Source organism: Phaseolus vulgaris, chromosome 8 (genome assembly GCF_051622355.1).
Source record: "Phaseolus vulgaris cultivar YP4 chromosome 8, ASM5162235v1, whole genome shotgun sequence".
NCBI lineage: Eukaryota > Viridiplantae > Streptophyta > Magnoliopsida > Fabales > Fabaceae > Phaseolus > Phaseolus vulgaris.
Genome location: NC_143505.1, coordinates 304,273 through 445,856, shown reverse-complemented (window position 1 = coordinate 445,856; position 141,584 = coordinate 304,273). Strand labels below are relative to the sequence as shown.

General features: G+C 32.5%; 15 protein-coding genes and 1 non-coding gene across 47 annotated transcripts; 7 read left to right on the top strand and 9 right to left on the bottom strand.

Annotated features, from left to right (window-relative positions):
* Positions 1-10,995: 10,995 nt before the first annotated feature.
* LOC137826272 (Got1/Sft2-like vescicle transport protein family) lies at positions 10,996-14,559 on the bottom strand. 2 transcript variants are annotated; one of them, XM_068632178.1, is made up of 7 exons: positions 13,490-14,559; positions 13,273-13,333; positions 13,086-13,177; positions 12,902-12,982; positions 11,932-12,029; positions 11,772-11,845; positions 10,996-11,325 (listed from the first exon to the last, which is right to left on the bottom strand). In XM_068632178.1, exons 2-7 carry the CDS (start codon positions 13,298-13,300, stop codon positions 11,318-11,320), a joined length of 381 nt encoding a protein of 126 aa, XP_068488279.1. In that variant the 5' UTR covers positions 13,301-13,333; positions 13,490-14,559; the 3' UTR covers positions 10,996-11,317. The 2 variants fall into 2 exon arrangements, with proteins under 2 accessions (XP_068488279.1, XP_068488280.1); XM_068632179.1 differs by having other exon boundaries at positions 13,444-13,505.
* Positions 14,560-20,822: 6,263 nt separating this feature from the next.
* LOC137823857 (uncharacterized) lies at positions 20,823-24,567 on the top strand. 3 transcript variants are annotated; one of them, XM_090293515.1, is made up of 5 exons: positions 20,823-22,191; positions 22,537-23,004; positions 23,053-23,646; positions 23,695-24,089; positions 24,200-24,567. In XM_090293515.1, the coding sequence occupies exons 1-4, from the start codon at positions 20,961-20,963 to the stop codon at positions 24,054-24,056; spliced, it is 2,655 nt and encodes an 884-aa protein (XP_090149641.1). In that variant the 5' UTR covers positions 20,823-20,960; the 3' UTR covers positions 24,057-24,089; positions 24,200-24,567. The 3 variants fall into 3 exon arrangements, with proteins under 3 accessions (XP_090149641.1, XP_090149640.1, XP_068485263.2); XM_090293514.1 differs by having other exon boundaries at positions 23,053-24,089; XM_068629162.2 differs by having other exon boundaries at positions 22,537-24,089.
* Positions 24,568-28,947: 4,380 nt separating this feature from the next.
* On the top strand, positions 28,948-36,602 carry LOC137823856 (clathrin interactor EPSIN 2). The gene is made up of 14 exons (XM_068629161.2): positions 28,948-29,226; positions 29,886-29,968; positions 30,056-30,107; positions 30,290-30,369; positions 30,451-30,529; positions 30,788-30,871; positions 30,993-31,138; positions 31,510-31,848; positions 32,522-32,563; positions 32,659-32,754; positions 32,826-33,019; positions 34,020-34,225; positions 34,485-35,601; positions 35,724-36,602. The coding sequence occupies exons 2-14, from the start codon at positions 29,934-29,936 to the stop codon at positions 36,242-36,244; spliced, it is 2,991 nt and encodes a 996-aa protein (XP_068485262.1). The 5' UTR covers positions 28,948-29,226; positions 29,886-29,933; the 3' UTR covers positions 36,245-36,602.
* Positions 36,603-37,087: 485 nt separating this feature from the next.
* Positions 37,088-41,990, bottom strand: LOC137823851 (Phosphoenolpyruvate carboxylase family protein). Of its 24 annotated transcripts, none has more exons than XR_016514602.1 (9): positions 41,410-41,987; positions 40,981-41,262; positions 40,781-40,903; positions 40,064-40,214; positions 39,625-39,648; positions 39,315-39,531; positions 38,570-38,606; positions 38,306-38,452; positions 37,088-37,602 (listed from the first exon to the last, which is right to left on the bottom strand). XR_016514602.1 is itself a non-coding variant. In XM_068629143.1 (9 exons), exons 1-8 carry the CDS (start codon positions 41,911-41,913, stop codon positions 38,334-38,336), a joined length of 1,464 nt encoding a protein of 487 aa, XP_068485244.1. In that variant the 5' UTR covers positions 41,914-41,987; the 3' UTR covers positions 37,088-37,602; positions 38,306-38,333. The 24 variants fall into 24 exon arrangements, 16 of the variants coding, with proteins under 16 accessions (XP_068485244.1, XP_068485247.1, XP_068485246.1 ...); XR_016514604.1 differs by having other exon boundaries at positions 37,088-37,453; XR_016514603.1 differs by having other exon boundaries at positions 37,088-37,346.
* Positions 41,991-43,090: 1,100 nt separating this feature from the next.
* Positions 43,091-45,049, bottom strand: LOC137823855 (uncharacterized). The gene is made up of 4 exons (XM_068629160.2): positions 44,684-45,049; positions 44,318-44,599; positions 43,591-43,713; positions 43,091-43,398 (listed from the first exon to the last, which is right to left on the bottom strand). The coding sequence occupies exons 1-4, from the start codon at positions 45,035-45,037 to the stop codon at positions 43,264-43,266; spliced, it is 894 nt and encodes a 297-aa protein (XP_068485261.1). The 5' UTR covers positions 45,038-45,049; the 3' UTR covers positions 43,091-43,263.
* Positions 45,050-45,514: 465 nt separating this feature from the next.
* On the bottom strand, positions 45,515-49,660 carry LOC137823853 (uncharacterized). Its single transcript, XM_068629159.2, has 11 exons — positions 49,320-49,660; positions 49,150-49,244; positions 48,910-48,967; positions 48,315-48,509; positions 48,084-48,160; positions 47,855-47,937; positions 47,398-47,449; positions 47,014-47,082; positions 46,504-46,590; positions 46,349-46,410; positions 45,515-45,771 (listed from the first exon to the last, which is right to left on the bottom strand). Exons 1-11 carry the CDS (start codon positions 49,438-49,440, stop codon positions 45,633-45,635), a joined length of 1,038 nt encoding a protein of 345 aa, XP_068485260.2. The 5' UTR covers positions 49,441-49,660; the 3' UTR covers positions 45,515-45,632.
* Positions 49,661-54,308: 4,648 nt separating this feature from the next.
* On the top strand, positions 54,309-58,335 carry LOC137826516 (putative methyltransferase PMT19). 3 transcript variants are annotated; one of them, XM_068632506.2, is made up of 6 exons: positions 54,309-55,120; positions 55,823-56,033; positions 56,337-56,640; positions 57,114-57,503; positions 57,681-57,758; positions 57,987-58,335. In XM_068632506.2, the coding sequence occupies exons 1-6, from the start codon at positions 54,569-54,571 to the stop codon at positions 58,192-58,194; spliced, it is 1,743 nt and encodes a 580-aa protein (XP_068488607.1). In that variant the 5' UTR covers positions 54,309-54,568; the 3' UTR covers positions 58,195-58,335. The 3 variants fall into 3 exon arrangements, with proteins under 3 accessions (XP_068488607.1, XP_090150736.1, XP_090150735.1); XM_090294610.1 differs by having other exon boundaries at positions 54,405-55,120; positions 57,152-57,503; XM_090294609.1 differs by having other exon boundaries at positions 54,491-55,120; positions 56,284-56,640.
* A 1,109-nt stretch (positions 58,336-59,444) lies between these two features.
* MTR4 (RNA helicase, ATP-dependent, SK12/DOB1 protein) lies at positions 59,445-69,416 on the top strand. Of its 2 annotated transcripts, none has more exons than XM_068629559.2 (15): positions 59,445-59,643; positions 59,721-59,993; positions 60,089-60,289; positions 60,456-60,674; positions 60,748-61,086; positions 61,185-61,289; positions 62,708-62,818; positions 63,330-63,580; positions 64,788-64,911; positions 65,155-65,437; positions 65,535-65,689; positions 66,856-67,005; positions 67,087-67,319; positions 67,922-68,186; positions 68,931-69,416. In XM_068629559.2, exons 2-15 carry the CDS (start codon positions 59,739-59,741, stop codon positions 69,207-69,209), a joined length of 2,970 nt encoding a protein of 989 aa, XP_068485660.1. In that variant the 5' UTR covers positions 59,445-59,643; positions 59,721-59,738; the 3' UTR covers positions 69,210-69,416. The 2 variants fall into 2 exon arrangements, with proteins under 2 accessions (XP_068485660.1, XP_090149638.1); XM_090293512.1 differs by having other exon boundaries at positions 59,494-59,643; positions 60,089-60,293.
* A 712-nt stretch (positions 69,417-70,128) lies between these two features.
* TRNAT-AGU (transfer RNA threonine (anticodon AGU)) lies at positions 70,129-70,202 on the bottom strand. The gene has a single exon. It is a non-coding gene; the product is annotated as a tRNA-Thr (tRNA).
* Positions 70,203-73,105: 2,903 nt separating this feature from the next.
* Positions 73,106-82,975, bottom strand: LOC137823850 (casein kinase 1-like protein HD16). Its single transcript, XM_068629142.2, has 16 exons — positions 82,414-82,975; positions 82,193-82,321; positions 82,025-82,098; positions 81,833-81,902; positions 81,692-81,747; positions 80,072-80,143; positions 79,842-79,936; positions 79,693-79,759; positions 79,422-79,551; positions 77,780-77,998; positions 76,952-77,082; positions 75,672-75,846; positions 75,487-75,577; positions 74,527-74,684; positions 73,667-73,855; positions 73,106-73,579 (listed from the first exon to the last, which is right to left on the bottom strand). Exons 1-16 carry the CDS (start codon positions 82,723-82,725, stop codon positions 73,520-73,522), a joined length of 2,028 nt encoding a protein of 675 aa, XP_068485243.1. The 5' UTR covers positions 82,726-82,975; the 3' UTR covers positions 73,106-73,519.
* Positions 82,976-86,758: 3,783 nt separating this feature from the next.
* Positions 86,759-89,700, bottom strand: LOC137823849 (transcription initiation factor TFIID subunit 10). 2 transcript variants are annotated; one of them, XM_068629139.2, is made up of 7 exons: positions 89,589-89,700; positions 89,367-89,495; positions 89,231-89,295; positions 88,948-89,010; positions 87,973-88,030; positions 87,842-87,892; positions 86,759-87,127 (listed from the first exon to the last, which is right to left on the bottom strand). In XM_068629139.2, exons 2-7 carry the CDS (start codon positions 89,457-89,459, stop codon positions 87,047-87,049), a joined length of 411 nt encoding a protein of 136 aa, XP_068485240.1. In that variant the 5' UTR covers positions 89,460-89,495; positions 89,589-89,700; the 3' UTR covers positions 86,759-87,046. The 2 variants fall into 2 exon arrangements, with proteins under 2 accessions (XP_068485240.1, XP_068485242.1); XM_068629141.2 differs by having other exon boundaries at positions 89,599-89,695.
* A 1,899-nt stretch (positions 89,701-91,599) lies between these two features.
* LOC137823847 (callose synthase 3) lies at positions 91,600-113,373 on the top strand. 2 transcript variants are annotated; one of them, XM_090293511.1, is made up of 44 exons: positions 91,671-91,810; positions 91,891-92,099; positions 92,185-92,285; positions 92,824-92,948; positions 93,021-93,114; positions 93,234-93,344; positions 93,423-93,539; positions 93,680-93,772; positions 94,701-94,777; positions 94,943-95,034; positions 95,179-95,305; positions 96,882-97,019; positions 97,146-97,222; positions 97,303-97,396; positions 99,482-99,604; positions 99,714-99,831; positions 101,105-101,442; positions 101,563-101,615; positions 101,712-101,772; positions 102,220-102,301; positions 102,379-102,428; positions 102,507-102,593; positions 103,101-103,235; positions 103,336-103,430; positions 103,550-103,634; positions 103,726-103,886; positions 104,212-104,335; positions 104,439-104,545; positions 104,776-104,914; positions 104,997-105,148; positions 106,219-106,328; positions 106,428-106,556; positions 107,119-107,187; positions 107,338-107,524; positions 107,924-108,074; positions 109,421-109,540; positions 109,614-109,732; positions 109,808-109,891; positions 110,291-110,403; positions 110,545-110,774; positions 111,305-112,105; positions 112,206-112,256; positions 112,471-112,656; positions 112,965-113,373. In XM_090293511.1, exons 10-44 carry the CDS (start codon positions 94,970-94,972, stop codon positions 113,211-113,213), a joined length of 5,010 nt encoding a protein of 1,669 aa, XP_090149637.1. In that variant the 5' UTR covers positions 91,671-91,810; positions 91,891-92,099; positions 92,185-92,285; positions 92,824-92,948; positions 93,021-93,114; positions 93,234-93,344; positions 93,423-93,539; positions 93,680-93,772; positions 94,701-94,777; positions 94,943-94,969; the 3' UTR covers positions 113,214-113,373. The 2 variants fall into 2 exon arrangements, with proteins under 2 accessions (XP_090149636.1, XP_090149637.1); XM_090293510.1 differs by lacking the exon at positions 94,701-94,777 and having other exon boundaries at positions 91,600-91,810.
* A 2,361-nt stretch (positions 113,374-115,734) lies between these two features.
* LOC137823844 (putative E3 ubiquitin-protein ligase LIN) lies at positions 115,735-123,944 on the top strand. Its single transcript, XM_068629133.2, has 10 exons — positions 115,735-115,942; positions 116,100-116,205; positions 116,344-117,986; positions 118,624-118,770; positions 118,865-118,892; positions 118,983-119,598; positions 120,449-120,593; positions 121,818-122,081; positions 122,858-123,164; positions 123,510-123,944. The coding sequence occupies exons 3-10, from the start codon at positions 116,364-116,366 to the stop codon at positions 123,626-123,628; spliced, it is 3,249 nt and encodes a 1,082-aa protein (XP_068485234.2). The 5' UTR covers positions 115,735-115,942; positions 116,100-116,205; positions 116,344-116,363; the 3' UTR covers positions 123,629-123,944.
* Positions 123,945-124,059: 115 nt separating this feature from the next.
* LOC137823845 (protein NRT1/ PTR FAMILY 7.1) lies at positions 124,060-127,300 on the bottom strand. Its single transcript, XM_068629134.2, has 5 exons — positions 127,139-127,300; positions 126,716-126,794; positions 126,388-126,605; positions 125,718-126,277; positions 124,060-125,353 (listed from the first exon to the last, which is right to left on the bottom strand). Exons 1-5 carry the CDS (start codon positions 127,199-127,201, stop codon positions 124,504-124,506), a joined length of 1,770 nt encoding a protein of 589 aa, XP_068485235.1. The 5' UTR covers positions 127,202-127,300; the 3' UTR covers positions 124,060-124,503.
* Positions 127,301-129,662: 2,362 nt separating this feature from the next.
* Positions 129,663-132,607, bottom strand: LOC137823846 (inositol transporter 1). The gene is given in 7 exon segments (XM_068629135.2): positions 129,663-129,906; positions 129,909-130,488; positions 131,074-131,259; positions 131,379-131,486; positions 131,606-131,941; positions 132,030-132,100; positions 132,186-132,607. Coding segments are annotated over 7 exon segments (1,476 nt in total). The 5' UTR covers positions 132,334-132,607; the 3' UTR covers positions 129,663-129,859.
* A 4,899-nt stretch (positions 132,608-137,506) lies between these two features.
* LOC137826155 (RmlC-like cupins superfamily protein) lies at positions 137,507-139,389 on the top strand. The gene is made up of 7 exons (XM_068632021.2): positions 137,507-137,820; positions 137,900-137,949; positions 138,031-138,069; positions 138,144-138,172; positions 138,335-138,397; positions 138,478-138,578; positions 138,652-139,389. Exons 1-7 carry the CDS (start codon positions 137,720-137,722, stop codon positions 139,133-139,135), a joined length of 867 nt encoding a protein of 288 aa, XP_068488122.1. The 5' UTR covers positions 137,507-137,719; the 3' UTR covers positions 139,136-139,389.
* The last annotated feature ends 2,195 nt before the right edge of the window (positions 139,390-141,584 follow it).

Genomic DNA, 141,584 nt, shown 5'->3' with positions numbered 1-141,584 from the left:
TTGACTAAGAATTTAATATTCATTCCTCTTTTTAAAAATTTAATCCAAACTTGGATAATTCCACTAACTAGGATGTCATTTGGTTTGCAAATTTCAATTTTTGGAGGACTTGTTTGATCTGATAATCGGGTCCTCACAATAATGTTAAAGCTTCAGAAATAGTGTTTAAGCCTCCAAATTGAGAAAATAAGTGCTAAAATTAATTTGTCTATTACCTGGTATTAATTTCCGACCAACTGCAAAGTTTGAAGTGTGACAAACACCAAATTGATACATCTTTTCTTACTTGTAAACGTCATTATTGTTATGTGTGTTGTTGACACTATAACTTTCAACTTATTAATACTTCATTTGTAGGATTGAAAAAATATTTTAAAAAGGAACTCTTATTCCCCTTAACCCTTCACAAAAAGTATGTTGTGGTATGTTTAATAGTCCTAGATCACTTAAGAATTGAGACAAAAATCGTACTTTAAACTCTTACACTACTCTAACAATAACTCATATTATAATTGACCATAATAATAATATTTAAACGTTTTAAATTTTTATCATAACTGAAGTTATCCGAAATCAAATTTAATTAAGAAAATATTTAGAGATTTCTTTTTCTTTTTCGAGTTTTTTTTTTCTGGAAAAGTCAACTAAAAGATTTTCCATATACGCTGTTATTTATAAAGTTATTAACAATGTACTATTTCCAAATATGCTATCACTTTATTTTATCATATTTTTATATATTTCTTTAATATCTGTTTGAAATATAATAAAATAAACTTGTTGAATCCATGTGAATCGAATCATTGACCATTTTCCATTTGTTTAGAATGAGGACACTACAAATTAAATATGAAGTATTCAAAACTCTATTGCTAAACTAATTCGAGAGTTATCATATTGACAAATCTATCAAACCATATAACAAATTGATGTTAAATAATGCCTTGTAAACCTCTGAACTGGCTGCAAAGGAACCTAGAAAATATTTAATGTGCTTGAAGTTAACTAGGCAGGAATAAAAACTTGCCATATAAAATTTGATTCACGAAAAAATACATGCAAAAACTTATTAATAATTTCTCTCTAATTTTATAGACATAATTTATAGTATTTACTGTTTCTCCTATACATTTTAATATAGACTAACACTAATGATAATAATTTAAAACAGATGTTTTTCATAATACAAACAAATGATAAAATAAAATAATTACATAGATTAACACACTTTTTCTTTTATCTTTAAATTTAATTTTTTAGATTAAAAATACTTATTCTTTTTATTCTACATCATGAAGATACACAAATTTATAATATATAATTATTATTAACTTTATCAACACTAAATTAATTAAATATTAAAAATATATTATATTAGTATCATTTTAATTGATATTAACTTAAATAAATTAAATTAAATTAAATTTAACACTAACTTTGTTGAGATCTTACATCAATCAATTGAAGATTTAGACATTTCATAATATATATATATATATATATATATATATATATATATATATATAAATTTCATCTTATAAGTCGAGTTTCATGAGATTTAGTTAGGTTTAAAATTCACAATACTAAGACATTTTATAGTATATAAGTTAATGCGAAACTCGTCTCAATTTTTAAGATTGAGTTAGACTTAAAGTCAATTGTTTATTCAATCAACATTCAATTTTAGAAATTACTTTTTTCTGAAGAATTTAATGTTAACTTCACGAATAAAAATATAAAATAATTTTATTTTTTTTACCAATCACAAAATAAATAGAATAAATAAAAGTAATAGAAGTATTCCAACCCGTTAAAAAAAATCTGAATGTACAATATAATTAAGATAATTTTAATCTCTCACAATTTAACAACTTAGAAGTAACTGCGTATAATTTTATTAATATCAAATATAAAATAGACATCTACCACTTATCTACTTTATCATATTCTTGTATCTACTAAGCAATTATTTTATCATTTGCAAAAAAATTTAAACATTCCATTCAACACCTCTAATGAGTCAAGTATACAAATATTGAGAACGAGGAAAAAAGTTAGGTTTGTGTAAATGTATTAACATTCTAGATTGATTGTGATGGAAATCAAGGTAGAAATAAAAGTTTTTTCTTGTTAAAACAAAATATATAAATGCTATGTCTGAAATTTAAAATTTAAAAGATCACGTTGAATTTACATTCTAAATATTGCTAAAGAAGTTATATATATATATATTAGAGATCCCTCGACTAAAGATTAGAGTCTTTCATTATATATAAGTGGGTGCAAATCTCAATCCTATGAACCGGTTTTATAGTTAGGCTTAAAGTCCACCTTATAATTATATATATTATCTACAATTGGTATACTTCATATTTGCGTGTAATACTTCTTACCTGTGTCTGTTCTTCCTCCATTTCTCAGAAATCAAATGTTGGAATATGAACTATTGTTCTTTGTTCGCTTTAAGAATCTTGAATTCTACCTTTTAAGATTTTGTTTACTATAGCATGCAAAGAACAGAAACTACAGTCAAACCAAAACGACTCATTGCTATCTATGATTCATTGAACTTTGTTATTGACTAGTAATATTTTCCAAGAAAAAGAACCAACAATTATTCCATTCTTCCCATACTCCAACACCCAATTAAGACTCATAAAGTGATGGTAAAACCCAATTTCTCAACGAATCTGAGAAATATTCAACATTTTGAATTGAAAGTGATGCATTGATAACGGAATAATCAGTGTTTTGGATGTCTTTGCAATGATGAATTGAATTCAATAACCAACTTTTTAGTATGCCGCCCACGATTCCATGCATATAAACCTCTTTCTTACTTTGCATTTCAATTACATTCATTCATATTCTTTACACAATCCTCTTCGATGCTTTATACATATTTATTAATAATAATAAATTAGTGTTTAAATATATGAATAATAAATTAGATAGCATAAGTGAGTTTCTCCTTCTCTGAATGGTGTATAGAATCTCTGGTATGTATGTACTCGTTTTTATAATGATGTAGTTTTTTTTCTTTTGTTAAGTTTTAGAGTTGGGAAAGAAAGTAGAGGATTAATCTATGGATTTTAGATAAGAAGGGAGAATGAAATTTTATATTTTGTTCTCTGTACGAGGATTGAATTAATTTATTTTAATTGCTTATTGCCGATAACAAAGTGAAGAACTTCTAATGTTATAACCAATATTACTATCGAAAGCAGCCCAACAGAATGATAAATATTATATCCAAAATTAATTATTAATTATACAAATTAATGTTATACCGAACCAAATAAGAAAATAAGAGTACAAAATTATATAAAAAAACATGTTTATTGCGTCAATTTTTTTAAATATTTATTTAGTAAGTAAAATTACCAATACTATACTATTTGAACATTGAATATTAACATTTAATGACAGGTTTTTCAATATATAAAACATGTATGTATAACAAAATAAGCATAATAACATGTATTTATAACAAAATAAGCATAGGAACATGTATAATATCAAGAGTGTATTGTATTTTGAGTATTTATAACATATCCTTTATTTGAAAGTATCATCGACAAAACTGAGTGATATGTTGTATTTCATAAATTTTGTTACCTATAAAAATAATATATCATTGAGATAGAGAACGATAATGTAAGTTATACCCCTATAAAAATAATACCATCGAGATAAACAACAATAATGTAAATTGCACCCTTATAAAAATAATATCATCGAGATAAGATAATGTAAATTGCACCCCTTACGTAAAATTTTCCAATTTCAGAGTAATATTAATATAGCATGCTTATCACATACATGGCCATAATGGGAGAGGTTTCAAAGTTTTCAAGCTTTTCCTATAGCGACATATCCTGAAGTCTCTTTGTTTCAATATCACTTAAAAAAAATTATGAAATAGAAACTAATTTTTGAAACAAAAAATAATTAATTGCAGTAGTAACTAAATTAGACACTATTTTAGAAACTAAAAAATGATTTCTAAAATAATTTATATTATTATTAAATAGTTTCTAAATTAGTATCTAATTACTAATATTTTAACTATCAATTATTTAGATTCTAAATTTGGTAGAAAAACCTTGGTTGCTAATTAGATACCAATTTAGAAACCTTTTAATAATAATAGAAACTAATTTAGAGATCAAAAAAATTTAGTCTCTAAAATAGTCTCTAATTTAATCAGTATAACAACTAATTATTTTTTACGTCTAAAATTGATTTCTATTTTATTATTTTCTTGTATTGTATAGTTATGCTTGGTGCATTTGATCTATGCTTAGTGGAGAACCATGGATGAACCTTAACTTTTTCTTTGATAAGAGCCAAGGTGCTTAGTGTCTCTTTTAATTATTGTGTAAGTTTTTTTGAAAAACTAACATCAATATTTTTTATTAGAAAATAAATATGAATCACTTAAAGGATTATACATATCTTATATGATATAATAACTGTTTTGTTATACATATCTTATATGATATAATAACTGTTTTGTTATGGATTTGTGAGATGAACTGTTGAGAAGATATGGATAAATCTGAATATGGATAATAAATGCAGCTCATCAGCTCAAGAAATTAAAGCATGAGTAACAAAACTTAAGTATGAAAAATGTTTTTCCATTATTGATCCTAACATGACAAAATTTTAAACACTATATGTAAATTTTATTAATAACTTTTGTGTAAGTGTGGATGAGTGTGGCAGACCAAGTTTTGTTTAAATTAGTTTTGATATGCACATGTGCTGGGTTGTTGCTCATAACTTTAGTAATAAAAGATTAGGTCTAATTTATTTCTAGCTACGATGACAGAGTAGTGTTCTTTCTTTTATGCATATACACTTATATTATATTCATCACGTACAAATAAAAAAAAAAATCGTGTGAATGTGGTTGGTTTTAAGCATGCAAAGGTTTTCTGATTCTTTCTTTGTTTTTAGTTTTAAAAAAATCGTGAAATGTATTCAATTAAATTTGCAGTTAAAAAAACGAGTACCTGTAAAATAATTTAATGTTAGATTTTTCAGTTTTCTTGTTGTCACTACTTTTACTTTGTTTAAGATTTTTTTTTCAAGTATTAGTTGAGTTCTATGATTTTCATGCACGTAAATCTGTTAAGATAAACTGCATGCGTGTCGTAAACCAGTAAAAAAAGGTTTAAACTATACCCCAGAATAAAAAATAATCACTATTTCAAAATATCAACATTGATAGAATATAACAAATAAATATAAAAGATAAAGTATAACTTTTCAAAATAAATGACCAAATTAATCTAAACAAAATAATAAACTGTTCCAGTATTAAGATTTACGATTATTATTGAAAACTGGTTTAGACAGAAGTTATGATTTTATACATAGCAATCCTGACATAATGTATCTCTTCATTAGCTAGCTAATATAAAAAAAAAAAGTAATTAGGCCACAAATCAAGTGATAAATATCTCATAAATTTTGCTTTGAATTTGTTTATTGATAGCATTAAAAAAATATTATACTATTAAAGAAACCATTATGAAAAACAAAACAAAATTTTGTTAGGAGGGTACTCTCTATTTTTTATCATTAATAAATAAATAAAATAAAATGAGATATTTCAATAATGTTACAACCTTTATCCAAACACTTAAAGAATGTTTCAATCCTTATAAAAAAATAGTCAAAACCAACATGCTTTGTAGTCCAATATATGAAACCATTTTTTTTATAAACAATAAAAAATATATACACAAAAGCTACTTCATGGGTGATTCAACATTTATACAAAAAGGTATGAGCAACCTAATTGCATAACACCTTTCAAGCAGCTAAAAAACAAAACAACTTCTGACATATCCTGACAATAACCTAACAAAAGCTACCTTCAACATCCTACTAAAGTGAATACAGACAAACTAAAGGACAAGACACTAATAAAAAAGAAAAATTAGCTGTGGAAAATTTAAACGTAAATCAAACTTAAACCTTTAAAGAAAAGATTTCAAAAAAATCTAGAATTTTTTTGATTAAAAACTATATGAAACCATAGCTTTCCGTTTATTTACATAGTTATCTGACATAAGTAAAGAGTTGTAAGCATTGGAATATTTAAAAAGAGAATATAGAATCTGGCACACCCATTTGAGTGTAGAAGGTAGTGACTAAGCTTTCTTATTTTAGGTGTTCCTTTTTGTTTGGTTATACGTAAACATAACATTATTGGAGAGAATATATACTTATGTGATTTGGTGGGGGTAATAGCACCCAAACAACCAAAACAATGCATCTCTCCTATTAAATAAGATTCAAACTATTATTTACAATTTTCTAATCCTAAATATATTTAATAGTTCATGGAACTTTGATGGGGGATGGTGTATGATGAATAGGTATGTACAACTTTATGCATATGCTATGTGTGCATGCTTCCATAGGTAGGACCTTATAGGGCTCTTTAAAAGCTTCTTGTAGGGCTCTTTATATCTTTTTCAGGCCACAACGTGAAATAGGTTTTCAATACTTTAACATTTTTTTGTATCATCACTTGGTAACAATGTTTTACATTTTAACTCTATTATATCAAGGTACCAATGAACAATGTACCATGTGTAATACACATACTGATTTATATGTGTGAAAGAGACCTAGAGTATTTTGATGCCAACAATTAAAACCTTCATATAGTCAACACTCTTTTTTTTCTACCCTTCCCTTAGAGAGAGATTTTAAGAACTTAAAATAGTGCAATTGTATATCAACAAATTAATGGAACTTGTCCTTACAAGTTATATAATTGACCTAACATGTGAAAGGGATGCATAAGAATATTATGCCCAGCTTGAAATACAATCATAAAATTGAAAGTATCATAAATTCCTAAAGTCATGTTATCCTAAAAGCTTTCCACGAGTTCACGTCTTAATTTCATACTTTTTGTTTCTCGATCAGTCAGTTTTTGTCTTCAATCTCTCATCCTTGATCGGAAGCGTGAGAATACTTTCTTTAGTAAAACGATTAAGTTATATGTGAGGATCAGAAACTCATTACCTTACAAACTAGGGATATTCATCTATTAATAGTTTTGGTTATAGATCACTACCTACAGGAGACGTTAAGACAGGCCCATGTAGGCTCATGTCTTCCTAATCAAGCTTTAAGGGTGTAATTGAGTTCTTTAGTATTAATCGTTTCACTATACTTTCTTTGGTTAGGCCGAAACTCCAAGTGATTTTTCTTAGTCACTAACTATTTTGTTTGTTCGATGTGTCATGAAAATTTTAATACAAACTCAATCACTCGATAATAAATAACTATATCATTATCAAATTGTATTATAACTATTTTTTAAGGACAATTGTATAAGGACCATGCATGTCATCCCAATCTTTAGGAATGATAATGGGTTTAAATCCAATGAATACTAGTCTGAATAGTATTGAAATTATCATTCAAGCAAACATAAATTTGAATACAAGGTTTTTTAATTATCAAACCATTGACAACAAAAAAAAAATCTATATTATCAAATAATCACATAATGATATATGTATATGATGAGTTTATTGAGATTTATAACAATTATTTAATGTTTTGATTTAGTTGACAATATAAAATGTTTATATTTTGCATGCATAAAAACAATATTGTGTAGTTAAATGTGGATATAAGTGTAGAAGATAGAGGGTTTGGAAGGTTTTAACGTAATGTGGACCAAAAGAAAAATGAAAGGAAAGAGTAAGAATGATGTATTTGAAAGCATTTATTTGAAAAGAGAGAGAGTGTTGAAAGTGAGCTTCCACGTTTGCCATTAATTTGCTTTATTTAGCTTTTTGGTTCCTTGGTCGCAACAAGAACATAAACCCATTCTATTTAATTGGCCCACTTGACACTAGTTTAAGCGACACTGCAGAGTTTAAGTACTTTTTAAATCACAAATTATAGCTACTTCACCTTCTCATTCTTCTCATTCACAACACCTTCTCAAATGGTTTCAATCTCACAAAAAAAGGACATAAAAGTTTAAATACACATGATTTGCACAACCACTCTTCAACAAGAAATAACAATCTTATAATTAAGAAATAGATTTTAAGTTTAATTTAACTTTATAAAATTATTTTATAAGATAGAATTTGTATCATTTTTTTTATTAACAAAAATTGAATAAATAATAGAGATATTTCATATATATCTCAACTCTTAAATAAATAAGACGTCCTAAATTCGTTACAGGTACAAACACATCAAAATCAGAATTTAAGAGAGACCAAACTAATACAAACACGACACCCTAAAACTTCTTACATAAAAAAGAACAACGAAAACGTATCACAAAATCATATGTAAAAGTCTACCAACAAATTTAAAACTCACGACTCATCAAAATCCGCATTCTACATCTCAAAATTTAAGTGTTCCATCATAATGTTTTTTAATAGATTTCATATAAATCACAATTCAAAACAGGAGTTTGTATCCAGTTATGCACTTTAAAATACTAGCTATAACTTCTAATCAACATTCAAAATATATATATGATATCTAATTGATATTAAGAACCCTAAACAAGTACATAACTTTTGATGTAATTGTTTGGCTCCTTCTATGGTGCCCTCTAGCTTTCTCTTGGAAGGCAGCAAAGCATTAATGAGAAAAGTAGATTCTCCTTATAAAAAAAATAAGAAAAATATTATAGAAAATATAGTGATATAAGAAGGTGGTGGAATTGCAAGTGCAAGCTTACAAATTTCTGTCTTTTCCTTCTTCTTTTTTCGGTTCTTTAAGTAAAAATGAAATGCATGTGAAACAGGAAAGGCCAATGTTGACCTAAAACCAAATTAATTGTGACAACAATTATGTGTTGTCTCCTAAAAGAGGTACACGAAATGAGATTAGTGGAGGTTATTGAAAATGGAAGCTTAGTGTAACTGTATTGTGCAATAAACTTGAAGAAGGGTTCCATCAAAATCGGAACAAATAATTTCCCAATAACATAGTGTAGTCAGTTCAAGTCTTAATCACAAAAGCAATGGAGAAAAAAAAAATAAAAAACATAAACAAAGTATGGGAGTTACTTCTCCATGTTGGAGAAAATAAAGACCAAAATAAGCTTGTAATTAAGGTTGAAATAGAATGCACTAGCAATATAAGAAAATTATTGATAATAATAATTTAAAAATAAAAAATAATTAATTATTATATTAATTAAGTTAAATATTATTTTATAAATTAAAAATTTATTGATACTTAAATAATTTTTATTATTAATATATATATAATAGTATTTAAAATTTGTATTTAAAATTAATTACTAATTACTTTAAATTTTAAATTAATTTTTAATTAATAATAGAATAGTATTTAACTTAATCTATATAATAATTAATTATTTTTTTGTTTTTAAATTAATTGTTATTTATTAATTTTCGTATAATGTTAATAATTATTATAATTTTAACCTACTGATTGATTGGTTGACATTATTTTCCTAGAAAGTGTTAGACACAATCATATAACTTCGAACAACACATTTCTAATCGAAGTTATTATAATGTTATTTCATTGAAAATGGTCTTCTAAAAATTTAAAATTGAGAAAGATTTATTTGGTTTATGATTAAAATTTAATTCGTGAAGAAGGTAGGAAATTAGATTTTTTTTTTCAAGTTAAAAAAGTTGTTGTGATAAAATATCATGTTATTCTTATTAAATCATTTAATATGGCTAATATTTAAAAATTTGATGAGAATACTATTTTTTCTCATAAAACATTATGAACTAAAACAATTTTAGCCGTTTCTAAATATCACAACTTTAGGATTTATGATTTCCAAAAAACAATGATTCTTGGATTTGAAAAAACTTAGTGTCTTATAATCATTAGAAACATGGTGAAATTAGCATGCCCAAATGTTTGTAATTGGTGGACAATTTTGAGGGAAGAAATAGCCTCTCACTTAAACCGTCAAATTAAATATATATTTTATTGAAATGACTAAAAAGTGAGACATCACATTCATAGTCATGAGGATGCCACGTGACACCATGGCCGAATTCATCTATTTTTAAAAATTCAAGAACTAAATTTATAGTTTAAAAAAATATAAGAATTAGAATTAAGTTATACTAATTCTTTTATAATAAAAAAAACATACTACATCAAGCACAATAGTGAAGGGAGAATATTGTAAAACCAAAGAAAGTGGAGAGGAAGATGATCTAATAGAGCATTTTCATAATGGTATTTTTATCTTTTGCGGGCCCTCGTTGAGGTGCAAAAGGAAATCATGGGGTGTAAAAAGCAAATTCTACCACACTGGTATTTAGTTCTAACTACATGGCCCATACATTAATCTTTTGGGTTCAAAGCCTCGATCTCACCTTATTCAGGAGAGCCTCGTTAAACTAAGCCCAAAGCCTCCTTCATTTTGGGCCAACAGATACAATTCCAATCTAGGAATTGCATCCTGCACCCCTTAATTTCAACCTGCACCTTTTATAAATTTGAAAGTTCCAAATATACCCTCTTGTTTAAGATGTTCATTTCGAATTATATAATTCAAAAATAACTTCCAAAATGTGCTATTCAGAACTCAAATTTTGAAGGCATCAGGGGTGCAATTTCTGTAGTTGTGTGCATTTAGCACTTCTACATTTTACTATTTCAAAATAATTTCCCCGTTAACATAAACGCTTATTAGGTTAAAAGATACTGTCATCATATTTTGCTAAAATTTAGAAACATAAATCTGATTTCACGTCATGTGAAAGGTTAAATTTATTTCAGTATTATCATGTTAAATAGCGTTGTCTGGTACACTGGGATTTTTTAATCTTTGTAGAAAATGGTTATCCACATTGTAAAATATTTTTATGTATGGATACTTTAAATAGAAAAGCTACATTTATGGAAGCTAGAGATATAAAAACCCAATTCATTCCCCTCTACTTTCATTCTTTTGACTGGGTGAAGTTTAAATTCCACCAAACCAACACAAATAACTCATGAATCTTTCATAAACCATAATAAATATACAAAAGAAATTTTAACATCCTTTAGCCAACAATGGTTAATCCTGCACGTTGGCCTAACATAAACCATCTTCATATGTTTGGTTCGACATCAGTAACAAGCCTTCATGCTGGTAGAACTGACAGGATAACCAGCTTGTATTCTTGTTTACATTAAAAGTTAAAACAAAATCTAAGATCATCATGAGCAGCAACAAAATATGGCAACCAAGTACAACTTTTTTACATAAATGCTGGGAACTTCTCACTAAGATAATAAATGAAATCCCTATATGTGACAATCAAGGAGCTGCAACACAGTAGAAACAGATGTTAAGCACTATCCAAATCATCATAAACGTTTGTAGCAAAGCTATTCATGTCATATACATGAGGTAAAACAAGTTAAATAATTTGTAAACATTGATTTTTGAACTCTGTTTCTCCCTGACCACACTGGGGGCATCACCGTTAACCCTTACTTATGGACTTTATAATGGGATTTAATGTGATACATTTTCAGAAACAGAGGTTAGTTTTAAAATGCAGGATAAAAAATGTACCTATTCATGTTAGAGAGACAAAAGATAATATCTATTATTTTCTCTGAGTACCATCCTATCTTCGTTTGAATTAGTAGTTAGAAGTCCTCATAAAATTATAATATCTATATTTAATAAAATTAACATATTTTTCAGACAAATATATTAATACAAACATGGAATCTTGATAATGAATTTTCACAGGGAAACTTACGACATATAAACTGTATAACCCATCCAACAACAGGGATATGGTAGAGGAACATTTTGATAGAAGACCAAAAACCACTGCAACCAAAAGCATCAATATTAAGTGTACAATAAGTTTTGTAGTCATGTAAAATTCAAGAAGGATGCCAATGTCATCAACAAACCTGAAGAGAACAACAAAACCGTATATTTCAAGTATTATACCAATTATTGGCCACCTCACAAAAATGAAAAAGAGACCCAAAAGAAATGATGCAGTGCCCTGAAAAAAAAAAGGCAAAGCAAACTAGTTTCCTTATTCATTTATAGAGAATTTGGAGATTTCATATCAAGTGGAGAAAAACACTAAAGAACTAAGGTTAATACATGATGCAGTAGTACAAAAACAAAGGATGGAAGATACATAATGTTTTGTCACAGAAAGAAATGCAGGAAATCCAAATCAAACAATTCTTTAATTCATCGGTGTTAGTACTTGAAGTAGAACAGATACTGACCCAAACTGGGAAACAGTCTCTTACAGGCAGGCAAGTGAACAAGGAGGAACTAACTCAGAAAAATTCCATTTATTTGTTCCAAACTATAGGCAAAAGAATATGTAGCAAAGCAACTGTGAAGCTCTAAATCATTAAGGCATCAGAAAAAGTGGATTTTTTAAGGATTCAGGTGCCAAAAATAAATTAGTTATTCCATGTATCACAACTAGCACATGCATTTTCTTGTAGTGCAAGAAGGAAAGTTCTGAACATGATTTTGAATTTGACAGCAGATATTTTCCATTGTGCAGTACAAATATTGTTTGGAACTAATAGTTGTTGGGGGAGAATATTATGCAGATTTTGTATAGAAATTTTACTAGGGTATCAACTATCAAACAGATAAACGTATTGGTGAAAGACAAATGAAGAGAAGACATTGTCCTATGCATATATGCACCTATTCGTTACTATTTGATACCAGACGTTAAACTTACTCACTTATATGATAGGCAAAACAATCTATCTCGTTTAGCAGACACCCGATTAAATTTTAAGTTTAGGAATGATAAATAAATATGTTTTCTGATCTAATGCAAACAGTTCAAAAGTCAAGAAGCAGCTATGTACAAATGTCAACTTAATGAAAGAAGAGTGCCTTATAATTCGCTCTATCAGTGAAAAGTGCCCACGTAGAACGCCAACCAAGCAAAATTGCAACCCCTGCCAAGGAAAATATCTGATTCCACAATAAAAGATGCAAAAACCAAAATTAGGGCTATACCAACCTCCATTCCAAAGGAAATGGTTACGAAAATTTAGATTGTAATAGTAAGACTCACATTTCCCAGAGCAAGCAAACCACGGTCAAAGAAGAGAACTATGGCAAGAAATGTGAAGAATAAACCGAACCCAATTAGGCCTATACCAGCCTCTGCGAGATCATGAAAAATTCCAATGTCAAAACACGCACACAACACTTGAATTGCAATGAATTATAAACAGAAGGTGCATTGCAATGCTTCTTACTCTTTGTCTCAGTTAACTCATAGGCCATAATCGATTAGAAAAACAACACCAATGAAGAAACCTTCACACAAAAAATGGAAAGTAATCAGATCATGAATTAAGATACCTGATTTCAAGGGAGAATTTTTAAGATAAAAAATGTAAGTGAGAACTTCAAGGGTAGTCTACTACAGTAAGCACGTTTTGAGAGAGAGAAGAAATAACACTGAAAATTCACCTCCAACACTATGAGCTGATGCAGAAGAAGAACGAAAGTACTCGCTGATGCCTTCTGAAAATCAAGATTGAGAGAGGCAATGGGCTTCTACTTGTTATTTATTACATGGGCTTCAAAATTCTGGGCTGTGTTTTAAGGCCCGAAGAAACTCTAATAAGCCCATAAGTCTTCGGACAAAAATAGCACTAATAATTATTTGGCAATTTCTCCCTCCACCCCCTACCTTTCATATTTTTTCCTTGCACCCGACATTGATTTCTAACCGCACCACCCCATACTGGTTCTCCAATCACATTCTCAAATTCTCCGATCGCATTCCTTTGAGAGAACATTTGAACGGTTGTTACGGCTAGGGTTGAAGAGGCTTGAGTAGTTGCATTCTTTGAAAAAAAATAATCTGTTTTGTACTCATTGTTGCACCCATTTTTTCACCTTATATGTTTTTTTATTTGTTTTGTTCAATCCAAAAGCCTTTTAAAAAAACATAAATCCAAATTGTAATTTTAAAATGTATTTCAAATTGTATAATTCTAAAATACATATTATAATAAGGAGGTTGAACAATTTGGTATACACGAAAAAAAAAAATAACAGTAAAAACTTCCCAAAACTTACTTCATACACAAACATTCATCATCAGCAACCAACAACTAACACCAGTCACCACAAACAACCAAAATCACTTGAAAATAAAGAAGAAGTCATCGCACTTTTTACTCAGACAAAAACCCTGACCTATACTCAAAAGTGTAGTATTGAAATTAAAAAAAAAAATGTAAGGAAGAGGTATGGAAGTACCATAGAATAGAAATTACAAAACTCGTTCGAAACCATATCTAAGGATGAGGAAACAACCTAAGCCATGATGATTGAGTTAGTGAAGCTGCAATTGAGCAACTTTTTTTTGCTGAGAAAATGCAAATTCTTCTCAAAGTGCTTGGTTCTTGGAAGAAGAATGAGAAATCACAAAAATCTTGGTAGTTTTTCTAGAGGAAGAAGATCTTTATGCAAACAGGTTCAGCTCAATTGTTAATAAAACCAAACACAACCCATCAGCTCTTAAGCCTAATAAGGAAATTTGACTTTAACGATGTTTCTATAAATATGATAATTTGATAGAAGAAGTGTTCATATGCGGTAAGCTCCCAAGTTTAGTAAAGGCTCTTCAAATTTTGTACGTTATTTTGATTATATTCATAATGGCTAAGAAATCTATCAAATGAGATATTTATAATTTAAAAAAAAAACTGGAATGATTATGTATATGAATGATGTTAGAAGAAGTTGAAAAAAATTGCCAGTCAAAAAATGGACAATGCAAATCAATCAATGACATGCAACTATTGGAAAGAATTTTGAGACTACAACAATAAATATATAGTCTCCAAAAATATTTATTAATTATTATTAAAATCGAATTATTCTATAAAAGGGTTTAAAATAGTTCTAATAATTTGAACTGCTTTTGATTCTAATCCATTACCTTGCTTGGATTCCTTAAAAAACTAGTATTAATGGAAAAAAATTACGGCATAAAAATAACAATTAATTTTATAGTCGAAAATAGATTTCCATTAATATGTCCAAAAGGGAAAAATAATATTTCCTACTAAAAGCAGTAATTGTTGAGAATAAATTTATTTTCTTAAAAAATTAGGAATATTCGATTTTTTGTGTAATGAAAAATCTGATACTGAAGTGGGATTAATCTGATTAAATAATAAAAGTATATTATAGTATTTATTTTCTGCCATTTCACTCCAAAGATAAACGTTGGGACTCATATATTAATACAAAATTAATTTAATTTGGTGTGACTTTATGAAAATGGAAACAATGTGTCTGTATCTTAATAAATGAAATAATGTATCTGAGTTCGAAGAAGGTGTTAAAGATATTAAAGAACGATGACCAAAATGTAGAAATGAAAGCTTTAATGGGTCAAGTTGATTAAAAAATTATAATTAGTTAGAATATGCAGTTTATAAATATTATATTTATATGATAATAAGAGATTAAAAGTTGTAAATAATTAATTAGGTCTCCAACTAGCCGTTGTATGCTTATTCCGCTCTCCATTCATTTTTCTATGGTTTCTGTGTTCAACCCTAGTATTCCTCCCCGTTCATCGCTAATCACGTGCTATATAAAGCGTTTGTCTTTTCATTCCAATTTTTCCACAACGTCAACTCAATCATTATACTCTACGCAGCCTAGAATAATCAATAAAACTATATTATTCTTAATCTCTATCTACCGGTTGAGTTCGAATGATTGATAATTCATCGATACAATCAGCTTCATTAAGTCTGACAGGAGATTAATAAGATTAAAGCAGGTAATACATTTTTAATTATGATCTAAAAATTTAATTTGGTCCACTAACGGAGTGATAATCAAATAAATAGTAACACATTTTTAAAAAAAGTACTTCATCATCACGCATTAATTGTATCAAACATTGAATATCGAAATCGTATATGGATGTCGGAATGTCTTTTGCAAGTACCATCTGGATTAAGAGTTTACAAGGAAGAGGACAGCTAAATAAGAGTTGTGAAGTTGTTTAGTGAAGAGAAAAGGTAGATACAAACCGATCGGATCGAGAAGAAAAATAATCGTTTTCTCGATCTCGATCGAGAACATAGTCAAATAAAATTAATATATTAAAAAAATATTATAAATTTTATTCAATCTTATAAAATCAATTTTAAAATAAGATTATTTGTATATTATGAATTCTCGATCTGAAATATACAAGAATAAGAATATATTAGCATGTTTTGATAGGTCAAAATGGAGAAAAAAAATACATTTGAGAAAATAATTATTATTTTATAAAAGAAAAATTACTTAACCCGACACTTGGTGAGGTTTGTCATCATTTACTGCTATGTTGGAACATGAGGAATAACGTAACAAAAGGACAAAGAGTGGTGCATAAGTTTTTTCTTGAAAGTATACATGGCATATTTGTTATCCAAGCAAGAAAATAGTAAGCACAAGATGATACCAAATGGATATTTGTCCTTTAATTACATGCTTATTCCGGTTGTTCGTTTATTTTGTAGTTTTTCTTCATTCCTAAGAAACACAACGGATTAAAAAATTTGGTAATAACTCGTTGTCTCCACAATATTAAATTATAAAATTTATGAACTAATGAAGATTTTAAATTATCAAATCAAGTAAGTAAAAAAGAAACTACTTAACATGAATTATGAATTTTGATACGGAGACAATATACATATGGATACTTCAACACTTATAATCTCTAAAATTAGAATATGGATACACAAATCTCTGTATTATATTATTATGAATTATATAAATTGACAATGAAGAATGTATGTGAATAAGTATGGTTGAGTTTTTTTTATGTATCAGATAAATGTTTCTCATAACTCGTTTAAAAGAATTTATTTCTTATTTCTATAATCATAATAAAAACTTATATAATAAATTTAAGTTTTTAGAAAATTACGCACTTGTTCTTTTTAAAACTGAGTTAGAACCAGGTTAGAATGATTAGAGAATCAATTTTTTTTTAATTTGAACACTTCACCGATAGATATTGTACATGTATCAATGTTGAATACGTGTGTCCGACACGGATACATCATTTAAGATACGTCAACTTTTATAAATTCAAAAATGGATGTTTTGAGTGATATAGGTAGTTCAAAAGATTGAAATGAGATGACGAAGCATGGATGTAAATTGGTAATTGGAACGAAGTTTCATGTGGCTCAAAGAGTTCAGGAATTAACACCATGCTGCCTTTTGAAGAGATTGACGATGAAAAAATGGTATATATAATGCAAAAGATTTGAATTGGCACGAGATTAGACTTTGATTTTTCAGCTGCATGCTATAGATAAAGCTTAAAACCTAAACAATATAATTACGTGATTCGCGTGATTTTTTCCATTCGGTGTAAGCCACTTTTGTGCTAATCTGTTCTAAAATTGTTAGTTTAATTTGTTTGATAATAATTCATTTTGTTGTAATTAATCAAATGGTTAAATCTTTGGGTGCACGGAAACTTGAAGAGAGTGATAATAAATTATTAAGTATGTATTTGAAAATGAGAACGTGAAAAGGAGATGGAGGTGTATTTAGAATGAAGAGGATCTTCAATAATTTGTGATTAATCAGAAAATGAATGTGGGCACATGGAGTTTAGCATAATTGGTGGTGTTGAAATATGAACATATCTCTCTACATGGGAATTCAACATAGGCACCCAAACTACACTCAATTATTAATTTAATTCGTAATCTATTAATTTTTTTCCCACATGATTAGATAATTCATAATTACAGTTTTTTTTACACAATATATTATCGAACGGGTTGAACTTTTTCTCGGTTGGTCGACTCAAGAGAACTGTTTAACTTTTTCTCGATACCGGTCTGCTCTTCCTTCCTCTCGAATGAACTCCCACTACCTCTTTTGTGGATGGTATCTGCAAAAGACACTATGATGCTCAAGTTAGACTTCGGCACTCAGTGTGTTTAGTACTAGATGATGACACACCTATCATTTGGAGATTTTTGCTTAATTTTGTTATTAAGCCTGATTAAGGATTTTATCTGTATTTTACATTTGATTAGTCGTTAGTCCTCTCCTTAAGTGTGCTGGTCTCCGTCGATCTTGACCGAACGCTGGATTTCAACTCGGCCACACAGACCGACTGATAGATAATATAATTTTTTTTAATTAAAGGATAATTATGTTTTTCACTCAATTTAAAATTAATTAATATATAATAAATTTGTAATTGTGATTCTAAAAACAGCTTATTATACAGGTAACTATTAAATTTTTACCATTTTCCATAAATTATAACCAAATTAGACGAAATTATAAAATTTCCAAACTCTTAGCGGTGACTAATAATCAGCCAGTCTGGCATAAGGTAATATGCATAAATCTGAAATGAGCAATGAAATTCAACGCTTATGTAGATGATAAAACGTAACTATCCTTAACAAATTTTAAATTGTTTAACTTTTTTCATGGAAATTTTTTGTTATAGCATTTATTTCACTCTACAAAATATTCTAGTCAATTCAATAATTGTGTTTCTTTATGACCATGTCCAACTTTTAGCTTCTTGTCTTTTCCCTATTTTTACCTTTTTAAGCATCAATTAGTTCTTTCTATTATCTACAAAGACTATAAGACCATTATAATAAAAGACATTTTCAAAACCCATACATCATTTTTCTCTGAAAACATAATTCACCTAATAGCATATACAATTTCTTCCTTTATGCACTTTACTTCAGGATATCAAACACAAAACATCATAAATATATCTTTAAACACAATGATTGACTTTGCAATAATTATTATAAAGTTTGAGAAGTTTGGTTAATGAAGTTATTGCACTACTTTACTATAATATGACTTGAAAGTCTTTAAAAAATATTATATTATTTAGTAGATAAGTTATATTACAAATATAAAATGTACACAATTTGTAGGATGAAATGGTTAATGTTTTAAGTATTGTAAATATAGTTTTACATGCTTCAAGACTAGAATCTACACTACAAGAAAAATATGAAATAGAAATCAATTTTTAGAGACTAAAATAATTAGTTGCAATAGTAACTAAATTAGAGACCATTTTAGAAACTAAATAAAAAATTGATTTCTAAATTAGTTTCTATTATTGTTAAATAGTTTCTAAATTGGTATCTAATTAGCAACCAAACTTTTAACTACCAATTATTTAGTTTCTAAATTTGGTCTCTAAAACCTTGGTTGCTAATTAGATACCTATTTAGAAACTATTTAACAATAATAGAAACTAATATAGAAACCACTTTTTTTTTAGTTTCTAAAATGTCTTTAATTTAGTTACTATTGCAACTAATTATTTTGGTATCTAAAAAATTGTTTTCTATTTCATAATTTTCTTGTAGTGTTAGATCAATAATAATTTATATTTTTTTTTCTTTTCGAATTGAGATAAATAATAATTTATATATTTTTTTTCTCTTTCGACTTTTACAGATATATTTTTTAAAAATAAAATCATCACAAAACACTAAATTTCAAAGTCAACAATGTCTTACTTTTTAGGGTTTAGGGTTATCAAAACCTGAAAATTATGCAGAAATGTAGAAGTTAAATGGAGTAGTCCATTGAATGACTTTAACATAGTTAGCTTCTACATTTACCTAAAAGCTAAACTCTTTCTTTGACTTTCTCTAATTTGATCATATAATAGATCTTGTATGTGTAACATATTATAAGCATAAAAAATGACTTATGAAAGACACCCCATCCACGTCTCTGCTACTATCACATTCTTCTCTCACATAACACCTCCACAAATATATTCATCAAATCATTTTTTTTTTCCACCACCAACAATTATCACAAATTCGATTAATTTAGAGACGTAATATCACACGCCATTGACTGCAATTAAGAACAAAAGAAAGGCACTAACATGGTTCTTAATTACAACATGCATGCTACAATAGTAGCTAAACCCACATGGGGACATATGCAAAATTTGAATTGTAACTCACTTAAAGTGACCCTTATTTATGATCCAGGATAATTAATGTGTAAAACAATTATTCTCCTTCTTTCCCCGTTATAATCAAAACAAAACAGGGTAAAAATATATTCACACTCTTAATTATCCAAGGTAGTTTTCGGTTTTAGTCAAATAATATTTCTTAATAATAATCCGTGCAAGTGCAACTGGAACTATAATAATTTCATAACACATGCATTAAAATATCTGCATAAAAAATTACATTGTGTATTGTTTTATTAGATGAATACACATTCTAACTTCCATTTCGTGTGCATATACGTTTCATTTTTGAAAAACGTTGCGTCCCTTTTTCTACAAAGCCGACACTCAATTATCAAGTGTACATATACATTGTGTTAAAATATTTTGGACACCTTAATAAAGCTTCCATGTGGCGAAACAACGAAACATTACACAATTATTCATAGCAATTGATTGAAAAAAATGTTGATTTCTGTTCACTTTATTACCTTCCCTCTCAACAAAAGCAATAGAAAACAAGAAGAAAAGTGAATGAAAAAGGCATTTTGAATTTTCTGAGTCAAGAGAGGCAACTTGATGATAATAGAGAAGCATTATTTTGGACCCTTTTGCTTATTTTGTAGAGAGTAGATGAAGAGGGTGATTTAATAATGAGTTGTTGGAGTTTCAAATTTTTTAAAAATGAGTTAGTTGGAATGGTGGCATATGGAGAAGAAGAAGAAATTTGGATTAAGATATTGCAGTTAAAAAGTCACGAGGCCAGCTGGGGAAGGTTCATTGAAGCATTGAAATTATTATAAGAAATGAATTGGTATGAGACATTCCATTATAAATATGCATTTCATGGTGCTTTCTTAATCATCACTGAATCATCAAGGATCATATCTCACCCTTAGCATTGGTTGGAGGGTACCCCTTCTACTCATGACTGCCCTTAGCTACGGCCCTAGTAAGGGTCGTTTTAGGCCTCAAATGGCCCTTGCATTGGCCATTGTTCTTGTTTCCCTCAATGTAGCATCTGTGGCTGCTGATGCTTACTCTTACTCATCACCTCCACCACCCTCTCCCTCACCACCACCACCATACTACTACAAATCTCCTCCACCACCTTCCCCATCACCACCACCACCCTATTACTACAAATCACCACCTCCACCTGATCCATCACCACCTCCTCCCTACTACTACAAGTCTCCTCCTCCACCATCACCATCACCACCACCTCCTTACTACTACAAGTCTCCTCCTCCACCTTCTCCATCACCACCACCACCATACTACTACAAGTCTCCTCCACCACCATCTCCATCACCACCACCACCCTACTACTACAAGTCACCTCCTCCACCTGATCCATCACCACCACCTCCCTACTACTACAAGTCTCCTCCACCACCATCCCCATCACCACCACCACCCTACTACTACAAGTCTCCTCCACCACCATCTCCATCACCACCACCACCCTACTACTACAAGTCACCTCCTCCACCTGATCCATCACCACCACCTCCCTACTACTACAAGTCACCTCCTCCACCATCCCCCTCACCACCACCACCATACTATTACAAGTCACCTCCACCACCATCCCCATCACCACCACCACCTTACTACTACAAGTCTCCTCCACCACCTGATCCTTCACCTCCACCTCCTTACTATTACAAGTCCCCACCACCACCATCTCCATCACCACCACCACCCTACTACTATAAATCTCCCCCACCACCCTCTCCCTCACCTCCACCACCTTACTACTACAAGTCTCCTCCCCCACCTAAAAAGTCACCTCCCTATGATCCTTACTACTACAAGTCCCCACCACCACCTTCACCATCACCACCACCCCCATACTACTACAAGTCTCCTCCCCCACCTGAAAAGTCACCACCCCATGATCCTTACTACTACAAGTCCCCACCACCACCCTACTACTACAAATCTCCTCCTCCTCCTTCTCCCTCACCTCCTCCACCATACTACTACAAGTCTCCACCATACTACTACAAATCTCCACCTCCTCCGGTCGCTTATCCTCACCCTCACCACTATCACCACTCATTGATCGTTAAGGTTGTCGGTAAAGTCTACTGTTACAGATGCTACGACTGGAAATACCCCCAGAAATCTCACAACAAGAAACACCTCGAAGGTGCAAACTTTACTTTTATATTTCATTATTATTATTATTTCCTTCTGATGCTGATGCTTCGACAGCAACAATATTTATCATTATTTTCCGTTCAAACGTGTCATTGTTTGATAATATTTAACTGCATTTTTGTTTTCTTAACATTTTCTTGGTCAACCTAATTTTTCTATTCCTACAACTCCATCGATATCGTTGTGCGTCATCATGTGTCTGCAGAACATTGTCTCGTTTTGTGTTCACAAAACAAAAAAGTTCCTTAAAATTAACAAAAAAAATGTTACCTAGTGTTATGTGTTCGATTGATTTGTCTTTTAACATGTGAAATTCACGCATTTTGTACCTTAGGTGCCACTGTCGAAGTGACTTGTGAAGTTGGAGGCAAGACCATAAAGTCTTACGGTAAAACTAAGAGCAATGGGAAATACAGCATCACTGTCGAAGGATTGGACTATGTTAAATATGGAGGCACAGTCTGCAAGGCTCAACTCCATGCTCCTCCTAAGGGCTCACGTTGCAGCATACCCACCAAGCTTAACGAGGGAACCAAGTTGGCACTGAAGTCCAAGGATAAGTACGAGGTTGTTCTGAAGGCTAAGCCTTTTGCTTATGCTCCTAAAAAGCCTTATGATTGTGAAAAGCACAAGCATTCACCCACTCCTTATCACAAACCATACTACTACAACTCTCCCCCACCACCATACTACTATAAGTCCCCTCCTTACTACTACAAGAGCCCCCCTCCACCATCACCATCTCCTTCTCCATACTACTATAAATCTCCACCTCCTCCACACAAGGATCCTTATTATCCTCCTTACTACTACAAATCACCTCCTCCACCTTCCCCATCACCTCCACCACCCTACTACTACAAGTCTCCTCCACCACCATCTCCATCACCACCACCACCTTACTACTACAAATCACCTCCACCACCAGATCCATCACCACCACCTCCCTACTACTACAAGTCACCTCCTCCTCCATCACCTTCTCCACCACCACCATACTACTACAAATCACCTCCACCACCATCTCCCTCACCACCACCTCCCTACTACTACAAGTCCCCACCACCACCTTCCCCTTCACCACCACCACCCTATTACTACAAATCACCTCCTCCACCAGATCCATCACCACCTCCTCCCTACTACTACAAGTCTCCTCCTCCACCATCCCCCTCACCACCACCTCCCTACTACTACAAGTCTCCTCCACCACCATCCCCATCACCACCACCACCCTACTACTACAAGTCTCCTCCACCACCAGATCCTTCACCACCACCTCCCTACTACTACAAGTCTCCTCCTCCTCCATCCCCCTCACCACCACCACCCTACTACTACAAGTCTCCTCCACCACCATCTCCATCACCACCACCTCCCTACTACTACAAGTCACCTCCTCCACCAGATCCATCACCACCACCTCCCTACTACTACAAGTCACCTCCTCCACCATCCCCCTCACCACCACCACCATACTACTACAAATCACCTCCACCACCATCCCCATCACCACCACCTCCCTACTACTACAAATCACCTCCACCACCGGATCCTTCACCGCCACCTCCTTACTATTACAAGTCACCACCACCACCATCTCCATCACCACCACCACCCTACTACTACAAGTCACCTCCTCCTCCATCACCTTCTCCACCACCTCCTTACTACTACAAGAGCCCTCCTCCACCATCTCCCGATCCTCCTACTCCCTACTACTACAAATCTCCTCCACCACCATCACCGTCTCCCCCACCTCCTTATTACTACGTGAGTCCCCCACCACCAACCAAGTCTCCTCCACCACCGGCATACAGCTATGCTTCCCCTCCACCACCCACCTACAACTAAGCTTCGAGTTAAGCAGAAACGACGATAAGTCATGTAAGTTACTAATCCAAAAATTGAAAAGTATCTTTTGAGGAACTTTTCAGAGTCTTTGACATACATTTATGGATCTTGAAAATGATGGAAACTTGTACTTTTGTTTTCAGGTTCTAGTATTCATTGTGGAATAAAATCAAGTTCCATTTGGAGCAGGGTTAAGCATCTAATTTGTTGTAAAAGTTCTTTGAATAATAAGAGTCTGAATGTATCGTCTCTGAGCTACAATCTTCACGATTCGGATGAGGCTGCTTCTATTTATTTGGTGGTGATCTTGCACATCTTGATCTTAATAAGTTCGAGGGAGCGACAAATGAAAACGAGGAACCAAGATTTCAAATCTTGATGTGGAGGCTGCTCTTAGAGATCTCTTCATTTCTTTCTTTGTAGATTACATATATATTTGATCGTGTAATGATTGCATTCAAAGTATTGTCAAATTCTTTTCATTATATATCATCTTCTTCTGTTCTTTGCAGTCAAATTGTCAAATATTTGGCCCAAAATGGATCATAATTAATAAATAAATACAAATCCCCTAAACCTAAATCCCACTATAACAAAATCAATAAATAACAATTAAGTTTAGTATAACAAAATCAATAAATAACAAATAATTTTAGAAAAAATATAATTAATCACTATACTAACTAAATTAGATACTAATTAATTTAAACATTAAACAAATTATTAATTTCTATTATAAAAAAAATTATAAAATAATTTTTAAATTAATATTTAAATTAGCATTTAAGTTTTAGTTACTAATATTTTATATTTTATATTGTTCTCTAAAAGATTAATAAAGAATAATTTAAAATATAAAGCAATAAGTAACTAAATCTTGATAATTAAGATTTGATACATATTTAAAAACTATTTTATAAATTTTTATTAATAATAGAAATTATTTTATATATGATATTTTTTTTATTTATAAAATTATTTTTTAATCTAATTAAATAATAACTAATTATTTAATTTTTAAAATTAATTTTTATTTAATAATTTTGTGGGCATTCATTTATGTAAGTTAGACTAAAATGAGTTCCAAAACAATCTCAAATAATTAGTTTTTGTGACCAAATATTGACTTAGCATATACAGACCAAGAAAATGACGTTGAAGAAGAAGAATTAAGTGACAGGGACGAGAGGGTGAGCTAGCAAAGGGTAGTTTAGATATTATATGTAAAATGGAGGTGTACAGAGTAAAAAAAAGGTGCAAATAGCAATCTTTTTAAAATTTAAAGTCCTAGTTTGATTCTCATAGTTTTTTCTAATCATTTATCCATTTTTATTTAACCTCTTTTATTTTTATCTCTAAATTAATTTAAATAGTATTATAAAAATAAAAACAATTTAACACAAATCATCTGATCATTTAAATAATTTATTTCAAATCTGTAATAAAATTGATATATTTAAACATATTTATTTTACACGTGTAATGTAAAAAATAGTTATATTAAGAAAAATGCCAACACACTCTCTAGCTTCCATGTAAATCTTTTCTAACATTAATACCAAACACTTTTAAGTTGAAGGAAGATACATATGAATAAAAGAGTGTATTAAATATTTAACTCTTTAATGCTTTGTTTGCTGGAGTAAATATCAAAAAGTAAAAAGAGAAAAACAAAAGATTTATAGTTTACTTAATTAATGTGATTAAATAAATACAAAATTAATTAGGTTGTGTAATTAATTAATTAAATTCCTAATCAAAATTTAATAAAAATATGTATAAATTAAAATTAGAATATAATTAATTATAAAGTAATTGTTTTATAAAATTGAAAAATGACTTTTAATTTTATTAAATAAGTAATGAAAAATCATGTACACTTTTATTACACATTCCAGTTTTTAAAAAAGTTAAATTATATAATATACAAAATTTGGCAAATGAAAAATGGCAACTATACATAGATAAAAAAAATTGTTAGCTAATAAAACAGTCCACTATATTTAAGTAAATTTTAGGTGAAGTTTCAAAATCACTTGAAAATTATTAGAAAGAAAAAAATATAAATTCGCATACATACATACATACATATATATATATATATATAAATGCAAATACAAAATTAATCTACATACAATATGTTCTTTAAACCTAGTTAAACTAAACCTATAATTAATTATGCCTTGGCTATAATTAATTATGAACCTTAACAGTGTCCAATTCAAAGTATTTGTATCAAATATTTAAAATAGTGAAAGGTCAATTAGAGTTCAAAAGTTACAAGTTAGTTTTTTTTGTTAAAAAAATTTGACAAAATTAATTGCTAAATATTTTCCAAATAATATTGTAGTTTTAAGTTCCATCACTATATGCATTTTTATGTAATTATCGATTTTCATATTTTAATTTATTATAAATAATTTAATATATATTGAAAGTTGGAATGACATTGTTAGAAATATTTTTTATAATTAATTCCAAATAAAACAATGCTTAATAAATTAAAAAGAAATATTTTTTTCTCTAACTAAAAGGAAATAAAATTGTCTATTGAATTGTTTTTGTCTAAACTGATGACATTTGTTTTCTATTTAAATGTACTAAAATAGTTTTAAACATAAAATAAAACCAAGTTTATAACATTACTTGATTACGATGAAAATATGTTTATATTACCATTTGTTATCTTTAAAAAACAGAAAAGCATAAAATTCATAATGACTAGAATCAAAAGACAAGAAAGATTATAATCTAGATTTATGAAGAAAAAGCATGAACTAAATTCTAAAGCTATTTTTGTATAAAACTTAAATAAAATAAAAGATATTAAAATAATAAATAGAAATCAACCAGAAGAAAATAAGATAAAAAATTTAGGACATAATCACAAAACAAGATTGAAAAGTAAAAACAAGTCAAGAAATTAAATGAACAAGAAAACACAATGTACAAAGCAAAAAGAATTTCAAAAGATAAAATATTTTTGTTCTTAAGAAACTCATGAAATTGGTGAGCAAGAACATCAATGTTAATGCTCTCTTTTGTCATTTCCATGTTTGACACTTTTACAAAGTTTTTGTCCATGGTAACTTTTTCACTCCATAATCACAGATAAAATTATAATAGAGATTATACTAAGACAATTATTCAGTTATTTATAATAATTATTACATGATACCTGTCATACACTTGTCAAATTTCCATTATTTGTGTGATTATGACATACCAAATTCAATAAACAATTTCAACTTTCCTTGTATTTTTCAACACTTTCTTGTTCGATTAAAAACAAGTAAACCACATTTTTTTATTCATTTAAAAAACAACCTCTCATTTGATTAACACCTTCAATCTATGTGTATGACTCCCATTTCAATCTTTGACCATATTGTAAGCATACTAGAAAATTCTCAACTCTATTTTCATATCTTCAAATAAAAACATCAATACCAATTTATCCATAAAACACCATTTTGATTTTACATAATAAAATTATTTCAATAAAAATCCACCACAAATAACAACAAATTCTCAAAATTATAAATTTGCAATATTGTTAAAGTATATTTGAAAAAGCTATTTCAAAAAGTGAATGTGAAATAAGCCTTCTCGAAGGGTTTGCTAAAATACCAATTTGTTATCTTTCACTAACCTAAGTTTAGAAACTCACATTTAACATTTCAGCGTAACAAAAAAAAAATATTTTTATATATCCGTGAAAAGTAAAAATATGTTAATTCATACTATAAATAAGAAAACATAATTTCTTGCCATGATAAAGCAATGCAACGGTACGAGATGAGTTTCACAATAGTTCATAAAGCTAAATATTTCAAAGTTTTATAATAATGTGCAAATTTATTTTATTAGATTAGGATTATCCAAAGTTATTTACCTATTATTTGTCTATTTTGTTTTGTTTGTATACGTAATATTTTTTTTGTGTGTGTAAAATGTACTGAGAGAATTTCTATCGGTTGAACAATTCAATTTTTCACTTCGGTCAATCGTAATATGTTGTTTTTTCCACTTTTCGAACTTGTTCAACTTAATCTTCCTTCCTTCGCTTTCACTCCTCTACTCTAGTCAAACTTTCATTCCTTTATAGATTCTCGATCGAGATAGCACCCACAAGAGATGTTGTAAAATGATATAAGAATTCGGTGTTCAGTACAATAAATACATAATAATAATAATAATGTATCTTTTTCATAAAAATTATACATACTTATATGTTTATAATGGACTCACTTTTGAACCAGAATTGACATAGAAATCATAATTAAAAATTATTACATAATTTTTCAAACGATTTAATCTTGTTATTCTTCTTTTAATTTTAATGTAATTTGAATTTATCGTATACCGAAACTTATAAAACTCGTTCAGTTTTGACCTTACCGCTAAAAAATAAGAGATAGAGAAATAAGGAATGTTACATGAAGATAAAGGGGAAAAAACGTACGAAGGTTATCTGGTGGGTGGTGAGATGTTCACAGAAGAAGTCAAAAGAATAGTCGATGAGAGAGCAATGGTATTATTATGCTTCAAAATTTGAGAACCAAAAGTAAAAACAGAGTTTGTTTTTGGCTATGGTGTGAACCAAAAGTAATTAATTTGAGAAAAGCATAGAAAAATAATAAATAAAAAAAAGGAAGAAAAAGAGGTAAGAATAAGTTGGCACATTGGTGTCAACAGAGAGGAAGTTGAAGCCATTCACCATCCACCCATCAACCCTCATTATTGCCATTGCTTTTTTCAAAAGTAGATGCCAATACTAAATTTTTTTAATGCCAAATAAAAATACGTAAAATAATTAACTTATTAGATTCATTATTAATTTTCAAAAATAAAAAAATAAAAAAAGAGAGAGAAAAAGGTAAATGTTCTTAATTGTTCCCCGCGTGTAAGTTGCGCTGTCTTGCTCGTCCTATATGCTTCCGTTTGAGAACTCCGAAATTGTAGAGAGAGAGAGAGAGAGAGAGAAAGAGAGAGAGTGTGCGTTTGTTTTGTGTGTGTGTGTTTCTCTGTCGCAACGTAATATTATTATTATTGTGAGTTTGGGACATAACAACTCAGAGAGTTCTTGCATTTCGCAACCTCTCTCTAACGTTGTTGCCCTTTCGTTTCCCCCTTTCTGCCGACGATCTTGCTTCTCTCTGTGGATCAGGTTCCGTCTCTCTCAGATCTGGATTTCCTTCATTCCTTCTTTCTTTCTTTCTTCATTCCAATTCTTAGATTTCCTCTTTCGTTTTGCTTTTCTACATGCTATTCACGTGTTGCTTTATCTTGTTGTTGTTGTTGTTGTTCCTTCAATGAATGGTGTTTGGATCTTCTCCTTTGTTTTTCGCTGATTTCATTTAAGGATTTCATTCAATGTGTTGCGGTGCACTTGTCTATGATAGATCACGGGGCCAGATTTCAGATGTGGAACGGGAGGGTGATCGTCTTATTAGCTTTTTCAGATTTTTTATTCTTCTCGGAAAATGTTTCTTCGACTTGTTTCTGGATTCGTTTAGTTTTATGCTCGATCTTCTATAACTGTATGTGAATTTTGAGGTTGCGTCTCTGGATTTTCTTTTCTTTTTCTCGCATTGTAAAGCGTACCGACAATGAATTTTGCTTATTGCTGTTGCGTCCCTACCTGGTCTCTGGCTAACAGCCATTTTTTAAGAAAATTGTGTTGTGAATTGCTCTGTTGAGCTGCAAGAAACGGGTAATAATGCTTGGAAATGTCGTTCTGTAATTGAAGTAACCTTTTTCTTGAATCATTTTGTTGACCCGTTGAGTGAATTTATTTTTTACGTGAGCATTGTTTGTACGTTGCAGTTGGGGCCCTCGGTGCTGGTTTGTAGCCTGTGCTGAATACCAGCTACAATGAAGAAGGCTATTGGTCAAACTGTCAGGGACCTGTAAGTATATCTGTTTATTATTCGTTGATATATGTATGATTCGATGTATTGTATATAAATGTCATGCTCTTCATTGTATTGTTGCAGTAAAAGAGAAGTAAATAAGAAAGTGCTGAAAGTTCCTGGAATTGAGCAGAAGGTAATTCTTTTTTGAAGTTCGTTATGGAATTATGGCTGCAACGATAATGACATGTTTTTGTGGTATTCTTACAAATGAAATAGATGTTTAATATCCTTATATTTATGCATTATGATATATGATCCCATTTTGCAAAACCTGAAGCAGATTCATCATTCATTATATTCTCTATCCTCTTCTAGGTTCTTGATGCTACCAGCAACGAACCATGGGGTCCTCATGGATCACTTCTTGCAGATATTGCTCAGGCAACCAGAAACCCGTAAGCTTGGACTCTTAATTGCATGTTTGACATATTATGTATTTGAGTACATTGAATCTCATTCTTAAACACCCCTTGCAGTCATGAATACCAGATGATCATGTCAGTAATCTGGAAGCGAATTAATGACACTGGGAAGAATTGGCGGCATGTCTACAAGGTTTTGATAAATTATTTTAAGTTTTAGATGCAATTGCTAGCAGGTGCTGCTGATCTTGCTTTTCTTTTTACCACCATCAACACTACAATGTATCCACCAGTTTGTGAAATCTGTTTTGATACTTCTTTCCATCCTCTGCAATAATGATGGGTTGTTGTTGCACATTAACAATAATGTTTTTTATGTACTGCATTTACTGTTGATCTCACCACCTTAAATTATGTGTTTCTGTATTAACCACTCTTTGTTCAACTCCAGGCTTTGACAGTACTAGAGTACTTGGTGGCTCATGGGTCAGAGCGAGTCATAGATGAGATCAGAGAACATGCTTATCAAATATCAGTAATTCCCATTTTGTCAATTCTACTTAAAATTTATATACTTATTGCCAAGCAGGTCCCAAGTTTTGTAAGGTGATCTAAAATTTATAATGTGACCTGATAACATTTCATCGTATGAACAGACATTGTCCGAGTTTCAATACGTTGACTCCAGCGGAAGGGATCAAGGAAACAATGTCAGGAAGAAATCTCAAAGTCTTGTTGTCCTTGTGAATGATAAAGAAAGAATTGTAGAAGTGAGGCAGAAGGCTGCTGCTAACAGGGACAAGTAAGTCTCCTCTCGTTAATTCCATTGATATTTTGCAGTTGAAATGTAAATTTTATATATACCCCCTTGCACAAGGCATTGCATTAGTAGATATTTTGTTTCTTGACTTCCCTGAGTTGTAGAATATGATACTCCGTATGTCCTCTGGATTTCCGGATTATAGATCTAAAATACACAGGTGGGTATGTGAAATTTGTGTGAACGTATGTGTGTCTGTGAGTATCACAGTTTCTAGGAGATATTAACTGTTTTATATGATTCATCAGGTTTCGCTAAAATACAAAGTTGGGTATGTGAAATTTTTGTGAACGTATGTGTGTCTGAGTATCGCAATTTCCTGGAGATATTAACTGTTTTATATGATTCACCAGGTTTCGCAACCATGCAGCTGGTGGAATGTACAGACCGGGTTCACATTCAAGCAGTGGAGCCTATGGTGACAGATATGATGATGATCGTTATGGAAGCAGGGAGGAAGATCGAAATGGCTATGGTTATGGAAAAGAAAGAGAATGGGGCTATAAAGATGATGATCGAAATAGTCGTGATGGAGATCGTTATGGCAGAGATTATGAGGATCGTTATGGCAGGGATAGTTATAGAGATGATGACTACAGGGGAAGAAGTCAAAGTGTTGACAACCAATACGAATCAAGAAGCAGGAGCTCGGATAGAGATCGTTATGATGACGAAGGACAAAACTCATCTCGGTATGTACCTATGCTTTGAACCTTGTTCTAAGCTTTAGCATTTAGTTCAGGAGATTTTTTTTTTTGTTGAGTTCTGGCAGAATTATATTGTATTCATTTTTCTTCATTAGTGACTTTGTAGCTTTCATTTTGAGAAAACAGGATACAATATCAAGCTTTTCAGTTTGAAAATTTAACAGGTGGTGTGGAGAACCCAGACTATTCACCACCTATATGGTTTTGGTCTTTACTGTATAGAGTAACTTACAAAATAAGAGCTGTATAGAAGGAGTACTATAGACCTAGTGGTAAAAAAGGGCATGTGGTTTTTAACCTGTTAACATAATTAGTGGAACAAAGTCTTATCTATGCATGATAATTTATAGAAAAGGTTTACTTTGTACCAAATTAGAGTGGGGTCTTGTGTTGCTTGTCAGCCATTTAATTATCAGAAAATGAATATGGCTTTAGTTCTATCCTTCTTGTACTCAAGATGCTAGAAAGATAGAGTTGTGAACTGAACTTTTACTTGGTCTTGATATCTTTCGGTAGCAGTCTGCTTGAAGGTGCAAGTTCTTTTCTTCTCATTTTCTTCCCATTTATTATGAGAACATGAGGATTGATGTGATGTTATTGCTTTTTAATGTCAATCATTTTGATTCTAACTTCATCTTTTTATGCAATGATCTCTCAGTGGAAGCAACGCTAAACCTGAAGACCAATCTCTGGAAGCAAGGTAAATTGTCTTTAAAATATACCTTTTCTGTCATGTATGCATATTGCTGCAAGGCATTTTTAATGTTTATAATGTACAATACAAAAATATGGCAGGCTTGAGCGGAAAATTTCTGAACAAAATATGGGTGCTGCTCCTCCTAGCTATGAGGAAGCTGTTGGTGAATCTCGCAGCCCTGTACACAGTGAAAGGTAAGAACTGTTACACTACAGACAACACTTATTCCCAACAGAATCTGTTACTTATATTATTTTGATTTCAGAGATGTGGAAACTTCAGCAGCATCTGTTCCAAGAGATTCCCCTCCTCATGTAAATGATAATCCTATTCAAACATCTGCTCCTACAGGATCCTCTCCTGTAAACAATAGCACAACTGAAGCAACTACTGCTGCATCTGGAGCCCAGGAACCTGAAGCAACTGATGATTTTTTTGATCCACGTGGTCCTACATCAGGTGTTTATTACAGTATTATGTTGGTCGGTCTTCTATAATCAGTATTCCTGTAACGACGCTTCCTTGTTTCTTGTTTTGAAAAGTTCATACATGTTTTAGTTGAATTTGTTCTTGTCAAATTATTATTCAATAGATCCTATTAGTTTCATAGGTGAAGGGGCAGGCTTGTATGTTAAATGTTTGGGTTGAAAGTTTGGAATACACATCTCATCTATAATTTGAGTTGCATATGCATCTGCATTACTCATATTGTTTTCTTTGGATCATCCCTTAGACATTTCTGAGTATATATGTTATACTCCCAATCCAAGTCCTAAAAAATATAATTTTTGTCCTAAACGCAGAAAATTGTTTGGCAATGTGAAAATTTTCACAGAATTTCCAGCTGCCCACGTGTTCTTCTGGTAACCAGGACTGTGAAATAGGTGCTGGCTACCTTTTTATTGATGATTTGTCTGTGTTTTTAGATTTTTATCCTTTGACAACTTAGTATTGTACAGACTTTGGATTGGTACATACACACTGTTCCAGGCATAAAATTTTGAAACCGAATTCTAAGACCAATTAATGAGAACAATTTTCTGGCATCCTTTAGTGGGAAAAAGTTGGCCATTCACTGATGTGGCTCATAATTAAAAATCTTTTCATTTATACATATTTTGAGTGGTATGAGACAGCTGTATGTCATGATTTGTGGTCAAGATGTAAAAACTCCGGTCAGACTTTGGTCTGATATACTTGTGAAACCAGTGGCTCGACTGTAATTGACATTTGATGAATTTTCGTTGGCAATATTTGGGAGTTCAATGTTAATATAAGTGTGCTTGTTTGTGTTTGCTTATTTTGGAGAAATAATTATTTTTCTTGCCTGCTTCTCGAGAGAGCTTCCAAAAAAGTTATCATTTCTTTAAAAGTATGTTTAAACAAGCATAATTAATGGTCTTTGAAAAATACCATTTACTAGGTCTTGTACTCATGATATCTTTACATTTCTTCTCAGCATTCTCAGCTGCTCCAGCCGGCCCAGCTGCCCCTGCCACCACTAATAATGTTGAAATGGACTTGCTTGGTTCCCTCTCAGACTCGTTCTCTTCAAATGCTTTGTCTATTGTACCATCTGAATCAGCAACTGCAGCCCCTGATGCAAATGTGGGATCAACAGCTTCCTTTGCAGCACCATCATCTGGGTCAAATAATTTCGATCAGGCATGGCTTTGTTCCATTTCTTCAACTTTTTTAGTAAAAGCAATCAGGCGTGTACTAAAAATAATGGATTTGTACCGGACTTGGAATTCTTATAGTTGTGAACTTGTCTACTTTATGTCATCTTTTCCTTTTTGATTTAGCATGCATGGCATATTTATCTTGTACATAGCTTTGAATAATCTTTGTAGTTTAAATCAGTCCCCCCTCTGTTCGTTATTTTTTGTTGAAATAATATATTTGTTGGTTTGACTTCTTACAGTCTTTTGAAGATCCATTTGGTGACGGGCCATTCAAAGCTTTTACTTCCACTGAAACTGCTCCATCTCAACCCCTGACATATCAGAATATTGAACCATCCCAACCAAATGGTCTTAATGCAGAAACAAACTCTAACTTTGGGTTTGGGGATTCATTTTCTGTTGTACCATATTCTGCACCTGCCTCTGACAGTCAACCTTTTTCTGCAAACTCTCACTTTTTGTCTCAAGATTTGTCATCTGCACAGCCAGAAACCGATATTCTTGCAGACATTCTTCCTCCTGCACCGTTACCTGAGATGAGTTCACAACAGAACATTTCAGCACCTGGTTTTGGCCATCCTTCTTCACCTTCCCTTCCAGCTTCATCCGGTCAAATGGCATCACAACCATTTTCTGAGCCAACTGGCCAATTTAACCAGAAAGGTTTCTCAGCTGCTACCAGTCAACCTGCACAAACCTTTCCAGTTCCTACAGATCAATTTTCTCAACAACCCTTTTCTGCTCCTAATAGCCAACCAGGACAAGTACAATCATCCTTTTCATCTCCCTCCAGTCAATATGCGCAACAACCCTTTTCTGCTCCTAATAGCCAACCAGGACAAGTACAATCATCCTTTTCATCTCCCTCCAGTCAATATGCGCAACAACCCTTTTCATCTCACGCTGGTCAACATATTCAGCCACCTTTTGCTTCTCAAGGTGGACAACCTGCACAATCAGGTGGTATGTACGGTGGATTGCACTCCCAAGATGGATCTCCTCATTCCCAAAATGGATATAATGGGCATATGAACAGTGGGAACTTCCTGCCACCGGGATCTACAGCAGCTTTTCCTTCACATATGACTCCCCATACTACAACAGGACAGTTGTCACCACGCACCAACTTTTCCCACTCTCCAACTCATCAGGCATCACAGTTTAACAATCATTTTATTGGACAACAAGGGAATGCAGGACCCTTTAGTTCACCAATTACCAATCAATCACTTGTTCCGCATGCTTCGCAATCAACTGCATTAGTTTCTCAACCATCCAATGCCAAGTTTGAGACAAAATCAACAGTGTGGGCTGATACACTAAGCAGGGGATTGGTTAATTTGAATATATCTGGACGTAAGTGCTTAGACCTTCCTCCCCAAACCCATCTGTTAACATTTCAGTTTCCACATCATACTTGTTAGAATGTTGATCTTATGTGGGACATTGTTAACTAAAATGTTTTTCTTATCATGCAGCTAAAACAAACCCGTTAGCAGATATTGGGGTCGACTTTGAAGCCATTAACAGAAAGGAGAAGAGAATGGAGAAGCCCACTACGGCAGCTGTAACATCAACTATAACTATGGGTAAAGCTATGGGATCAGGTTCAGGTATGGGCCGTGCTGGTGCTGGTGCTCTCAGGCCTTCAAACCAAATGATGGGCTCTGGCATGGGTATGGGCATGGGCATGGGTAATGGCCCTCCTGGTGTTGGTATGGGTATGGGAGGAGGCTATGGAGGCATGAATCCATCAATGGGTATGGGAATGGGAGGGGGGATGGGTATGGGTATGGGACAAGGGTACCAAATGCAACCCCCAACTGGAATGCCTCCTAATTATAATAACTCCATGATGGGTCCAGGTGGTTATGGTCAACAGCCATATGGTGGTAATGGTCAACAGCCATATGGTGGCAATGGTCAGCAGCCGTATGGTGGCAATGGTCAGCAGCCATATGGTGGCTATGGTCAACAGCCATATGGCGGCTATAGATGAGATAGTAAGTGCAAGTATTACTCTGATTGTTTTGCTGCAAGTTGAGAAAAAGAAGTGCTGCTACTTACTAGTAGACTACATCGTGACATTTGGATTTATAGCAGTTAATGCTGCAATTTTCTGTAAAGTGACCCAGTTATGTGTATTCTTGTTATAAATATGCTGTTACCATTCTTTTTCGGGTCACCCTTCTGTAGGTGCTTTCAGCATCACTGTTGTGTACCAGTGACTGGATACAATAACCTTACTTGGGTTATTACTTTCTTTGCTTGTTCCACATTTTTTGAACACCAACAGGTGGTTTGATATCGATATATTTTTTTCATGTGTCAAATTAAAGAATTGGAATTCAAAGGCTTTTTTTCTTATAAGTTTTTTAATTTCTTGCCCAAAATGATCATGCAACTGATAGTGAGTGTTGTTCTGGCTTACAAATTATTTATTTTCTCTACAGTTACTAAAAGACACGGGGCATTACCAAAAGAAAGCATAAAAAAGTCACGTAAAAATGCTATTGGAGTTGTATGCTTTCCCACTTTCGTTTAAAGTTATCTGATTCTTATTACTTTAGGCGAATAGTGCTGACACCATGTTTTTGGCACCGTTCTTTAATTGCTTCTGATATCCGATGCCATACTTTTCATCTTGTCAACAAAATCTTGCGTCCGATATTTCGTTTTACAAATTATACGAACTTTAATCACCTTTTTCAAAATTATTCAGCGTCCAGAATCAGTTTCACAATTATCCAAATACTAGTCAAAGTTGCTAAAAAATAATTCAGTTCAACTCAAAATAATCGATGTAAAGTAACTAAACCTCAGAACTGATAGGACATGAACATTTTTCTCCTTACCAGAACAAGGAAAATTGGGTTAATATATTAACGGTAAAATTGCACCAGTCTTATTATATTCAAATAGTTTGCATAACCGACTATAGTGGTAACAAAACTTTACTTTTTTCATGTGATATTTGAAACTATTGGTTCAGTCCCGATGACACGAGCAGAAAGGACCATGTTTGTGCCCCCATCAACGACCAAGCTCATTCGTGCCTTGCCTTCCGGTTACCACCTTCATCAGTATAAACCATCAATGTCCTGGAAGATCATTATCAACGAATATAACAAACAAGACTTTGTCATCCAAATGTTCAATATTGCAGGGATTTGCTTCATCTCATCATTACTGCCCTCAGACTCCCCTACTTTAAATTACGGTATTATGTTCAGAATTGCAACTAAACAAGTCAACCAATTCTAATTTTGTACTCAAATATAGTACAATTCATAAATCCGGAATTACATAAACAAAATGAAAGACAAGACAATCCAGAGCCTTTCCAATTGTTGAATTCTGTTACAAAAAAAGAAGCAGCACACATAGATTTAGGGAACATTAAGTCTTCTATTTCTTTAGGGAACAAATAAATTTTAACTCGGTAAGGTAACATGCTGAAAGAGCGGAAAGAATTTAAATTTTGAAAATGCCATGAAGCATAGATAGACATAGTCTTCTTGTTGGATTATGCTTTTACAAGCATTATATTAATGTAAAATATCGGAGGACCCTTTTTAGGTGAATGTAACAAATTATGGAAAGGGAAGTTGTTGGATAGACATCCAAGGAGCTGCCAGACCCACACCCAGCAACCACCACCATCACCAGAAAAAAAAAAAAGAACAAACATTTATAAAATCTGGATCATGATGAATAATAGTGGGGGAGCCAAGAATAACATTAAAAAAAAGCAAAAATTTTGTGGCGATGTGCTGCCTAGTGTGATTGTCGTCGTGTCTTTAAAGAAAGCTCTCTGAATTAGCAGCTTCTGCGAGATATAGCACTTTGTTCTATTCGCTGTAATCTCACAATTTCAGGGTTTCCCTTAACAGATATCTGTGTTTAAGGATTGGATATCTTTTCTTAACTGATTTTTTTGAATCTCTAGTTTGATTTCTTCATAAGGAGAATCTCTTATTCACGTAATACATTTTTATCTCGCTTTAATTTCTTTCTTTTTTTATCTCTAATAAAACAAGAATGGTGGAGAACAAATTACCGTTGAACTTGAGAAAAGAAATGTGGAATCACTCCAAAAATACTTGAATCCTGTCCCCCATCCTGTCTTTAAAATCTATCAAGAGTTTTCCCCCAACTTCCTCAGCCGCATCGTCCAACAGTTCTTTGATGTTTACGCCACCCAAAGCTGTAAAAAGTTATGAAAATTCAATCAACAGAAATTGTGAAAAGAAGCACTGAGTTGCAAATTTGGAAAAGACGTCTATTTATATACTAATTAATAATTTCTAAATAGTAGTAGTACCAGGAACTATGTTTGTGATTCCATCCAGAAATCCAGCCTGCATATAGCAAATTATGTGTATCATGAGAAAAGGGAACAGGAAATCTTAATTGGAGCAACATTGAATTGAACATGCACATCATTTAAAGATGAAGAACTGAATGACACAGAGGAGTTACCCAGAAACTATGCATAACCACAACATAGGGAGATAAAGCCTTGGCATGATGCAGTACAGAACAAAATAGTTGCAGATAGGCATTTATAAAACTAATGTTGTGTACTATATTCCATTTCTCTTTCTCTTCTTCCAAATAGTGGGGAAGGAGAAGGGCAAGCATAAAGTGGTGGAAGAAAGATGATTAATTTGGGAAATTCGGACATCCAATTATACTATTTACATCACTATTACGATTCCAAATAGATAAATTCAGATATTAACTTGAATGGAAAATAGATGATAGTTCATGAGGTTTCAATGATGGCGGAGAATGGTGAGATAACATAAGGAACAAGCATAAAAAGTTAGAATAAATAGAAATACACGTGGATTTTTACGTATGTTAGAAATTGTGATAGAATATAAAAAGGAAATCGTGTAATTGGAATTATAGAGACAGATGCACATCAACTTATGGTAAAATCATTCATATCAAAACTGGAAACCAGTACGCCCCATCCTTAACTAATTCCGAGTCTTCTGAACAACTAATATGAATAAATCATTATTCTTTTTTTAGTGCATCAGGAAGGTATGATCACTTACAGGAATCCTAACATCAAGTCTCTCAAATCCATCTCTGCCCGTTATTTTTACTCTGAGAGTTCGAGACCAGATACCAGAAAAAGGGTTCCTTGAACTATCTGCACCATATTTATTGTACACATCATCAGGTGTTATAACTTCCACAATGGGATCTTTGAAACTTTGACTTGTCTGCTCAGAATCAACTTGATCTCTCCGTCGTATACTGTATAGGCTACTGCTCTCTGACAAATAACTAATTACCATGAGAATGCAAGACCGAAATGCACAATATATATTTACAACGTGAAAATCAGCACGAGACCTTTACCTCTGCCTTTGACTCTCCCTAGAGCTGAAACAAAAGAGATTTGCTTACAAAAGATGGAGGTCTAATTTTCTCTCAAGTCACGACTATCTATGATTAATTAAATGGATTTTATTTATTTTGATAAAATACTAATCAAATATTTAATATGATATTCTGCAATGAACATGTCCATTTCACATAATAGACCTTGATAAAGTTCAAATGCTTCTCTCCACACACAGATGAATTCATAAGGTTTATTCATCATCGAATCCTCCTAAGCCCAACACATGTTTATGAAAGTAAAGTGCTGAAACCATTAAGTAATAATTTGATAGATATTGATTGCCGGCTAACAAATTGTTTATGACCCTCAGAAGCCTACTGCCATTACACTACAATATCCCTTTATAGAAGAAAGATTAAAAATTATTTTTTTGTTAAGTTCTGTCTATCCTACCTCCCTTGGAAAGCTGCGGATTGGTACTTGTAGCATAACGCTTCTCTTCTTCGTAGTAAGCATTGAACCCTAAGATATCCTTAATTTCTTCAAAAGAAGGCATGCTTCCTGGAGGAGGAAGACGACCTCCTTTAATGGCTATAAGTGAATCCTACAAAATGCAATCATAGATATTATTTATCAGCAAATAAAAAAATTCTAAACGATACTGCAAAAGAAACATCAGAAAATAGTGATATAACTATGGCTTGTTATAATAAAGGAGTTGAAAAGATAAAGGTATAATTCTTCCAACAACCACACTCGGTTAGTGCAACTCACCCCCCTCTATGTCATCCAAATCAAAAGGCACTTGGGTAGCAAACTATCAAGAGATCAACTCTTTCCTAGTAGCTATGTCTTTGGCCGAGCTCCATTATATAGGTTGCTTTCTTTTATTTGCTCAGGACCTTTAGGCATATTATATTTGAAAGTACAACTTGTTTTGGTATATCATTTGGATAAACATAAATATAACAGATGGTATTGGGCATTAGTCAGGCATTTTGGTTACTTAGCACGAGCTGCAGTGCAATCACGAGCGGGGATTTGGTGGTGAATGTTAAAAATTTACAAACAAGTACTTGGTTAGCATGTCTCATTCAAAACCTGAACTTATGCAGATATAATAATAAGAATCAATCAGTTCAAAAAGGAAAAAGAAGGAAGACGAATGACCTGCATTGCTCGTATAGAAACCCCGATCAAGGAAAGGGGATATGCAACAATCTTAAAACCAATCTCTTCAAGCTCCATAGGATTAAGTATCGGCGTCTTGCCACCACCTTCAAGCATATTGGCCTACACAAGAGCACAACCCAACAAATCATTCGAAGCACCAATGCATTCATTCATCTCTTCGATTAACAGAATCGTACCATTTTGGGAACAAGCGGAGAAACTTCGCAGAAAGCCTTCATCTCTTCTCTGGAAGCAAGCGCGTCTATGAAAAGAACATCAGCTCCGGCATCCGCGAACGCCCTCGACCTAACAAGCGCTTCATCCAACGACACAGCTTGGCGAGAATCCGTACGCGCCACAATGACAATATCGCAACCGCTCTCTCTTCTCGCATCCACGGCCGCCTTAATCTTCATCACCGCTTCTTCTCTCGACACCACTCTCCTCCCGCGCGTGTGTCCACACGCTTTCGGCGCTACCTAACCAACGCCATAATCAACTCAATCACACCGATAAGCTGAGTCCATAACAAACAAACCTAACTAACTAACCAACGAAACGTTGGAATTGTGTATCCGATACTAATTTCTCGAAATACCGAGATCCATTGATGAAACCTAACTGACCTGATCTTCGAGAATGATTCCAGCGAAACCGGCGGCAACGTATCCTTTGAGAGTTCTCTTGAGATTCATGGCGTTGCCGTAGCCGTTGTCGGCGTCGCCGATGACGGGAATGGAGACGGCCTGGGTGATGAGGTGGCCTTGATCGAGAATCTCGCCGTAAGAGATGAGACCGGTATCGGGCAAGGCGAGCCTGGAAGCGGAGATGGAGAAGCCGCTGGTGAAGCAGAACTGGAAGCCGGCGGTCTGAACGAGCTTGGCGCTGAGAGCGTCGAAACATGCGGGGCCTTGGTGAACCCCCGGGGAGTCGAGGATTCGTCGAAGGAGCTTGGCGGGTGAAGAAGGAGAAGAAGCATCGTTGCCAGAAAGAGAAGAAGCTGTGACAACTGAGGATTTGGATGTTCGGAGGAACGAAACGGAAGAAGAGTGGAATGGGAGGGCGCCACCGGCACCACCAAAAGTAAGACCAACCGTCACAGAGGCATTGCCAACCGCTGAAACCTTCATCGCTCTCTCTCTACTCTCACTACTCACTCTCCTTGCTTTCTCCAACCAATTCAATTTAAGTCCACTTTATTTTTTGTCCAATCTAATCACTAACTATTTCAAAATAAATATAATTTAATTTTAATTCTCATTTTTAAACTAGTTGATACCAAAATCACTCTTGTTAAGCTTGTAAGTTCTCGTCTTATAAAATGTTATCATCTTTTTTCTTCTAAGTGATTTAATACAATAATGTCTCCTAGAGTAGTGAATAAGCAAGATTATGAGATTTTGTCTAAAAAAAAATCATTATAATATATTTTTGATCTTAAATTCAAGAGATAGTATCGCTATAATCAATCACCGTATTAAAAATATTGTCTCCTTTTGAAGATTAATATTTCGTTACGATCTTATTTTTAAAAGATGTATCGATAGATTAAAATAGGACAAAATATATAAACTATCATTAACCTCGACTCTTAAGTGACAGATAGATTAAAACAGAAAAAAATATATAAAATATAATTAACCTCGACTCACTACTCTTAAGTGAGGTAGAACTATTAGTATCAAAATCCCAAATCGAAGTCCAAAGGGAGGAATGCAAAGGAAGGATTGCCCCCCTAATTGAGGGGTTAAAGAATCTTTTCGACCTATATCGATACCTTATCATTATCGAGTTATTGGTTTTAAATTCTGATATAACACGTTCATGTTTTAGCATTTACAAAATGGACTTTCTACTCTGTTCTAGAGGTAAGAATGCTTGCTATAAATACATCCGTCCACAACCGAGTAGAAAAGTGTATATTTAGAAAAAGAGTTCAACCAACTAAACCCAATTACTGTCAAAAAAATAACTAAAATTTCGAATGAAAAAGTATCCTAAAAATTAAAAAAGAACGAAGATTTAGTTGAATATTTTCCTCTATAAACCAGGGAGTGAGATAGGTGATCTAATCTTTGTGTAGTTCTTCATCAATACAGACATCCCATTAAACACATTTCAGTTCTAGCTTAGTGTATCACAACTTTCTATCTTTGGAAGAACAATATACTGTCGATGGTTTTAAGAGCTAATGATTTTAAACACAAAACTGGTCCTTATTCCGATGAAGACCAGTTTTTTCCATCATCGACCATGAAAGTTACTTGAACTTTGTTAGAGCAGGAAACTTAATAAGATTTGTCAAAATTATCAACAACTAATTAAACGGGTTCTATTTATTTTTGATAAATTACTAACCAGATGGAGATTCAGTCTCGAACATACCCCAAAGACATTTAAGAATAAAAGTAACTCCCCAAAGATATGGCTGAGAATACAAGTACATCATCAACTAGAAATCTAGCTGTTTACTCATTTCTTTATGGCTGCTGGTTAGAATAGCGCTCTTCTTCTTTATAGTAAGTGTTGAAACCTACAATGTCCTTAATTTCTTCAAAAGAAGGCATGCTTCCTGGAGGAGGAACATTGCCTCCTTTAATTGCAGTGAGTGCATCCTACAAATTCAGTCAGATATATATATTTATTGTCTGAAATTAAAACATCAAAACAGAGGTGAAAGAGGTCAAAAGAATAATGCATCAAACATATTCAGAGGCAAGCACCACAAGTATCTCTGCATATCTGATCTAAAGCCTGAACTTGGCATCATAAACGTAATAAAACAACAAATGGGAAAGAAGTGTTACCTGCATTGCTCGTATGCAAACCCCAATCAAGGAAAGTGGATAAATAGCAAGTTTAAAACCAACGTCTTCAAGTTCCTTAGGACTAAGTATAGGCGTTTTGCCTCCTCCTTCGAGCATATTGGCCTACACAACACGAGAGTAGGGGCTAACAATATGAATGCGTTTATACTTCATATCTTGAGTTGTAATAACAAATGGTCAGTGATAATGGAATTATTGAAGTGGTCAGCAACATAGTCACCAACTCACTAGAAACGAATGGAACTAATTCATTCTCAAAAGCCAAGTAAACAGAGGAGGATTGTCCAAAATTATAAAACCAGATACATGGAAATGGTCCAACATGAAAAGTGAACAGGTTTTGATACAGTATTAGATCATGTGTGGAAATCCAACATTTTGAATTTCACACCTCATCGATACATGACCTCATCGATACATGTTGTCCTACGAGTCTACGAGTGTCCTACGAGTCTACGAGTGTCCTACGAAATTTACGAAATTAAACTCATAGGTAAAAACTCAATAGAAAAGAAATTAAACTAATCTGCTAAATGAAAATCAATTTATGAAGTTGATTTAGTCAAATCAGGACTTAAATGTGAAACAGAGGAAATCAAGCATGCAGAAATCTTGCAAGGAGCATTGCATAGATGCAGTGTGGGGAACAATTTGTGTCGCAATTGAAGAGGCAAGGCATGCATTAGGAGGAGAGAGATGAAGATACCAGTTTAGGAACATTCGGAGAAACTTGACAAAGAGCTCTCATTTCCTCAACGGAAGCGAGAGCGTCTATGAAAAGAACATCGGCCCCAGCATCGGCAAACGCCCTGCATCTGATGAGCGCTTCCTCCAAGGACAAGGCTTGCCGAGCATCGGTGCGCGCCACAATCACAATGTCGGAGCCGCTCTCTGTTCGAGCATCCACGGCGGCTCTAATCTTCATCACCGCCTCCTCCCTGGGCAACACCTTCCTGCCGCGCGTGTGGCCACACGCTTTCGGCGCAACCTGTACAATCCAATTAGGGCAATAAGAAGAAGTGCAACGAAGAAATGGAAGGTAGGAGAAGAGAAAGAGGAGTGAGTGAGTGACCTGATCTTCGAGAAGGATTCCTGCGAAGCCGGCGGCGATAAAACCCTTGACGGTTCTCTTGAGGTTCATGGCGTTGCCGTAACCGTTGTCGGCGTCGACGATGATGGGAATGGAGACGGCTTGGGCGATGAGTTGGCCCTGATCGAGCATTTCGCCGTAAGAGATTAAGCCGGTGTCGGGCAAAGCGAGCCGGGAAGCGGCGATGGAGAAGCCACTGGTGATGCAGTAGGGGAAACCGGCGGATTCAATGAGCTTTGCTCCGAGAGCGTCGAAGCAGGCCGGGCCCTGGTGAACGCCCGGTGTTTGCAGAAGCTCCCTAAGCACCTTCGCCTTCGCCATTCTTTCCACCACCATGCTCACAAGAGGATCATGCTTTATACTATTATTATTATTATTATTTTATTATTATTATTATTATTAAGTGCTACCAAAAGTTTTGCATTTCTTCGCATTGTTGAAAATAATAGATATTTGAGCATTTAATAATATAGAAGTAGATGTAGAAATCTTATTATAAGTCCGTTTTGTTAAAAACTCATTTCATAGGTTCAATTAAATATAGAGTTGATTTTTTAATATAGGATTTGATTTTTTAATATAGGATCAGAAACATTTAAAGTTTACCTGTACCAAAAGTTTATCTGTACCAAAGTTTGTTGTTGGTCTTATTAAAATATTTGTTACTTTATCGGATCACCTATAATACATTACTTTCACATACGATAGGTCTATGGCTCGATAGGTCTTATAACCAATTTTTTAAAAACGAATTAAACTTAAAAATTAGCCTCTTAATAATTATCAACATACTACTAAAGCATCCTTTAAATTACAAGAAACATTCTCTCCTTGGATTGCAATCTTGCAGGAGCTGGTTGCAGTACAAAATAAATCCCATTCCCTTGAGGATACTTTACCCCACAATGTATGAATAATGTGCAGCTCTATACTAAGCTACCCAGGTCTTTGAGCTTCCAGCCCTACTTCCTTTGCTCCCATTTCCTAAATTGGCTTCCTCATCCAGTTTCACTGCTGGCCGAAGTTCATCGCCAGAATTTGGAGGCTGCTCATCCTCATCTCTGTCTCCACTGCAATAATATGAAACACCACAGCTAAAAACTTAATAAAATAATTGTTATATCACAAAATCGGAAACCTGGATGGCCAGACACCTAGACGGTCTAACGGTCTTTCGGTAAAAACAAACATCCACATCATATAACAGGTTAAGAGCGTTAATCCTAATTAGAGATTATAAAGTAGGGTTAACGTCTATTGGGTCTGAGAGAACAAAACTCACTAGAACAGTATAAATAAGAAGGAACCTTATGGTGAAAGATAATGTTATTTTGAAATCTGTACTGAATCACCTAAATTGAGCTCATCTAACTTAAGCGTCGGAATATCTTTGTATGTATCTCATCCTCTCGGACATCCAAGAAGAATAACCGGAAGAGAATAAAAGAAGTGATTTGGTAGGAGATATTTGATCTCGGATACATTGCAAGAACAATAATAATAGCAACAATGCATAACTCAAATTCCCTTACTAGGTACACATCTAAATCAACATAAACCGCCCCTCACTTCTTCACTTCTGATCTAAATGTGTGATTTGTCCCAACAGAAACTATACAATAAGAAAGTGTGTGCAATGATACTTACCCTGAATAGATGACAAGCCCAATGGTAACAGCACCAAATGCCACAAAGTACATCCAATCAACCTGGAAAGCATAATTTAGCTCTAGAGAAGTTAGCATGTTAAAATGTGGCACACTTCTAATAGCAAAAAAATGGCTGCAACATTATTATCAGACCTTCTCATGATAAGCAAAAATGCGAATTAACACAGCCCACATGTCTGAGGTCAACAGCGACAGATTTAGCATGGTAGAACCATTGATCTGTGACAAACCAAAAGAGCATAGTTAAATACTACATCTCAATCAAATACTGATAGGGAAAAATGGCACGAGAAAGATGCTATTGCAGTTAGATGTTAATGGACTATAGAATCAGGATAAATTTCTCCAATGCTATGAAATAATTTCAAGAATTTTGATGGGTGATAATTTTTCAAAAGTAGTACATTACTATTAAATTATTTTGGTTCAGATTAAACATCAGTGTCAGAAATGATAGAGAAACATTGAGAGGGAGAACAAAACCAAATAACTGCATCATAGAGTTTCCTTTTAATCAATTGTTTTGATTAGTCCAATCTATTTAGTTTTGGAACCTTTATTCAATCATTTTATCCAGTGTCACAATACAAATATAATTTCTGTAAAAAATATAATTAGAATAGCTATGGTTTGAATCCATACCTTAAGCAGAACAGCGACTAAAGAGTAAAACATGAACATGGCCACTGCAAATCCAACAAAAGGAAGGGCCTGAAATCAAAATTGAAAGGAATGAATGTAAATAATAATGCTTGAAGACATCACACTGGTTGACATGTTCTGACAACAACATAATATCTTGATAAGAAGTGGACTTTAAGCCTAAGTCAACCTTATAAAACTGGTTTATAAGGTAACATTTGCACCGGTTTATAAACTGAGGTTTGCACCCATTTATAAAGGATGAAATATCTTGATCTCTAGTCGATGTGAGATCTCTAACTTAACTTGAATTGTGCATCCTAGTTAAAGATAAATTATGTCATTTACTCAATTGTAGTGAGAGGGGTGATGAAGAGAGCTTACTGCCTCAGCTGACCAATGAATAGATTTAAGTTCATTGCGCTCAAGTATGCTTCTGTAATAACAATGAAGGATATAACAGGAAGAAGAAATGTAAATAATTATAGACTTCTAGTAGTGGATAAAAGTCTTCATTACTTCAGAATCGACATTACTTCAACTGACAAAAAAATCTCACCAGACTCCTAGAAAAACAAGTCATTAATTTTAAAAACTTGAAGTTGGAACTTAATTAAAATTGCATTTCATTCAACTGTGACAACAACTTGATCAATTCAACATTTCAAAGTTCATTCCCAAATCACAATCCTCAATCAATATAATTATGACACACAACAATTTGTTAAATCATTGAGCAAACCAATATTATTTGGCATAAATTATGCAGCAGAACAGCCATGTATTGAAAGTCAGAACAGAAAGATCCCATAGTTCTGAATATAGTCAATTTGAAGGATACATTTGAATGGCACTAACAATGCCACCAGAGAGACCTAACATTGCCATAAGCTCAACTCTATCAGCATTTTTCACAAGAAATTCCTGCAAAACAAAAGAAATAGCAGTAACAAAAGGACAATTAATATAATCAACCATGCAGGAATATGGTGCGGGTGCATTTCAAAAAATAGCCTATCAGCTGCAAGAGAGTTGAAAAATGCTTTAAAGCAGAAGTAGAATCAGCTCACCTCGCTGACATTACTGATTGCATACAGTGTAGCACCAGCAATAACAAGAAGGTCCCCTTTACGAGGATTGCTTCCACCTATAACAGGTGAGTAAGACATCATCAAACAACTACTATAAGTGAAATTCTGCATGTTACTGATGATATTAAATATAAGATAAAAATTTGCTAGTTTTGCAAGATTTCTAAGCATAGAGACATGGAAGTAACAGTACATAAAAATCTCACCCACCTGCACGGTCACCAGCATGAACATCAGAAAACACAACCAGGACAAGGCCAGCAACACAAACAACTACACCGGTAATCTTTTTGAATCTATATTTAGTCTTTAAGAAAAGCCATGTAAGAAGCATGACGGACGGAATTGACCAGCAGTCAAGTAGCATCACACTCGTCAGTGAGGTGTATTGGTATGCCTTCACAACTGTTCGGTAGATGCATGAGAATTAGTTTAGATACAATTGCAAGTAATAAGATCATCCAATTCAACATGTGACTTGCTTCATTTTAATACATAGGAAGAGTTCCAGTAAATATGTGTTAGAGATCCCACATCGACTAGAGATTAAAGTCTTTATATAAGTGAGTGCAAATCTCATTAAGTCGGTTGAGTTAGGTTTAAAGTTAACTTCTTAATATAAAGAGTCATTTAGAACCTAACCTAGCGAGTGTTTATTGGACTTATCAAACTACCTGCTATCAGACCGTTATTGAATAACTCATTATATTGTCTCACACACAAACGTCACTCTGTGTGAGAGGCTCATAAACCGGTTTTAAAGTTCACTTTTTAATAATATACGAATGGAAGGTCACACACTTACCAAGAAAATTAGCTTCCACATCAACCAATCCGAGAATTACATAATAGTACCATTTTGCCTGCGTCAGAGGCATGTGAAGTTAGTGAAGTTGTGATAAAATGTTTCAGTTCAGAGAAGCAGAGGAAAAGCACAAATAAAGAATACAATTTGTGTTTTGCAGAAGAGTATAGCAATCTCAATCAACTGATATTCATTCAAGATTAAGAACAGATTTGTGAAGTAAGCATGTAGTATTATAACCTTGAGTGGTTTCCTTCGATATAGGAGAATGGTTCCATAGACAAACGTCAAGAACACATAGTTGAGGAAGGACTGTGAAGTGGGAGCATTGATTCCTACGACGACGAGGAAACATTAGAAGAAGAAAAACGGAACATTGTTAAGGTAGAAAAATAAGAGATGAAGGAAACCTTTTTTAGCCAATTCAGAAGAAGTGAAGGCTGTGGAAGTGATGAGAAGAGAAAGAAATTGCCCCAAACCCAGACCAATGAGCGTGTGTGGAGTCCAAAGCCTACCAAAATTCAACATCATAGTTGAGAACAGAACAAAACTGAGTTCTGCAACAGTGTGAAATTAAGGTTGTTTTGATCAGAATTGTATTTGGGAGGGAATGAGAGTTGGCTGCGTGAGAAAGTGAAAAGCCAAAAAAAGTGATTTTCAGCAGAATTTTAAGCAACGCCTTTCAGCCGTCAATTATCACTTTATAGTCAACATCACTTCTTCCTTTCTCTCTCTCTTTTAAAAGAGTGGACTTCAAACGCTAATCAACCATCATACATTCAAAATCACTTTTTTCTACACTCATCACTATTATTCTCTTTATCCCTTTTTATATTATTTAATTATAAATTTAATTTTTATTATATTTTTTCTTAAAACTATTTTATTACGCTAAATATACTATCACACTATTTAGTAATTGAGGTAACGCTTTTTAAAAACAAAACAGTAATAAAACACCGACCTACAAAACAGACAATACTTTAGATCGGTGATTAAGCCTAACGATACTATCTTTTAAACTTGAAGTCGAAACAAAAATCATCACATCAAAAATAGTATTCGGTGACATGATAGGTCCAATATAAATTCTCATTAGATTAAGTCTAAATATTTTTTTATCATCTTAATTTCAATAGAATCTTCTAAACTTATTTGTAAAATAAATTTAAGTCACTTATATATTATAATGTTTTTGTTTTGTAAAATGTAGTTAAAATATAGAATATAAAATTTGAACATATGTTATTTGAAGTAGAGTATCTGAACTCAGCTTTATCCTTTGAAGAAAAAGAAAGTCATGTTCTTTGAGCCGCGTAAGGTGCTTTCCTTTTTTTCCCGCTTTTCGGCTGTTTCATTTCACCTTTCAACGTGCCAAAATACTAACCACCAACCATCCAATATGCTTCATTCACTATTTTTAATACACATTAATTTTTTTTTTTCATGATTACAAGTTTGAACACGCATCTGTGGTAGTGCACAATAAAAAAAATATATATAAAATGAATACTAATTATAAATAGTCATAATTATTTGTTGACCTCAACATAAAGGTCTGATTTTAAAAAAATTAATTTTATCCTCAATTATTTTTTTTAAATATGTAATTTGATTTTTTATGTTAAATTTACATTAATAACATTGGTGATGATATGACATACATAATGTCATTTCTATCCATAAGTATGAGTAATCGATACCTTTCTTTTTTTTCTTATCTGTTTTTCCTCATCAAACCTTATTTTCACTTTCATTCAAATCTCCTTCTCTTCTCTCCATCAAGGATCTCATCTTCCATACCAGAGACGAAATCCTTTGTCAGATGGAGGGAAAAGAATGACATTTAGGTGAGGGTGAAGACAAGGTTTGATGTTGAAGGATGAATAGGAAAAGAAAATGGTATTTGATTACACGTGAAATTCACCTCACCTCTGCTATCTTGTGTGTCTCATCATAATTATTTAATGTCGTTCATGCAAAATTACCATAAGGAACCAACTTGCTTACATTTTAAAAAAACTTATGACAAAATTAATTTTTTTAAAAACTATTAGATCAAATTGACTATTAACCTTTAATGTATGAATCAAAAAGATAATTATGTCTTATAAATACTAATACGAACGCATGTATATTCACATTTTTTTTATTATTACTATATTTGTATTCGTATTTATTAAAATAAACTATAGAAAATATAACAATAACATTTTTTTTTCAAACATTTTAGGATAAAACAGTATTATTTTAAAAATATGTCAAAATAGTAAAATAAAATAAACATAAAAATATATATTAGTACACTATCAAAATTTTATTATTTTAAAATTAACATAAAAGAATAAATAAAATTTTAAAAATAATAAATAACTATATTCAATTTTATTCTTTATTAATTTTAGACCTACACAAAAATGATCAACTATAAATAACCGTTATCTTGATTGAAAACCTTAAGTAATCGTATTATTAATATTGAGTTTGAACGAAAAATTCTGTAAGAATGAGTTGAAGTTTACACTTCTTAAACTATTATTTAATTGAGGTATAAAATATATAATTTAATCAAATGAAATAAACGTAAAAATAGTTTGATTATTTGGTTGCATCAGGTTCACGGTCACACTTTATTTTTTAAATTTTCGTTGATTTTTTTTAGTTGCTTACTTTCTTATACGATTTCCTTGGATTTGTTGTTTATAAAATTAAAATAAAAATTTAAAAGATAGAATACTTTATTTATCTTGAATATTAATCGTTCATTAACTTTTTACAACTAATTTGTCCACATGTTGGAATATAATAAACAATAATTTACAACAAATAAAAAGGGAAATAGTAAAAAAATCAGAAAGGTTTTTATTTTTTCAAAAACTCTAAATTTTGTTAATGTTTGGAAACACAAGTTATATAATAAGCCCGTTACAAAAATGAACTAAAAATAATAAAAGATTGAGGTTTTTTTTTAAATAATTTAACCCCAAATTAATATGAAATAAGTTTTCTAAAACGATTGAAATTTGACCATTAATTAAGATGGAATTGATTTTTAGGTGTTTACCTGTCAAAGAATAAAGTTAATAATTATAATTGAGCCAAAATTACCCACAAATAGCTAATACTAGTTACTGTATTTTATTTTATTTTACGTTTTAAGCATATGATAAAATTTAAATTCTAATTATACAAATAAAACAACTCTTCCAACAAAATGAGGTTTCCCTTAACTAGTATTCTACTTTCTCAATAAATCAGTGTCATGGTTTTTCACTTAGAAAATGGCCTCATTTTAATAAAAGCAAATAAAGATAAAATTATAATAATTAGGTGTTTATTTAAAAAAAAAAAAAATCAAAGATCCATCGCGATAATGTATAAAATAAAATATATATGTAAAAGTTGAAGGGGTAAATACCATCATCACTGAAAATGATAAATATAAAACAAATCTTTCTAAATATTTTTAACTCAATAATATATTTACCTCTTTTTATGTTTATTTTTATGAGATAGTCAGAAAAATAATTTGTTTACTTATTGCATTTTGATGTCTCTTGATCTAATTTTTCCTGAATTTTATTAAAATACATTATTATTTTTCCAATTATTAATTTGGGTAAATCGTATTTATATAACACCATTTTATTTATTGTGAAGATTTTAGTGTGAATTTATGTTAAAATTTAACCTCAAAGTAAACTTTTAAACTTGTGTTTAAATAAGGGTGATAATAAGGTTGGTCTCTCCACTTAAATTATATTTTTATTAAAAGTAAAATAATAATAATGTATTTGTAATAATATATATATATATATATATATATCACTAGTTATTTTTTTCATATATTTTACTGTGGTGTGGTAGTGTTGATGTGACAATATTCACTTTAATTTACTGAAATGATTAGGAACATAACATGGATGAGAATCAGGAAAAAATTGAAGAAAATAATTTTGTATTTTTTATTAAGATGTTTCTTTCTAACTTCATCAAATTTCTTTCTATACATCACAAGTTTCGTAATTTAAATTTCATGATATAAAAATCAATTATAAAAATAAAAATTCAAAAGAAAATATAAAATTTAGATAAACTATTTTACCTTTCAAAATTTAGAACAATTATTTTAATTTTTAAAATTATTGAAAAAGAGAAAAAAAAAACACCTTCTATTTATTATTATACAGAGTAATCCACCCTCTAAAGGGTAAACATATGAAAATAATGAACTTGTCCACATTTTTTTTATAACGGCGCAGTGCAAACCCTAACCAGCATATATGGCAAAGCCTAACTAGTGAAGGTCACAACCTCCAATTTCAAATAATAATTAATATCGTTTTTATTGTATATTGATTTATAATTAAATATCATACATTCGTACACTAAAAAATAATAATTTGTCACATTATTTGCGCTGCTCTGCATGCTTCAGAATCTTGCAGTGGTGCAACCTTATTGGTCTATTGCTTATATAAATACAAAGCAGTTAATGAAGTTTTGTATTTTCTATACAAAAAATCAAATCTAGCTTACTCACTCTAATTATTATTAGAAATTTTGGAATTCGCATAATGAGAAATTGATATTTTTGTTTTCTTTCCTCACATTTCTTTCAAGCTTTAATTTACATAATTGATTATTTAATGTTTTTTAGGAAGTGGATTACGTAATTAATGTTACATTTATGACTTACCAATAATTTTCTTAAAATGGCTATATATATGATTCGAGTTACTCTATAATTAAGAAGGGTTTGATCTCAAAAAAAGAAAAAAGATAAGTAAGTTGGTATGGCAGAAGAGAAGCATAAAAGTATGAAAAATTCTTTGCAGTCTCCGAAAATTAAGAATTTTAGAAGCAGAAACTCTGTTTCTCTCCATCTCTTCTGTTTTATTTTTCTTCTGAAACTCATTCCACTGTTAACCTAAAAAGCAAGAACCACCGATATATAACTCAACAACATAGTTTAAACCGACCGACATGACCAAAATCATCACCAGATAATGCACTTCTAAGACAAAACTTTCTATTTCGGTTCAATAACAAAGGGTATATGATAATCATATAAATAGTCACAGATTTTAAAGACCAGGTACGATATCCTAATAACTCAACAACACTTAGTTTAAACCGACAGACATGACCAAAATCATCACCAGGTAATGCACTCCTAAAATCAAACTTTTTGTTTCGGTTCAATGACAAAGAGTATATGATAATTATATAAATAGTCACAGATTTCAAAGATCGTCATAGTATTAATAGTCATACAGTATTAATGTATTAATAACACTTATATCGAATACCGAATTCTAACTTAAACTTAGAGTATCTTTTGCCGATACTATCCGAATCTGTAACTAACAATAAGGGAGGAACCGAGCAGAATGACCGACCGAGGGTAGCTCGAATCTTTCTCTTGATTTGAACCCGGTTATGTTTGGGAATTCACATGGCATAATATGAAAGAAACCAAGGATTCATTTCTTACTCACTCACGCTAACACAGATAAACATAGGATAATCCTCTTCTCACATTCCTCACCATAAATAGCTGATAGATAGATAGATAAACATATTGATAGAAATAGAAACACGCACGTTACAAGACAAGAGTTTGGAGAAATCAGCAGAAAACCACCTCGGACTTTTGATGATGATGATGGTAAAGACGAACAACCCATGTCTCAAAATCTTGTCCACCATTCTTCTCTTGGTCTCTCTCATCATCTACATCTTCGTTGCTCCCTCTTTCTTCACTTCGCCTCACCTCTACAAACACTTGCATTTGCAACCCTCAGATTTTGAGTTCTGCCCAAGTAACTACACCAATCACTGTCCATGCCAAGACCCTCTAAGGGCCAGACGCTTCCCAAAGGCCAAATGGTTCCGTAAAGAGCGTCACTGCCCAGAGAGAACTCAAAGGTTGAGGTGCCTCATTCCAACCCCACCAGGCTACCAAACCCCGTTTCCTTGGCCTAAGAGCAAGGACACTGCATGGTTCAGTAACGTGCCTTTTCCCAAGCTAGTGGAGTATAAAAAGTCGCAAAATTGGGTTAGGTTGGAAGGTGACCGTTTTGTGTTTCCAGGAGGTGGCACTTCGTTTACCGAAGGTGTCAATGGTTATGTTCATGCTCTAGACCGTCTTCTTCCAGTGTCTTTGAAATCTGGGAATATCAGAACTGTGCTTGATGTTGGTTGTGGGGTGAGCTTATAGTTAGCTTCTTCTTTTTTATATATAAAAACTTTCATGCAAATTGATATCTCAACATCAACTTTACATATCAGTAAGTCTGATATCTATCTGAAAGTAACAACCATAATCTTTCATCAAATTGAAAATTATAGTTAACTTAGTTATATATATTGTTTCTTGTGCCTTTTCTTTTCTTCCACTATCTTTCCTTAAACTGCTTCGCTGGCTTATCTTTATCTTTATCTTTACTCTGTTTTGTCTTCTCTTGTTTGGCCTGCTATCATAGTGAAAAATACTGTTTTTGTAGTTGCTGAGTTGCCATGTCTTCTTTAAACTGAAAAACTGATTCTTTTAGTTTTCTTCCCCTTCTACAGAACTTGAGGCAAATGGGGAACCTAGGATTTGAATGTCCTTTCATGTTTTGATTAGTGTGTTTCATATTGAACCTGTTTAATTGTACTAATTATTACCCAGTAAAAAACTTGTGGTTTTATAGCTGCATTGATTTTCGTTTTAGCTCTATGTGGGAAAATTTTCACTTTGCCTGATGAAGCTTGGTCCATCTCTTTGGGTGTACTTATCAGCAGTTACTTTTAAATAAAAACTGATTTTTTTAAAGTATGCTCTTTTTATGTTGATAATGCATAAAAATTAAACTCCTACTTATCATTACTTGTGATGAATGTGTGTTCCAAATATGCATAATTGCAGGTTGCAAGCTTTGGAGCTTCTCTGATGGACTATGATATCTTGACAATGTCACTAGCACCAAGTGATGAGCATCAATCTCAAGTACAGTTTGCCCTAGAAAGGGGACTCCCTGCAATGCTTGGAGTACTAAGCATTCACAGGCTAACATTCCCTTCAAGATCATTTGATATGGTTCATTGCTCTAGATGCCTTGTCCCATGGACTGCTTATGGTATTACTAACTTTAATGTTTTCACTTTGACACTAAATGTTTGCATCAGAAAAAAAATCTCTTCTTCCATTTGGCTATACTATTTATTGGGATATGGGCATTTTACTTAGTATTAATTGGCTTACCATGGAATAATCTCACATGACATGGGATTTATATTATTTATCTGTTGGACAGCTTCATTTAATGCCACAACTAAGTGTTTTAACATAAGAAGCAGCACTTAATTAATTCAGCTAGTTCATTGCAGAGAACTTGGTTTCCACTTATGATGCTGCTCTGATATTTCTTTAATTGTTGAAGATGGGCTATACCTGAGAGAGATTGACCGAATTTTGCGTCCTGGTGGATTTTGGGTACTGTCTGGGCCACCCATAAATTGGAGGGTAAACTACAAAGCGTGGGAAATAGAGCCTTGGGTGCTAGAAAAGGAGCAAAATATTATAGAAGACCTTGCCAAGCAAATGTGTTGGGAAAAAGTTGCTGAGAGAGATCAGATTGCTGTCTGGCAAAAACACACAGATCACATCAGTTGCATGCAAAAGTTGAAGACTTTGAGATCCCCCAAGTTCTGCAACTCATCTGAATCTGACCCTGATGCTGGATGGTAAGTTTCTTTACAATAATGATACTTGAGAACCTACTCCAATATATACTTTGATATGAAAAAATGTTATTTTCGTAAACTGGTGCAAGTTTTGTATGAAAAAATAGAATTGTAGATTGATGCAAGTTGTAAATATATCACTTCTAATCTCTTTATTTCATCAACTCACAAATTGAGAGGATATAGAAATGAGAAAAATAAATTGTGTGATTTTTAGTCCTGTTAGGAAATATCTCATGGGGAATAATGTTTATGAAAAGTTAAGTAATATTGTGTGTTAGGACATGATTCTCATTGTCGTGCCATTGTTTAAGGAAATTTGTATTTTGCTAAGGTTTCTGCTGTCCATAATCCATACAAAAACTTAGACTTTTCTGTTTTGCTAAGGTTTCTGTGATCATTTTTTCTCATAACTTCTTCATCATTTTCCCTTGTATTATATTTATACTTCATAGTTACGAACCATTCAACAGGTATACCAAAATGACTGCATGCATTTTTCCTCTTCCAGACGTGAAAGATGTCCATGAAGAATCTGGTGGCGTTCTTGAGAAATGGCCTATGAGGTTGGAAACTGTTCCACCAAGGGTTGGAAATGAAAATGATGACGGATTCACACTCAAAGCCTACATTAAAGATAATCAAAGATGGAAAAGAAGAGTGTCTGATTATGAGATCATGCTAAAATCCATCTCTTCTGGTAAATACAGAAATGTTATGGATATGAATGCTGGCTTTGGAGGATTTGCAGCTGCAATGGTGAAATATCCTGTTTGGGTTATGAATGTGGTTCCCTTTGATGCAAAAAGCAGCAATCTTGGCATTATCTATGAACGAGGCCTTATAGGAACTTACATGGATTGGTGTGCACATTCCTTTCCCAATTCTCCTTTTTTCTTCAATCTACATAAGTTACTTGTAAAAATGATCCTCAGAGTTCTTTAGCTACTACTATTCTGTGACATGTATATTTACTTCTGTCTCTGTCTGCATCTGAGTGTGTGAATAATGAATGAACAACATTGTCTTGCTTGCTGCAGGTGTGAGCCCTTTTCTACATACCCTCGAACATATGACTTGATACATGCCAGTGGTCTATTCAGCATGTATATGGACAAGTAGGAAACTACATCAGTTTCACAAAGTTTAGATACGAAAATGTTACTCTCTGATAACTGCAAATTGAAAAATATCAGTTTACAACTATGATTTAACCGATATATCTTTTCAGTTGTAATCTGGTTGAATATCAGTTTACAACTATGATTTAACCGATATATCTTTTCAGTTGTAATCTGGTGTATGATTATCAACGTATCATAGTAATGTTTGTTGATCTGTTGTAGGTGTGACATAGGTGACATTGTTTTGGAGATGCATCGAATAGTTCGTCCGAAAGGAGCTGTGATCATTAGAGATGAAAGAGATGTGATCCTTAAAGTAAAGGAAATAACTGATAAAATGAGATGGAAAGGAACAGTAGTGGCTGGTGACCAGAATGGACCTTTTCATATGGAAATGATTATGCTTATTGATCTTAACGATACTCATTAAATGTGTTTGATGTTATGTGTTTCTTAGTTACCTCATTTCTATTACTTTCTAACAATACCTTCTTTGGATTATTTTTTTGGCATGACTAGGGTGAATATATAAATAAAAATCAATAAATAGAGTTTACTATTTTGAATGGCATTTGGATGAATGTGAGTTTTAGTTTTGGATCTTTCTCCTGCATCCCATAAAAGATCATTTTACTCTTTTTAAAAATAACTTCCAGATTAATTTTTTGGAATATTTTTCAAACACATTTTATCAATTTCATTTTGAATATTAAAAAAAATGTGTTATGGTAAGAATATTTCAAAATGATTTTTTAGATTTCCTATTTCATAAACATACTTTGTTTATCAAACTCCTATTTTGAAAATATTTTTTTCTTATGTAATCCCTATTCTAAAATCACTCAAAATTATTAAGGATAATTATTGTATTTCAAAAAATGTAGGGGTGCAGGAAGAAATATCCTTGAATTTGTTGGGATTTTTTTTTTTGAACTTTTTATACTTAATCCACGTAATTTTTTAGTTTAATGAATTTTAGTCGTGATTAATTACTTAATCTCCATTTTTTTCTTTTATTCAACTTTTATTATGATGGAAATTTAACATATATACACACAAATAATTTTAGATAAGTCAAAATTGAAAAGAAAAAATAATATGTAAAAAAAAATTAATAAATTGATTAATCAACCTTTTTTCTTCTCTGATTAGACTTTTTTTTTTCAAGTTGGAAATGGAGTGAAGAGAATGATTAAGAATAAAGATTATTTTATTTGATATGTGAAATTTGGTGTAAGAACTTTCTCATACTACCTCTTTCTTTCTTTCTATTGTCTTAAAAAATAAAATAAGAAAATAATAGAGAAATTAGTTTGTATATAAAAACTGTCAATTAATATTAATTTTTAAAAATATTTTATTTTATTTTTAAATAATTTATATGAAATGATAAAATATTTTATTGTATAATAAAATGAAATATATTAAATAAGGATATAACGAGAAAAAGTTTAAATACAGTATAAAAAAAAGCAGTTATTTAAAAAAATTCTATATAAATAGAATCAGAAAAAAATTATTTATATAGGTATATAGGTAAGATATAGATTATATAAGAAAATAAAGTTTCTCACTGTTTGAATTAACAAAAATATATATATATATATATATATATATATATATATAAAACACGCGATAAAAAAGATCAGTAATATTAACGTATCTTTAACGTGGAAAATAATACTATTTTTTATTAAAAACATTTTAGGGCGCGGAGTTAACATTTTATATTTATTTGGCGGAGCAATTGGAGCCCCATTTATTTGACAGTGTTAACACTGTCGCCGTCTTTCGCCGCCGATTAGAAGGCATTGAAGCTGTGTTGTGCTGTGTTGTGCTGTGTTGTGTGGCGGCGCGTAGTATTCCCACACGGTTACAGGTATTGAAATTTCTCTGCGTTAGGTTTAGGGTTTAAGCTTTCTTCTTCCTTACTCTTGTGTACTTGCTGCGAGTCAGAAGTAGGAGCAGAAGAAGATGGAGATTGAAGGCATGGTAGTTCAGCAACCAACGATGGGGTCACTGAAGAGAAAGTCGCCAGAAGAGTCTTCAACTTCAGCTTCGCAGCCACTGCACGATTGTGTGCACCATGTCTCATATCCACACGGTTACACCCACCCTTCTTCTCCGCCCACTCAAACGCACGCAGAACCCGCCAAGAAGTTCCCGTTCACTCTCGATCCCTTTCAGTCCCAAGCCATCACTTGCCTCGAAAACGGCGAGTCCGTCATGGTCACCATTCAAACGAAATTCTAGTTTCTTTTCCGTTTTTGTTTTCTGATGATTGATTTTCTGACTGTTGGAGCTGTTTGTGTAACTTAACTTAGGTGTCTGCACATACCTCTGCTGGCAAAACTGTGGTGGCGTTGTATGCTATTGCTATGTCCCTCCGAGATGGGCAGCGCGTCATCTACACTTCCCCTATCAAGGCTCTCAGCAACCAGAAGTACAGAGAATTTAAGGAAGAATTTTCTGACGTTGGCTTGATGACCGGAGACGTCACCATTGATCCCAATGCTTCTTGTCTGGTAGGTACGCTGCTCCATGGTTTTAAATTGCGGATACCGTCGCTGTTTTATCACGTGTTGTGGTGGTCACAGACGGTTTATTAGAGCCTTACGTCTCTCTTCCGCTTTTAGTTTTCCTTAATATGGAATCATATGTTGTCTCTAAATTGAAACTTAATTGATTCAGGTCATGACTACGGAAATCTGGCGTAGCATGCAGTACAAAGGGTCTGAGATCACTAGGGAGGTGGCTTGGATTGTTTTTGATGAGGTGCATTACATGCGTGATCGTGAGAGAGGCGTGGTTTGGGAAGAGAGTATTGTTTTGTCGCCCAAGAATTCGCGTTTTGTGTTCCTGTCTGCCACTGTCCCCAATGCCAAGGAATTTGCTGATTGGGTGGCAAAGGTCGTGGATTGATTTGCTCTTTATTACATTAGTTTTGTGGGCTTTTTCTCTAATGCTTTTTGCTTACTTGCAGGTGCACCAACAACCTTGTCATGTTGTGTATACTGATTACCGACCAACACCCCTTCAACATTACATTTTTCCTTCTGGAGGTGATGGTCTATATCTGGTTGTGGATGAAAAGGGAAAATTTCGCGAAGACAGCTTTCAGAAATCTTTGAATGCTCTTGTCCCTGCCACTGAGGGTGATAAGAGAAAAGAGAACGGGAAGCGGCAAAAGGGTTTGGTGCTGGGTAGAGTTGGTGAAGAAAGTGACATATTCAAGATGGTGAAAATGATCATTCAGCGTCAATATGATCCTGTGATACTGTTCAGCTTTAGCAAAAGGGAGTGTGAGCTTCTTGCAATGCAGGTAAAGTTCAACTTGCTGTTCATTATCAAAAACTCCGTTTATTTTCTTTCCGTTCTCTCTTATGTGACACTATCTCTAATGTCCTTTTGTCTCTGTAGATGGCAAAAATGGATCTTAATGGGGATAATGAAAAGGAGAATATAGAACAAATATTTTCTAGTGCTATGGACATGCTTTCAGATGATGATAAGAAACTACCCCAGGCAAGATACTTCCTTAACTTGGTGTTCTCCCCACCTCTCAGGGGCAAATACCACTGCATATGCATATTGCTGAGTTTTAGCCCTTCTCATTTCTAGAATTATTCAACAAAATAAATAAGTAGAGGTTCTTATTGATTTTAACTCAAGGCCCTTCTTTGGTGAGGAAAAAGTTGAAACAAAGCTCTATTTTCATTTGAGTTGTATTACACCCTATAATTGAAGAAAACAAGAATGTCATGGGAGTATTAGGCCTGGACTATTAGGGAGCTTAACAAAGTCCCTGTTAGACAAGCTTTGATGTAGTTGTGATTCAAAATTCAACATTTTATTTCTCGACGACGATATTGGATTATATTTTCAAGTCAAGCATTTAAATTTTGACATGGTTGTTTGAAGGAAGTTTCCATCTGATATTTCTCATATGTACAGGGAGATTCAGCAGCTTTATTATTCTGAATCTTTTTTTTTTTTTTCTGTTGTGGAGGATATATTATCCCTCTGCAGTTTTGCTTTCCTCCCTGAGAATTTGGTATTCAGCCGAGCTCAATGGTATCATGTGTTCCATATGAATGACCTCTCCTAGTGAGATACTTTTGTCGTTGTAATTCTAGTTTCTTTATCAAAAGATGGAAGTGTCAAAGCATCACTATGTTATTTGGCATCTCAACTATGCTGGCATCCCAAGTACCATAAAAAAAAATTAAAGGAGACATTTTGCCAAAGTATTTAAAAGTAGGTAGATAGAAGTAGGACTGCTCAAGGGTAGGCAGGAATATCCAGTGTTCATGGAAAAGGTGTTTGTTGTAGCATGTTTGATTTTGTTTAAAGCTAGGAAATAATTTCTTATTTCTCAAAATCTCAAAATCAGTGGTTGTTTCTTCAAAAAAAAAATTAGCCAAACGCAAACCTAGTATCGTTTTTTATTCATGTTATGTTAAGCGCTGCCGTACAGAGAAAGTGCATCAGCTGGAGCTTTGGATTTCTATCTAGAGAGAATTTTTTCAAGAAGAAATCTTTTCTGGTTAGGGAAATGGACTCTGGTGAAGTGTTTTAAGAAGAAAGTCAGTAGAGTCCATGAGCTGAGTTCTTGTCAGGACAGGCATAGCAGTCTAACCCGAGTAAAGGGACTGTAACTCACCCACCTTTGTTCCTGAAGTGTAAATTCCACTTTTAATGAGGACATTTAAAATTGTTTATGGGGGAATAATGTTGATTGGAGAAAGATTGTATGGTTGAGGAAAACCTCTAGCAGGAAACATTACCTGTTGCTGAATCCTCTCTAAACTTGTTTGATGTTTAAGCTCGTCCTTTCATAACCCTGTTGCTTTCTGATTAACTGTCTAGAAATACAATAATATCAATGTCATTGCATGTTGAGTCACTTTTAAGGTTTCCTTATTTTTTCTATTTATTTTCAGGTTTCGAACATGTTGCCTTTGCTGAAACGTGGAATAGGAGTACATCACTCTGGTTTACTCCCAATTCTAAAGGAAGTGATTGAGATCTTATTTCAAGAAGGGCTAATAAAGGTTTGTGGAAAGAAATCATGAGATAGAATACTTTTTTCATCTGTATAAGCCATGAACCTGTGATATAACTGTGTGTTCACACCTTAGTTAAAAGCATAAAATTACGTACCTCAGTTAAAAACATAACTACATGCTGGCAAACAAGTTTATTAGTGGTAATGGTTGATTAGTTAATAACAATTATAGCAATTTGTTTGCAGGCATCATATTGTATCCGCCCCTATATTAGTTAATTATATAAATCTAGAAGTGGGTATTTTTATAAAATGTTATTTTGTTGTCAAGCCACATGGCTTGAATTTAAAATCTCATACTAGTTAGGGGTTCCCTGTCCTTTTTTTTGCTAAATTGTTGTCCATAATTTTTAATCCTTCTGTGATTACTATTGTATTTTAGGAGCAAATATATTTTCTTTTCATCTTTGGTCTTAGTATTATTGATACATTTAACCATCCTTGTCTGATTGAAACTATAAAGTCTAACGATTCTAACTTGAAATATTTCTCTTTAGTGTTTGTTTGCCACAGAAACATTCAGCATTGGTTTGAACATGCCTGCAAAAACTGTTGTTTTCACAAATGTCCGCAAATTTGATGGGGACAAGTTTAGGTGGATATCCAGTGGAGAATATATTCAAATGAGTGGTCGTGCTGGTCGACGAGGCATTGATGAACGTGGTATATGTATCCTCATGGTTGATGAGAAGATGGAGCCTTCTACTACTAAAAACATGGTTAAAGGGGCTGCCGATTGTTTAAACAGGTAAATTGTTGTTTTAATCTAATTTTAAAGAGTTTCTTATCTTACAAGGTTCTGCAAGATAATCGTTTACGGGTCCATTTTGTTAGAGATATATAGTCTTAATGATAATGAAACTTTGCAAAATGGATTTCTTGTTGGTGTACATCACTATCCAGTACTTATTAGTGGCATAAACTCTACAGTGTTTCTGATGAATGCTGGGTTAGGTAGGGCATAGTCTGGGACCTTTTATCTTATGGCACATGGATTTAAAGGACAATTTATATCAAGATATTTAAATCTTCTTAAGGTTTATAAAAGCGTGCTGTGTTTTTGACAAATCCTGCATCTTGAGATTTCTTTTGATGAGAAGCTTCTTTGGTATAGATTAGGCATCTGACTTCCACTTGATGTCAAGCTCATGTGGTGTGTGTGTCTGTGAGAGTTTCTCTTACAAATACTGAGGGATTTTGCACTCTACATCTTTAATGTTTGCTTTGTTCTAATTGTTTGTTTCATTATTTATTTTTTAAGGAGGATCTCATATCCTCCTAATTTTTTATAATCATCTTCTCTGTCTTAATGATTTTATTCTTTTATAAAATAAATAATTATGCTTTATGCATTTTTAAATTAATTCATGAACGTTCTACTCTTTACTTATTGATGCCTTATATGTTGCCAGTTATTAGCTTTCCTACTCATTTAAAAAACCTGCTAATTTCCAGCTTGGTAATTATCTCTTTAAGTAGAGAGAGATAAACCAAAAGGTGAAGAATGGAGTTAGCTTCTTGTTTAGACAGTTTCCTGAATAATAGCAAAATAACTTTTTTACAAGCTTTTATTGATATACAAAATAATATCACTTCAAGTTACAGATGAAAAATCTTATAATAATAGAAACATACATATCTTACACTCCTTATTTTTCTGTGACAGCTTATTGTGAGAGTGACCTTGATGGTTAGTAACTGAAACTAAGTGCAATATAGGTTTTATTGGTAATTGGAAAATCATCCATTATATCTAACTGTTATGGTGATGTAACTTGTGGCATAAAAGATAATGCCATAATGGAGACTGTTTAAAATCTAAAGCATGATAACATGAGCTTTTGATGATATTCATCCACACACAAAAATATGTTTTCTATTTTTCATATTGTAGCTTGCATAAATAAATTATCTTTATTCTCTGACATTTACACTGGCCTTCCCTTGCGTTTCAGTGCCTTTCATTTAAGCTACAACATGATTTTAAACCAAATGCGGTGTGAAGATGGTGATCCTGAAAAATTGCTCCGTAATTCTTTTTTTCAGTTCCAAGCTGATCGTGCCATTCCTGATCTTGAGGTTTGTTTAAATTTATAAGGCTAGAAATAAGAGCTGTTATTTTTGTGGGTTTGGGTGTTCTGTAGTGTGATAAGGTTATGCAGATCATTTGCTATCTCTATAAAATTTAAGTTACCTCTGATGCATACAATATTCTTTATGATTGTGGGTTTAAAGTATTTCTTTTTACTATTAAACTCGAAATTGGCAAATTTGATTCAGACAGAAAAAAATATAATTTTTCTCTGTTTTTTGTCATTACAGAAACAAATAAAGGTGCTTGAAAAAGAGAGGGAATCAATTTTTATTGAAGAAGAAAACAGTTTAAAGGATTATTTCAATCTGCTGGAGCAGCACAGGAATTTGAATAAGGAGGTCCGTGACATTGTGCTATCTCCAAGGCACTGTTTACCTTTTCTACAGCCTGGGAGGCTTGTTTCACTTGAATGCACTTCAAGTAATGAAGATCTAACCCCCATTTTTATCGAGGACCAGTTGACTTGGGGGTTGGTCGTTAATTTTGAAAGGGTAAAGAGTGTTTCTGATGGTGAGAATTCTTAAATGATTTCTAGTGATTTATATACACCTTTGTATGTTGAAATTTTAGTCTGTTTATATCATAAAAGTAATAATGAAAATTTCAGATGATGCAAGTGTAAAACCTGAGGACGCATCTTACAATCTTGATATTCTTACAAGATGTGTTGTGAAGAAAGATAACATTGGGAAAAAATCTATTAAGATCGTTCCTCTTAAAGAAGTTGGAGAACCTCTAGTGGTTTCAGTTCCTATCTCTCAGGTAAGTATTTTTAAACTGTTTAACAGATGTAATGTATCTGCAAAGTTGGGACTTTAAAATTTTGATTTCTTTTATCAGATTGTACTTAAACAGAATATGATCTTTCCAATCTGTCGGATGGTTTAATTATGGTTGAAAAACAGTAATGTTCTGAAGAAGTGGAAAATGGAAGAAACATGAGATGGAGAGATCATAGTATTTCATCTTTGACTTAGAATCTCCCTGGACAACAGAATAGCAAAGCCCAAATTAACACATCTTTCACTTGAAAAACACAGAATTGCTCCGACCATATTTGTATTTTGTAGTTGCACTTCAGAACAATGTGAATGCAGAATAGATCACCTCTCTATAAGAATTGGAATAACCACCAATGACGCTTAAATTTACCAGAAATGTCTGTGCCTTAGCTTGGACAAAAGAATGCATTCATCATGCCTATCTACCAGCCACCACCCCACCCTTGTGACTCCTTGTATCACATCTGTAACCACAACTCAACCTTCTTTACAGAGAGGACTGGCTATTTACTCATAATGTTTCAGTTCAAAACTGATCTACACATTACCTCTAAGAACAAGACTAGGGATCTTGCTGTGACTTTCGTGGCCTTCACTTAGGCTGCAGTACAAGTAGCCAGCTTCTCTACCCGCAATTAATTAGTAGTTTAACCATGTATTTTATTCCATATCAATTCTTAAATATTTCTTTTAAGGTATGTTCAATAGTGGAGTTCTGGAGGGAAAGGGAAAGGTGGAACCTTTTTTTAATAAGAATAAACACAAGGGGAAAAGAAAAAAAAAACTAGTGTAGGAAGCATATGATGACTACATTTAAATCTTTCTTCTACATATTCTGTGGATGGAAGTGTTTTCTGTCATTGTTCTCAGCTTTTGTCCTTCCATACCTATTATCCAAATAGACATTCTTGCTTTTAACTTGTTGATTTTGTTTACTCTACGAAAACATCATTACAAAATACACTTTTGACACTAGATGCTTAAATTTTTACTTTTTAGAAGTTCCTTTGAAATTTATATGGAATTTAAATTCAGTATTTGTGATCTGATATTATCCAAACCATTGTTAAAATGTTGATTTTAATGTAATAGTATATACTTTTTTTTAACTATGATTAATAAAAATTTTGTGTTTTACTGTAACAGGTCAATACGATAAGTAGTCTGCGTTTATTTATACCGAAGGATCTTTTGCCATTGGAAGCACGAGAAAACACACTGAAGAAAGTGTTGGAAACTCTTTCTAGATTTGGTGAGAAAGGATTGCCCCTTCTAGATCCCGAAGAAGACATGAAGGTATTTCATGTATTCATTTGTTCTTTTTTTCCTTTTGAATCTTTCCTGATTACACAATCATCCTTTTGATTTTTTTATCAGATTCAAAGCAGCTCATATAAAAAAGCATCTCGTAGGATAGAAGCTTTGGAGAGCCTATTTGAAAAGCATGAAATTGCGAAGTCACCACTTATAAAACAGAAACTGAAAGTCTTACAGAGGAAGCAAGAACTGACTGCAAAGATAAAGTCCATTAAGAAAACATTAAGATCTTCTTCTGCTTTAGCTTTCAAGGATGAACTTAAAGCGAGAAAGAGAGTTCTTCGGAGGCTTGGGTAAAGAAACTTGTCTAGTACTTCTTTCGCTCCCTACCCTTCCTTTTTTATTGTTAGGCTGCAACCTTTTTATATCAAAAGTTTCTACCTAGTAGTCCTGAAAAGAATTAATTGCTCCCTTGAAATAATATCTCAGTTTTTGTGTACAAACGCAACAAAAAACCATATGGTTCTTTTCCATTTGAAGTCCCCCCCCCCTCTGGATAAGGTGGATTAGTCATCCTCTATTCTCTTTTTCTTGTAGTATTTCTTGTCCCCCCCTAACTAAAGAAATGCAGCACAGTGGATGTTAGTACAGAATGGTTTGCTGATTTGATTTTTTGCATGTACTTTTTAACTTTTCTTTGCTTTAACCTTGTTAAGTTAGAGACACTGAACCATCTTTACATCAGCAGTTTCATATGTATTTGGTGACAGAATACTTCTTAGAAACTATCAAATAGATCTTAATCTCTTACAGCCAACTTTTAAGGTCAAATTTGTGAATTTGGCAAATTTTGTATAGGTTTTATATATGCTTCTCTCTATCAGAAAATTTCAGCAGCCCTGTTTGATTAACTTCTGTTGATGAAAAGGATATTCACGTCAAATCTTCATTGCAGATATGCTACTAGTGACAATGTGGTGGAGTTAAAAGGGAAGGTTGCTTGTGAAATTAGTAGTGCAGATGAATTGACCCTAACAGAATTAATGTTCAATGGTGTCTTTAAGGACATAAAGGTGGAAGAGATGGTTTCTCTCCTTTCTTGTCTTGTCTGGCAAGAAAAAATCCATGATGCTGCCAAACCTCGGGAAGAACTTGATCTGCTTTTTATGCAATTACAAGACATTGCTCGGAGAGTTGCCCAACTTCAGCTTGAGTGCAAGGTAATTACCGAATAAATATCTGGCGTCTAAATGCATGAACATTGTTTTTCAAGTTTATTTGTGAAAATCTAGGTCAATTATTGTATCAGCTGAAAATTAGAAAAGTTGTATGCAAGTTAGTTCCATTTTGAGGATGGATGATTAGGAAAACCTTGTTGTCAATTTGATCACTTCATTTTTTTTCCAATGCAAATTGATCAGATTTTCAGTTATGGTTCCACTTGATTGGGCAAAATAGTGGACTTGTCTACTACTTTTCCATATGTTATGGGATTCCTTTGATACACTTAATTTTGAGTTAGGTCCTTAGTTATCTTCTCATGTCTAAGCCATTCTATACACACCCTCCATTCCTTATTATAAATCATTTTTAATTAATTCGCATAGATGAAGTTTGTTTAAATTGGTTAAAGGTCTTAAATATTTTTAAGAAAAGGCCCATACTCTCCAAAATTGCCTTTATTTGAAAATCCTATAAATTTTTTTAGTTTATCTTTTCAATATTAGTGATTAAGGGTAGACTTGGAAAACAATATTTAATGTTTAGATACTTTTATACAGTGCTTTCTGAAAAGGAATTGGGTATATCCTTTTCTCCCTTATCAGGGTCCAATACACTGCTTTTCCTTGAATACTGTATATTTGTCTGTTTACTATCTTGTAGCTTTCTAAAGTGTCTCGTTTTTTTAGTTGTAAAATGCATTAACAAGTTCTTTTTCTTGCCTTTTTTTAAAAACTAAATAGGTGGAGATTGATGTTGATAGTTTTGTCAAGTCGTTTAGACCTGACATTATGGAGGCTGTGTATGCTTGGGCGAAAGGTTCTAAGTTCTATGAGATCATGGAAATCACACAAGTCTTTGAAGGTAGCTTGATTAGAGCAATTAGAAGACTTGAGGAAGTTCTTCAGCAATTAATAGCAGCAGCTAAGTCAATTGGGGAAACTCAACTTGAGGCAAAGTTTGAAGAAGCTGTGTCCATGATCAAGAGGGACATTGTCTTTGCAGCATCCCTGTATTTGTAGTTAGTTCCTTCTACAAATTATTTATTACATAATTGATAGAGGCAACGGAGAATCATGTGGAAGGACACCAACTACATGATATCACCCTGCTTGGTTTTGATCTCCACTAACACCACCTTCTATATATAAAACCATTGTATCTTCAACCAGTAAAATGCTGGATATTTACTTCAAAATGGAAGGGAATACTCTGAACTGTTCTATTAAGTTACATGTGAGTTTAGATGAGCAAAATTTAGCAAAAAATCAACCTTTATATTGCATACTGTTGGAACTCAGATAGGTGATACATTGATAATGTGCACATCCATAAAAATAAGTTATTGAGTAAAAGTGATTCGTTAGTTCTTTTATTTTCCAAATTTGTTTTAAAATATTTAAACAGTCACCAGCGAAAAATCTAAAACCAGTCAGAACACACGGAAATAAATTTGTGTTATTATTATTTTATGTTATGTAAGCCCAATCGGATAATTCTCATAACTTTTAGATCCTCCAGTTAACCGCTCCTTTGAAGTTGTACTGATTTCTTTCCAACTATTAACTACTTGAAAAAACAATAATCTTTCCTCTTTAATCTAATAAATTATAACAACACAGTAGCTAATGCTAAGTCCAGAATTTCTTCTATAGGGACATTGACACAATATAATCTCTAAAAATGTAGGACACGGAGACACGAATCTATATATTATATAATTTTAAATTATATAAATTAAAAATAAATATTTATGTGTAAAAGTATGTTTCAGATTCTTTTGGAACCATAAAGATATTTTTCATGACTGGTTCAAAAGAATTTGTTCCTTATTTTTATAATCATAATAAAAATTTATACAAAAAAATTTGAGTTTTTAAAAAATTATTGTATTTATACCTTTTAAAATTGTGTTAGAATTAAAAAATAAATTAATAAATATGCTTTCATTGAGAGTTGAACTCAAGACCTCCCGCTTACTAAACGGGTGCTCTAACCAACTGAGCTATGAAAGCATTTGTCATAACTTCAGGTAATATAGATAATTCGAGTCCCCATTCATTCTTTAAATATTATATAATATTTGTATACATTATAACATATTACATGACTTAAATGTGTGTTCTATGTATAGCTTCTTAATAAACATGGATGGATGTGTTTATAATGCTATATTTGTTTTTCTTTTATATCAATATTAATAATAATTACAATAATATTAATATTATTATTAATAATAGAAATAATATTAATAATAATCATAATAGTAGTAGTTAATTATAATAATAATAAGAAGAATAATATTAAACTATATATATATAAAGGGATTCCATTATATTATAATGTCTACCTTAAGTGTCCCTATTAATATATTGTGAAAAACATAGCCTGCATAATAGTTAAATTGACAAATGTCATGTAATTTTTTCTCTTTTTTTTTCTTTTTTTTTCAAATATCATGTAATTTACAAATGTCATGCAACATGGTAAAAGTATTTTAAAAATGTCATGCAATATAGATTTTATCTATTTTATTTACTTACATCAAAAAATATATTAAATAAATTCAAATTTATAATGTAATAAACATAATTATATTAAAACAATTACGTCATCTGTTTCATTCTCAATGCTAGTAAAGATTTAATTCTGATTTGTTGTTACTAATATAAAACTGAAAACAATAATATAAATAATAAGTTTTGAATAGGAAAAAATTGTGTTTTTTTAATGAATTTTGGTTACTCTTTTTTTTTTTGTAAATTAATATAATGAAAAAGTTGTATAAATTTCTTCTACTCGTCTTTCGTGCTAATTACTTATGCGAACAAAATTAATCTAATTTCAATTCATTATATTAAGTAGTAGTCATTCAGGTGTTTACTAATAAGTGTGAAATCTCACATTTGTCAAAGATGGAATACCCTCGAACTCAATACCAACATTTATCAATTGACGAGGGTCGAAGATCATCGGACTCAATACCAAAACGTATCAATTGTCGAGGGTCAACACTCTCGCCATCAATACTAACAAGTATCAATTGCTGAGGGTCGAACACCATCATACTCAATACCAACACACAATTTTATTCTAACCTAACACTTAACATAATATAAATTAATAATAAATACTAAATATACAAATTAAAAATCATTAAATTAATTATAAATATTAAATAATATAAATCTATCTACCATCTAATAATTTAATAAGTCTATTCTAACCTAAAAACAAAAATAATATAAATTATAAAAAATAAACAAATTAGTAACATTAAAAAAATTAAACAAATTTAAAGCACCACAAACCTTGTGCGTGAAGGCAACGGTGGTAGTAAAGAACGGCGCGACAACGACGACGAAACAAATAGAGAACAGTGAAAACCGAAACACCAACATTGAAGACAATAAAACAGTACAAATTGTGACCTTCGAGCAATGGCAGAAAAGAAACAAATAAGAAAAACAAAAAAATAACAAAAAACAATGGTGAAAAAGAAGTAGAGAGCTCGAAACGAAGTTACTAGTGACACAAAAGAAGACAAAGCAGACTCGAAGAAGAAGCACCAGAGCAGAAAAACAAAAGAGGAAACGAAACGCTAGAGAAGACGAAGCGCTAGAGAAAACGAAACGTTAGAGAAAGAAAGTATGAAAGCTTAAGTAACGCGCTCTAAGTTAGGATAAAAAAAGAGTATAAGAGGACGACTATTTAGTATAGCCGCCTTCTTACACAAAGTGTTTTGTTGTAAGGAGACTATACCAAATAACCGTCCTCTTAGAGAAATTTAATGTTAAAAATTTGATCGTAAAAATGTATTAAATATAGTGTTGAAATAAATAAAAAAATTGCACTAGTGCTATATTATATATTTCTCTTATTTTAGTTTTTTTTATTTTAAAACTAAAAATATAATAAGATAACATTTTTATTTGATTGAATTTGATATACGTGGTTAAGGTAGAATTGGACAAGGATTTAAGTTTTATCATTTTCTAAATAATCAGCTTAGATGAATTGTCATACGTCTACTCAGAAAAACAATAAAATTCAATTTACTATGTATAATACTTATTTGTTTTAGTAAGTTATAAACTGATTTCATTATTTTTTTAAAACAATAATTTAACTTTATCTACTTTTTATATTCTTATATTAAAGTAATACTCCTTATATTTCAGTATATATATATATATATATATATATATATATATATATATATATTTTTTCAGTTCGTGCGAGTCTCCTTTTTGTGTGTACATAAAAATATAAAAGGATATTAATTTGTTTTATTGTTGTACCAACAAGCTTAGTTAAAATGTAATATAAAAATCACTAGCAATAATAAATCAAAATTGAGCACTATCATTATAAAACAATTCTACATATACTTGAAGTTATATATTCATTGGAAGAGTTACACGCAAGTTATAGGATAGTATTGATGAGAATTTTAAGTTGCTTAAAATTTGAAATTCTATAACTTTGTGTAATTAAATACTTTCTAAAATTTTAAATTTATTTTATTTTAAATTCTCTATCTAAATATATTTACCACAAAATCCTGAATATATTATATTAAAATGTTTTAACTAAAAAAATTAGAATAGAATAACAAGTCTTATGCAGAAAGGTCCCTAGTATCACTGTGATGCATGAAAGGATATTGAACAGTAAGTAGTAACTAGTAAAGAAAATGCAGTATATTTTATAACTACAGAAAGATAGAAAATAATGAAAGGAGGACTTTGCCATGGTTATTTTCACAAACATGGTCATGGAAATCCAAAAAATGAAAGGAAGAACAGGTTTGTTTGCTTCATGGATTCAACACCAGAAAAAAAAAAACATTTGTTGTAAAGATACACAGAAAATCATATGTATGGCATGCGTGAGGGAAATTATAACTATAGGACCCTTTTTATTCACAGGGAATAGCCATACAAAGTTTTATTAAGAGTGGAGGGAAACAATCTTGACAAAAAATTTGATAAAGCCATATACATATATTGGAGTAACATATAAAGCTAAGCTGTATACATTAACTGCCACATTCCCTACCCCAAGGAACTTGTAATAGATACAACAATTATCTGCCAAGTTATTACATGATTGGGCCATTAGAAAATGTATAATTTTACAGACAACAAAATACTAGATCCAACTTCCTAAATCTCTTTTGCCACTTCCCATTTATTTCGGAAAGAATGGACCTTTTGGAATGTAAAAAATACATTACAAAAAATCGCTCCCGGAACCAATAGGAGGTGGCGCAAAAGATTTGTGCGGTGCAGGATAAAATACTCGAAAATGCTTTCGCCTACAGAGCAAATCAGCATACTGTGCGTCCATAGCACAAACAAGCAAGGTAAAGGTTTTTTGACCATTTTTCCTGTACACAAACAGAACTCAAGTTAAAACATCAGTCTCGTTAACAACTTTACAAACAAAATCAACTACTTCATTCAACAACCATTACCTTAACATGTGTGCTTGGAAATTGGGATGTGCGCAGAGTTTCCTGGGTTTCATCACCTGGCCTGCGCCTAGGAATGCTCAGTATCAGAGCAGATTGATCCCATGTAGCAGCAGTTGCTGTAATCCTATAACCATTATCCCATCTTCTGTGGATTCCCTCACTAGGATAGAGAAAATCAAGTTCAATAACCTACATGGAGAAGATGGATGGTTACAGAACAAGTATTAGATCCAGTGACATTCAATAATTGCATTACAGACTATTTTAACCAAAAAAAGAAGCTGAGTTTTTATACAAAACCATTAGAGAAAAACAATGAATATATATGAGCAATATGCAACATAAATATCCAATTTCAGAAGAAAAATTCGAGCCAAACTCTAATAGAAAGAAAGCATGAATGCATTTCGGACCCAACATGAGATGAGTTATCATATTATATATTTCTTTACCCTCTAACTTAACCAGATAAAATGAACCAATTGAATTTTAGACATCAGTATCAAGCAATCTTGAGATGTTTAAATTGTCAAGGCGATTCTTATGGTTGCAGTTTGTCAACAAAGCTAAACATTAGAACTAATGAAAAAGGAAAATGTTAGCTAGCCAGAATTTTTTTGACAAAAACCAAAATAGTTCAATGAGAACACTAGCCCTTTGAATTTCCCAGCAGCTCTTGAAAATGGATAAATTTTTGTTAAAATTCTGTTAATTTTGGACAATTATTACTACTACCAAGAAAAAAGAATCTTAATGTACACAGGTTTATTCAATAATATACAAACATTCAGAAGGTAGAAAAACAACTATCAGAGAAAAACTTCGTAACATCATACAGAAGTACAATATAAACAACAAACCTGATCAGTGTATCCAGAATTTCGAGACATAACAACACCCCAGCGACTTCCAGCAGTGGCCATTGAGGTCACATGAAAACCTTCTCTCCACTTTTTGTTTATCCATTTGAATGGGAATGAATCACTTACTTTGTATGATTGTTGTGTATAGTGTGTGCCTGCGTAAGTTATACCACACATCACCAAAAATTAGATTTAGCAACAGCAGAGTGCTTGTAAGTAGAGATCTGCAGAAATTCAAAATCTTTGTCCACAGAACACACTAAGCAAAGCTCACCTAGAATGTAAAGACAGTCAATACTTAGAAATGTTGTTTATCCCCCTTCACAATGTAAGGCTACATTCTCTCTCTCTCACTCAAATTCGCAAATAAAGGAAAAGCATTACTACTAGCAGTAATTCAATTAGTTTACTACAGCTCTACTACAATTTGTAAATTGATAATTTAGCTGTACATACGGTATAAATATTATAGTAATGCTGATTCACTTATGTTCAGACACAGCAGTTCCCTTTCTTTCTCCCTCAACTTATTCACATCATATCAGCTACTAGCAGAAGCAAAGGAAACCATGTCCACAGTAACCTATCAGCTCTCACTTCTCACCAATAGCACTCCTCTTCCATTGGCTAAACATCCTCCGTCCCATCCTTTCTTATGCAAACCCCAACCATCCCTCCACCTCTTTCCAGAAACCCCAATCCAACCCAGACCCAAAACGAGACAACACAGTGTTCACTCCTTTCTCACAGTATTAAAACAGACAAACCCAAATGCATGCGTAGAAACAATATAGTCTCTTCACCAAACTAGTACAAAAATTCAGAACAGGTGGGAAAACTACGGTTAAGTTGAAATTAATCCAAAATACATCATAGTATTGAATAAGATACGCCATCTTTTTAAGGGGGTAATAAATAGTCTGTTATCAATCATTTATAAAAATTTAAAAAACAGACCTTTTGACATCACAACAAGAGAGCTCCCATTATTAGCTCCTGCAATAGAAGTAATGTAAAAGTTTTTTTCCCACTGCTCCATGATCCATTCCTGAAAAGAGAGTCGCATTGGCAAGATTCATCATATGAAAACAAATAACAAATTATAGGCATGTACTGATTTATATTATATCAAATAATTTCACCTTATGTAAGAAAAACGGTGACAACTTATAAACTTGACTGGAAAAACCAGTTCCAGCATCCATAATAAGAGCCCAGAGATTGGAACAAGAAGCCACACAACTAATAAGGAGGCCATCCGCAATCCCTCTCTCCACATGTTGTGCTAATCTTGCATCCGCTACATTGTAATGATACCTAATTACCACCAATTCAAAAGTCAAAAAGACAGTCATAACAAATGCTCGAGAGGTAAACACCATGGTTATCAAAATCACAAGTCAACTCGACAAGTTTATATTTCTACATCATATTATTCGAGTTTGGTTGGATCTTCATTTGGACACTGATTTTGTGGTCCACAGTCGCAGATGCTTATGAGTAGAGAAAAAACTCAATCTTGAAGAACCCATTGCATCATGTGTAATGAAGAGTAAATATGATCCGGGATTACATTCCAGAAAGGAGATTTCATGGCTACTACAATTATTTCACTTGACCTTAAATGTATCAACAGTGTCGTTGCATTAGGTTAAGCTGCACACGAGTCATTGGCAAGAAGGGAACTGGTGGGTCAGGTCACAACTAAGGTCCATGTGATTTTCTTTTAATATTTCTTGAGCCTTGACTTAATTATGGTCAGGTCATGATTACTTAGTATCTTATTCAAGTCCAATATAACATTGGGTCTGTTTAACAAAAAAGGTATGGATGAATTCTTTACTTGTTAACCAACAATTGCTACTAATTATATAATATAATAATAAAAAGAGTAAAAAATTAATAGTATTAACTATAAAATATTTAAAGCATAACATATATAATATTATAACCAAACAATTATAAACTAAATAAAGTATAATATATAATATAAAAATAAATAAGTATAATATACAATATAAAAATAAATAAAGTGTATTATATTATATAAAAATTAAAAAATAATAAATTAAATAATATAGTGACTTGTTCCTTCAAAATATGAAATAACATATTTAGTTCAACTACTAGGATTCAACTTACGTATAACAAAAAAAATCTCCAGTACAAAATGGTTCCAAAATACACTTAAAAAGAATCGGGCCAGTACCATTTAGACATAAATATATGCTACACTACGATATTAAACAAGAGAAATCTAATTAAAGGTTGAGACAATGTAAACAAAAGCAAATATTTTGTTTGACTTCAAAAACCTTCTTGTTACAATACTAATATCAGCAAAGTGCATAAGAAAAAAAAGTCTCAGATATCCAATTACTCAATTAAAGGAAGCCCCAACAAAAAGTGGCTGCAGCTATACCTTTGCTTCATTGGCTGTCTTGCATTGTAAACCGAAATCCATTGTGTAGCAGGAACCCCCAAACGGACCTTCTTTTTTGGCTGTGAATCATCTTCTTCCTCAATATTCAATCTACCCCTCTTCTGCCCAACCTGGTACATTTTGTTTGAGGGAACAAAAGGATCGCACCATGAACACATACAAAACTCATGATTATAAAAATAGTGCCAAAAGATAAGAGACCTCTACTGTATGTTAGTAGGACAGGCTGCACCACAAACAGGGTTGTCATATGTCCTACTATTAGCTGTACTACAGTTCTGTATATATGCCCAGTCCTACCACACACACAGGGTGAATGATACAATGTGTGTAGAATTTCCATTATCCTATGGAAATATTACAGTAGTTTAGAGTACCTTAGGTTATCTCTTTTATCTCATTTTGTTCCCTCATACCTAAAACCCTATAATTTCAACAAGAGATACTGGTACTTCAGCTCACGCACACTAGGCCAAGGGGCTGTTTACTAACAAGACTTGCATAGTGCAATGGCTGTCAGTGGGTAAAATTACTGAAACTTCAGCCCAGCCCATTAAGCCTTATAAGGTTTTCTAATAAAATTTGCTTGTGGCACACTCGATTACAATTGCACATTTAACATACATAATTAACCTAAGTAGAACATTTAGCTCAGTGAGTAAGAGAAAATTCTGTTTGTAAACAGGAAAAACTCTCAACTTGTTTTGATACAGTTTCCACTGACACACACACACGTGTACAAAAAATAATAGAAGAATGATCATTCAGGAAAACAGATACTCCAAAATCACACAGTAATGATTATACCTTTTGAGCACCTTCAGTGTTAATTGGCCTCAATGCAGGATTTGGTCCAAGCATACCATCAAACAAAGAAATTAACTTAGAATAGTTAGGTTCTTCATCAAATTTCATGTTCACTACAACCTCAAGGAACTGCCTAAAAGGAGCTGGGCAGAAACAGCATAGCATCTCAGGAGATGTTCCCATCTTCTTTTTGCAAACAAGGAAGGATTTGTTATCACCCTAAAAATAAGGAAAAATCAGATTAAAACAGTATATGAAGAAAAACTCAATCACCACTCTCCTTTCTAAAATAAGTGTTACAAAAGCATAATGAAAAATCCTAAATTCTATATATAAAAATACGGCAATATGAATTATTATGTTTTTAGTTGAACACCTTACCTAAACTCTTATTGAGTACAACCTCACAGATTAAGAAGTGCAGTTAAGTGCATTATATTTTACTAATCTCTTAATAATTTTCCAAAAATGTACTCGTAAAACACACACAAAAAAAATACTATGATGTAAGCAAAAGTCAGACATTAATCAAAGTTAAGGTATTTAGGAAAAGAATCACTAAATGAAATGAAGTAAAAATAGTTCAAATTTGCTTACATTTGACAACAAGAAAGTGTATTTTTTTGCTTATAAATGAGAACGGAGGTAGTAACATGTAACAGTTATTTTTTTAGCTTTTATAAATGAGGAGGAAATATGGTTAAATTACTTTTATACAAGTTATAAGCTGTTTTCATAAGCTGGAAAACTTATGGAAATAATATGATGAAAATAACATCTGAACACATGTTAAGTCACTTTGATAAGCTCTTCCATACAAGGTTATCAAATTGATATTCAAATCATGAATTGTCAACCTGAATTTTGAATCATGAAACGTAATTAGTACTGAATTTAATATTCAGAGAAAATGAAAAATAACTTAAAATATACCATACAGATAATTACATAGGTAGTGTTCAATGTAATATTTTAAAAAAATAGATAAAACAATTTCGCCAAAAGTCTAATAAAACAAAAGTATTGGTTATATTTGAGTTTATGAAGCATTTATTTTAGATGAATAGATACCAAGCAATGAAATAATCAAGTAGAGTGTAAGCATTGAATGAGAGGGTGACATATAAAATAGTGGAATAATCAAATACATTAAGTTCAGAAATGTTTCTTCAATTCCTTTTATTGAAGAATCTAAGGTTATGTTAGGAAGGAAGAGAAGTGGCTAAAAGAACACTAAAAATAGAAAATTACTGAAAACATTGAATTGCATGAGCTGTGCACGGATTCATTCATGCATTGTAAGAGTTTAAATAAGTTTGAGATTCATCATATGATACAAACCAATAGGTGGCCATATCACACTGAATCATTAATCATAGATTCTAGAACTCCGTACACACAAGTGTTTGTATAATAAAATAAACTCAAATACACTCTTTCAAAAAAGCACACACTAGATTATCCTTTTGTTGGGATCATATTTTATGAATACCGTGTCTCTCAAAACAAAAAACAGTTATTGAGGACTAGTTTAGGGAGAGCAGAGAATTGGAGAAACGTAATAAATATTTCCTTGCTATTGTAAATGGTAGATGTTTGGAACAAAATAAATTGCTAAAACAAAACTTATTTCACAATATACCTGATAACCTTGCCAAGGTAACCTGCCTTTATGAAGGAAAATGAGTGTATACGCAAGAGATTCAAGATCGTCCCTTCTACTAGCAGTTCTTCCCAAATGAGCATGAACACTAGCATATCGTACAGTCCCTCTACAAAAATTACAAATGTAAATCTGAAGCAGTTCAATAACCATGAACATGTAACAAAAACCGCTATAATAGAAAATGAGAAAAAAATAATATCAACCAATAGAATTCAAGAGAAAAAAAAATTGAAAGGAAATAGATAACCTAAACATATCAGGACGTTGATCATATTCAACATGCAGCCCACTGGAGGTGTCTCTCCACTTCGTAGCTGCAAAACATGTGCTAATAATAAGGTCAAAAAGGAAAGTGTAAATAAGGATGAAGTGTACCCTTGAATTGAACCTACTAACCTAATCCCAGGTCTACAAGATACAGTTTTTTTTCTTGTGGAGTAGACGGCTGACCTAGTAAAAAGTTCTCCGGTTTTACATCACCATGCACATAGCTATATTGAACAACAGGAACCAGAATATCATGTTTAAAAACCAATAATAAATATAACAAATCAAAACACTCATATTATGGCAAACAAATCAATAAGAAAAGGAATAATATAAAAAAAATTGATTTACCAACATACCCTCTAGAGTGCATCTTCTCCAAGATTGACAGGGACTCCACTGCAATGCAGGAAACCATTTCTGCAGACATCCTACACATTCAAAAGACAGCTGTGAACAGAACTTTAAGGAATAAGCAAGACTAAGTGACTCTAGAAAGGAAGGAAAAAGAGGGGTACAATGAAACGAACTGCTTCAATGATAATTATAAAAAAAATAATGCCCCCCTTTTTATTTTATCAAACCCAAAAAAACCCCAGCAACAAAAACAGAACTTCCCCCTTCTTTATTCCTTTCTCCTCGACCCCCTCTCCCCATTCTCATACTATTCTTCCACACTCTTCTCCCTCCATTGTTTCTGAACTTTTAAACTCCTCACACCTATGAGGAGGCATAGAAGTATGGGGAAGGTGATTTGATTAAAAAGTAACATTACCTTAACATCCCTCAAAAATCCTTATGTGGAGCTATTTGGGCTAAACTCATAACTCATATAGAGAAATTATTTTACGAAATAGATTAGAATGGGTTATGTGGGGATTGTTGAAAACTTTGATATTTAGATTTTTGTGGTTTCCTTAAAACACTACACCTTACAAATTGAGGATTTTTGTTTACCTCTTCGTTTCTTATTCTAGGTGTTTAGATTTATTGGAAAATATTGTGGTTGCTCCTCCTAACACCATTGGAAGGGATTGATTTGGTTCCCCATATCAGTGAATAGCTAAACCACCTAGTGACATTTTATTGGTATTTCTGGGAGAAGTAATAAATTCCAAAATAGTAGGTTCTCTTTAAGATTATGATTTCTAGCTTGAGAAAACAAGTATAATAATAATTTTTACCCTGTTTTGGCCTTAATTGTTTTTCTCGTGGTTTTTAAACAGAATAATGTGTGCTAAATGTGGATTTCAACTTTTCAAAGTGGGCTTTATGATATGACTACCCATAATTCCAATAATAACTGGTTTTGCAACCTATGGGTTGAATACTAATAATTCTTATAAGTGTCATTTGCTGTGATAGCGAGAGACTCAATAGGACTTCTGGTAACTCCCTTTGTTTGTTTTCCATTTGTGTCTCTGTATACTATTTACTCAAAGATTGGCCAAGATAAGTTAATCTGCTGATTGCAGTTCAAGGATGGGTCATGACATAAAAAGAGTGGCACAGTAAGAAGTACTGTAATACAGATGCCATAAATACATAATAGAAGGTAAAAAATATGCATCATATTATCATATATATCATTAATAAATATAGTGGATTAAAAGTTAAATTCAGTAAGTATTAAATTAAATAGTCATTTATATAAAAGCAAAAAGGGAATCAAATTTAGCTCAAGACAAACAATTTTTTGGAGAAGAGAAAACCAAAAGATGAAACCACAATGAATTTAATGCAACATACCATCAACAACTATTGCAACTCCAACTTCTTTTTGTCCATTCCATTAGTACATTTATTTAATATTTAGTTACATATGCATGTGGAAGAAAATGAAGCTAAAAAAGGAGTCACCTCCCTTCCACGTAAAAACTTTATAATAAACACACAAGAAGAATTATACGAGTTTTGTTAAAGCACGAGAACAATAAACAACACAGCAGATATAATAAATGAGGTTAGCTTATACTCACGCCTGACTTGAGGAATTCCAAACATCCCACAAGCTGGGACCAAGCATGTCCATAACCTGCATACATAGCCCCCCCCAAAAAAAGGTTAAGTAGTTAAGTTGGCGATGAAAATATGAAATGGCTGTTGTGTAGTGCACACACCATTACGTAATATTCTCCTTGCCTCCCCTTATAGTGTACTTTAGGTATTCCATGACTGCCACCAAGGGTGCTTTTCACATAAACCATTAAAAGGTCAAATCCCAGGCCAATTTAATTCAACGCAAACCTTATAAATAATCGAAAGCAATTGACAACATATACTTATGACATAATAATAAACAGAACACCTACTTGTACACTTGCCACTCGTAAGGGGGGCCATAGTTACAGCCTTTGCTGTTCCTATGCTCAAATTTCAAAGCCACCTGAAACACGAAACATAACAAACATTCAATCAACTTAAAACCATACAGTATTCTTTCATGTATACAACAGCGAGATAACAGGGGAAGCTCTTACCTCAGTGGCACCAGGACCAGCGGTACGATCGTTACCACCGGTTACTCGCCGGCCAACAAAAACCTGTCCAAATCCTCCTTTGCCGAGTTTCCTATCCACTTTGTAGACAGGCGACCCTCCTACTTGAACCTGCGGAGTGAAAACAAGTATTATAAGTATCAATATATCAACATCACTGAACAATGATCAAACAATTGAGTAATTCAAAGGTAACAGAATACCCTATCAGGGAAAGGAGCTGGGTTAGCATCATCTTCTGGCGCAGCACCCTTGTTTGCACTCAGCCCACCACTCTCATCCGCCATCGCGCCGCCTTCAACTTCCTTCTTCGTATGATCGGATATAACAATGACCGGCTTCTCCTCTTCTGATTGCTTCGCCGCCAAACGAGTCCTCGGCCTCTCCGCCGCCGCCGCTTCCCTGGCAACTGCAGCGCGAGTCTTGACGTATCTCCCCCCCGAAGACGGTGGTTCCGAGCTTCTACGACCAACCGGAGCACGACGTCGTCGCGGTCCACTACGAAGCTCCGGCATTCTCCAAACCCATGCAATCGATTCGCAACGCTAAGATCATTATATGGTCATGAAAACTGCGACTTCGTATTCATAGATGGAATTGTTGCAAAGCAAAAGCAGAGCGAGGAGAAGAAATGGATGGAGGATTAGGGTTAGGGTTCGGTGGTGGATGAGGAAAGTATAGCATACAAGATTAAGATGAAAAGGGAAAAGGGGAAAAAGGAGTACAAAATTCCAGCACTCGTAAAATAAAATAAAGATTTAAGGCAGAAAAAAAAAAAATATATATATATATATATATACCAAAAATAAATATTTATTTCGCTCTTTTAAATTTATTGATTCATACCTCAAAAGATTCACGCTATTTACCACACATTCACATAAATTCATTATTAACTCATTCTTCATTTCATTCATAAATCTAATTCCATTCTCCATTTTATATATTTTCTAAATAGAATATATTAACTTTTATGTGACTTTTTATTATATAGAAATATATCATTTTTATATTATAAATTAATTAGAATTATTTTTTTGTTATTAATATCACAACATCAAATATAGTCCCTTTTTAAATATGGATACAGAGTTATAAATAATACATATATGTTTGAAAGAATAAAATATATTACATAAATTTCTATTTAAACACTAACTAAATTTCTTCCAATCACTATTTTATTTCACAAACTCCTCAATCTTCCTCTTCATTCATTACAATATAAAAAAATAATGTGAAAATTATAGTATTTTATCCACTTTTATCGGCCTCTCACATATGTTCAAAACTAATAATAGATAAAAAAAAAAGTCTAAAATATTCTTATAATTTTTTAATTAATAATTAAGATCATAGCAGACAAATTTCAAGTGTTTTAGTATGCAAAAATATACAAATTTATAAAATCATTTTCTTTCTCAAAGTTTATATTTTGTGTGAAGTTAAATATTTTTAATAGATTTGATAAAAAATTGGCAAATCAGTCAAACTTGCTAACATATAGCGGATTTGTGGAGTTTTTTTTATTTAATTGAAAACATCATTGTTTTATGATGTTTTGAATGCGAAAATAAGTTCATTAATTAAGGTTGTTTGCATTATTGCTTGTAGAAAGGCATGTAGAGTTGTTATTGTCATCATCCTTGAATTCATTGCTCTAGTAATATTTGTTTTTCTTTTATTTTCTCCTCGTGAATAATATTTATGACTCCTATCTTTTACTCTTCCATGCACAATCTCTTTTTGTGGTGATATATATAAAGAGTTCTTTGGGTTGAGATTGAATAAGTAAGTGAAATATTAGGTGACGACATAAGTATTAACAATAATGGTAGAAGAGAAAAATTTAGCTATTACTAAAAGAGTTATGAGTGAAGTGTTAATTAGATGATCTCACCTCCGTTAATCTCTTTAAAACTAGTTTTGATAATAACAAGCATTAATTGAAACTAGTCTTATACACGAACCTTCTAATTGAGTGTTTCATGCTAGTTCTCCCTTTGTATAAATTTAGTATAAACATCTATGTCATAGTTATTTATCTAATAATATAGATTAAATTATATGCTCACTAAAATAATATTTAATTTTACTAGTTCTCTAATAATTTCAGTGCATTATATTTTAAAGATATATTATTTGCATAACATGAAAAAAGGGATTTTGTATGAAAGGAGAACAAAATTATTGTTCATTACCAAAATGGGATTGGTTTTGAAAAAATTACAAGAATGGATAAGTCGTGTCACCATGACACGACTTCGATGTAAATAAGTTGTGTTAAGGTGAGACGAATTTTGTCATGACAAAGTGAAATCTTGCTAAGGTGGTACGATTTTAGTGTTGAGGACAAAGTTGTGTGAACCTAGCACGATTTTGATTAGACATTTTTTTGTTAAGTAAAGTCCTATCATTTAGTATAAGAAAGTATGAATTGAAACCTTAATACAACTTCAATCTAGATATTTGTAAGTGAAGTAAGTATGAATTGAAACCTTAATACAACTTCAATCTAGATACTTGTAAGTGAAGTTGTGTCACCTTAACACAAATTTTATGAAATTGGTTTGAACTTAAGTAATATCATCCTTACACCACTTATTTTATAACAATTTTTTAGGTTAATACGTGTTTTAAATTTTAAACATTAATATATTGGTTCAAAATTACAAATATAAAAAGATTATTATATAAAAGATTTAAATATGAATTTATATGCAAACAATAATATTTACTTAATTATTTAATAAAGTTTAAATTAATTAAATTTTTGTATTGAAGGTGATGTCATTTTTTGTTTTGGTTATTTGATAAATAAAATTTAAGTAGAAAAAAATGTTGGTTGATTTTGTATTTTCACATTTGGTATAACAAATTTTCTAAAAAAAACAGGTCATTGTAAAAGAAAAAATATCATTGTGCATTTGGAAATAATAGGGGTAAACTCTAATGTTTTATAAATCTTAACAAGAGATTCATTAATTAGACAAAACAATAAAAATTATTACAAAATATAATAACATGGAGAATTTGCAAAGGGTGATCATCTTATTTATCTTTGAGGTTTTTGTCAATGATGATTGTTAGACGAGAATGATTTTTAGATGAAGGTGGAGGTGGATCATCATTGATATTTTCATCATCATCGTTATCGACTTGATTATCAGGTCATGACGAGGACATTGTGGGTCGATAGTAGTTCATGTATGATGTCATATTATATGTGGAATGATGGTTGATGTTGAAGTTTCAAACATATTTAGTGGACTCGCAAAAACTATGACCGAAAAAATTCAATGTTTGACGTCCAATACATGACCATTCACAAACTTCAACGTTATCTTTTAACATACACATTTAGATGATGGTGTGATATTGGAGAGTTTGCCGACACGTAAATATTTTTTGTTATTTTTGTCATTAACAGCTAACAAATCTGTGGCCCATTCTACAATATTTTAAAGGCTTAAATGGTTAAATTTATTCTAGTTCGAAATGAAAATTATTGATCTACCTACACCAGACAAAATTTCATACCTAATCCCATGATACGTCGACATGAATCCGAAAGACTGAACAATCAACATATCCATAACAAAATGGATGATCTAAGTCGTAATAGGCTTAAAAAAAATGTTCATATTGTATGATGAAAAGTCACAATAAGAGCAACTCTACAAACAAGCTTCATACAAAAATGCAATAACTTTCATTATTAATTTCATAATTTTTTTACCTGTATATATTTATGCCTTCATTTTTTTTTATTACAAACAACAAACATTCCTTCATAAAACTAAGAACTTAATTTTTATGTTACCATGATCATTCTTCATAACAATTTTGTAAACACATTTTTATTACCATTATAGTTTTTTTAAAATTATCTTTGCATACAATTATAAAAGTTTTTCATACAAAATTTAGATACCATTTATATATAATAATATTATTATTTACAAACTATATATTAATATTTTTGAAACCAAATATACAAATCTAATTTTTTTATTTATCAAATAAAAAAATCAAAATATTACATTGCTGACCGACCATGAATACACAATTTTAATTAATTTAAACAATACTAAAATAATTATTTAAATATTATTATTTACATAAAGTAATATTATATATTAATATTATTTTTAATTATTTTAAACAATACTAAAATAATTAATGAAATATTAATATTTACATAAAATAATATCATATATATTAATATTTATGGTTTAATACTCGTATGAAGTAAAAAATTACTTACAAATTCAGTTCAAAATTGATTATACAAAAATATTGTTAAGGTGACATAACTTCAGTTCAAACATATTACACTAAAATCATACAACTTAAAAACAACTTTACTTAACAAAAAAATTGACTAAGCAAGATCATGATAGGTTAACATAACTTTGTTCTTAACACTAGAATCATGTAACTTTGATATGACTTCACTTTAACATGACAAAAAATGTGTCACATTTACACGATTTTAAGAAGTCATACAGAATCAAGGGGAGAAGTTGCTATAGCTTGAACATCATATCATGAAAATTGTTCCATTAGCTATGTCATTCCAACAAAACATATTTGAAAACTAGTTAAAAACATGGAATTAAACACAAATTCAAGCCAGCAAAATAACGTGTATCCAACTACATAAGATGGACACATTGCGCTATGACTTCAGTATACAGAACATAAAACTAGAGATAGAGAACTAGCAAACATATATATAAATAGAATATACTCAATTCAGCTTTGGTGTATAGATAAATAATTACTACACATGAAACTTTAGAAGCCTGAACACACAAATAAGCAAGACAATACTCATTCTTCTCGAGTAGCAGGATCCATTCCAGTAGAAGGGCTATCGGCAAAATATTCTTGATGCCTCAAATTCACGCCATACTGTTCATAAAAGATAATGAGTGGATTCAATGTAAAAGAATATTAACATAGCAAAATTAGCCAAAATGAACGGTATATTATCTTCTAAGCATACATCTCAATAAAACACATAATATTGATCAAAGAAAAAGCTAAAAACATGACTACACCACCGTCATGGGATGGAACGATTAGTTACAGTTTGTGTCTCTTGTGGCTCACAATGTGTCTGAGACTGACTGAAGAAACCCCACAAAAATTAAAAAAATGATGAAACTAGACCAGCTGGTCAGACAGGGCAGGAAGCATGGAATTAAAAACCATTGAACGGATTCAAACCAATTAAAGATAAGAAAATGAAAGTAGTGAAATATGTAATAGGCAATGACGGTGTTCAAAGCAGTGGAGATGACACTACTATTCTAATCCCAATTATCTTCTCTCAGAAGATGTTTAAATTGTCATAATTGGGTTAAGACCTTCTGCGCACTATTGAATATTAGACAAAATCACCATCTTCTATAAACATACAACAGAGCAACGAAAGATCTAGATAAGCCAACAAAGAAAAGGTTTAAAAGATGAGTGATGAGCTATCACAGACCTGTGTGGAAGAGAGTGAATTATTCATATTTATAGTCAGGTGTGGATATTACACAGTGAGAGTAAACATCCATAATACAATAATGGATTGCAATGACCCTACAACGAGGAGAAATAACAAACTATTCTTACCTCACGCAATGCTTTTGATAGGTCTTCCATTGTCAAAACTAAACGTTTATCCTGTTATAAATGATGAAATGTAAGCATACACATACACATAATGAATTGTATAGAGAAAAACAGTTATTAGCTGTCAAAACCTTTTGCTGCTTGTCCCTTTTGTCTTTTGGAATCGTTGCTTGTCTTGCTTTGCAGTGCCTACAGTTAACATGTAATCAACTCATCACCCAGTACACACACATAAAAGAAAGACAAGGCAGCTTAATGACTAATAACCATACACTTATAAATTAGCCAAAAACGAAGTAGCAATGCACTCGTGGATGAAAAAAGGAGAAATTTGTGGGATTCTATATTGGTAAAACTAAGAAAATCAATAACACGGACAAAAAAGGTATTCAAAAAAAGTTGGCCAGTTATATCCTATGAAGACATTGCACTTTGGTCTAAAATATAGGACACTAGGACTCTGCATAAATATGTGAGTAGAGAGTAACACGAAATCAAATGCAATAAAATATAAGCAACACGATAAAGGATCTAAGTTGATAATAAGTAATATTTTTATATCATCTATTCAACTTTACTTATAATGATGAGTCTAAAAAAGAATGTAGATTATTTACAATGAAAGTACTGTACTTCCTAGATGAATCATACCAAAAGTTAGTACAAGCTACGTCTAGGGGGGGTAAAATTTTCTCAACAACCTTAATATTAAGCTTTTTGATTCATATTTGTCCTCTCATTGTAGTTTCTACATACTGACACGGACACACCATAAGGAGAGATAAAATCACAAAAAAATTAAGTGCAAAGTGCAAAGAATTCCATTCATGCATGTGTATATGCATTTCCTATATAATACCTCAGACACACTCATTAAAGAAACAGGTGTTCAGACACTCCTCAACTCCTCTCACACGCATGGACTAACTTTCGCAAAAAGTTCAATACTTTTAGGAAACCAGAAATAAACTTCAACAGAAGAATATGTCTAAATTAAACTAACACATGAATAGGTAGTCGTGATGCAGTAATTCAAGGTTAAAAATAAATAAAATAAAAGCTAGAAGGCAAAGATTCAACCAAAAACACAAGTAAAACGAACATACTGAAGTGCATCTCCTGCAACTTCAGCAACAAACTTTTGAGTGGCAACAGCAACCAATCTAGTCCTGAAAAAAAATGATAAGTGTTTCCAGTCAAGCTCACAGTATACGAAGAAGAAACGCAAGGTCTAAGAATGGATTAAAAATAAATACAAGATGTTTCAATAACGTGTTTCCTAACAAAAAAAAAAAAACTTTGCCTAAATCGAATTCCATGAACCCTTATTCTGTGGGATAGAGCATAAAGAAAAATTGAGAGTGAATGGAGATAAGAGGAGGAACCCACAATCGAACATCAGGGCACTGAAAACCGCTCTTGGCCAAGTAATGCTCCACCAATTCATCAGGTATCTAAACAAAAAGGGCAGTGATTAAATTGTGCAAAGTGGGAAATTGGAAGAACAGAGATGAAAGAAAGTTACAGTGGGAGTGTAATCCATTAAGGAAGCGAGGAAATCAGAGAGAGCAGCGTCATCATCGCCTCTTCCTTCGCTCGATTGCGGATTCTGATTCATCCTTTTATCTTAGCGATCAATCGCTACTCAAAAAAGCTTCATAATTCATAAGAATCAACGTTATTGAGTTCAATAAATTAACACTCATGCATCAAACAAACACAGAATGAAGCGCTTCTCAATTCAAACCTCAACTCACACAGTTCTTCTTCTGCTCCTCCCTTTCTCTCTCTTCCTATATCTACAAAACAAAGCCCACGTTTTATTTCACGAAACAAAAAACCCAATACACCACTCTTTTGTTATATATGCACCCCTTTATTCTTTTATAGAAAAAACGACGTGCTTATCCTGAGTTTGGGTATTTTCTTGTTTGGTTGTTAAGATTTAATTAGTTAGGATTTTATCATTTATTTAATTAGTTAAAATTTTATTAGGATTTTATCATTTATTTAATTAGTTAGGATTTTACAATCTTTAGTACTATATAAATAGAGTATTGAACTATTATTTGAGATATGAATAGTATATGCACTTTGTTTCCTTTTCTCAATTCTCTATCATTGTTCTTGGTATAATCGGAAGCCACCTAAAGGTTTTCTTTGTCCAAAGTCTAATCGTTATTTGAAATCTCTTACAAGAGGACCTAAACGTTTCTACACACGATCGCTCTTATCAATTTTCTTTATGCACCCTTATTATTTGCAATACTATAATTATTCTTGATAATTTTGGATGATTCCAGAATAAGGGATCCGTAAACAAAAAGTGTTTCCAGTAGGGATTCTATGGGTAAAGTGTGTTTCCATATCTCGAAGACAAAAAAATCATTTAAGAACATCCTTTCCATAACACATTTTTTTTTAATTTCCAGGTAAATATGAAATTTATAAAATATATAGTATGTTCTGAAAATATTTCGAAAAATGCAATTTGGAAGTATTTTTTAAAAATGGTAAAATGGTCTTTTCCGAAAATGATGGGTGCAGGAAGTCATTGTTGGGTGCAGGGAGAAACACTCCCTGAGTTTTCAAAATCATTTTCAAATACACTTCTTACAAAAGTAAAATATATATTTTTGTTATCTTCTTAGCAATTTAGAAAAAAATACTTTTTGAAACACTAAGATTAAATGAGTGTTTGAGAAAGTATTTTCTTCAATATTAAGAAAAATGTATATTAAGATTAAAATAAGTGTTTTGACAAGGTTTACCAATTCCTAGGTCAAAATAATTATCAATTTTTGAATTTGTACTAGAGCTTCAATGTGTTGAAAAAAATGATAGAAGCTATTTTTTTTTGAATAATCTTGAATAAACACTAACATATAAGGTGTCAAAAGTAGTTAGTTTCATATGTTTGTCTTTAAAAATGAAAAACTACCCCCACCTAATACTCACTTAAAACACAACGGTTAACTCCTTAATGGGCTAACAGAAAAAGTTGACGAAAACATATTTAAATTTTGAATTTTGCAAAATTACTTCAACTTGTCAAAATTAATTAAAAGACTTTAAATATATATCCATTAATTAAATAAAACTACAAGGTTATAAAATAAATATAAAGTTACGAGCATAACTTCTGTTATTGATATTATAATATTAGCTTTAAAACTACAAGTAAAATATAATTACAGAGAGAATGGTTTCAATGCAAAGTTGACTGTGTAAGACAGTAGTTGAAAATAATGTCATACATTAGAAGTACACAATTCAAAATGGTATAAAAAACCCAACTCTTTCAAACACACGTCTTTTTCCATATTTTAAAACCTCTATTTCTATAATGTTTATATTTATTTATTTAGTACAAAAGAACGTTTTGTTCATGCTTTCTGAATAAAACATTTAACAGTAACTGTTTATTTCTTTTGACTCAACATTAGCCGTTTTGTTTGAAAATCATTTTACTTAAGAAAATATATACAATTTATTTTAATCATATAATTATTTCTGTATTATTTTATGGGTGGAAGAATATAGGGTTAATTTGTTGAGTACTTATTGCAATCTGTTTTTCATTAGTTGCCAACAATAAAATATTTTGCGGTGAAAAGAAAATAAAAGAAAAAAAAGGAAAGAAAAGAAAATAAAAGAAAAGAAAAGAAAATAAAAGAAAAAAAAGAAAAAAAGAAAAGGAAAGAAAATAAAAGAAAAGAAAAGAAAATAGTGTGTGTGGCAGTGCAACACAGCAAAGCATATGTCCGCAACTGGCAATAGTAACTCTTTCTGCTTTTCATACAAATTTCATTTGTCACTCTCATTTCTCACTCCCACTCACCTTTTACGCTTTTCCTTAGCTTGGAAGCACCTTAGCTTCTTCACTCACTCACTCTCTGTGCTAGGGTTTCGTTTCATCTTCCATTCCCATTCAGAATCCGAATCTCAGCTTCCTTTCTCTCTCGCTCGGTACTTTTCTCTTCTCTCACGCGCCTTTATGCTTCTGCATCTTCACTCATCATCGCCATTTTATTCTGTTGTCTGCACAGTGTCGTCGGAATGTCCTCCTCCAGAGGAGGCGCGGGGCCGTCCTCCGAGGCGCCGCAGCCGAGGCGGATCATTCGGACGCAGACTGCCGGAAACTTGGGAGAGTCGGTCATTGACAGTGAGGTCGTGCCTTCCTCTCTCGTCGAAATTGCACCAATTCTTCGTGTCGCTAACGAAGTTGAGAAGACTCATCCCAGGGTTGCTTATCTCTGTATGTTTCTTTCTTCTTCACTTTCCTCTTTCGTCATCGGTTCCTTCTATTTTTGTTCCAATTTGATGTTCTTCTTGCATTGCAGGTCGCTTCTACGCTTTTGAGAAAGCTCACAGGCTGGATCCCAACTCAAGCGGTCGTGGTGTTCGCCAATTCAAAACCGCACTTCTTCAACGCCTTGAAAGAGTACCTAACCATTCTCCTACTTCATTTCTTTCTGCTTCAGCTGCATACACTCTTTCTTACTTGATCTCCTCCAATATATCTTTCTCACTTTTTTGAAATATGAAGAAATGTATCTCGTATACATGCACTGTGCTTGTGTGTGTCATTTTGCTGTTGTCGTTAATACAGTATGGAAAGAATCTATAAACTATGGAAATTCTTTAATTCAGAGTGGAAATCGGTCATCATTGGTGGTGCTCACTTCTTTCTTATCTGTGAGACCGTAGAATCTTGTTTATCAGCACGACTTGAAAGTTCTGATATGCTTAGGCTGCGGTGTTTTACTCTTTATATATGCTTAGGATTTAACGCTTTCTATCCGTTTGAAAGATGACAGCAGTACAAATCCAAACTGCTAAAGTACCCAGAACGAGTTATGTATCAGTAGAACGAGTTGTTGCCTCGTATGAAATTTTATGATAGTGTGTGTTAGTTTAAATTATTTCAATGCTGAGTTTCTCTATGTTTTATTTTGGTCAATTTGTTTCATAATTGTTAGGAAAATGACCCAACTCTGAAAGGAAGGGTTAAGAAAAGCGATGCTCGTGAGATGCAGAGTTTTTATCAGCATTATTACAAAAAATATATCCAAGCTTTACAAAATGCTGCCGATAAAGCTGACCGGTAGATTCTCTAGATAATTTTCTATTGATATGTTATCCTGCTATTGAGTGATTAATAGTTTGTTCCTTTCAGTGCGCAGCTCACCAAGGCATATAACACAGCTAATGTTCTTTTTGAGGTTTTGAAGGCCGTTAACATGACACAATCTATGGAAGTTGATCGTGAGGTTATTTTCTGTGGCTCCCTTAGATGTCATTTCCCTATTGGGGTCCCCTTCTTGCTAGGATTTTACAGGATGTTACATCACTAATATGCATGATCGATTTTCCATTGCCATTGTTACAGATTTTGGAGACCCAAGATAAAGTTGCTGAGAAAACTGAGATCTTAGTTCCTTACAATATTCTTCCTCTTGATCCCGATAGTGCTAACCAGGCTATAATGAAATTTCCTGAGGCATGAAATTCAGTTTCATACATTGTAATTCTAATCATTTTACTTAGAATGAACATAATTATTTATTGCTCTTTATAGATCCAAGCTGCTGTATATGCTCTTCGTAACACTAGGGGTCTTCCATGGCCTAAGGACTACAAGAAAAAAAAGGATGAAGACATTTTGGATTGGCTTGGGTCAATGTTTGGATTTCAGGTATAACACAACCAGAAACTTATCTATTTTAATGTTGTATTTTTATTTTTAAAATAAAAAGTTGACATCTTCATTACTATGTTGAATTGAACTTGTTTGCCTCCTCTTGATTTTAATATATAGTGTTATACATACTGCAGAAACACAATGTAGCGAATCAGAGAGAGCATTTGATCTTACTGCTTGCTAATGTTCACATAAGACAATTTCCAAAGCCTGATCAGCAACCAAAGGTCAGTTTTAAATTGAACTTATACATAGTCTCAAATCTGGTTTCCATAGAAAACCCTGTTTATATTTATTTAATATATAAAGTAAAAGTCCAGAGAAAAAAAACATGTTTAGTTTGTTGATCCAATGGGAAAAATATACTATACCGCGTATTATCTCGTTTATCTCTTTTCTTCTGTAACATCATCATCCAAGCATTTTGCTGTTTTATTGCCCTTTTAATCCTGGAAGGCTGCTTTTGTCTGTAGTGCTCAGTTTAATACGTAAACTATGAATGCTCTTTGAACTTGTATGGATGAACTTTGTATGGTTTGGACTTTAGAGAGTAGGGGAGGCATGCTATATTTAATGTTTTCAAGTTTTAGTGTAAGTGTGCATGATGATTTCTTTTGTTGATATGATACTGTGCAACTTATTGTTTCTTTCTTCATTCTACAAATCCTCTGCCTTTCTACTTTATTTCTTCTATAAGGAGTCAAAGGTCCTGCACTTTTCATGAACATTCCATTCTGAATCTCTGATGGCAATCTATCTTCATCTGTGAATTATGAACAAAACACTAGGCAGCATTTTGTTTTGTTTTTTCTTTTTGTTCTGTTGATAATTTTTCTGTTAGAATTAAAGAAAAACTCATCCTTGTTTTTATTGTTTTTTGTTTCTATGATACCGGGAAGGAAATGCTAAAAACCAGGGAGCTGTTGAGTTTGAGAAATTAGAGAATTATTTTGTTTTCACCTACTGTTTCCTACTTAAATACAAAAAGGAACCTTATTTTACTGAGTTCTTGCTTTTGGAAGATTTGTACTGTAAATGGTGAAAAACACATTCCCTATTTATTTTATCTTGTTTCCTCCATATCTTGTACAAATTTTGAAAATAGGAAACGAGGTGAAAACAAGGTAACATTTTTGTAATTATTTGTGAAAACAGGAAACAGGCCCTAAATTTTGTTGCTTTCACTCCCCCCTTTGGAAATCCTTGATAAGAGGCAACAAAGTGAAAATAAGGTGATATTTTTTGCAATTGTTAATGAAAACATATCTAGTAAAATTGAAGTAAGAAAATAAAAGAAACACCATTTAATCCTTTTTTTACCTACTTTTCATCACTATAAATATAACACTGTAATTTGTATTCTATCTACTTGTGACTAGTTTGCTTTGCTTGATTAGTTGGATGAACGTGCCCTGACAGAAGTGATGAAGAAACTTTTCAAGAATTACAAAAAATGGTGCAAGTATTTGGGTCGGAAAAGTAGCCTTTGGTGAGTGTTTTTGCTTTATGTTGAATGATAAATATTATACAGTGTCTTGCTGACTAGCAGCTCTTAGCTTTGCTCATCTACAATGAAAATATATGTATTTTTAAGTTCTCCCTGTAACATGTCTTGTGGATGCATTTTTGACAGGTTACCTACCATACAGCAAGAAGTACAGCAGCGCAAACTACTATATATGGGTCTGTATCTTTTAATATGGGGTGAAGCTGCCAACCTACGATTCATGCCAGAATGCCTTTGTTATATATATCACCATGTATGCTTTGTAACTTGAATAGATTTGTAATGATTATCTATTTTTCCCAGCATGTTTGAGTTGTTTTTGTTGTCCCCCAATGTTTGTATTTTTAGGGATGTTTTGATGCATTTGCAATGAAAAGCTAATTTGTATATAGAATGAAGTGTGAATTCATTATCAAGCATACTGATCCCTGCATATATGTGTGTGCGAGTTCTTGTTTCTGTAGATTTCACTTAGGAACAAAATTAACAAATATATTCTGATGACTTGTGTTTTGTTTCTGGTCACTCTCTGACATTGTGTTTATGTATCATAGCGTAACTGGTTGGTTTGGTCTCTATTCTGTTCACAGTCGCATCTTGCATCATAATCTTTAGAGGTCACTATTTTGTATGGTATTGGGGATTTTCTGCCTTGTGCTGTTGTCTAAGATAACTTGCTGTCGTATTTCTTTTCCCAAGATATGCAATTCAAATTATAGTGAGCTGAGCCCAATGGGAATGACATTCTGCAAACCATAGTCAGCTAAAATTAAAATGATAATGATCAACAGCGCTACTAGTTTGGTTTTCGCTGCATTAAATTGTCAGGGTTGCATATCTGGGTTTAATCTCTGTTATTACGTCAAGTGATGTCTAATCTTAAATTAATAATTTTTAAGTTGTATGGAGTCCATGAACAAGTTTGTTGAGTTACTTGTGTTAACTTTGTTATGTTTGGCTATATAATTGGGATCTGTATTCTTGGATCCTAGTTGGGAATAGTCATTTATAGATTTATATATTCCATGTAATGAAAAAGATAGTTTGTTAATCAGTATTGATTGTCCTCTGCCATGTCATACTGATATTTTGAATTCTTTGTCATTGCTACGTACAAAATATTTAAATATCCTTTCCAAAAGGCTTCATAATTCTTACCGATTTACACTTTTCTACATTCTCTGATTTGCTTTATTTCTTCTCTAAGAAAACTAGATTAAATTTGAGAAGGATAGTTATTGTAAGAAAAAGAAGAAACACAAAGTGAACTTATAAGAACTATTGGTGATGGGATTCAACCATTGACTGTGATGGTGTTTTAGATGAGTATGTAATTATGTGCATTTATATGGAATAAGCTTTTAGGAGAGCTGGTGTTTGTGCTTTCTTGATGTTTAACCTAAGCAAGACGGTTATTAAGAGCATTATAATGTCTGCATCCTGCATTAGTTTCTGACACTATAAAATTAATGAATGTAAGTTTCAGTCTCGAAAGATATAGTACCCTGTTTATATCATTAACTTTTTTTTTGTATCTTCAATATATGTAATATCTGTCCGTGATTGTTTGGATTGAAACATGTAGTTCTTATAATATAATATAGACGCGTTTGTCATGTGATTTTGTTATTTTTTTTCTTGGTGTTGCATAATCTTATTTTCGTGACTATTTAGGAGGCAATGTGCATGTTTGTGTATATTCTCCCTATGGTTTTGGCATTTGCTCACATTGTCACATTTGCCTTGTTGGTTTTAATTGAGACTTTGATGGTAACTTGCTACTTATGAAAATTGACATGAATTGGTTCTTTTGAATATGGTTTCTGTAGATGGCTTTTGAATTGTATGGTATGCTTGCCGGTAATGTCAGTCCGATGACTGGAGAGAATGTGAAGCCAGCTTATGGAGGTGAAGAAGAAGCATTTTTAAGGAAAGTTGTCACTCCTATCTACAACGTGATTGCTAAGGTTTTTCTTGCATTGATTACAGTCTGCTTGTCCTTTCCTTTTTTGTTTGTGGCCGTCCATCCATATAAACTTATTTTCATTTATTTTTCACATTGATGAATAAATTGATATTTCCTTGGTCAAAAGGAAGCTGCACGCAGCAAAAAAGGAAGGTCAAAGCATTCACAGTGGAGGAACTATGATGATTTAAATGAATATTTCTGGTATGGGTTTATGCTTTAATTTTTCTCTGTATTGACTGTCATGCCTGTCAATGATTTAATTTTTAACAACATACTTGTAGGTCTGGTGATTGTTTTCGGTTAGGTTGGCCAATGCGTGCTGATGCTGATTTCTTTTGCCTGCCTTCCGAAAACTCATTTTTTGATAAATCTAATGTAAGTATTGAATATTAATTTCTAATTTTCTCTGCGCATGATAACTATAAGCATGTACTTTTCTCTCTTTTTTATAAAAAGAGATTACATTGTATAGTCATTAACTTTCCTGTTCATTGAAAATAGCTGCAAGGCTTCTTGTTTTATCATTCTCTTTGATTTTTTATATAGCTCTAGATCCTTTTAGATACTTATTATCATCTTTAGAGATAAAGTAATAATTCATTGAGAAAGAGAAATGGAACAGGATATTAATTTAAGTTTTTCTAATTGGGGTGTACTTAATAGTGCTCCCTTTTTTTTTTTTTTGAGTTTAAGTTTATCTAAGTATTCAATGTTTTTGACAAGAGTCTTGAAAAGAAAAATAAAAAATAATGAATTGCTGAATCGTGTAATATTTACCAGAGACCATCCGTGCTTGCAAGAATTCAAAGTCATCTCTGATTCGTCACAGGATACAAATTGACTGTTGGCCAAATCATATTAAATCTTTAATTTGAATCGGGAATAATAAGATTCTTAAGTAATTTTGATTTTCTATGTTAGCATTAGAAAAAAAAGGTGGCGTTGTTTCTACTATTTTATTATTATCTGTTAACTAGGTAGTCATTACGGAGCTATCCTGGAGAATCGCGGGATACAGTTTTACTTTGTAGACGTGAGAGGCAAACGTGTGTTATACTGTGAATGCTTTTCCATTGCGGCTGCAGCTGCTTTTTCAGTGAATCATATATCATATATTATCATATAATAAACAGACAGTGTACTCTAATATTTGAAAACATAGAAAAAAATTAATACATAATTATATATTATATAATAGAGATAAATGTATAACATATAATAATATATAAATATAAACCATATATATATATATGAATAAAATTGTAATAACTGATAAAATAATTAGAGTAAGAATTATAATAAAGAAAGAATATAAACAGGTCAAGATATGGTTTAGGAAACCGGTTTGGTCTGCTTTTTATTTGCTTTTTAAAATTTGTTATAGAATAATTAAATCTAAATAAATAACATACTTTATAAGGATTACAACTATGTTTAAATTATTTAATAATTAATAATTTTTTTCTTTTAATGCATGAATTTACTCATTTACATTGTTTTTTAATTTTATATCTTCATTTCTTATAACTTTATATTATGTTAGTTTATCATTATGGTTATTCATGTGAAATTTTCTTAAAATTATTTTAGTATATTTTGAAAACTTCGATTTTGATTATATAAGTGGGGCATAAGATTAAAATAGTTTTTTTGTGTGCATATAATCTATGTGAAAGGAACTTTCAATCTAATATTTAGTTTTTAATAAATATGATAATAAAGGTTTATATATATATATATATATATATATATATATATTCAGAACAGCAGTCATCCCACTGTTCTACTATAGTGTTTTTGTGGAAGGCTAGTCCACACTACTATGAATAGTTTTCCATATATAAGAATAGTTGTATTGAATTGTAGAGCCTTTGTTCTAATGCTGTTAATGATTTTTCGGGCTCCAAATTATTGCATTTAGTGCGACATTTTTCTTTAGAGAATCTACCATATTTGTCCTCAAAGAATTCATATTTGCTTAATTTGGTTCAACATTTTTGTTAATCCATGGCATTCTTAAATATATTACCTTTGCTTTGTTTTTGCCATCCATATTTATGGAAGAGGAAATGTGCATGGCAGGGTTAAATAAGAACTCAATTGATCACATTTAGATCATGAGAGAGTATATTATGGAAACATATACATTGACCATATTGTAACTTTAAACTCTTTCCTGATTATATAAGATTCTCTTTCACAATATTCTCCCTTGTAAGATTGACTTTCTTTTTGATGCTTATGTATAATTTAGGTCTCACAACATAAAACTCATAAATAAATTTCCTTGTACCTTTTCTTTGGAGAGGAAATGATAATTTATTCAATGATATGGTTGTCCACAAGACATTTTCTCCCCATCAATAAACGAAATTATGCATTTCCTCTGTTTTGAATGTTTTTAGTTATATATTATATTTACTGCTGTATCTTAAGTCTTGCTCTAACTTATATGTACAGGATGACAAACCACCTAGCAGAGACAGATGGGTTGGGAAAGTGAATTTTGTTGAGATAAGATCATTTTGGCACATTTTCAGAAGTTTTGACCGAATGTGGATTTTTTTCATTCTGTGTTTACAGGTGTTAAATATTTTTTGCATTTTGTTACTCTGCTTCCTTGTCAGTTATTTTTTCCCTTCAATGCTTTGCAGAATAGAGTCTATTTCTGAAAATGGTTAATTATTATTAGGCTATGATTATTGTTGCTTGGAATGGATCTGGTGATCCAAGTGTGATCTTTAATGGTGCCGTGTTCAAGAAGGTGTTGAGTGTGTTTATAACAGCAGCTATATTGAAGTTTGGGCAAGGTAGGCAAAAGTCAATTATTTGCATTTACATTCAATTTCCAAATGGTATTGCAGCTTACCTTGTTATTTTGATATTATGACTTATGTTTTCTGCATTTAGTTAATTGTTTCTGTATGAATTTGTAATCTAATTTGTGACTTTAACCTCCTTCATTTTGCATTTTTCATTGTTTACATCTGTCAAAGATGTAACTTCCATAGTAAGATTGAATTAGTGAAAGTCTATAGTTTTTTGTTTACTACATAGTGGACTAGTAGTCCCTTCTCAAAAGTTTTAGGATTGATGGAAGGAGGAACTCTTCTGCAGAATGATAACATACCAATGGAGATAATAGGTCGAAAGCATTTGATCAAAATATTTTGGTTCTCAAGCATCTGAAATTTGAGGTTACATGCTGTGGGAGGGGTGTTCTTATAGTAGTGCATTACAATTACAACAGAGAGATGAGATGGCCTCTGGTGTGAAAATGGTTATTTGGAGGAGTTTCTTTGATTTACCGAGAGATTGGAACTCTTGAGCAAATGTCACATGAAGTGTTTTATAAGAGTTATTAATATTTAAGCTGGGGCAGTTTGTTGTATAGTCTAAATGGTTTGGGGGCTTTGCATGGATCTGGTTAACATCAAGCTGTTACAGGATCCAATGTCCTTGCATATCTCATCACATATAGTTTTCCTAGTAAATTGAGACAGTTCAGCTTGAAAACCTTTATGGGCAATGTAATTTAGTTGTGCCCAAATTAATCTTCATTATTGATTTTATATTGGTTGTGCTGCTGTAAGAGGAATTGTTTTTGTTTGGTAGCCAAATGGATGCAGTGACTTTGAAATGGTCCATCATTCCATATATTCATCATGTGCTGTCTTGTTTTAGATTTTGATGTTTGTCACTCGATAATATCCTTTTCCTGTGTAACTTCTCAAGTGTGATTGGAATATTCTTCAGTTGTAGTCTCAACATTTCATTGTTAAATAAATGACCTATTTGTTAATGTACTGTATCTAATTGAAGGTAGTGTTCAAGATGCCAGACCAAAATTCATTGTGGGGAGCTATTAGCATACATTGTTTCTTTGGCTGAGCAATTTATATAATATGTAGTGTTAAGATTGGGTTTGACTTGAAAATGAAAACGAGTTTTTGAAAGTCAATATCTATTTCATTTGTTTTTTTTTCTTCCCGCTGAGAATGTATTGTAGGAGTGAGTAGGAATGTTTTGTTATTTCATAAAGTGGTGTTATTCATGTTAATCCTTTCTCCCCCACTTCGGCAGCTGTCCTTGATGTGATCCTGAGTTGGAAAGCACAATGGAGTATGTCGCTGTATGTGAAGTTAAGATACATTCTAAAAGTTGTTTCAGCTGCAGCATGGGTGATTGTTCTGTCAGTTACTTATGCTTATACTTGGGATAATCCTCCTGGATTTGCTCAAACCATTAAAAGTTGGTTTGGAAATGGTGGTTCAAGTGCTCCTTCATTGTTTATTTTGGCTGTTGTGGTTTACCTGTCGCCGAATATGCTTGCTGCAATATTCTTTCTGATTCCTTTTATTCGGCGTCATCTTGAGAGGTCAAACTATAGGGTTGTGATGCTAATGTTATGGTGGTCACAGGTAGGCCATAATCCATTCAATTTTTACTATATTCTTCTGTTTCTAAGAACTGTTGTGTCATTACTGCTGGGATATTAATACTGTAATAACGTGATGTTTCTGATGCTTTATAATTGCCAGCCTCGTTTGTATGTTGGTAGGGGAATGCATGAGAGCACATTTTCCCTTTTCAAGTAAGAAGTTTAAGTTAAATTGTTTCTGTTATGTGTGACTGGTACTAGTTCAATATGCCTAGCATCTGATTAATGTGGCGACATTTTTAATGTCAGGTACACAATGTTTTGGGTGCTTCTCATAATTACAAAGTTGGCTTTCAGTTACTATATTGAGGTGATGCGTTTCCATCTTTTATCTCTAGTATAAGCTATCATTTCTTTCAGTTGTCGCTGATAGGTAGTCATTTGAATTTGCATATTCAGCTCCCTAATTTCACACAAAGATGGTTATGAAATATATTCAATTCTTTTGGGATTGTTTTTTAAAACCCTTGGACTCATTGTTACAACAATTATTGAATTCTAATTTTTGTATTTTTGGTTTTTAGCTGCATCTTCTGTAATAATCAATGAATTTTACTTGTTCTTACTCTGTGTTGCATTAATGAAGCATCACAGGGGGATACCTTTACATTATATCTATAGAATAATTAATTATTTTTCTTTTCTTGTTCGGGAGGTTCTCTTATCTTCCAGCTTCAGATCTTTGTCTTTTTATCTTAATGGATTTCTTCTTTCATCAATTGTTTTTACATGTTTTTAACCTTCCATCTTTCCATAGATAAAACCTCTTGTGGGACCTACAAAAGCTATAATGAGTGTAAAAATCACAACTTTCCAGTGGCACGAATTCTTTCCTCATGGTTAGTAAGCTTTAATGTTTCTACTTTCGTTTTAGTTTTTCTCCAGATAAAATTTGTAAGTTATTTGTGTTTTGCAGCAAGGAACAATATTGGTGTTGTAATTGCACTTTGGTCTCCGATTATCCTGGTATGGGTTTATGATGTACTTTATTTATATCCTATTTTAAACATCAGTAGTATAATTGTATAATTTCTTTTTTGTCAGGTATACTTCATGGATACCCAAATTTGGTATGCCATATTCTCAACATTATTTGGTGGTATTTATGGTGCCTTCCGTCGGCTTGGGGAGGTTAGTATATTGTCCACACTCCTATTGTCACTTAGATTGTTAGTTGTTTTGGATAATTATTTTTCATGTTAATTCATTGTTTTGTCTTTTTATATATACTTTGATGTGTAATCTATCTAGAAGGTATTGTTGCTCCATTACGTATATCTAGAAATGGATCGATCTGAATGACTATCAACTAACTTTTGGTTGCTCTTAATTGAGTCAATTTACTTTAGACTCCTAATTATGGGATTGGACCTTTTGTTTGTGGTTAACTTACAGAACTACAACTATCCAGTAGTTGTAGGCATTTTATGGACGTAGCACTGGTTCTTGAATATAATATCTATTTCTTACGTAATAATTATTGTGCATTACTGCTTATCCTGTATCCTGATATCAGATACAAACACTAAGAATGCTAAGGTCTCATTTCGAATCATTGCATGGTGCTTGAATATAATATCTATTTCTTTTAAGTAATAATTATTGTGCATTACTGCTTATCCTCTATCCTGATATCAGATACGGACACTAGGAATGCTAAGGTCTCGTTTTGAATCATTGCCTGGTGCCTTCAATGCCAGTTTGATTCCTGAAGAAGCAAGTGAGCCAAAGAAAAAAGGATTAAAAGCCACTTTGTCCCGCAGATTTCCCAATGTTAGTTGTTTTGCTTTTATTTTACCATCACTTAATTTAATTTGTAGCTTGAATGAGGATCTATAACATGAGGTTACTATACTTTGATCAATTGTTGTAGATCTCATCTAACAAGGGGAAGGAGGCTGCAAGGTTTGCACAACTGTGGAACCAAATAATTACTAGTTTCAGGGATGAAGATCTTATTAGTGATAGGTAATGTGAGGGATAGTCCATCATCATGTGTTGGTGGTTCTTGATCTACTTTATCTCTTGATCAATGGGGTGCTGTATTTTTTCAATAGTGTATGTGTTGAGGTGGTTATATTTTTCAGGGAAATGGACCTTTTGCTTGTACCATATTGGGCTGATACTCAGTTGGACCTTATACAATGGCCCCCCTTTCTACTTGCTAGCAAGGTTTTGTTCATTTTCTCTTTGATAGACCTTGCTACTATCATTTCCATATCTAATCATTCAGTAGTTGTGTCTGTGGCCATGTGTTTTTTAGATCCCAATTGCACTAGATATGGCTAAGGACAGCAATGGAAAGGATCGAGAGCTAAAGAAAAGAATTGGGCTTGATACTTACATGTCTTGTGCTGTCCGTGAGTGCTATGCTTCATTTAAGAGCATTATTAAGCATTTGGTTCAAGGGGAACGGGAGACAAAGTAAGTAGTTGTACTTTGTGAATGATGGTCTATGTAATATTCCCACCTAGCTCTAAGTTTAATTATTTCTAGGCCGATTGAAAAAAGGCTGTAGGAAATAGTCAGCTTTATCACCTTTGTTGATTTATATTTCAAGTCCAAACTGAAATCTGAAATCTTGTTGATTTATATTTTCAAGTCTAAACTGAAATCTGAAAGGTTCTTTGCGTATCTATTTTTAAGTTTTATCACTTTGTGGATGTATTTCTTAAAGTTCAAACTGATTTCTGAAAGGTTCTGTTTATATCTATTTTTTTTATAACTTCGTTGGTGTTGTTCATTTCAGGGTTATAGAGTACATGTTTGATGAAGTGGATAAACATATAGAATCAGATAAACTGATTGTTGAATTCAGAATGAGTGCACTTCCTAACCTCTGTAAACAGTTTGTTCAGCTAATAGAGTATTTGGTAATACTTCAGAACTATTTTATGCAATTTTTGTACATTTTGTTTCTCTATGACAGTTTAGTATGGTTGTCAAAATCTTACGAAGTTATTTTAATTATTGCAGTTGGCAAATGATCCAAAAGATAGGGACCTAGTTGTGATTCTATTCCAGGACATGCTGGAGGTTGTGACAAGAGATATAATGATGGAGGACCAGGATCAAATATTCAGGTAATGTATACACAGATTGTTGTCTCTGCTATCTTGTTTTGTCATTTGTTCATTTATAAAATATGCACGTCATATTCTTGCTTTTAACCTAGATGCTAGTATTTCAAGCTTCTAATTTTCATGTATCTGATGCACATCTTGGCTTTTAAACTCAAAACCAAACACGTGCCATATCTTTTAGTTTCACCCTATTCCCTCCCTTGATTATGATTATAGCAATATTGTTTCAGTTTGGTGGATTCAACCCATGGTGGTACCGGGCATGAGGGGATGCTTCACCTTGAGCCTGAGCCCCATCACCAATTGTTTGCATCTGAAGGAGCTATCAAGTTTCCAATTGAACCATTTACTGCAGCTTGGACAGAGAAGGTTTGTTACTAATTCAATTGTTGTGCTAAAAGTTTAAATGGTGAAGTGCTTTGTAATGACATGTTTACCCTTTTTGGGGTAGATTAAACGACTTTTCTTGCTGCTTACGACAAAAGAATCTGCCATGGATGTACCATCTAACTTAGAAGCAAGAAGGCGTATATCTTTCTTCTCAAATTCATTGTTTATGGACATGCCTTTGGCCCCAAAAGTTCGCAACATGCTTTCATTCTCGTAAGCTATCTTTAACTCCTAACTCCTTTGCAATTTTGTTGTAATTTTTGAATCAGTTAAGTTAAATATTGTAGGAATTCTCCCCTCTTAACATGTGATCTCCTTTATCGTAGTCAGTTCCTCCCCCTGCATCATTGACCGGAAAGTCAAAGTCCTTGAATTTTTTAACTTTAAACAGTGTGCGCAATTAAAGTAACATTCTTCAGTTTGTTATATGATGCCCAGGATTTTAATTTGATATTGCACTTGCATTAGATGGTAAAGCGTATGGACTGTTGTAATGCTGTGAACGAAAGACTTGATTTGATACAATTGAATGTCTAGTCCAGGTTACTCAAAGAAATGAAGGATAATTTTTTTGGGAGGAGTGTAAGGAACACCCTCTCTTATTGGTTAAACTAAAATTATTGAAACTACCCATTGAATTTTTGATTTTCAATAAATTTTAACCAATGACGGAGAATATGTTCTAAAGAGTGTGTTCTCAGCATTTCTCTTTAGTAGATTTAACAAGGAAGAAAAACATCTTTATGTAAGAAAAATTTCTAATTATAAGAAACATGGTACATTGGTATCACTTTCAAATGAATTAATTAACTTTCTTTTATATTGTTAAATTATTACAAGGGCTACCAATGAAATATCCACTCATCTCCCACAAAAGTGGATGGATTTATTAGGCTTTAACAATATTAATCATATCGATTGGTGGATAAAATATTCCTTGAATTATGTGTAGTATCATTAAATGTAATCATCACTTAATCTTTTTAATTCTATACTTATTTTTGAATAAAATTTAAGTTTATGACAATTTTAATTTAAATGAACTAATTTAAATATTTCTATTCATCCTGTGAATTATACATTTGTTTCTTATATAGGACATGAGGTAGTATTTTCTTAGTGTTTGACTAAAGACTGCAGAATTTTATCTTGTAGTATATCTGCTTGAATTATACCCCATGTAAAAATATTAGTATATTGATCATGTAGTAAACATGATTTAAAATGGTTTAGTTGCTCTGTTTTTGTGTATTTATATATTTGTTGGTAATTTTTGGTTATAGGGTTTTGACACCATACTATACAGAAGAAGTACTATTCTCCTTACAAGACTTAGATTCACCTAATGAAGATGGTGTTTCAATACTGTTCTACTTGCAAAAGATTTTTCCAGGTTTGCCAATACACCGAAATCTCTTTTGTTACATAAATATAAAAAATTCTGAGCATATCCAATGTATTTTTTGTTACCGTTTTGGTTGTCAATGCACAGATGAGTGGAACAATTTTATTCAGCGTGTGAAGTCTACTGAGGAGGATATTAAAGGGTGTGAATCTGATGAGTTAGTGGAAGAACTTCGGCTTTGGGCATCATATAGAGGGCAAACATTGACCAGAACTGGTTCTCTCTCTCTCTCTCTCTCTCACCCCTCCCGTGTGCACGTACTCATGATTTCATGTGCATACCGTTCAATAATTTTCATTAGTCATGGATACATAGTTCTCTCTTCATGAATGATTAAATAGGACCACAATTGCAAAATTGACACCAAATTAATGAGACAATATTCATGGTACAAACCTTTGTCATTGTTCTTCTAGTTGCCTTTGAGTCTTCTTTCAATGCTTTTACAATTCCCCTTGGATGCTCTTCCTTATTTAACTTTGGATTTTACGATAATATTTTCCTACTTGAGTCTTTTCTGTCTGTCCCAAAGACATTATTTATAGAAAGTGAAGAGAGGGGGACCTACCCTTTCATGTACACCATGGCTAATTCATGTCTCTTCGAGAGTTATTTTATTCAAACCTATGTATTGAATATATCAATTTATCAATGAAAGATTCACACTTAGAAGATAAAATTCTCTAACACTAGCATATTTTATTTTTACTTATGTGCCTCTGTTTAGAGTGTAATAAATCGTTGCAATTGACTTTGTATAAAATTCTAATTAATGCAGTAAGAGGTATGATGTATTACAGAAAAGCTCTGGAACTGCAGGCGTTTCTTGATATGGCCAAAGATGAAGGTAATGCTCCTTCTTTTGGGAATGATTAAGTGAAATTTCTTTATTTATACGTACTGTGGTTGCCAGTCAGTTCATTAGTTATTAGAATTTTTTTAACTCTTTTTTTGTCTTTCTTTTGGTTTGTGTGGTTGAAATGTTACCAATGGACAGATTTGATGGAAGGTTATAAAGCCGTAGAAAACTCAGATGACAATTCAAGGGGGGAAAGGTCATTGTGGACGCAATGTCAAGCGGTAGCTGATATGAAATTCACATATGTGGTATCATGTCAACAATATGGCATTGACAAGCGGTCTGGTTCTCGCCTTGCACAGGACATATTAAGGCTTATGACAAGGTAAGAAATGGAGCTTCAGTAATTTGAAGTTTCTTTTTTAGTTAAAAGTAGAAACACTGTACAGAAGTTCTTAAGTATATAAGAGAACAAAAAAGCTTCTGCAGAAGTTAGTTTTGGGAGCTTTTCGTTTTTCTATTCCATTTCCTCAAGATCTATCCCCATGAACATAGCACCCAAGAACTTTTCACTTTATAGTAGCTTAAAACCTAAATATTCATAAAATTACTGAAATATTAACTTCAATTTTAAAGCAATTTTTAATATTTAAAACCGGTGCAAGAATCAGTGCAATACAAGGGCATAACAGAGCTTCCTCATTAAAGGTAATTTTGGTAGAGGAGAGCAATGTAAAGTAAAAACGAAAGGTGTTTGGTTGATAGATATGTTTACATTTGGCAGATATCCGTCTCTTCGAGTTGCCTATATTGATGAGGTAGAGGAACCTGTCAAAGACAGTAAGAAAAAGATCAACAAGGTTTACTACTCTTGCTTGGTGAAGGCTATGCCAAAATCAAATAGTGCTTCAGAGCCTGAGCAGAATCTGGATCAGGTATTTGGATTTTTGATGAATGCGTTACTTCTTTTTTCCTACTAGTAATGTTTTTGTTTTGATTGGAGAAGTTTTATTAGAAGATGGTTGGAAATTTCAATGTGATGGACAGCAGGATTTCCTCTAGAATGAGGAAATATACATAAAGTAAATGTAAAAACTAGGGTTGTAGCAAGGTGGCACAATTCCTCTGTATGTCAAACAACAAATCTTAGGTTTTGAGCAAATTATGGAAGAGTATTGATAATCTTTTGATCCCATAACACTTGTTGGTTGGCGAAGGAAAAGGATTTGCTGAAATTGGAGTCCTAATCTCAGATATTGTGTTCCTTGCACGTATATTTATTAACTCTACATACATGAATATAACAATATATGTGCAGATGACCCATAACAATCTCACTCCAAACTTAAACCAATAATCATCTCAAGTTGGACATTAATATTTATCCAGCCCAGCCTATTTTGAAATAAGTTACTGTTAGAGAGCTGCCTTATTTGAAGTCACTCCTAGGCTCTTTGGTGCTTGCTTAAATTACAACCTCAAAGGTGGTGATTTAACCCTATGTCGACTGTGATATGGTTATATCACCTTACTAAAACTTATCCATGAAGGAGAGTGCTGGAGGATATACCTTAATTGCAGTTATCCCTATTCTGCCAAAGTTGCAGCTTCTTTTTTTTTGGGTCGGTGGGGTGCTTAAACCACAACCTCAAGGGGTGGTGGTTTAGTCCCATATTGATTAGTGATATGCCTAAAATAGAATTTATAAATAGCATGCACACCTCATCCTAAAAGAAAGTTTTATAAGGTTGAGTTTGGGGTTTTGTAGGGTTGAGTTTGATCCAAACCTAAATTCTAGTGGTTTTGAAATGAGAGATACAGAAAATAATTTGCTTTTAGTAATCTCTTCTATAAAGGAACAGATGTTTCTGTTTTAGTTTATTCAGGATAGGAAGAAACAATGGCGGCCCTCTTTTTTTTTTTCTAACATACACAAAAACTGGAATAAAATTAAATACGACTCTTACATAAATAGACAATTGTTGTTTTATTTAACTTCAAGAAAAAAAGGGTGAAGCCGTTTCTATATTACTAAATGCAATTCTTAACCTTAACTGTTTTTCTAAAGAGCAAAGTTTCTTTAGCACCGTGAACAGTAAAAAAACCTTTAACAATTGTTTATAATAATATAATAATATTTTAAATTAAAAAATAAAACAAAAATAATTATTGATATGTGAAATGTTTGTTTTTACTGTTCACAGTGTTGATCTATCAGCACCCTTTTCTAAACTATCATTCACTTTGTAAATAATATACTCTGTTTGATTGTTTCAATCAGATTATATATAAAATAAAGCTTCCTGGACCAGCAATTTTGGGTGAGGGTAAGCCTGAAAATCAGAATCATGCCATAATTTTCACACGTGGAGAGGGCTTGCAAACAATAGATATGAACCAGGTATGATGATCATATAAGTGCTCATCATTGTAAGGTCTCTTCAGGACATTTAATTAAGTTGCTTCTTTTATAGGATAATTACATGGAAGAAGCTTTGAAAATGAGAAATTTGTTGCAAGAGTTTCTTAAAAAGCATGATGGTGTTCGGTTCCCTAGTATCCTTGGACTTAGGGAGCATATATTTACTGGAAGGTAAATCTGTTTTGGTGTATTTGCAACTAGACGTGATTTTTTGTGTTTCTAACTAGTGTCTGGCTCTGGCTGTAGTGTTTCTTCCCTCGCATGGTTCATGTCAAATCAGGAGACAAGTTTTGTGACAATTGGTCAGAGATTGTTGGCTAATCCTTTGAAGTAAGTTGTTCTGTTCTACTGGTTCCTTTTTTTTGGGTTAGGATAATATTGACAGAATTTTTGGAATAAATGCACTTCAAGTTTTTCATGAGAGAATTGCTAACTGCATAGAAAGTGAGTGATTTCTTAAAAGTAAATAGAAAAGGAATGTTAAATGTTTGAAATTGGTAGATAGAGTTTATTAGATACTTGTTATTTGTTATTTGTTCTTTGTCAATAGGGGGGAGAGTGGGTGGAGAGTAACAAATCATTCTCATTTTACTTAAGTTACTGTTCTTGACTGCCTTTGGTCTACTTATTAATACATTCGACTTCTGCAGGAAGTTAAGCTATTACTCTCTTGAGAGTACTTAAAAATAAATAGAAAAGTCTAAACTGTTTTTCTCTCTACTTATGTAGGGTTCGTTTCCATTATGGTCACCCCGATGTCTTTGATAGACTTTTTCACCTCACAAGAGGGGGTGTGAGTAAAGCCTCCAAGGTTATCAATCTAAGTGAAGATATTTTTGCTGGTACTGTGTTTACCATTTGCATTGTTTACTTTTGTTTGATTGAATGTTTCTGTATTGGATTTTTCTGTTATTTTTAGGCTTTAACTGTTTACTTTTGTTTGATTGAATGTTTCTGTATTGGATTTTTTTTGTTATTTTTAGGCTTTAACTCTACACTACGTGAAGGGAATGTTACTCACCATGAGTACATACAAGTAGGGAAGGGAAGAGATGTGGGTCTCAATCAGATATCTATGTTTGAAGCAAAAATAGCTAATGGCAATGGGGAGCAAACACTTAGTCGAGATGTATACCGACTTGGGCATCGTTTTGACTTCTTCAGAATGTTGTCTTGTTATTTCACCACAGTTGGATTTTATTTCAGCACTCTTGTACGTTATCACTAGTGTTAACTTTTACTTGCATATTATGTAGATTGTTATTATTGTTGTTGTTAGAGATCTCACATCGACTAGAGTTATGGTCTAATTATATATAAGTTGATACAAACCTTACTTTACAAACTGACTTTCTAAGGAAGAGATAGACTTAAAGTTCACTTTTTATGATAATATAACCTAATTTAGCGATTGGATCTATTATGCCACCTACTAGTGAGCCATCCACAGTATCTAGTTCCTCAATTTAGACATGCAGTTCTCGGAGCTAGAGGAAGTGTTGGAGATCCTACACTTGCTAGAAATATGGCCAAGTTATAGTATACAAGTGCGTGTAAATTGACTTTATAAGCCAATTTTGTAAGGTTTAGTTAGACTTAATTCTGTTTTCTAAGAATTATTATTATTATTATAACTTAGAAGATCCAAAGGGATTGAAAAATTGAAGTTCTAAATGGTCAAATTTTTTAAGTTTGTATACCATGTGATTCTGAAATTTTCCCCCTCACTTCAATTTTATGCAGATAACTGTTCTCACTGTATATATATTCCTCTATGGTCGCCTTTATCTTGTTCTCAGTGGCCTCGAAGAAGGTCTGAGCACTCAAAAAGCCATTCGAGATAATAAGCCTCTTCAAGTAGCTCTTGCATCTCAGTCGTTTGTTCAAATTGGGGTTTTGATGGCCCTGCCTATGTTGATGGAAATCGGTTTGGAGAGGGGCTTCCGAACTGCTCTCAGTGAGTTCATATTAATGCAACTGCAGCTGGCCCCAGTATTCTTTACATTTTCACTTGGGACAAAAACTCATTATTTTGGAAGAACATTGCTGCATGGAGGTGCTAAATATAGACCAACTGGTCGAGGATTTGTGGTTTTCCATGCTAAATTTGCTGACAACTACAGACTTTACTCTCGTAGCCACTTTGTGAAGGGTATTGAGCTCATGATACTGCTTATTGTGTATCAAATTTTCGGTCATTCTTACAGAAGTGCTGTTGCATATATCTTGATTACTGCATCAATGTGGTTTATGGTGGGTACCTGGCTGTTTGCTCCTTTCTTGTTCAATCCTTCTGGGTTTGAATGGCAAAAAATTGTTGATGATTGGACTGATTGGAATAAATGGATTAGTAATCGAGGGGGTATAGGTGTTCTACCTGAAAAAAGTTGGGAATCTTGGTGGGAAGAGGAACAAGAGCATCTCCAATATTCAGGACTGCGGGGAATCATAGTGGAGATACTGTTATCATTGCGATTTTTTATCTACCAGTATGGTCTGGTATATCACTTGAATATTACGAAAAAAGGCCAAAAAAGTTTTCTGGTAATTCTTAACCTACGCTGTAATCTTTTCCTGCATTTTTATCTCACTAATTATAATTTGGTAAGCTGAATGGAATCGATACCCTTTCCTTGGTTTACAGGTCTATGGCATTTCATGGTTGGTGATATTTGTAGTATTGTTTGTAATGAAGGTTAGTTACAAGCTATTAGAGTATCTTGTATGGGCATGTTTAATTGTATTTCTATGCTTCCTCAGCATTCACATTCTATTGTCTCACGGAGCCTTTGCTCATTGAATTGGCACAAACAATATTGAATTAACGCACTAATGGTCTTTTCTTGCCTAAAAAAGTGCAATTTCTATGGTCTGACATTGCGGTATTCTGTTTTTTCTTGTTGTTTCAGACGGTATCTGTTGGGAGGCGTAAATTCAGTGCAAATTTTCAACTTGTCTTCCGTCTAATCAAGGGAATGATATTCCTCACTTTTGTCTCAATTCTAGTCATTTTGATAGCCCTTCCGCACATGACAGTGCAGGACATAGTTGTTTGCATTCTTGCTTTCATGCCAACTGGTTGGGGAATGCTGCAGGTGAATTCTCTTTTCTCTGCTAACCTACTAAATGAAAATTCCTGTGAAACTACCAGCCCTTAAGACACTCACATCCTAGATCACATTATGTATTTTTTGAAAAATTTCTGAACGTGGGGCAAAGACTGAATTTTTCTTACATGAACTTGTGTTGACTTTCAATTCTGAAAGTGAGTGGTAGATGAAGAATTAAGGAAATATTTGCGTATCTAATTTGTTTAGTATAGTGTGCTTCTGTTGCATTATCTTTGTTGCCTTCAACTTGTTTGTGGTTTTGATTTTTCTGTCGTCGTTATTTTATTTTGCAGATTGCTCAAGCATTAAAACCTTTAGTACGGCGGGCTGGGTTTTGGGGATCAGTGAAAACTCTTGCTCGAGGTTATGAGATTGTGATGGGTTTGCTTCTGTTCACTCCGGTTGCTTTTCTGGCTTGGTTTCCTTTTGTTTCAGAGTTTCAAACCCGTATGCTGTTCAACCAAGCATTCAGTAGAGGTTTGCAAATTTCTCGTATTCTTGGTGGCCAAAGGAAGGAGCGATCGTCTCGCAACAAGGAATAGTTTTCCAACTATGATGGCTTAGTATTCGGATGTACCAATTGTAAGTAGTTGTAACTTGTAACTTGTATCTATGAATGACAGATTCTACACTTCGCTTTCATTACAACGTTAAATTATCATTATCAAATATTCAAGTTATCAAGTCTTTCACCTACAAAAACCAAAAGCTCAATCCAACTTTCTTTTGGGTGATAACCAGAGTGAGTGGACATTCGAGTGTCGCGTAATTCGTTTACTATTATAATATTGAATGGTTAAGAGGTGATATGTATTATTAATTTCATTTTTTTGTAAACTATACGTTAGTTTAATCATTTGCCCCGACTTTTTGTAATTAAAATTATTATGGAAATGCGATATGTATGTTGAGGTGATGGTAATGGTTAATATTTTAATCTTTCCTGAAGCGTTGAAAGTGTCAAGATGAGAAAACGAAGAACAAGTCGTCTTCGCAAATCGTACTAAACCCTAAATGCATTCTTGTTAAAGTAATTGATTTCAATTTCACTGCCATGTTTCACATTGAAGGACCCCAAATTTGGGGGTCTTGTTGGCTTTTGCCCTAAAACCCCAGAAGATCCCCGACTAACATTTCTCTGCTAGGTGGAACCACTTTTCAGCAAAGAATCAGCCATGTTCTTTATGGAAAATGAACTAAGGGATAATGAGTAATTGTTCTGTGCTTAAAAAGTTATAATCATAATATAAATATGGAACAATTATAACAGGTGACACTAAATGGTAAAACTATATGTTGCTGGTCCAGTGTAGCATATATGCCTTCAAAAATTCAGTCAACTTTTTATCACTGAGATTTATTAAAATTACAAAATCTTAAATAAAACTTGATGTATTTTAATCAGTAAATTATGTTAAAATAAACTGGTAAGAGAATGTGTGATTGGTATTCTCTGATTAATTAAGCATTCATTTAAAATGTAATAAAGGAAGAGTTGAAACAATTTGCAATACTTCTAGTAAAAAAAAATTATGTAGCATATATAGCCATGTTCAATTTCAAGATTCATGCATATAACCCTTTCCTTTAAACACTTAAGAATACATATGTGTATAAAAACAATACCCTTTTCTCATTAGAACTAATATTTGTCCATATAAAAAGAAAAGATGCCAATGATTGAAAGGTTATTTTATCTAATTAAATAAGAGACAGATGTTTAAAAAAGTAAGTTGCACTGAGATTTCATAAAATCACATAAATACTTTTTTTTTACTTTTAACAAAACTTTCCTTATAGAATTAGTTATAATATTTTTCAAACAATTAAGGAGCTTTATATAACAATCAAAATATGTCAGTATAATTTAACCATTACACAAAAAACAAAGTATGTTTACATATTTCTCAAGTAAGCTAGGATCATCACATTATTGCAGCTGGAATAAGTCTCTAAGTCCAGTGGACTTGGAAAAGCTCATGCCAGAACCAGAACATACAAAAATATCCAAGTAAAAAGAACAAGAATCATTATAGAAAGAAAGATTATAGCTTTGCATGTTTTATAATTAATATTTCCTATATGGTGTGTATTCGAAATCCTTTGTTAACACAATGATTTTCCTTTTTTCGTGAACACTAAGGATTTTGTCTCGTGGATAGAAGACAATTGTTGGGGGACGACTGAGCCGTACTTTGTTGGCTATCATATCATGGTTGGACTGCTTCTTCCAGCACTTTTCATATGTGTCAGCCTTATAGATTAAATTTTAAAAAATTATAATATTCTGGATTATATAATCCAAAACTTAATTTTAGATTTGAAAATTGCTTATAAATTATGTAATTCATAATATATTTTAAAAAAAAGATATTTTTTATTATATAATTTGGAAGTCTGGATTTGAGAGTAGTTTTCGGATTATGTAATCCAGACATACATATTGAAAAAGACTTTCGGATTACATAATTCGGAAGCTAATCTCATATTAGAAAAGACTTTATCATTCATCTAAAAAAAGATTTCTAGATAATCTGAAAGTTAATTACAAATTTAGAAAAAATCTTTCAAATTATATAATTCAGAATATTTCATAAGAACAAAAATTTATGAAGATAGAAGAAGAAGAAGTGCAAGAAGAAGAAGTAGTCTCATGTCATCATGTTTGTTGTGAAACTGATGTTTCCAATTGGAAAGTACAGAGACAGTGTGGAAAGATAAGAGCAGTTTGGTGGGACCTGAAAAAGGTGGCAGTTGAATTGGAGACAGTGATGAAGTTATTTATTAATACTATGAAAGAATATGAGGCTGGGATTCCAAGGCAAGAAAAAGGCCTGCATTGGTAAAAGGAAAGACAATGTCTACCGTTCTTGAATTGAAACATTCAACTGTCAGACAGTTCCCAACTCTCACAACTCTTCTCATTCTCTCCTTTGTCTCCTTTCACTTGTCCTCTTGACTCATGTGTTGCCAAATGTTCTTCTTTCTTTGTTTTTAATAAATCAACTTGTTTCAACTCTTAATGTCCATGCATATATATATGTTTCATATTCATGGCCTTTCACCAATCAACATCTCTATCATTCTCCTTAATTTCTTCATATTCATTCATTTGTCTATTCTTTTGAACTTTGTATGAGTAGCCGGTTTTAGTATGACAAGAACTGCTGGTGTTAGCTCATTCCTTCACTTGGCTGAAAATTTCTGATTCTTAAGCTGTTTAAAACCAAAATCAGCAAAGGCAAATAACAAAAAAAGAGAGAAAACTCAGGTAACCTGTTATTGCTTTACAATCAAAATCTTTATAAAGGGACATGGCAAACTGTTTCATGGTTGTTCTGATTATTCTTTTTCAGTTCCTTCTGGTTTTCTAGCTGATAATTATATATGCTTCACTTTTGAATGCTGCTGATTCTTACCTTTAATAGGTGCGGAGTATATGAGGTTCAGACACATCTTTTAAATAGTGAGTCCGTGTCGGACATACATATCGGACACACAGACACTCATAAGACACTTGCAGGACACGTATCGGTGAAGTATCTAATTCAAAAAATATTTTTTAGATTTTTGATAATTCTACCACGGTTCTAACACAATTTAAAAATGGAAAAATACATTAAGCATACTTATGTAGTCAATTTATATAATTCATATGTCTATGTTACATAGGGCGGAGAGCACATACACAAATGGCTTCATCTTTGGAGGAGCTTCTTGCAGAGGAGGGGTTCAAAGGAATCAGAAGAGTGCAAAGGTCTAGATCTTCCTTCCACTATGGTTCTTCAAGCGAACCTCTTTACTCTCTGGAAGGCAGATTTAGTGTATCAAGTGAAAGAATTCGACCGCAGAGACAAAAGTCTGATGCCTCACTATATCAGATCACAAGTGGACTTTTGAAAACCGACCCTCATACTGCAAAGAACAGGAGATCCAGGGATAATATTATTTTGAGAGAAGAAGTGGATGAAAGGTTGAAGATTGAAGCCGTGAAGAACTCTTCAAGCCATGCTGATTCAGGTGAAGAAGTTCATACCAAATCGTCAGAACACATGCCAAGGGATGAAATTGCTGAGTTGAATGAACAAGAAGCTAGCAGATTTGAAGATACTTATTCAAACGAAGTGGCTGCAAAAGGAGGCAAAGAAAAGAATCTCCATGAACTTGTGGAAGAAAAAATATGGAGGGAAAAGCCTGCAAAGGTGCAAAGCAGAAGTTCCAGTATAAATATGCGTAGATACTCTAACAGCAAGAGCTTTGAATACACCAGCAGGAAGAAAAATAGCAATCTTGAAGTGCAAGTAGCTTCTGGTCTTGCTCTTGATGAAGTAGCAATCCAAGCCGTAGTTTCCATTCTAAATGGATATATAAAGTGTTTTCCAAAAGATGAGGAGTTTCGGTCTACATTGCATCACAGATGTTTCTCCTCCTTGAATTTTCTTGAACTGAAAGAAGAGAAAATTTCTCAGAGCAAAGTCATAAGAAGTCTTGAGCAAGCAATTGAGGCCATTGAACAATTCGTGGGGGAACCTGCATCTGCCATGTATCTGAAAAGAACAACGATGCAGCTTAGTATTATTACAGGTTTGAGTTTAAATGATTTGAAATACGAACATACGTGTCGGATACCGAATTATAAGTTGTCAGCTTGTGCTCATCTTTACCTCAGTGTGGTATACATGATGCAGAAAAAGAATAAGGTGTCAGCAAAGCATCTCTTGCAAGTGTTTTGTGATTCACCTTTTCAGGCACGGACTATGTTGTTGCCTGAACTGTGGGAGCATCTATTTTCTCCACAATTTTCTCATTTGAAAGCATGGTATGAGAAGGAAGAAGAAGTTCTAGTAGACACACCAAACAAAACAAGAAGGCTAAAGCTTCTTCAAGAAGTGTATAATGAGCATTTGGATTCTGGAACTCATATATTTGCTGTATATTACAAAGATTGGCTCACTGAAGGAGTGGAATCTCCAACAATTCCTTCAATTGGCATTCCATCAGTTTCTGTCACAGGAAGTCAAGAGGGAAGTTCACTTGGTCATTCTTTTGAGTCTGCTAGCTCCATTGATCCATTCTCACCACAGCCAATGGTGAGCAAGAAACTGTATGATTCTATGTTTGGTAGCTTTGGTAGACCTGGAGTTTACCAAGTCAAAGATGTTAAGGATGATGGTAACCAAGACAACTGTGTGAAAGGCTCTCATGGTTCAACATTTGTTAAACAGACCTTAACATATGAGTCTGAAACTGTCAAGTTTACAGATCAAGATATTGAGGGTTTCTCTCAAGGTGTAGCTATTGATACAATCAAACCAGTAAGATATTTCTATTTTAAGTATATTATTTTCCTGGGAAAATTACAAGCAAGGGTTAATTAAGTCAGTAGGTAAAGTTATTATTCATTACCATTCTCTCAACATGGTTAACCAGTTGAGTCATTCATTGTTCCTTAACTGAACAATTTCACCATAAATTTTTTTTTTTATAAAAGTTTTCATGTTAGGTATCATTATGCAACTTGACATCTCAGCTGATATATCAAGTAACAACAATCATCTACCATCACATGAAAAAAATATTATTAAAAAAAATATATTTCATATATTAACAAAAACGATACATAGCTATTTCACCATAAATATTTCATTGTTTATTATCATTCATTCATTCATTGTTCCTGTTGTCATCTCATCCTTTGATCTGCATTACTGTAGTAGATTACTCTTTTACCACATTACCTCTAGTCCTCTTCAGTACCTGATATGCAAAAGTCTGAATAGTATATTTCTGAAATTGTATCATCCTTTTGTAGATTTGGAATCATATAGGTTGAGGAGTGAATCACTGTATAATTTACAAAATTTGTTTTATCCTTTGACTGGCATTAACATATGTGTTTCTATTCTTGCTTTACATCTCACTTATGTTTATATTATCAATGACATGTGACAGCACAAAGGAAATTTAGTGGCAGCTGCAGAAGAATGGCAGAAAAGGAATGTCACTGATGACATTAATAACTCTTTCTCTATGCAAACTAATTTAAACAATCACATTGTTGATGCCCTGCCATATGAAAAAGCAAATGATCTTAAAAAGGTGAAACATTTGTTTTAGAAATGTGAAGCATATTCTTTCAGTCTTACTACTATTTCATGGTCTCCTTCTCTAATTTATAATCTTTCACGTGCAGCCAAATAAGACAAGTTATGCTCTTCAAGGTGAGAAAAATCACATGTTTGACTGATGTACCTTCCTTCAGATAGCACATTTTATTAAATATCGGATTGTACATGAAAATGTTGGTGCAGGATCAGATTTTCCAAGCATTCCACAGGAATTTATTTGTTCTCTTACTGGGAATCTCTTTGAGGAACCAGTCACCCTAGAGACAGGTCAAACCTTTGAAAGAAAGGCCATCAAAGCATGGTTTGAAAAGGGAAACAGAACTTGCCCTGTAACAGGAAATGCTTTGGAATGCTTGGCCATGCCATTTACCAACCTTATTTTGAAGCGTTTGATTGATAATTGGAGGTCAGAACGTTTTGATTACCTTCTTGATCTTGCTTCCCAAAGAGGGGAGAATTCAGAGGAGCTTAGGTTGAAAAAAGGGGATGAGGCTGCTGTTTTCAAGTTAGAGAGCCTTTTCTCCTCTTTGAAAGAAGAGGAGAAATCAACTTATGTTAAGCATCTCATCTCTTTAGGAGTTCTTCCATTTCTTTTTAGGAGGTTTGAACAGGGAAATGTGGAAGAAAAATCACTAGTGGTGTCACTCTTGCTAAATTGTATTCAAGTAGACTCTGGTTGCCTATATACTATAGCAAGAAGTGTTAACAGAAAATGTCTTCTTGAGCTTCTTAGTAGCAAGGAGGCTACCCCAACAACAAATGCAATACTATTCCTTACTGAACTTTTATCAATGAAGAGGTGAGCCTTATCAACTTTGTATATTCAATTACATATGATTGATTTATAGCTTAGTGCAACATTTTTTTTATCTGCAAAGAATAAATAAAATAAAATGAGGCACTTCAGGGTGCTCCAACCCTTATACATATAATCCCAACACAAGCTTCTTATTCCACAATCAGCTAGGGATCCAACAGACATTACAACGCACTAGGCACATTAACATACGATAATAAGATACAAGCCTAGTGCAACATATAGATCAAATTTATTTTAAATATCATCCTTTCTTCTTCACCTTTTAAATATTTTTCCTTATACATCCCCTTTGCCCAAAATTATTTTTGATGTAATTGTCTACCATTTCAATGATAGAAACTTTCATTCTTTAGTCTACACTTCTCTGAATTACACCAAAAATAGTCTGCTGCAATCTTAAATGTTCAAAGTTGGTTGAGATTAGCTAAGAGGAAATGAGCGTTGAGTGTTAAAATTTATGGACTTGTTTATTTGAGGAGTGGATATAACCTCATTTGAAAAAAAAATAAAAAATACATTATGCTTAAATTGTTGAATGAAAGTCTAAAATTGGATTTATAATTTCCAATATCACTGTCTTGAGAAGCTGACTGAGTACAAACTTAGAACAACATTGAGCTAAAGGTAAGCAATATGGTTATGTTAGAAGTGGTTTAAAAGGGTGAATACAGTTAGGATGAATAATTCAAACCACTTGAACAAAATCGTGCTTTAAATAAAATTTATTTATCAGCATATTCCAGATGTTATAAATTTGCAGAAAAAATTGTTAAGGGCATCAAATATCTACAACCCTTGAAATATTAATTACTCAATTACTTTTTTGTAGGAGAAAGGATGTTACTTCATTCATAAGTGGCTTGGCGGGTGAAAAAGTATTTAATATAATGCACATTCTACTCCTGTATCTCAAGAATTCTTCTCCATTTGAAAAGCCTCTAATTGCTGTCCTTTTGTTACACTTTGATCTGCTGGTATGCTCAAGTAGTTGAAAAATTTACCCCACTTTTACAAGGATAATCCTTTCATGTATATTTTCTTGTATCTTCATTAGAAATTATCTCAGCTGGTTTAACATAAAAGGTGAATGAGGTAATCTAATAGACCTAACAAATGACTCCTCCAAATTCACTAGTGAACTTTGGAAGGTAAAGTGAAGAGTTATAACCATTCACTGAAAAATCTATGGTTTAAAATTTTACATGAATTTTGTCACAATGACTAAATCTTAACAGCTTAATTTCCAATCAAAGGTTTATAACTCTATGAACTTCACCCTCTACTTGTCAAAACTCCCCTTATTTCAATACAACTTTTCAGTTTTACTACTTAGTTTCTTGCCTCTAAATCTTGATATAATTGCAGTTGATAAAGGCATACTGTAGATTGTGCATTTACATATAAAATGATTGCCTATAATCACTTATAACATATAATTTGTGTCTTGAAACTTTCCAATCTATCCTCGTTTTTCAAGGCATTTTAGGGATGCTGCTGCATTTGCACATCTCTATTTCTTCTGTAGGAGAAGATGTTAAAAAAAAGTCAGATGTTTGTAATAGAACATTAGCAATTCATGCCTACGCTCTTCTTATTCAACATGTTTACTATTGCTTGGAATATGCAATCCTAACCTAACCCAAAATCATGCATTTTTGCTTCATTCATTAGAATTTTTCCAACCATGGTTATTCAAGTGCAGCTCAAAAATGCAGAAAACCACTATGTATTGTAAAACAAAAAACACGTATGAAAGAAGGAAGAAACTGATGCATAAAATCAGAAAACTGAAGAAGAGAAAGGAGAAAAAGAAAGAAGATGAACAAACAGGAACAAGATTACTATGAACTATATTGAAGAGATTACAGAAAACATGCTTATATAGCATGAAAAACATAAAACAGAAAAGAAACAGAAAACGGTGTTTAGGGAAACTAGCCACCCCTTAGCAGTTTGATAAAAGAACTTTTGCTTGTGCAGATTCTGATCTTTCTCACATAATTATCAACCTTTGTTTCTCAGTGGAAATAGATTAAGATATTCTGTACAATATTTAAAGACCAAATGCCTTCGAAGTTCCCTCCAATATTTATTCCTCTTCTGAACTCTTTTGTACATAATTTTTCTTAAATTAAGTGACAAATGAAATTCAGTTTCTGCCTTGCAGACTTATAGACTAGAGCAAGTTTGTACTGCAGGTTGAGCCGCAAAAGTTTAGTGCATACAGAGAGGTGGCTGTGAATGCCATTGCAGAGGCACTTGATGGCAGCTTAAACAATGAGAAGGCCCGAGAAAAGTGTTGCAGAGCACTTTTAATCTTGTGTGGCCATTTTTCTTCTACTGGAAAGATACCAACCAAGACTAGCATCTTAAAACAAGCAGGTTATAATCATGAGAGCGTAGAAGTGAAGCCTCATGGCCATCAAAAAGAGGGTCAACAGTCAGAAGTAACCATTTCATTGGTAAGACAAGACATTGTTTATTCTTGTGTATACCAGATTCAATCTCTTAGCATGTGTTTAATGATACACATACTTATAGAAGAAAGTAAAATAGTTATTTTCCAATATAGACCAAACAACAAGTCCTTTAACTATTGGACACTCTTCTTAAATAGCATCTCCGTGTCGGACACACGTATTGGACACAGAAACTCATAGAACACGTATTGGTGAAGAGTCCAATTCAAAAAATATTTGTTGGATTTTTTAGAATTATAACACGGTTCTAACACAATTTTAAAAAGGAGAAATATATTAATTTTCTAAAAACTCAAGCTTATTGTATAAACTTTTATTATGATTATAAAATAAGGAACAAATTCTTTTGAACCAGCCATGAAAAACATTTTTTTGCTAAGAAAAAAATCCAAAACATACTTGTGCACATAAATCTTTATTGTCAATTTATATAATTCATAATTATATAATATATAGATCAGTGTCCCGTGTCCTACATTTTAGTGTCCCGTGTCCTACATTTTAGAGATTATATGTATTTTCATGTCTGTGTCTGTGCTACATAGTGAACGACACAATTAGTATGCCTTGTCTTTTTCCAAAAAGATTCTATTGAAACTCAAGAATATAGGAGTCTTGACATTGAAAAATAAAATCAAAATGTAACACTTCATATATACTAGTTAGTCCCTAGTTCAGTGCTTTAAATTTGATGAACTTTTCGTTGCTTGAATGAGTCACTGAATGTATCTTGGCTGATAAATCAATAACAATCATAGGAAGATGAAGACAAAAGGGTTGAAGAGTTGCTAAAGAAGCTGATAGAGTCGTTGATTGGTGATGGAGAAGGCCCATTTTTGAAGAGCTTATCCAGATGTTTGGATTGTAAGCACCTAGATTTGGTGAGGGCGTGTCTAATAACTGTGACATGGTTGAGCTCTTCGCTATCTACACTATTTGGTGCTGGATTGCCTCTTCCCACCTTCTCATCCATCATCTCTCAGTTGAAAGGAATCTTGGAAGATGGAGAACTTGAGCTCAAGGCTCTGGCTTCTTTGTCTTTGCTAAATTTCAGTAAAATATCAGGTTCACCATTTCTTGCACCTTTTTTGTTTGTTTAAAATCTTGCCATTTTTGAAATTATTGAAGACAGTTACATTTAAGATGTTGAAGGAAGAAAAGGTATAAACTTATAAAATGTGATGGAAAAGACTTTATACTTGTCATGGGATGTAATGATAAATGCTAAACTAAAGTAGGTCTTTGATTTTCAAATGGATCACTAAATTATTTTTTCAAATTATAAAATTAGGTTCTTGAAACAACTTCTTTGAAGGATTAAAACTACTATAAAATGAAAATTTGTGAAAACTCAGTTATTCTTATAATATGATTTTCTTCCCATTAATACATTGTAAATTGTTGTAGCAGAATGCAAAACCCTTATGAAGACTATGGCAGAAGATGTTGCCCCCCTTCTTCATGGACTTGCTGAGGTAACATGGACTGCAAAACAGCTGCATGCTGCTGTTTCTGGAGAGAATTTGTAGTATTCAAAGAACATATACTCGTCTCCTCATTTCTGAAGTTCAAATTTTGATGGGGTCCAGTTTTCTTGTTAGAAAAGTTATGCTCATATATGTATATATAAATCCTTGGCAGAGTCTTTCGGAAAGAAAATGCCTCAACCTGGTGTATTTTTATCTAGAAAAAAATGTACATTGATCTCATTAACTTCTTTATGTTCATCCAACTGGATAACCACATGATTTGTGTCGTTGTGTAGGGATAGAAAATTTCGAGAAGTTGTGAATGTGACATGCTTCACCATAAAGAATAGTTCAGAATGATGCATTGTTATTGTTAGTCTCTTTTCAGTGGCGTTTTTTAGAGTGTTTGAGTCTGCTGTTATCTATAAGGGTTAGATCACCCTTGAAGTGGTATGTATATAATTTTATTGCTGATAAAAAAAAGAGGAATTGAAAAATGACTTTTGAATTTATAGTTTGATCCTCTCCCACATGTGGATTGGCTTCAAAGTTCAGGACCATTACATAGAAACAAAGAATGCTAACTATATTGATTTATATTCTACAGAACACTTTCAGTGGTTCATAGAATAGCTCAAATCCAAATGCCAAATTTCAACTGTCTAAACCAAATGCCAAATTTCAACTGTCTAAACAAAATGCCAAATTCCAACTGTCTAAACAAAATGCCAAATTCCAACTGTCTAAACCAAAGCTGTAATGATTATCAAGAAAGCAATCATCCCACCTACATTTTGTCAATTCTCTCCCAAATTGAGATGGTCATGCTTTGTGTCACTCTAGGAATCATACTTGAAAAGCCTTATTAAAATTACCTAGTTACCTAGATAAACAAATGCCTAGCAAAACAATGAAAATGAAAAACAACTGAATCATCAAACCCTATTAACAACTTCCCTGTCTTGGTTTTTCTTGTCACCTTCTTCAATGTTGATATACTTGTACCAGCGAGCACAGAAATAGTAGAACACAAAGTCCACAGCAGTTAGTATTGCAATGAGAAAGTAAAACCTATCCAAGTGCCCCAAATTCAAGTTGTTGGGAATCCACCCTGGATTATCACCTCTCTCAGTGATTGCCATGACTATGTACACCAGTATGCTACTCACATAGTTTCCAAGGGAAATTGATGCCATGCAAAGTGAACTCCCAAAGCTTTTTATGCCATCTGGGGCTTGCCCATTAAAAAAATCCAACTGACCCACATACACAAAAATTTCTGAAGCACCAACTAGAACATACTGCGGAACTTGCCAAAATATAGTCAAAGAACTAGCCTTTTCCCCAGGTACAATGTGCTTGAGCCTTTCCATCTCTGTGACACCAGCTGCAATCATAGATAGGATTCCAATAATTAGGCCAACTCCCATTCTTTGAAGTTCAGTTAGTCCCCTAGGATTGCCGGTCAAATATTTTGTCAGAGGAACAACGACATGGATATAACTTATAGTGCTTAAAAACACACTGAGGATATCAAACACTGACATGCTGGCTGCTGGGAAGTGAAAATTTCCAATCCTGTTGTCCATCACATCCCCTTGCTCCACAAAAAGAGAAGCCATTTGTGTAAACACTACCGAATAAATTATAGTGCATAGCCAAACTGGTAACATTCTCATTACACACTTGGCTTCTTCAACTTGAGTTACGGTACAAAGCCGCCAGTTATTTTTCTTGAGATCATCTCCATCTTTCTCTGTTATGGTTGCTGCCTTGTCCATGAATCTGCACAACATCAACCAACATGAGCTAAGGATGTAAGTTTTGTTGAATAAACTATAAATGCTAGTTTGTGGGTTTTAAATTTAGAAGTTAATGGAAAATAAAAGAATGAGAGTTTTGATAGATGAAAGGCCAAAAGTTGTGAGTGGGGTTTTATTGTGTTGTTAGAGGGGTTTTAAGGCCTCAATGAGATTTTATTATTTTCTGTTTTAGAAGAGTTTACTAATGCCTATAAATAAAATGTTCTCTCAAGAGAGTGTGCGTGTTAACTTTGGCATTTGGTTGTTTTTACAAGTTTCAATTCCACACAACAAAGTACTGTAAAGAATACAAATACTATCAAAATAGTTAGTTGTTTTACTCTTACCTAAAATCATTGCTGTGCATAATCTTTCTACTGCCTTTGATGGCAGATTCTGAACCTTCAACCTCATAAAGTTGGTCTTCTGAGCTTAATTGAACCTTACTCTTTCTAAAAGCAGCCACAAAAACCTGACTTATCCTTATTACCGGATTCCCGTATGCCTTTACATATCTATATTTTTTATATCCTGCCAAGTATGAAGCTAGAGCAATAATAGCTGAGGCCATGGATACCAAGAAACCTAATGTCCACATCCCTGTATCCTCATAGTATACTAATACAGTATTGGAGAACAAAGATCCAACGTTGAGGGCAAAGTAGAAATAAGAGAAGAAAGCTTCTCTGTTGCTCTTATGATTTTCGCTCTTCTCATCAAATTGATCTGCGCCAAAGGTTGCTAAGGTGGGTTGGTGCCCTCCATATCCAAATGCCACTAGATATATGGACAAGTAGAATACACCAACACCCACAGATGTTGGTTCCCTGCATTTTGTTTCTTCATTGCCACAACCAGATGGGTTGATCAAAAATTTCCAAGAAGTCAGAGACAACAGCCCCAAGCCCTGTTCATGTTCATGTTCAACATGCATATTTAGAGTTTTATAGTATTACTCATTTGTTGGTAATGGCAAAACAAGTGTTATAGTAAGATGAATTCAAAACAATGCAGTACCACAATAAAAATGAGCTGAAAGATTGAGCAGGTCAAGTATCGGCCCCAGTAAGAATCACTGAGAAAGGCTCCAAATAAGGAGAATATGTAAACGGTTCCGGTCCACTTGCTCACATTGTTGGCAGCCTCAGCACTGTCTTGGCGAAGGACTCGAGTCAGAAACAAAACCAAGTTCACTCCAACTCCAAAGAAAGCTAGTGTGGCCAATGCTTGATTCGCTGCATTCAGTACAATGTTAAACTTAAACATGTTGTATTCAACTTACTTATTGTGTTGCCATTCATTTCTGATTTTTCTCAAAGTAAATTAACTCATCATTTTTCAGTACCTAGCAAGAGAATTGCAATTTTCCACCCTCCTACACCCTTATCATCTGTGGGTGAGTGCCCTCTGTGGCCTCTTCTCACCTGTTTTTTTTAACGAAAGAAAACCATTATAAATAACAAATTTAGCTTATAACCCTTTTGCCATTCAACAAAAGAAATCTACCTACCTATCTATCTATCTACGTTATCATTGGTATATGTATTCTTTCACAATTTCAGTTGTGACATGAAATATTTATGCAGAGAACCCCTTCCTTTCTTTTTTATGAAACAAAAACTAAACCTGATTGTTGTTGACACCGACTAGAGATTAGAACATTTCATAGTATTTAAGTTGGTGCAAACCTCATTTTATTAGCCAGTTTTATGAGGTTGAGTTAAGTTTAAAGTCCATTTTTAGTACTGATCGACTAAGAATAACTGACCTGGATTGCGTCAAAATTGCTGGGGTTGGCAGCTTGTGAATTGGGGATTCCCGGTTCCATCATTAAAAACTCTGTTTAAAACAAGTGAGCATTATTGATATGGACACATTTTCAAGTATGAATATCCACTATCCTTGGAGTTGCTGTTTTTAGAATCCTAAATGAACCACGTTTTTAATAAGATTTATTAGTTAATCTTCTTAGTTGTAGATACAGAATCATATCTGAATAAGAAACCACGTAAATTATTAAGGATCAAGAGTGTTCATATTTCTCTTCAATTATGCGTAAGCATAACAAAACAACTGCTATATATGCTACTCTTCTTTGCAGTCACAAAGAAGGAAAATAACACTACGACTAAATAAGCTGAATTGCATGGATCCTGCAAGTTCACACTCAACATACTGAGCTGATCGATCACAATAATACTTATCAACACAACAGTATAATAATAAAAGAAGAACATATCATGGATGATAATTTCAGTTACAGTTTTACAAACATGCATGAATTCATGTATGTTGGATGAAATCATTTGGATCCAAACTTTTCAAGCAAAATGCATAAATGAATTTCTATTCTTTTCATGTGATAAAAATGCATTTAATACAAATATCTACACTGCATATGGAAACAAACAAGTGTTAGTGTTGTTGGCTGCCTTATACATCAAACAATCCGAAACACACGAAAAAACTTCACTGAGAGGTAAAAAAATGGAGTGCTAGAAATACTACCAATAACAAAGTTGTCTTGTGCTGTGATGAATAGTGATAAATAAGTAGAAAGTGTAACCTTTTGCGGAACTTGGTCACAGAAAGAATGAACTGTTCAGGAATAGTGTTAAATTCTGGTGAAGAGGAAGAGCAATAAGTAGCAATTACAAAGAAAAATGTTTCCGGAGAGTCTGTCAGGTTCAAACTCTTTGTCATTTATGGTTCACAATCAAAGATGTCAGCACTTCCTTCTCTCAATATAAACACTCATACATACAATTTTTACACTCTTAACCGTGTTTATCAACACTGCAACTCTAGTGACCAAGAGATGAGTTAACACTGCACTACAGCCAGTTCTGTGTAATGCTGAATTTAAATTGTATAGTTAACGATGGAGTAGGATCTTAATTAAGCAGCATGTGTGGTGATGATGATGCTATAGAGTGTAATGAAATTATGGTGGATCTGCTGTTGCAACTTAATTACTACAAATTTTATTTTTATGTGGATGAAACTTTTCTCTAGAAGTGGTCTCCTCCTAAACTGCCTTATTTTTATACACTTTCTGTTAAGATTCTTTTCATGGACTTTTTCTCCATTTCTTATTTATAGTATGTAACACTCATTCATTTATTAACTATCAACTCCTTCCTTTAAACCCACATTACTTTCACATATTGTTTAATATCTACACTAAATGTTTATTTGCCTAGCTAAAATTTATAACAAATGAACTCTTTTTAGTGTATAAAATAAAAATTCATAATAAATAAACATTTTTCAACAAGTGAATTATATTTTAGATACATGTTATTAAATAATTTATATTATGGTATCATAAAAAAATTGAAGGGAATAAACACCAAATGTTGGATAATAAGACAATGTCTTGCTTCAATAAGTAACGACTCAATAACAATAGTGATAACAGTTTTCACTTAAGATTCGGTCTTGTAACTGTTGTGGTTGAGTTGAGAATGATTTTTCTAATTTATAAGTAGAAAGGAAAATTAATTAGGTTGTATTCTAAGTGTAATTTTGCAAAGTGTTCGGAATTAAAGTTATTTTGTGTTGAGAATGAAGTTTATCTCCAAGTGTGGTAGTGAAGATTACTGTAATATTTACATTCCACATTTAAGGAAGCTTTTGTCCATGGTTGTCACCTTCCCTTCCACCTGTTGCATAATTCTAAAGTCTGTCACAATCAATAATTCTACAGTCTCGGTATGTTTGTCTATGATTCTACTCAATTTTCATGTAAATTGCAGAAATAATTATTGCATAGGTTTATCCTTGGAAAATCCACTTTTATGTCAGGAATTCTGATCACACAAACAATGTAAAGGAAAAGATTTTTTTGACCCCAAGTAAAACCATATCCTTGACACTATATTATAATAATATTATAATATTTAAAATTAAAAAATAAATTAAATATGATTAAAATAATATTTTTTTTTTATTTGTGAAGTGTATGTTTTCTAATGTGGTTGTGTTAACACATCATCACCCCCCAATGTAAAGGGTGAGTACCAGAGGTATTGTGGCACATTAACTGTATTAATTAGGGATGACAAATATCTGTATCAGCTAAAGTTACAACTTCAAGTACATTATCCATTCATTCAAGTTAGCTACCATTGTGCTGGTGGAAATAAATCACCATAATTTGGAAGGTAAGAGTTCTTATAGCTCTAAAATGCTATACCAGAGAAATTGTTCAATAGTTAGGAATTTAGGATTTAAGGTTTCGAGTATAAGATTCATGAAACTAACTCACAGTTATCGAATAAAAGTGAAACTCTAGAAAATGATGACATGATATTCCGTTCAGGCAAGGCAAGTGAAGATTAGACACATGAATACACATTAATAATATAACACAATATAAAAAGCCAGAATATGTTTATGTGAACTGTACTAAAAATGCTTCACGATACATCGTGTGTTTAGGCCAAGAAGCTCTCTCACACGCACACCTTAGGACTGACTTCCCTGCTCAAGAAGGTTGTGTGTGTTGGGGTTCTTTCCCCAAGCTCTCTCCCTCCATATTACTTCCACTTCATCAAATGTCAAACCTTTGGTCTCGGGAACATACACGGCCACAAATATAAAAGCAACCACAGTTATACCACCTATAATCAGGAAGGTAGACCCAATCCCTATACCCTCCGAAATTGTAAGAAATGTTTCTGAGACAATCAAATTTGAAACCCAACACACAGTAGCAGACATTCCCCCACAGATGCCTCGATATTCTTCTGGATATATCTCTGAACTCAGAGTCCATGGCACAGGCCCCATTCCTGGCGAGAAAAAGCCAATATACATTGCTAAGCCTACAACTGCAAGCCATCCATAAAACTCATTTGAAGATGTTGATTGCTTATAAAATGCAAAGGCCAAGACCACCAATGATACAGCCACTCCTGCCAGGCTAGAAAGAGCTAATTTTTTTCGCCCTGCATGGTCGATAAGGTAAATGCCAAGAACGGTTCCAGCAGCGTTCATGCCAGCAACTATCAGGGATAGGAGAAGAGCCAGTTGATTGGCCTGGAACCCAGCCATTTGGACAATTGTAGGGCTGTAATACATGACTGTGTTTATACCTGTGAACTGCTGAAAAGCCTGCATAACCATTGGATGCTATAAGAACACACTTTACACATACATAAACTGATGTTATTTTATACTCAAATCAGGACCGCACAATAATTGGAAACAAAAAAACAAGCACCAGTGTGAAAACCTAATTCAAAGCTGAAATGAAAAAATAAATTAAACTGAAACTTAATCTAATTATGTTTATTTTCTAAAGTTAAATTACAGAAAGTAGTGAAAAGAGTCAGAATGATAGAGATCAATGAGTGTATTACTATCTTAACCATGAAATGAAAATAGTTTCATCACAAATACAAATTCAACTCTTTAAATGCCTCAAACATTATGATTCTGAACCTTAGTGCTAAACATTTCAAATTCAGTTCTAAATTTTCAATTATTTGAAGCAGACCATAAAGTACTATGATGCTAACTTAGGTTTCACAAGGATCGTTGCATATGCAATCTCATATAACTTCAAAGTTTTGAGCAAGACACTCCAATTCTGCAACTATTTGTAAATATGTTTAGCAAAGCAGAATTGTTCAAGCTAATGTAATGACAGAAAAGAGCATTTGTGTCCTTTAGGAATCTTTGTAAACATTTGATTACCAGAAGTCCGGCACCAACAAGGAATGCTAGTCTGATTTCTTTTGATTTAAAAACATCCCAGAATTTGATATTGCTCCTTCTTTGGCGCTCTTGCTCTGACTGAGCAGTTAGGAAATCGACTTCGTCTTCTAACCGAGCAACATCATAGATCTTAGAAAGCACCTCAACGGCTTCATTTTTTCTATTCTGTACATGAAGATAGAATTGTATGCTGGCATCATAAACTAGTAGCTTTTGAAGGTAAGGTAACAACATCCTAGGCATCATAATTCTAGACAAGAGCAATGAATGAGGGAACTATTTACCTTAATAAATAGCCATCTTGGGGATTCAGGAAGGAAGAGCATGAGAACAAACTGAACAACAGCTGGCACACCTGAAACACCAAGCATCCATCGCCATGTCCCAGGAACCTGCTCTTAATGCAATAAGCTGGTCAGTGAACTAATACCCAAAAGCAAGTGTGTGGATAGATTGAAGGACATTTTCAGAACACTTATATATTGGCAACAACAGAGAAAAGAATACTGACCCCAGTAAATGCAAGGTTTACAAGATAGGAAAGAAATTGTCCACCAGTTATCATGAGCACATTGGTGCTTACTAACGATCCCCTTATTTCGGATGGTGATGCCTCTGCAATATATACAGGAGCAGTGACTGAAGCTATGCCAACACCCAAACCAACCAGAAGACGTCCCATTATGAGAACGTAAGGGTCAGGGGCAGCACCCATGAGAATTGCTCCTAAGGCAAAAATCACATCAGCAAAGAGGGTGGCCTTCTTTCGTCCATAAGCATCGTTAATCCATCCACCCACTGCTGCTCCAAAAATTGCTCCAGCAATTGCCATGCTCACAATTGTTTCCTGAGATGATCCAACACAAAAGAATAAGCAAAGAGTTGAATAGGTGGTTGAAATTGAAGTTGAAGTTGAAGTTGAGAAGAGAAGATACCTGGAGAAAATAACTGTTTCTAACTTGCTCAAAATCATCTTTAATGTACAAAAGTGCTCCTGAAATGACACCTGGAAGAAAAAGAGAGGAGAGGAGATGAAAAGGAAGAAGAAATGGGGGAAAAATGGTGTGGAGAGGAGAGGAAGGTGAAGAAACCAGTGTCGTAGCCGAAGAGAAGACCACCGATGCCGGCAACTGCAGCGAGGCCGAGAATGTATGGATTTTTGAAGAAGGACATCTTCCGCTCTGGATACAAATCCAAATATCCAGAGCTCCCCGGCGTCGATTGCATGGTGATGGTCATCTCACCTTCACCAACCAACCACTCCCTCCACTGCGATTCACTTCTTCTGCTTCTTCTTCTCCTTCTTCTTCTTCTTCTTCTTCTTCTGAGATTCTTCTTCTTCTTCTGCAATTCTTCTTCTTCTTCTTCTTCTTCTTCTTCTTCTTCTTCTTCTTCTTCTTCTTCTTCTTCTTCTTCTTCTTCTTCTTCTTCAGCTATTCACTGCTTCCCCAGTTCTTCATCATTCGCCAACTCACACCACGCCAGCTGGCGTAATCACGACAAAATTACTGTTATTTTCCTACAGACAAAAACAAAGTAAATGTTTAATTGAGCAAAGTATTATTGAGACACGTGTAGGGTTGAGATGAATGGAAGCAAAAAAATAAGAGAACATGCGTGACATGTAAGAACTTCCCACGTCGTAGTCATTATCCATTATTATTATTATTATTCTATATATATTATAGATACTAACACTTACGATACGAATAAAAAAATAGATATAATTTTTAAAATATAAAATACAGTAATAAAAATCTATATATGATTTAATTATAAATTATATAAATTAATAACAAAAATTTTGTATATAAATATGTCTCAGTCTTTCTTTATGATAGAAATATGGTATTTATTATTTTTACAATCACAATAAAATTATATAAAATTTTAATTTTAGAAAATTAGTGTTTTTTTCTTTATCCGAATATCATAGTTATTATTATTATTTTCTCTTTTTTTTGCATTATACTAATAAATATATCTCTATAATATTAAATTGAAAATTCTTAACAGCTATGAAATTACGTATGGGGTTAAGTTTGGGAAATGAAATTGTGGTTAAAACTGAGACACGAGTTGTTACGTATTTGATTTTATTTGATTTCAGGTGTTTCTTGTGCTTTGCTCACAGCCACATCATCACTCATTCTCTTAAAATAAATTCATAAAAAATAATACACAATAAATAACTTTTCCTATTATAATAATATTTAATGTATTTAGTTTTAGATCATCCTACTTTTTGTATACCCAATTTGCAAGTAGTAAAATAAATTTTTAATTTAAATAGTAAATCCCGAAATGTTAGCTCAATAATTGTGTATAAAGAAATGTTCACGTGTTAACTTTAGGTTTGAAATAATAAAAGATAAAGAAATAGAAAGAAAAGATAAAACAAATTCTACCAAAATAAGTTGTTGAATGCTATATAAGAGTTGCTATATAAGATTAAAAGTAAAAAAGATATTGATATATAAAACATTAAATTTGAGTTCTACAAAAATTCAAACAGCTATGAAAACTGATTATTTAATTCTTTATTAATTAAACTCTAATTAATTAACTAATTAATAAACATTGATAGATGAGAAGGAAAACAGATATAGGAATAGTGGAATTATGTATTATCCTTATCCAATCCCTGAAAAAGGAAGAGAAGTGTGAAATAATGTCACAAAAATTTAATATAGAAAATTGGAAAGGGACAGTTAATAAATAAATTTGGTGATTATTGAATATTATTGTATATCACACTTAATCTTTCTCACAAACATATACATTATTGATGCTGCACATAAATACAGTGACAGTAACATCTGCTTCTCATGAATGGTAAAGAGAAAATTAAGGAACCACCATGGCCCAACCCTCCACAGGGATTTTTATTTTTTTTTAAATTATTGGTTACTATATATTTAATACAAAATCATCAAAAAAATGCAATATTTTATGTCACAAATATTTTTTCGTGTAAATTAAATATATTGTCAAATTATTGAAAAAATTCAAAGGCAAACAAATAATTCGATACATCCCTATAATTGAAACACGTTTCGATCAAGGGCAACTTTGATGAAACAAATTTCTTTTTAAAAAAAAATTATATGGTGAAGTTAGTGAAAAATGAGAAGAGAATAGAAAAGCCCAATAACCAATTATATATGGATCGACTCGAAGAAGCAACCATGTTTGGGGGAGTTATGTTATGCAACCCATAATCTGAAACATCACTTTCATATAATTTAAAAATATATTTTACTATTTTAGAACATGACTATCGTCTCAAATAGATTATTAGGAGAATGGTCATCATAAGAACTTTTTAACATGCCAATATAGTTAAGACCATCGATTTGGAAACACACAATGTCAACTATACATATATGTGGTCAAATTGGTCAAATGATATAACAACACATTTAAGGGAGGGGTTCCTGGTATGTGGGATTGATATTCTTCATTCCATCCTTTGAGACTTTTTCATATATTCACGTTATTTATTATGAATTGAGTATTATTCGTGTGTTTAATTGAAAATAAATCTAAATTGTATAAATTATTGTATTATTATATGTAGTAATGTGATATGATCTCTTAACTATTTTGCTTGCATAAAGTAATAATCCTCATGGTTTTCGTATATGTGGGTAAGTGTTGCAACTCCTCCTGTATACCCATCACACATCTTCATAACGACAAGTAGGACACATTAACCGATGTTGCATTTTTATTCGTAAAAATTGTGCATTCAATCAGATGTAACAAATAAGCATCGACGTTGAACTACCATCTATAGTGTACAATGCACTTCTTGTACACTATGCACAGTCAACTCAACACCATGACATTGCCTTAACTCTGTCACGGAATCTCTAAACTCTACCTTATGCATGCAATTAACATTGATGACGCTGATAAGAAGTCCAACGTCACATACGAAGAAATTTGTCCCACGATGGGGAGATGTAACAATGTTGACACATCATCCAAAGTGATTGTCATCTCACCAATAAAGAAGTAGGAACTACTCTTGATGTCGTGAAACCACATTTCAACAAAGGCTATTATTAGATTATTAAACATTTATCTATTGTCTCATAACTAACATTGCACATTACCAACAACTCGATTGTAATTTGGGGATGAAGGATCTCACACTTATTTAACTTGCATTCGATGGAGACCAACTTCAATTCCTTTCAATCCTCACCCTCCCACAGTATACAAGTCACGTGATCAACGTAACTATGTAACAACAATGTATAAACATGTTATTTGAGAAATCTTACTTCGTCATAATGTTAAGTGATGACAACACATCATCAACAATGTCAAAAATAACTTGTTCTCTATCTTTTCTTCGTCGTCGCGGTAATATAAAAAAAAGAAGGATATTTAGTCTATTTACATATACAACAGGGTGCAATTTAAATTTATGGGGTGAAGAATGCAGAGGCTTATGTTTAGTTGAAAGATGGAAAGCCCAAGTCGCGTAAGTTGAATTTAGAATAGATGAATTGGTGGGTCAATATTAGAACACTTCAAAATATAGTTTTGTTGCCTCAGTGTTTCCGCAACACAACGTCATGCTCTTCCTTACAACCTTATACCATTTCAACTTTTTCTTTAATTCTTAGACCAACCAACAACATTATTCAGTTTTTCGTTTTCAGACTTTGCAAACATTAAATAAAGCATGTCATCAAACAAAAAGTCAAATCACAGTTTTGGATATTTTATACAATTCACCTTATACATATTCTTTTCGACCTTAAATAATCCATCAACCAGTCAATCATTTTACGTCTCTCTTCTATTTTATTTTATCCACCTTTTTTACAAATTAAAAAATAAAATAAAAATAGTTTAAAATATTAATTGTATCACTATAACTAAATACAATATTATGAAGATCAAATTTCGTAGATAAGGTGGAAAATCTGTCAATAATTGTATTTCTCCGATGTAAAAGCAATTTTTAAGAATTTGTCGGTAAATATATCAATGACAATCGTTGGTAAGTATCGTTAATATTTTTATTATTTATTTATTAATGTTTTTATATTATTTATTTAATATTTATTATTTACTTATTATGTATTTATTACTCATTCTTTCTTTATTAGTTATTAGTTAATAATTATTAATTATTTATTTACTATTAATTATTATTTATTTATTTATTATTAATTAATATTTCATTTATCATTAATTATTAATATTTTATTAATAATTTATTATTAATTATTATATAAGTCATAATTACTATACCAAAAAAATCTAAAACAAAACTTTTATCATCTTAAGGATTTTTTATTATAATATTACTATTATTATTATTACTAATATTGTCATTATTACTATCAGTAATAATAATAATAATAATAATATTGATATTAATGAGCTACTTAATTAATATTTTTATTTTAATATATATATATATATATATATATATATTAATATAAAAAATTATTATTATCTTCAAGATATTACATGAAATTATTAAATTAATATTTTCATTTTCATATATACTATTATAAAATAATATTATTAGTATTTCTATATTATCAAAAACCATAATTAATAATAATAAAATTATTAATATTATTATTATAAGTATTAGCATAGTTATTTTCATAATAATAATAATTATTATTATTATTACTTCAAATTATTAAATTAATATTTTTATTTCAATATATATATATATATTATTGTAAAATAAAATTGTTAATATTACTATTATTATAAATTATTATTAATAAAAAAATGTTTAATATTATTATTATTATATTTATCATCATAATTATTATTTTTGTCATTATTAGTATTTTAGTATCATTATTATTATATTCTTATTATCATTAAAAAATATTAAATTAATATTTTCATTTTATTATATTTTCTTATAAAATAAATTATTAGTATCACTATTATAAAAAAATATTATTTAAATTAAAAATTATAATAATAATAATTATTATTTTTTATCATACTTTTTATTATTATTGTAAACATTATTATTAATAATAATAGTTTTATTATTATTGAAAGATTCATTGATACTAAATTACTAACAAATGAGACATTATTTCTGATAAATATTACCGACAAATTCTTGTTAATCAATAATTATGTTTTAAATTAACCATAAAACCTTAACTATTAGTAGTTTTAATTTTAAATTATGAGTAATTTATAATCTAAATTAGATATTCATAAAGGTAGGTAAAATTAGAGGTGAGATGAATGGTTTTGGCAGAAAATGATTGGGTTTTGAGAGCATAGGAGATGAGAAGGAGGCAATCATCATGATGACAAGGGATTGATGTCATGTTTTTTTGTTTGTTTAAGTTTATGTTTTATGTTTTATGTTTATGTTTTGTGTTTATGTTATGATTGGTGAAAGTGGATCCCATCCTTATTTCTCAAGTGTCACTCGGTCAGACCCAACTAAGCCATCTTTCTGTTTTCTGCGCACACCACTTCTCTTCTCTTTCCACATTCATTCCAATCCAATCTCTATATATATATATCCAAACCATAACCATGCTCACAACCCTCCTCTCTTCTTCGCCACCTTTCTCTTCTCAATTCCTCTCACAACACCCATTCTTCTACCATGTCCTCTGCTTTCAACACACCCAGATTCGTCCTCAACAAGGTTCTGGCCAAATCTCAGCACGAAGGGGACGGAGCTGTTGTCAGAAGAGGCATTGGAAGGTGATTTTTCTGTTCTGCTTCTGCATTTCTTCTATTCTCCATTGCCCTTTTCATCATTTTTCATTCTTTTTTCTATCAGGAGCGAGTTGAAGAACTTGGATCCCTTCCTAATGTTGGATCACTTCTCAGGTACATCAACAACACTACATTGCATTACATTACATCACTGCAATTTTAACTTCACCTTACCTTGCGTCTTTCGCTTTGCAGTATCTCCCCCCGCAGGATTTCCCGATCATCCACACAGAGGTCTTTTAATCATTTCTTCTCTTCCAAACTATTCCTAACTGTTCTGTCTCCTTATATATATTTTTCATTTGCAGGTTTTGAAACTGTCACCTACATGTTAGAGGTATAGTTACATTCATTTATCCTCAAATTTAATTAAGTATGCTTGCAATTTGTTTCTAGCTTGGTCTGATGGGAAACACAGACATTTCATTGTATATAAATACTTGCGAACCTCAATCTTATGAAGTTGGATTAAGCTTATGTTTGTATTTTTGGATTTCAGGGAGGTATTACTCACCAAGATTTTGCTGGGCACAAGGGTACAATCAGAGCTGGTGATGTTCAGGTACGGATTATGACTGGTTAAATGGTGTTACTCAAAGGAGAAGATCAATTGGTTTGTTATATATTTGGTTTTGTGTGCAGTGGATGACTGCAGGTAGGGGAATAATTCACTCAGAAATGCCCGCAGAAGCAAACAACAAGGGACTGCAATTATGGATCAATTTATCATCCAGGGACAAAATGTAACATATTCCTACCTCTATTAAATCAATTACCAAGTTTTGAACCATTTTGAACCGTTTGGTTTTGATTCAGGATTGAACCCAAGTACCAAGAGCTTCCGAGGGAGAACATTCCAACAGCAGAAAAAGATGGGGTTGAAGTGAGAGTGATAGCAGGAGAAGCAATGGGAGTGCAGTCCCCCGTGTACACACGAACTCCAACCATGTTCCTTGTGTTCTCCATGATGCCAGGAAGTGAGTGGCATCAGAGCATTCCAGAGTCGTGGAATTGCTTTGTTTATGTGATTGAAGGAGAAGGGGTTTTCGGGTCTCCAAGTTCTTCTCCATCTATGGCACACCATGTGCTTGTTCTGAGTCTTGGTGATGGCCTTAGCGTGTGGAACAACTCTTCAAAGCCTATTAGGTTCGTTGTGGTTGGAGGAGAGCCACTGAACGAGCCAGTGGCTCAGTATGGGCCTTTTGTGATGAACACACAGTCTGAGATTGAGAAAACCATTGAAGATTACCAACAAGGGAGGAATGGGTTTGAGATGAGGAACTATTGGAGGTCTCAATAGCACTGAAATTCAGAAAAATCTATCAGTATCAGTGTCTCTGAATCTGATAGTGAAATCAAAGTTTATTTAGAACAAATAAAGAAGCTACTTGTTTTCCTTCCCTATCCTTTTCATTTCATTTGTCACTCACACATGTAGCTATCAAAGTAGTAGGAGCTGAAAACAAATATTGCTTATTCTATCTTTTTTTTTTTCAATTCTATGTACCAAAACCTTCTAGAACATTAACATTGCTGCTAAAGTCATGATGGTTATCAGCTTATCTTCATTTTTTTTTTCACTTTTCACTGTGTGACTTTCTTTCTTCAGAGGTATCCATATTTGGGGTGGTTGAGATTATACAATATCTATGTTTTTAGGTTCATCTCTTAGAAAAGTTGGACTTTTTAAAAAAGGGTTTCCCTTGAGAAATGGAGGGTGAAAAAGGTTTAGATAATGGTTGGGTTGGGTTGGGGAGTGTGACAGAGATGAGTGGGGTGGAATGGCTTAATGGGTTGAAGATTGTGTTAAGGTCCTCTCCACTCCACCATCTCCCAATTTCAGGATTTTCTAATTAAACTCATTCACTTCATCTCATTTGTGCCATTCTTTGTTGAGTGGCAACTTTTCATGTCATGACTTCGAACCAAGCATTATATGAAAATTTAAAAAATTATGGTATGAGAAAAATTTAAGTTTTATAGTGATGTTTAATATAAAAGTTTTTATAAAAAAGAATATAATAGATAGGTGTAGAAGGAGTAGAGAAGTAATTGTTATAAAGAGAGATGTATTAATTTTCCATTATTTATGTGATATTATTTATATGAATATCAACAATAATAATTTATTATAAAAACACCAACAATTTATATGAACAGCAAAAGTAATAATTTATATGAGCAACAACAATTTAATTCCATTGACATAGGTGTAAATTCACAGTAACAAGAGAATAGTAAAATACAACACCAACAGAATATTTAAATACAATAAAATAAATAACAAATATTTTTTTTACGATACCATTTTATTTCCATAAAATAAATACAACATGATAAAAAATATATAATATAATTAACTATTTTCTTGATATCAAATATATTTAAAACAATAGAACTGATTTCTTAATTAAAAATACAACAATAATTAATTTAATATAAAAAAATTCTGCAATATATGTATAACATATAACAATCAAATTTACTACATATTCATAAAATATTTGCTATCACATAGTTTCCTACTAAAACTACACTATTAACATTTTTTTATTATTCTTTTTTTTTTCAACATCCAAGCCATATAATAACTTTACTCAAAATATCACATAATTTCATACATAATAAAATCAAATTCTAATGCACTAAATTCTATATATAATTTTGTATATATATAAATCAAAACAATCATATGAACAAATTTAAGGATATCATTATCAGCTAATTATCAACCTCATTAACTAAATACTTGTATCCAAATTTCATTTTCTTTCTTAAGTTATCCAATCCAAATTTCATTTTCTTTCTTAAGATATCCAATATTATTATAATTTATTCTCCTAAAGTTCTTAATCATATTTTCACTGCAAAACATCAAACCAAGAAATCTTCCTACAATAACTTTCCTTATATTTCACATTACATGTTTTCAAAATACTTTTCTAAATTTTTTCTTTCTAATTCTAACAATAATATAAAACAATTATAACAAAAATAAATAAAAAAACTACATAAGACAAACTTCCCTTACAATTATAATAAAATAATAAACCACAAAAAAGACTTCTCTTACAATTACAATAAAATAATAAGCTTAAAAAAATACCTTACATTCCACATCAATCTTAAAACACTTATATCACATCTTTAAAAAAAAAAATTCTACTTCCAAGGATTCTAATTTTTTTTTATAATTCTAAGAATAATATAAAAAAATAAAAAAATAAAAAAATAAAAAAATAAAAAAATAAAAAAAGAAAGAAATTACATAAGAAAACTTCTCTTATCATTATAATAAAATAATAAACTATATAAAACACTTCCTTTATAATTATAATAAAATAATGAACTAAAAAAAACTTCCTTATATTTCATATCAATCTTAAAACACTTACATAACAGTTTTTCAAAATTATAATATAATTAATTAATACAAATGAAAATAGAATTAGTGGGATGGTATACTATAAGGTCCTAGCAGTGGCAGTATGACCAATGAGGGGAAGACAATATGGTTTTTGTTGATTTTGGATCACCAATTTTGTGGTCACAATTGTGTATATGTGTTTCTTTGTAGAAGAGTTAGGTACCTCAAATATCCCCTTATTTATTTATATATATATTTTTTCTGATAAAAAGAAGAAGGTCCTAATAGTGGCAAAAAAAATGACTAATTTGTTAGTTGAAGTTGTGACAAGATTGGTATCTTAACCACACTAAAGTTCCTAAAGCAAACATATGGCGATAAG

Coding starts and splice junctions, on each gene's coding strand:
- LOC137823855 (XM_068629160.2), bottom strand. CDS start 45,037: ATGGTGGTGGAAAGAATGGCGAAGGCGAAGGTGCTTAGGGAGCTTCTG. Junction 44,600..44,683: donor GAATCCTTCTCGAAGATCAG/GTCACTCACTCA, acceptor TGGATTGTACAG/GTTGCGCCGAAAGCGTGTGG. Junction 43,399..43,590: donor TTTGCATACGAGCAATGCAG/GTAACACTTCTT, acceptor CTGAATTTGTAG/GATGCACTCACTGCAATTAA.
- LOC137823851 (XM_068629143.1), bottom strand. CDS start 41,913: ATGAAGGTTTCAGCGGTTGGCAATGCCTCTGTGACGGTTGGTCTTACT. Junction 41,263..41,409: donor GAATCATTCTCGAAGATCAG/GTCAGTTAGGTT, acceptor GGCGTTGGTTAG/GTAGCGCCGAAAGCGTGTGG. Junction 38,607..39,314: donor GACTTGATGTTAGGATTCCT/GTAAGTGATCAT, acceptor TGCTATATGCAG/GCTGGATTTCTGGATGGAAT.
- LOC137826272 (XM_068632178.1), bottom strand. CDS start 13,300: ATGGCCTATGAGTTAACTGAGACAAAGA. Junction 13,178..13,272: donor TGAGTTAACTGAGACAAAGA/GTAAGAAGCATT, acceptor ATGATCTCGCAG/AGGCTGGTATAGGCCTAATT. Junction 12,030..12,901: donor CTGATAGAGCGAATTATAAG/GCACTCTTCTTT, acceptor TTTTTTTTTCAG/GGCACTGCATCATTTCTTTT.
- LOC137826516 (XM_068632506.2), top strand. CDS start 54,569: ATGATGATGATGGTAAAGACGAACAACCCATGTCTCAAAATCTTGTCC. Junction 56,034..56,336: donor TGTCCCATGGACTGCTTATG/GTATTACTAACT, acceptor TAATTGTTGAAG/ATGGGCTATACCTGAGAGAG. Junction 56,641..57,113: donor TCTGACCCTGATGCTGGATG/GTAAGTTTCTTT, acceptor ACCATTCAACAG/GTATACCAAAATGACTGCAT.
- LOC137823847 (XM_090293510.1), top strand. CDS start 91,602: ATGTCCGCAACTGGCAATAGTAACTCTTTCTGCTTTTCATACAAATTT. Junction 106,329..106,427: donor CTTGCAAAAGATTTTTCCAG/GTTTGCCAATAC, acceptor GTCAATGCACAG/ATGAGTGGAACAATTTTATT. Junction 108,075..109,420: donor CTGAGCAGAATCTGGATCAG/GTATTTGGATTT, acceptor TGTTTCAATCAG/ATTATATATAAAATAAAGCT.
- LOC137823850 (XM_068629142.2), bottom strand. CDS start 82,725: ATGCCGGAGCTTCGTAGTGGACCGCGACGACGTCGTGCTCCGGTTGGT. Junction 81,903..82,024: donor TACGAGTGGCAAGTGTACAA/GTAGGTGTTCTG, acceptor TTATGTGAAAAG/CACCCTTGGTGGCAGTCATG. Junction 75,847..76,951: donor AGACAGCCAATGAAGCAAAG/GTATAGCTGCAG, acceptor GGTGGTAATTAG/GTATCATTACAATGTAGCGG.
- LOC137823856 (XM_068629161.2), top strand. CDS start 29,934: ATGAAGAAGGCTATTGGTCAAACTGTCAGGGACCT. Junction 32,564..32,658: donor GACCAATCTCTGGAAGCAAG/GTAAATTGTCTT, acceptor AAAATATGGCAG/GCTTGAGCGGAAAATTTCTG. Junction 35,602..35,723: donor TAATTTGAATATATCTGGAC/GTAAGTGCTTAG, acceptor CTTATCATGCAG/CTAAAACAAACCCGTTAGCA.
- LOC137823849 (XM_068629139.2), bottom strand. CDS start 89,459: ATGAATCAGAATCCGCAATCGAGCGAAGGAAGAGGCGATGATGACGCT. Junction 89,296..89,366: donor TAATGGATTACACTCCCACT/GTAACTTTCTTT, acceptor CTTTTTGTTTAG/ATACCTGATGAATTGGTGGA. Junction 87,128..87,841: donor TATCAAAAGCATTGCGTGAG/GTAAGAATAGTT, acceptor TTTTATGAACAG/TATGGCGTGAATTTGAGGCA.
- LOC137823853 (XM_068629159.2), bottom strand. CDS start 49,440: ATGATGTTGAATTTTGGTAGGCTTTGGACTCCACACACGCTCATTGGT. Junction 48,510..48,909: donor TGTGGAAGCTAATTTTCTTG/GTAAGTGTGTGA, acceptor TCTACCGAACAG/TTGTGAAGGCATACCAATAC. Junction 47,938..48,083: donor CAATCAGTAATGTCAGCGAG/GTGAGCTGATTC, acceptor TTTGTTTTGCAG/GAATTTCTTGTGAAAAATGC.
- LOC137823844 (XM_068629133.2), top strand. CDS start 116,364: ATGGCTTCATCTTTGGAGGAGCTTCTTGCAGAGGAGGGGTTCAAAGGA. Junction 118,771..118,864: donor AAGCAAATGATCTTAAAAAG/GTGAAACATTTG, acceptor TTTCACGTGCAG/CCAAATAAGACAAGTTATGC. Junction 118,893..118,982: donor GACAAGTTATGCTCTTCAAG/GTGAGAAAAATC, acceptor ATGTTGGTGCAG/GATCAGATTTTCCAAGCATT.
- LOC137826155 (XM_068632021.2), top strand. CDS start 137,720: ATGTCCTCTGCTTTCAACACACCCAGATTCGTCCTCAACAAGGTTCTG. Junction 137,950..138,030: donor AATGTTGGATCACTTCTCAG/GTACATCAACAA, acceptor TTCGCTTTGCAG/TATCTCCCCCCGCAGGATTT. Junction 138,579..138,651: donor TTATCATCCAGGGACAAAAT/GTAACATATTCC, acceptor GTTTTGATTCAG/GATTGAACCCAAGTACCAAG.
- LOC137823857 (XM_068629162.2), top strand. CDS start 20,961: ATGACTGCCCTTAGCTACGGCCCTAGTAAGGGTCGTTTTAGGCCTCAA. Junction 22,192..22,536: donor CAACAAGAAACACCTCGAAG/GTGCAAACTTTA, acceptor TTTGTACCTTAG/GTGCCACTGTCGAAGTGACT.
- MTR4 (XM_068629559.2), top strand. CDS start 59,739: ATGGAGATTGAAGGCATGGTAGTTCAGCAACCAACGATGGGGTCACTG. Junction 60,290..60,455: donor ATCCCAATGCTTCTTGTCTG/GTAGGTACGCTG, acceptor TAATTGATTCAG/GTCATGACTACGGAAATCTG. Junction 67,320..67,921: donor AGAGTTCTTCGGAGGCTTGG/GTAAAGAAACTT, acceptor TCTTCATTGCAG/ATATGCTACTAGTGACAATG.
- LOC137823845 (XM_068629134.2), bottom strand. CDS start 127,201: ATGATGGAACCGGGAATCCCCAATTCACAAGCTGCCAACCCCAGCAAT. Junction 126,278..126,387: donor TTCAGCTCATTTTTATTGTG/GTACTGCATTGT, acceptor GAACATGAACAG/GGCTTGGGGCTGTTGTCTCT. Junction 125,354..125,717: donor ATGCACAGCAATGATTTTAG/GTAAGAGTAAAA, acceptor GATGTTGTGCAG/ATTCATGGACAAGGCAGCAA.